General features: G+C 38.8%; 2 protein-coding genes across 7 annotated transcripts; both read left to right on the top strand.

Annotated features, from left to right (window-relative positions):
• The first annotated feature begins 6,626 nt into the window (after positions 1–6,626).
• Positions 6,627–70,721, top strand: HOATZ (HOATZ cilia and flagella associated protein). The gene is made up of 6 exons (XM_043999196.1): positions 6,627–6,849; positions 7,413–7,439; positions 7,902–7,972; positions 55,418–55,477; positions 55,688–55,740; positions 70,552–70,721. Exons 1-6 carry the CDS (start codon positions 6,627–6,629, stop codon positions 70,616–70,618), a joined length of 501 nt encoding a protein of 166 aa, XP_043855131.1. The 3' UTR covers positions 70,619–70,721.
• Positions 70,722–77,543: 6,822 nt separating this feature from the next.
• Positions 77,544–104,126, top strand: LAYN (layilin). 6 transcript variants are annotated; one of them, XM_043995582.1, is made up of 8 exons: positions 77,544–77,725; positions 78,311–78,334; positions 85,489–85,789; positions 89,757–89,929; positions 92,282–92,332; positions 93,871–93,954; positions 99,976–100,078; positions 102,311–104,126. In XM_043995582.1, the coding sequence occupies exons 1-8, from the start codon at positions 77,629–77,631 to the stop codon at positions 102,666–102,668; spliced, it is 1,191 nt and encodes a 396-aa protein (XP_043851517.1). In that variant the 5' UTR covers positions 77,544–77,628; the 3' UTR covers positions 102,669–104,126. The 6 variants fall into 6 exon arrangements, with proteins under 6 accessions (XP_043851517.1, XP_043851518.1, XP_043851521.1 ...); XM_043995583.1 differs by having other exon boundaries at positions 89,757–89,914; XM_043995586.1 differs by lacking the exon at positions 92,282–92,332.
• Positions 104,127–128,820: the final 24,694 nt, after the last annotated feature.

Genomic DNA, 128,820 nt, shown 5'->3' on the forward strand with positions numbered 1-128,820 from the left:
CAAAAATTTTTGTTAGTTATAATGAAATCCATAACTAAGTTGTTTTCAACCTTAAATACTTCACTTTTCCTATTTGGTTAGGTTATCTGACTTATTTAAAACATAAATTCATTAAACGGTTTGGGATTGAAAGCAGTAGTATTGATTAACTAGAGAATATTTTAAATAAGAGACTAAATCTAGGGCACTTCAACTAATGAAGTAAAATTAAATGGAAGCTAAAAGTATGTAGTTGTAAAACTTGCTGGCCCTCCATTTTAGTTAGAAAGAAAATAGCTTTTCATAATTAGGCAGATTTCATTGATTTTTAGCTCTTAAAAAGGCACTAATGTTGACATTAATTTGCTTGTGGCATAAAGAAATCTCTATAAGCAGCATCATGAATTCTAATGATCATTCATACCTAAGAATAATCTGGCATTTATTAGCTATACATGAGGAACAAAATCCTGGAGATTTTAAGTTCCCTAAGAGAAACCATATATTCCATTTTTTCCCTTAAAATCCAGTAGACCTAAAAAGAAACTGTACTATCTAATAATCTGTAATCAGTCTGATTCTTTCCTTCTGACTCCAAAGGGTGGATCCAATAAACCCTCCAAAGCTACGCAGAAGAGGAAAAACGACAACTTCCACTTGTTACTCCTTTTGGCAGAGGGATGACAAGAATTTTGTAAATCGGTTAAGAAATCCCCATAGCCCCATCGTCTCTGATCCCAGAACAGGAAAACAAGGCTAGGAACAATTTACTGAAACTACAGACACATGTGATTTCTTATGTCTTCTTGTCTTCCCTCATTTTAAATCAAAACCTGCCCCTCCTCCTAAACTGACCCATATAAACAACCCAAACCAAAAGACTAAACAGTTTCACAGAAAAGTGCTTTCCTGGTGATGTCTAAAACAAATTGCATTATTCTGTTTGGCCATCTAAAACACTACAAGCATTCTTACTTAGATTAAATTATAGGTCTCCCTGGTCTCCAGACATGCCTAGACATGAACTATAAAGAGAACAAGTCCTCAGAGTTTCTGTAGTAACTGTAGGCCAAATCAACAATCACCCTAGAACAAGCATTAATTTTTCTGAGATCTAGGTAACATACATTTTTGTGGTTATTTTGTCTCATAGTACTTATTCATGCTATATAAATTATCCAGCTTTTTAATTATTTTAATGTATGCATTATGACGACTTTTTAAATGGATTTTTCATTACCTTTGTTTGGAAAAAAGTTAATACTCATATATGCATATATATACATATGCTTTATCAAGGCATCTCCCTGAAAGTGTTGTGGATAGTACCTGGCAGCTATCCAGTGCTGGTAAGATATCCAAGATAGATCTATTAAGTTTATAATACTAATTAAGAAATGCTATCAAAAATTATAGCTAACTTTTAAAATGACTAACCATTTAGGGATAATATAATTGTTTCTAATAGTTATATGCTAAGTGATCCAGCAGTTTGCAGATTTGGGTAAAGGTTTTTTGACAATTAAATGATGTATTAAAAAAGTAGAAAATGGAAAAGTTGGCTTTTCAGAGGAGTAGCTAAGCACTTATCTGTATATTACAAAGGTTGTAGCTAACTGATTTCAGTATAGCATCTAGCATGTTTTTGGTATTTAACACTTGTTAAATTGATTTAAATTAAGGAAGGCTATTTTAGTATTTTCTATGCACTATTTATTTTTCTATGCATATTTCATATTTCATCTTCGTTTCTCAGTTGAGTCTCTTTGACTTTGGTACAGATTTATAGATGTAAGGTTTTATTTTCAAAATGATGTCTTATTAATGACTTCTACAAGACTTCAGATTTGTTTCTAGCCATAATATTTGTGTTTTTTCCAGGCCACTCACATTTTCTCACTTAGTTCCCTGAAAGTTAGGGATGCAGTCTGTAACTATTAAAGTTGTTTGTTTTTTCTGAAAAATGTTCATTGGCAAATGTGCCTCTGTACTGGGTTCCAGAAGCAAGTGGCAACAAGGAAAACTAATATTACAAGGGCGGTACCATTACTAGAATTCCTCTTCCACAAAGTTTATTATAAGTGCAAGTTCCATTATTCCCTTTCTAGGCTCAATAATTGCAAAGGACGGTGATTGGTGGAGATTTTTGTTATTAACACCAAAAACCCTTTACCCCATGATCCCACATACAATCCAATAACCATTAAAATTAAGCACCTACATTGTGCAAAGACAGGAGATATATACACACAAACACAGGACTATGGATTTCTAGCTGGAAGGGGCTTTGGACACCAACTACTCTAACTCTTCTCATTTTACAGATGAGGAACAAAGGACAAGAAAGATCAAATGATTTGTCCAGTGGCACACAGCTTCTAAGTGTCTAAGGAGGGATTGGAAACCAAGTCTAGCACTCTCACTACACACCCTAGTGCCTCTCATACTATTCAGAAGTAGAATTCCCGGCAAAAAAACAAACACAAACGTCTTATATGGCTGTTGTTCCCTAGAATGCCATCTCTTAACTGTCCAAATCTTTATTCTTCAAGACTCAGAAATCAACCCTTCTCATCGTGGTCTTTGCTGTCCTGAAATCCCCCAACTCCAGCCTCCCACAGGACATATAGTCATTAATATGCAACTGAGCATGAGAATGTCTTGGCAGTGAACTAGGATGCTCATTTTGTCCTAGTCTATGTACCTGGCCCCCCATGTTAACCCATCATAAGGGCTCAATACTTATTGACTAACCCAGAACAATTGACTCACAGCTGACCTCGAGTTTCCAAACCTGTGACTTTGAACTCATCAGAACCATAATAGAAGCTGCCAGTGAATCTAAGACCCTCAAGAGCACTAGTATAGAGAACCCAGAGAACCCTGGCCTCAAATTCCAGTTCTGTTGCTTCATAGGTCGGAAGCAGGTCACAATATCCCAGGACTGTTTCCTTATCATCTAAAAATTAGGGGGGTGGGTTAGACCACAAGGCAGCCTGGTGCAGGGAAAAGCTACAGAGCAGGCCCTGGAAACAGAAGAGGAGGGCCACATGTGGCCTGTGTGGACCCCGGAGAGACGGCTTTAACCATGCTGAGCCTCAGTTTCCTCGTCTGTAAAATGAGGGGCTACGGCAGACAGCCTTTAAGGTCCTTTCCAGTCTTGAGATCTATGCTCCTGCCATAACCACTAGGTTCCTCCCTCCCAGCTCCAGGCCCTGTCATCTCCCGGTCCAGCATTCTTCCTCCTGGCCTGGCCTCCTATTAATAACCCAAGCCAGGTCCTCTGTCAGTGAGAAGAAGGGGATGTTTCCACAGGGAAATCCTCCTGCCAAGAAAAGGCCCAGTTTTCCCCCGTCTCCAGGTCGGTCACTCGCAGGCCTGTCCCCCGCGGGGAAACCTGAGGGAAAACTGGAGGAAACCTGAGGAGATCCACCCCATCCTGAGGTACCTGGAAAACTATCTCCCTGAGCTGGGGGGGGGGCAGGAGGAGCCTCAGGGCTTCACTTCCAGGAGGGAGGGGAACCCTTGGCCCCTCGAGCTGTAGCGGGACAGTTGGGGGAAGGGTGTGAAAAGAGATGCGTGAACAGCTGGGGTGCCCGCTGACAGGCTCGATGCTCCCCCGCCCAGAGCTAGTTCGCGAGCTCTGCCCCTCCCTCCTCCCCATTCCTTTTAACGCCTCGAGGCGCCCCGCCCCCTCCTCCGGCCTCGCCCCGCCCCCACTCCAGCGCGTGCCTGCCCCGCCCCCGTCGCGCGCCAGGTTCGAATGGCGGTTGGACTACGAAGCCGTGCCCTCGAGCCGTAGCCGGCAGCTGAGGGGAGCGGCTGGGACTGCACTGGGGGAGAAGGGTGGAGGGGCGCCGAGCAAAGTAGGAGAAACGGACCCCCTGAAAAGGAGGAGAGACACCCCCCCCCCCCGGGAGAGGAAGAAAGAGAAGAGACTGGGGAAAGGGCAGAGGGGAATGGAAGCCCCAGGGGAGAGGCAGAGCTGTGGGAGCCTGAGGAAGGAAGGGGGGGGGGCGGGGGAAGGGGAGGGGGACAGGGCCCGAGATCCTAGGGGGAGGGGGCAGGAGCTAGGGGAGAAGGGAGCCAGCCCGAGGGCCGGAGGGAAAGGGACAGAGACTAAAGGAGGACGTAGGGGAGCCTGAAGGAGGGTCTGGGGGCGGGCAGAGAGGAGCAGGACCGGGGGGGGGGGGGGGTGCCGGGTGCCTTAGGAACCTGAGGAGGAACTAGAGGAGGGCAGAGGCGGGGAGCCTGAAAAGGAACAAGGGCCGGGCCCGAGGAGGAGCTGGGGTGAGGGGGTAGGGCCGAGGGGAGCCGGTCCTGGGAGCCCGCGGGGAGAGTGGGGAGGGAGGGCCGGGTAGGCCGACGAGCCAGCGGCCACTCAGTCGAGGTCGTCCGGGGAAACGGGCTGCTCGGGTATTGTGGGACGCGGGGGTGGAGGTGGGGGGCCGGGTCCGGAGACCCACGCCCTCCCCTCCTCCGACAGCGTCTGGGTGTCCATGACTACAAGGTGTATACAAAGGGCCGGCCCCGGCCGGGCGGGTGGCCAGTGTAGCCCGGGGCCCGTCTGGGGAAGGGGCCGCACCGACGAGCCTCAGGCCTCGAGTCGGGCCGGGAGAGCGAGGCTCTCTCCAAGTCGAAGGGGGAGACTGACTGACCGACAGACCTCAGGTGACCTGCTTGTTGAAGGCTTGGAGGAGCCATCCTTCCAGGGGCAGCCCTCGGCCAGCGCCCCGGGCCCCCGCACCGGTCGGTCCACAGCAGCGGCGTGTCCAGTGCTCGGTTTGTAGGCAGTGTAGTTAGCTGATTGTATTCTACTGCCTACAATCACTAACTCCACTGCCATCAAAACAAGGCACAGCATCACCGGCTGCCAAACGCCCGAGAGGAAGGAGTAAGTGGGTTCTCTTGGCAGGTCTTGGATGGTGGAGAATGCAGCCGTGGCCATCTCTAAGAAGGGCTAGGTTTCCTGCACCTGACTTGAATTGCTTAAGGGGAAATTGTACTCGGAGATGTGATTTGTTGGAATTCATCCAGCAGTATGCAAGCTGAATATTAAGAGAGGGACAGTTTGGCAATCTGTCAAAGTAAACTGGAAGTTGGGGTTAAATTTGTAAATGTATGCGATGTAACCATGCCATTTTTTTTGTAAGTGTAAAAACCATGGGATCTGCTTCATTTAGCTAAAATATAAAATCTATTTGGTGGTGGGATTTAATGATAAGGATAGGAGAGAGGTCCTTTACCTTTGAACTGCTTGAAGATACATTATTAATCATATTTGCAGCGTGTATGCAATACTGGAACTGGCACATTTTCAGACTTTCTAGCAGACTACTGGTCAGTTCGGCCAATAGGTGACCTACAAGAACTTGGACCTAAAAAATTAATCAAAAACAAACGTGTGCTTCATAAATTTAATAAGAAGGTACCACTTTTAGAAGTTAGAACTGGAAAAAAAATTGAGTCTAGTTACTAGGCAGTGTAGTTAGCTGATTGCTAGTAGTAGTACCAATCACTAACCACACAGCCAAGTAAACAGATTTGTAATTCATCCTATCCAAATATTTAAATGTGTTTTGGAGACCAAAAGAAGAAACAGTGTACAAAAGCAGCACCCCCCCCACAAAAATATTCATAATAGAGTTGATCAAGAAACTATAACACTTGTTGAGAAGATAAAGCAAATGGGTAATTTCAGTAGCTTAGCCTAAACGGCTTGATTTTGTTTTTAAATGTACAAACATGTAAGACCTATTTTAAGAAATTAAATCCAAGACAGTAGCCAATTTCCTAGGCACACCCTGATGAATAAGATGTTTCCTTAACTCTATCATGACATATATGATTTGTGTGTATCAGATTGAACAAACTTCCTCTACAAAAGTTTGTATGAAAGCCAGCATGCCAGTTAGAATTGTTGCTGTATCTGAATGTCACAGTTCCTGCTACAGTAATGTTACTAAATAGTTCTAATGTCAAAATACAAAGCATTTCTGAATAAAGTTAATAAAGAAATTAGCTGTTCTTAATTATTTACTGAATATCAGTTATTTCCACAGTGAAATTAAGTTGCACGTATTTGCTAAATCTTTTTATCAATATCACAGCTATATCCAGTTTTTATTTATAGCTATGCCCAATACATGGTATTTTCTCTTTTGGTAGTCATTCATAGCTGTTCTACCCTAAATTGATAACCAAATGTTAAATTCCAATAAGGCATATTAATTGCCCAACATTAATATTTGTTCTGAAGAATAACAAAGTGCTAGTAAGAGCTATATACCATAATTATAAGACTAGATCAAGCCTGAAGCTACACTAATTTCCTTCTGTTACGGTGTGCTTACTCTAACAGCTGGATACCCCAGCCCCACCCTCAGAAGCAGGTGTCCCGAGTCTCCAAATCCTCACTGTTCATGGAATTGCTTCAGTGCTGAGAGTGCAGAACCGTTACAACCTCTGCTCTGACCTCCCCCACCCCTGCTGATCTCCTATGCCTACCGAAAAGCCCTGGGTAGGTGGATCCTAGGCTGACCCCAACTTCGCCTTTTTATAGTGGGTGGGACAAAATAGGGGCGGGCCGGAGGTGAAGCTGTGAGACTGGAGATCTCGCGTTTATGTGGGAAGCGTCCTGAGTTGCCATGGAGACTGGACAGTGGAGCAGAAATACTGGCCCAGAAGAGCTCCTTGAAAGTGTATACCCTGGACCTTTGGTGTTTACCGGCTCCTCAGAAGAGGATGTGGCTTTGGCCAAACAGTTCTGGGTTTCAGCGACCATGCATCCGCATCCTGAGTCTCGATTAGTGTCAAACAGCATCCACCAGCGATTGCCAGTAGCTCGAGCTACTGGGCCCACTGTGGCTGGTAAGTAAGCAGGAGATGGATAATTCCTTGATCCCCGAAAACCTATCCAGTATCAGCCCTGTACCCCCGTATCTTTCAGGAATAACTTTGCAGCCCATTATTAAATCATCAACTTCCTATAGCATATTATTAGAAGATTAAAACATTTATACCTCATCTCAAAATTCGCTGCAATTCTGGGAAGAGGAAGGGTCAGAGATGCAACCAATCACACCCTATAGGTCTTCAGACAAGTTTTACTGTGTGTTGGAATGTAAAAAGCGAAACAAAACAAACAAAAAACGCCCTCTATTGGATTATGGGAGTCATCAAGTATGTTTTCAGTCACAAACAGAAGCCATGGGGAATTTAAGGCTAGAGGAAGGAACATTCCAAATGACAAAGCAAGTTGACAGTTGGGACTAGATCCTCCATTTTTTGAAGCTGGAGGTTACAATTCTGTAAAGTAAATGGAGCGGTTGTAGTTATTAGAAGACACTGAGATGCTTAGCACTTAAGATTTTGAGTTTCTTTCCAAATGATTCTTTCTAAAATGATTAATTTATTCCCTTTAAATTTTGCAGAAAGAAGCTTCAACACTGAGGATTACAGTAAGTATCAGCTTTTATAATCTTCAGTATTTTAAACCCCTTAGTAAGCTCCCTTATCTAAGTACCAAACAGTGAAGAGAGGTATGGGGAAGGTTGTGAACCTTGAATGTGTCAATATTTGGTTCATGGCCTGGCATTTCCTCTATTCAAGAGGTTACTGCCAGTTTTCTCAATAAAATTCCAGAAACCAAAAAGTTAGAGTTTTGGGTTTCTTTTTTTCTTTTCAGAAAAGTTTTCTAGATCTCTGGAATCAGACCTACTTGTCTTTTAAGGTTTGTTGAAGCCATAAATATTATGTTTGTTCTCCAATTAAAAAATGAAATTTAAGTTAATAAAGTTCCAAGGTACAGTGACTTTGTTCTCCTAATCCATATGCTACTTGTTCTTTTTCATATGTAAATTATTTTTATTTTTCATTGCAATTTCAGAATATTATATTCTGAATTTGACTGTTTTGTTTAGAAACTGAACAGCTTCTTGAAAAAAGCAGAAAGGCTCAGGAAGCTGAGGAAAAAGCAAGGTACCTCCAAAAGGTAGGATCACATTTCAAAAGCACATATGATTGATAAAACATTTTTTAAAGCTTATATTCTTTTTCCTTACTGTGTACATAGAAATACAATTTCTCCAAATTTTTCAGCTTAAATGATGACCCTAAACTTTTATTACTAAGTAGATATGAAAATAATAGATAAATGAAAAAGGGTCTGTTATTAAGCATTTACTATGTGCAAATCACTTACATTTCAAAACCAGAACTGAACCAAGATTTGGATTTTGTAATGGATAAGATTTTGACTTTAACGTAGTACACCAATATTAGGACATGAACTCTTAAGTTTTCATGCAAAGTGGTTATATAATAGCAAATGAATGTTACTGGCATTAAGTGAACAATAATTCAGATGTACAAATTTACACAAATGCAGGTAAGTTACTGAAATTGTTTTTACAAAAAAATGCCAATCCATATTCTTAAATGGGCATTGTGACCTAAGTTACCCACCCTTGTACAGGTTTTTTGTTTTTTGTTTTTTTCAGCAACACACATTTATTTTCCAGTTACATGTAAGGGTAGTTTTCAACATTCATTTTCATAAGATTTAGAGTTCCAAATTTTTCTCCGTCCCTCCCTTCCTCTCCTCCCCCCTCCACAAGATTGCAACCAGGTTATATACGTACAATCTACAAGTGTTCTTTTTATCAGTTCTTTCTATAGGGGGGCATAGTAAGTAAGCTTCCTCATTAGTTCCTTGGGATTGTCTTGGATCATTGCACTGCTGAGAGTAGTTAAGTCATTCACAATTGCTCATTGAACAATACTGCTTTCACTATGCACAGTGTCCTCCCAGCTCTGCTCATTTCACTATACATCGATGTTCATTAGTCTTTCAAGGTTTTTAGGGAATCATCCTGTTTGTCATTTCCTGTAGCACAAGACCATTCCACTACAATCATATAGCACAGCTTTTTCCATCATTCCTCAATTGATGGACATTCCCTTGATTCTCAATTCTTAGCCTCCACCAAGAGTTGCTATAAATATTTTTTATACAATTTTTCCCTTTTCTCTTTTTCATGATTACTATTGTTAACTGTTTCCCTTCCATCCTATTCCCTTCCCCATGATATTTATTCTGTTATCCATCTTCTTTCATCCTATCACTCTTCAAAAGGGATTTGCTTCTGTCTGTCCCCTCTCCCACTCTGCCCTTCCTTCTTTTGCCCCTCTCTCTTTATCCCCTTCCCCTCCTATTTTCCTGCATGGTTAGAGAGATTACTCCACCCAATTGAGTGTGTACATTATCTCTTTGAGCTAATTCTAATGAGATTGAGGTCTTTGAACCAATTCTGATGAGTGTTAGGCTCATTTACTGCCCAAATTAAATAAATTACTCCACTCAGTTGGGTGTGTCAGTCCCTCCTTGAGGCAGTTCTGATAAGTTTATGGTCTTTGAGCCTTTTCTGATGAGTGTAAAATTCATTTACTGTCCTGCTCCTCTCCCATCTCTTCCCCCACTCCATAAGCCTTTTCCTGTTTCTTTCATGTAGGATTTCACCTCTGCCCTTCTCCCTCCCCCCAGTGAATTCCCTTCACCCCTCAATTTAACCCTAAAGATGTCATCACCTAGCTAAGTGACACAGTGTACAAATCATCACCCCTGGACCCAGGGGGATCCCAGCCAAACCCCGGCCTCAGACATAAGACAGTCGCCTACTGTATGACCCCAGGTATGTCCCTCAGCTCCAATTTTTTATGGTTCTCTAGGATCTTGTATTTGAAAGTCAAATTTGCCATTCAGTTCAGGTCTTTTCATCACAAATATCCGAAAGTCTTCTTTTTCATTAAAGTCCCATTTTTTCCGCCAAAAGATTATGATGAGTTTTGCTGGGTAGGTGATTCTTGGTTGTAATCCCATTTCCTTTGCCCTTTGGAATATTATATTCCATGCCCTCTGGTCCTTTAATATAGAAGCTGCTAGATCTTGTGCTATCCTGACTGGGGCTCCAAAGTACTTGAATTCTTTCTTTTTGGCAGTTTGCAATATTTTCTCCTTGACCTCAGAGCTCTGGAATTTGGCTATAATATTCCTAGGAGTTTTCCTTTTGGGATCTCTTTCTGGAGGTGATCGGTGGATTCTTTCAATTTCTATTTTAGCTTCTTCTTCTAGAATTTCAGGGCAATTTTCCCTGAGAATATCTTGGAAGATGATGTCTAAGTTCTTTCCTTGATCATGGTTTTCAGGTAGACCAATAATTTTCAAATTATCTCTCCTGGACCTATTTTACAGGTCAGTTTTTCCCAGAAGATATTTCACATTGCCCTCTATTTTTCTATTCATTTGGATTTGCTTTATTGTGTCTTGGTTTCTCATAAAGTCACTGGCTTCCATTTGTTCAGTCCTCATTCTTAGGCAATTATTTTCATCAGAGATCTTTTGTACCTCCTTTTCCATTTGACTAATTTGGCTTTTCAAGCTGTTGACTTTTTTCTCATGTCTTTCCTGCATCACCCTAATTTCTCTTTCCATTTTTTCCTCTACGTCTCTAACATTATCTTCAAAGTCCTTTTTGAGCACCTCTATGGCCTGAGACCAATTCGTATTTTTCCTGGAAGCTTTAGATATAGGGGCCCTGATGTTGACATCTTCCTCTGAGGGTGCCCCTTGGTCTTCCTTGTTACTGAAGAAACTTTCTATGGTCCTCCCCTTTCTCTGTCTGCTCATCTTGCCTTTCTTTTACTTGACTTTTAGCTCCTTAAAGTGGACCACTGTTTCCAGGCTGCAGTATCCTAAGCTTAAGAAGTCCCAGGTGGTATGATTTAAGGAGGATCAGGTTCTTCACTCACCTGGCCTGTTCCCTGGTCCTTAGATGACCCCAGACCAACTTGCTAATCAACCAGCTTTGTGTGTTGTGGTTGTTAGCTCCGATAAGCCTGTGCCCCTCCCCCACCTCAAGCCTACCTCCTGGTTCTCAGCAGGGGTTTAAAATCCAAGTTCTGCCTTAGCACCAGCATAGACCCCTGTAGTCTCCCCCCTGCCCAGGGCTCAGCCTACTCACCAGACTGTGAGCTTAGTTCCAGATGACACTGGCACTTCAGCTGATTCAGAGGCTCTGGGAGTCTCCTTCTCTAGTGAGGCCTTCTTGGGACTGGATCTGTGTCAGGGTTACCGTGGGGTTGGGCTCAACTCCTGTATTAGCACAGCAGCTTCCTCCTTCTGACCTTCCAAGCCGTTCTTGGTTAGAAGATGATTTCAGCACATTCTTCTGTGAGTTTTGCTGCTCCAGGCACTTTCCTATGGCGTTATTTGGATCTTTTTTGGAGCAATCATGTCATGAGTTCTGGAGCTCACTGCCTTTTCTCTGCCATCTTGGCTCCCCTTGTACTGTTAAAAAAATTTTACTTAACTATTTACCTCCAACCAGATTTCCTTATAGTTTTCTAGGAAGTATTTGATGAGATTTTGGAACATTGGGCATATTCTGGATGCTTCTAGGTCAATGTGAAGCCTTTGGGAACCACCTTCGAGATTAGTCCTAACCACCATTGGTTGGTTGGTCTAAGAGTTGCCCAAACTTCTTAGGAATGACTAGCAGGACTCAGAACAGCTACTTGATTTGAGTCCCTTAGGTTCTCTCCAAGAGGCCTTTGGCTTTTTCAAGGATTCTGCAAAAGCTTACTGAAAGTTATAAACCAAAATGCTATATACATGGAATAAGTGGAGAAAGATGGGGTTCACATACTTTGTCAACCAAGACTCAACCCAACACATACCACTTACAAGTATAGAAACAGCTAAATAAAATGGGGTGAAAGTGATACAATTCTATCAACTACTATTATTTTGAGCAAAAGTTGGAAAGAGTAAATTTGGCACAGTTAAATAAATCAACTGAACACATCAATTTTTGGCAGCCCCAGTGGTTTAATTTGCATGGTAGAGAAATAGCCTTTAACTCAGCAACTAATGTAGTGATTTATAGAAACCATTTATTTGGTTAATGGACAAATTCCATTCCTGTAACTGCTCCTCTATGATAAAGCAAAGATGGAAGACCCCATTTTGGCTTAGTGTCTTTAATCATAGGAGATATTGGCAAACTCTGAAAGTTTTATCGGGAATTCCACATAAATTACAGAAGGATAGATTAGTTTGCTGATCATATTGCCCCTCCTTTTTGGGCATTTTTGTTACTTTTTCAACTAGATTAAATTACCAAAATACTTAGTCATCATTTTCTTCTAGTTGGAATCTTGTGTAACTAAAGGTAAAGCTTTTTTGAAGAAACAAGTCTAATTTTCAATTTTGCCTCATAAAATGAATTTTTTAAGTAGAGAGAGTTTAAGGGGAGACTATGATTCAAGAGATCAGTCCCATCATTTTTGAAAAGGGAACTGGACTTAGATATAAATCCTAATTATGCAATCCTAATTATCCCAATTATTATATAAATCCTAATTATCCCAAATTATGCAACACTGGGTAAAATAATCTCCCTGGGCCTTAATTTTCTCATATATAATATATAATCCATATCTAACCTACTTCATGGTTTTTGTTGGATCAAACGTGTGTGAAAGTGCTTTGAAAACTCTTAAGACTGATATAAATGAAGCATTATTATAGAAGTGAAAGACTTTAGGGATTCAAAAACATTAAGAATACTTTTATCAAGTTTTACACAATAGGAGATGGATTATAGGTGGCTTCCTTTAGATTTGTGTATAACCTTTCATCAAAGGCAATTCATATATACATGACTCAGCAAACTACTACATACTATGTCCCTCAAAATGAATTTTTTTAGATAGAGTAGAAAAGATTATTTTTGTTTTTTGAGATCACCATCAGTCACAGATAGAGGAAGAACTAGAATTTTAAGTTTCCACAATGTGATGTTACAAAATAATGTTTTAGGAATTTTATTTGATGACCTCTAAGGTCCCTAGCATTCACATAGCACTTTAAGGTTCTCAAAGTGCTTTACCTGTTATTGTTGTTGTTGTTAGTAATGGGAGTCCTTCGTTCTGGAAGAGGGCCGTGACAATGGATTTAAGTGAGGGAGGGCTGTGCAAGGTCACCAACCTCACTTTCTCCTTAGAGCCATCTGGGTCCAGTGCCATCAGGACGACTAGAAATGACCCAGGATGTTTAAGGCAGTTGGGGTTAAGTGACATGCCCAGGGTCACACAGCTAGTAAGTGTCTAAACGTTCTTTAATTTTGTCCTCTCATCAACCTTTTGAAATATGTATCATTGTGTCCATTTCACAGAGGTTAAGAAACTTGCCCAGGGTCATACAATTACTAAAGTATCAGAGGCAAGATTCAAACTCAGATCTTGACTTCAAGTTCAGTATTACACACACCAGCTGCTTCCTACCACATCCTATAATTGTGCCAAAGAAATCTTCAGGATAATAAGCAATCACCACAATATCTTAGATACATCTCAGTGCCATTTTCTTTTTTAAAATAATAAACATTTTTATTTAAAGGTTTAAGTTCCAAATTTTATTCCTCCCTCTCTTCCACCCTCCCTGAGGCAATAAGCAATCAGACATCGGTTATACATGTACAATCATGTAAAACATCACCATATTAATAATTTTGTACAAGAACACTTGGATAAAAGAAAAAATGAAAGAAAGTGAAAAATAGCATACTTCAGTCTGTATTCAATTAATATCAGTTCTTTCTTTGGAGGTGGATAGTATGTTTCATCAGTAGTCCTTTGGGATTGTCATGGATCATATTGCTGAGAATAGTTAAATCATTCACAGTTCTTCATCAAACTATTGCTGTGACTGTGCCAGTTCCATTTTCTATATCTTCCCAGCACAGCCTAGTGTCCAGACTCGATTGCAATTTACTCCCCCCTCACATAGCCTCTCCTGACTCTCAGAATTTCTCTACTGCGTCCCAGAAACCTCTTCATCCTGGAAACTCACTCCACATGTGGACTTCATACCCTGGAAGTTCTTCCAAACTTGTGGCCTCTCCCTCTGATTGACTGGTTCCTCCTAGAACCTCCATTTTAAGGAGTAGGGCCCAAGCCAGCCATGTCTTCCTTTCACTCTACACACTTCTGACTCCTGCTCTTGCTCTGCATTGCTACTCTCATTGCACACACCTAAGTACCTTACCTTCATTTCATTCTCCCCCATAAACCTTACCCTGCTTTTGACTTCCCTTTTATGTATTGTCCATCTCTTGTAAAAATATAAACTCCTTGAGGTCAAGAGCTGTCTTTTTATTTGTATTTGTATTCCCAGCACTTAGCCCAGCCCCTGGCACATGATAAACACTTAATATATTTTGACTTGACTTGACTCATATACCTTATAGTGCAACCAGATAGTCCTATTTGCTATTCTTTGCATCTCCCACCTTCCTTGACTTTGTATAGCACATACCCCCTGCCCTCGGATGTTTTCATTTTTCATCTTTGCCTCTAGGAACACGTATCTCCATTCAAGTCTCAGCTTTGATTTAGTGCCCCCCTACTTCCCAAAATTACTTTGTATTTGTATCATTCATATATATATATATACACACACACACACACACACACATACATATACATATATACACACACACATACATACATACACACACATATACATATATATACATATATACACACATATACATATATAAATATAATTATATATTATATGCTCCTTAATAACAGAGATTATCTCACTTTTGCATTTTTATCTGCCTAAGTCTGCACATAGTATGTGCTCAATAGAGCGCTTGTCAATGGTTATATTAACCTAATATCAAAGAACCACTGGTAGGCCCGTGGGGCTGGAGGACTCTTCTTCACACCTGGGTTCCTGTGTTCTGGAACATGTTCTCAGTCATGGAAGGGTTCAGTTCTGGGAGAGCCTGGCTTCTAACGAAAAGATTTAACCTTGATCTTGTCATCACCCACAAATGTTTCACTTTAATGTTCATGAATTCTGAAATTTTTTATCTGATTTGTTATCATTCTGCCTTTCCCTCTGCCTTGCGATTCCAAATTCTGTCCTTCATCCTCACTAACTGAAAGTTATTTTCAGTCTCTCAAACCTTCAGTTCTTTCCCAAGCTGTCACCTTTGCACTGGTTATATTTTCTTCCCTTCCCCATCTTGACCCCCTGGTGAACCAGATTAATTCTACACTGGCCACTTCTCTCAAGTCTGTAGCCCCTTTATCCCATAGATCTTGCCCTTCCAAACCCCAGCTTTGGATTACTCCCATCATCTCCTGCCTTCACTCACATACTGCTTAATGACGCTGGAGAAAATAACGAAACTCTACTGACTGGGTTTAAAAAAAGTTTGTTGTATAATCTTAAGTGGGCCCTCCCTATGGCAAGACAATCCTTTTTATACTCCCTAACTGAATCACTATCCCACTTATCCCAGCTTTTCTAAGCCTTTTTTATCCCTTCTCAAGCACCCCACAGTTTCCCTTCTCAGTTGAGAACCTTGTCTCATACTTCACTGAAAAAATCGACACCATTCACAGAGAACTCTCTCCTATCCCTGGTTCCTTTGTGTCACTCAGATGCCTTCTGCAACTATCTACTTACCCTCTGTTTCACATGAAGAGATGGCATTTCTCCTTGCCAAGACAACTCTACATGTACAAGTGAACCCTTTTGTGGCTAAACTCCTTGAGAAGGCTTCTACATTAGGTACCTCCACTTTTTTCCTATCACTCTCTTCTTAACTCTTTGAAGTCTGACTTCCATTCTCATCATTCAACTGAAACTTCTCTCACTAAAGTTACTAACAACCTCTTAATTGCCAAATCTAAAGGCCTTTTCTCAGTCCTCATCCTTGACCTCTCTGCAGCCTTTGACATTGTTAATAACCTCTTTGATATTCTCTTTTCTTTAAGTTTTCATAGCATTGGTGCCTTCTGGTTCTCTTTCCTATCTGACCACTCTCTTGCTAGATCTTAATCCAAATAATACCTGATAACTATGAGGGTCCCCCAAGATTCTATCCTGGACCCTCATCTCTTCCCTCTCTATAATATTTCACTTGGTATGGTGTATGGGGTGTTCAAAAGGACTAGGACCTCTAGTATGAGGGCTTGCCAAGCCCTTTTCAGGGCTGCTCATCCACCTCTACTGCCTACCTGATTCACCCAGCTCTCACCTGTGGCTTCAAGAAGCTGTAGCATGTGCAGTGGCCACATCCCAGTAAACCATCTCTTTAAATGAGGGTAATTGACAGACTTCAAACCTGTTACTGAGTTAGAGGAATGTCTACCCCAAGCATGTGAAGAATTTCCAAGGCAGAATGGGCAGATAAGAACAATTTGTTCCAATAGCCATGAAGGAGACTGAAGCAAGAATTGTAGAGTGCTTAGAGCCCGGTCAGACATTGAACACGTCAAAGTCATCCACTACATCCTGGGCCATCATCAGTCTTGACTTTTATCCTGCCACTAGACTTGATAAGACATAGAAAGAGAGAAGAGGTTGATGACCTTGTGCAACTCTGCCTCACTTTAATCCAATTCATAGACAAGACAAGACTTTACCCATGATGTGACTGGCCTTCAAAAACAAAGGACAAACAACAACAGTTTTATTTAGTGATCTGATCAGCTCCCACAGATTCAATAAACTCTCTACAGTTGACTCTCAAATCTGTTTATCCAACCCTAACATTTCTCCCAACCTCCAATCTTGCATCTCCAACAGCCTTTTAGATATCTCAAACTGGCCGTTACGTAGACATCTTAAACTCAGTGTGTCCAAAACTGAACTCATTATCTTTCTCCAAAAACCTTCCCTCTTTCTGACCTCCCTTTTTACTATTGAGGGCACCACCATCTTCCCAGTCACCCAGACTCACAACCTAGATGTCATCCTGGACTCTCCTCATTCTAATCCCCAACTTCTAATAAATGATCAAGTCCTGTTTTTTTCCACCTTTGTAATATCCCTTGTATATGCCCTCTTTTCCTCTCTGACATTACCACCATTCTAGTGCAGGCTTTTATCATCTCATACCTGGACTATTACAATAGCTTACCAGTGAGTTTTCTTGCCTTATGTCTCTCCCTACTCTAATCCATCCTTCATTCAGCTGTCACACTGATCTCCCTAAAATGCAAGTCTGACAATTTCATCATCCTTCATTATTCAATAAACTCTACCACCATCTCCCTACTGTCTTCATGATCAAATATAAAATCCTCTGTCTGGCTTTCAGGGCCCTTCGTAGCCTGGTCCCTCTCTACCTTTCCAGTCTTCTTATACCTTACTTTTTTATATACTGTGTGACAATCTAGTAACACTGGCCTCCTTACAATTCCTCAAATGCAGCACTCACTGCGTCTTTTCACTGGCTGTCCTCCATGTCAGAATGTGCTCCCTCATCTCTACTACCTCCTGGTTTCCTTCTTATCTCAGCTAAAGTCTCACTTTCTCCAAGAAACCTCTCCCAGTCCTCCTTAATCTTAATACCTTCAGCCCTTCATTACTTAAAACCAATTCATTGCCTCCCTAATGGCATGGTCCTCTTTGAGAACAAAGGACAAACAACCACCTTCCTTCTGAGAATGCCTGCAATTTATCCTGTATATATCTTGTTTGGACATGTTTATTTGCATGTTGTCTCATGCATTAGACTGTGATCCCCTTGAGAACAATGACTTTGTTTTTTGCCTTTCTTTGTATGTCTAGCACTTAGCACAGTTCCTGGAACATAGTATATACTTAATTATTGCTAGCTGACTGACCTTTTCTCACATTCTTTCACTTACTAAACCCTGATCCCAATGCTTTATGGAGAGTTCATTTGAAAATTAGCCCTTGGCTGAACAAGTTGTGGTATATGAATGTAATGGAATTCTATTGTGCTGCAAGAAACAATGAGCAGAAGAAGTTCAAAGAAACCTGGAAGGACTTGCATGAAGTGATGATGAGTGAGATAGATGAGCAGAACCAGAAGAACATTATACACAATATCAGCAACATCGTGTGTTGATCAGCTGTGATAGACTGGATTCTTCTCACCAATACAATGGTACAAGAGAGTTCCAGGGGACTCATGATGGAAAAGGCTCTCCAAATCCAGAAAAAAAAAACTATGAAATATGGATGCTGATTGAACCATACTATTTCTTTCGTTTTTGGTGCTGTTTTTCTATTTTGAGGTTTTTCCTTATTGCTCTGATTCTTCTCTTATAGCATGACTGATGCAGAAATATGTTTAATGTTGTTATGTATGTGTATGTGTGTATATATGTATATGTATGTGTGTGTTTTATATATATATATACATATATATACATACATACATATATATATATACACATATACATACCTATATTGGATTGCCTGCTGTCTGGGGGAGGGGAGGAGAGGGGAGGGAGGGAGAAAAATTTGAAATTGGAAATCTTATGTAAACAAATGCTGAAAGCTATCTCTACATGTAAATGAAAATAATAAAATACTATTATTTTTTTTAAAAATTAGCCCTTGGGGGCAGCTAGGTGGTGCAGTGGATAGAGTACTGGCCCTGGATTCGGGAGGACCTGAGTTCAAATCTGGCCTCAGACACTTGACACTTACTAACTGTGTGACCCTGGGCAAGTCATTTAACCTTCACTGCTCTGCAAAAAAAAAAAAAAAGAAGAAGAAAGAAAGAAAGAAAGAAAGAAAGAAAGAAAGAAAGAAAGAAAGAAAGAAAGAAAGAAAGAAAGAAAGAAAGAAAGAAAGAAAGAAAAAAAGAAGTTACACAAAGCACTAAGAGATTAGGTAACTTAACCAGAGTCACACACCTACTATATGCTATAGGCAGGACTTAAACCCAGATATTCCTAAATCTATCCACTTACACCATGGTCTCGGTGTCTCTCTCTCTCTCTCTCCCTCCCTCTCCGCCCCCCCTCCCCGCCCCCCCCCTCTCCGTCCTTCCCTCCCTCCCCCCCCAACCCCCCTTCCTCACTAAAGCTCCACCATTTTTCCATACCCAGGTTCTCAGCCTTGGAGTCATCCTCCATTTCCCCTCTTTTATCACCCCCCACCCCCACGTATAATCAGTTGCTAGCAGTGAAATTGATATTCCTACAATAGGGCTCTGACCATGTCATGAAGCTTCAGGGGCTCCCTATTGTCTCTAGGAATAAAAATTGACACTTAAAACCCCTTACAATCTAGCTTCATTCTAGCTTGCTTTCTGATTTACTGCACATGACCACTTCTTCCTTGTTTCCTTTCCTTTCCTTTTTCTGTAATCCAGCCAAAGTGGCCTACTTACTATTCCCCATTAAAGACATCCCATCTCCTGACTCAGTGCTTATGTATAGATTGTCTGTCCCCATTGCTCAGAATGTACCTTTTTCCTCACCTGTGTCCCTTAGAATTCCTAAATTCTTTTTAATGATCTCAAAACCCACCTTTTACATGAGACATTTCCTGAACCAGTTGTTAGTGATCACTCCTCCCCCCACCCACATAACTATGCATTTTACGTTGACTTATCTGTGTGCATCTTTCCTCCATCAATAGAATACAAATTCCTTGAGAACAGTGACTATTTTATCTTTGTATACCCAGAAACTAATACAGTACCTGGAACAAACAATATATTCATATAATTATTAAAATAGCATGTTTTTAGATTTCACTCTTTTTTTCTCTTTATCATGTTTTCACTATTACATCTGTTATCATTCTCTTAAAATTGATGACAGAAAATGATTCCCTTTTTAAAAACTAATAAAAAAAAGATTGTGTTGTATCCACTTAATTAATTAGGCTTCTTTAAGTGCTTTGAACATCTAAACTGCTCTATAAATGCTGGACATTTGTTAATACTGTTTTAGAGTGGAATATTTTTCACAGATTTCCAGCCCAGAGGTTTAGCCTCATAATGTCTTTTAAAGTTAACAAGTAGAAGACTAAATATGCAATATACTCTGTTGAAAATGTCTTTTTTATAACTTTATCGTCTCCCTAGGTGGTGTTGAGTTTCAGTTGTCTACATTTTTTAACTTTAGTGTTAGCCTCATCTTTGGAGTATTTTATATGTATATGCCATAACTTTAGGTTAATAGAGAAAATGCTATTAATCACACCTGATAGTTGTGTGATATATGTCTATGGCAGAAAATCAAAAGAAATGATTGAAGTTGCTTTGACTAAATAGCTTTATCCATCTTTAAAGGAAACCTTATATCACTACACAGCATGATTATACTTCCTCTGAGAATTCTGGAATAGCCTTGCAACAATTAAAATAAATGTATAGTCAGCTATTTCATTTGTGGTTATAAAATTAATCCACATTTAGTGCTGCCACCTTTAAAAGAGCTCTTTATCTGATCATCTCTTTATGAAGAGAAACATAAATAAATAAATAGTTCAATAATTCCAGGAGAAGAAAGAATTCAGACCATTCTTTGTTGAACTGAAAAGGGATGAAGCACTTAATAATTCCCACAGGAAGTCAAAATTGTATAATGAACAAATATAAACCAAGGGTTAAACCACAAAATAAGATTGGCACAGTAACGTTTTAAATATGTAGTCTTTATTGGGAATTGGGTTTTAATGACCTGCAGCCTTAAAGAAATACCATACCCATTTCCACTAGTGCTTACCATAGTACTATGTCAGGCAACTCCTTTAGGAATGAATTTGTCATGAACTTTCCTGGCATCACAACTAAAAATAGTATAATCTTTATGCACAATAGCATAAATAAAACAAATTTATTTTTTGTGTTTGTTTTGTGGGACAATGAGGGTTAAGTGACTTGCCCAGAGTCACACAACTAGTAAGTATCAAGTGTCTGAGGCTGGATTTGAATTGAGTCCTCCTGAATCCAGGGCCAGTGCTTTATTCACTGTGTCACCTAGCTGGCCCACAACAAATATATGTTTTAGAAAAAATTATGTCATTATCAAATTAATTACAAATATCTGAAAGATTTTTGTACAAATTAGTGGTACTGTTTGCAACATCAGCACTTTTAATGGGATAGCAGCTGACAAAAATATTCTATGGTTTGCAAAGAAATATGTGTATATATACAAATATATGTACACATATATACAAATATAAGTTTGTATATATATACATATATTAAACCTTTTGGGATTTTCATAACAGTCCTAAGAAGTAAATACTGTTATCCCCATTTTACAGATGAGGAAACTGAGGGTCAAAGAGGATAAGTTATAAAACTTATCCATGATCACGGATAGTAAGTCACAGAGGTAGGATTATAACCCAGATATCTCCTGATTACAAATGCACCACCCCATGCTACTCCTCCAGGTCATATAGGCTAGCTCAAAGGCACCTTAGAAATTATCTACTCTTTCCCATGATGCCGGTTTTGGCCATGCAAATCACCACACAGGAGATTCAATTTTTTCTCCATTGAATTGCTGTCAGAAACAATAGCACAGTACTCCCATATATAATTGACAAAACTGGGTTTGAGAAAAGTTAAACTACTTGCCTGAGGTCACACAGGAAGTAAGTAGAAGAAACATTTAAACTCAGGTTCACCTAACTCTGACATCTAACTCTAAATCTCAAATTCTTTATTCAGGTTTCTGGTGGGTTTTTTGTTCTATTGAGTCACCACATTTTGATGTTGTAGTGATTTTCAGATTTGCCAATAGTTGTTTTGCAGTAGTATAGTATTGTGTCAAACACCTGATTTGACTTTGCTGATTACTTAACAGCATGACAGTAGAAAAGAGAATTAGCTTAGGAATCAGAGTCAACTTCTTTTTTCTTATCTGTAAAATTAGGGCAGTGGAGTAGATGAGATTGCCCACCAAGGTTCTAACTTCTATCTCTAAATTTATGGTCATGGGGTACATGAATAAGGCATACCAAATTATTCTTTTCAAAAAGTTAGCTCAAGATATATATTCACTGAGGTGAATTGAAATTAAAGTACCCAACCTATTCACCTTTCTGCCAAATTTGCTTCCTTGGGTGGTTAAACAACAAAAGGGGGGGGGTGTTAAACTTTAGACAGTAAGAAATTTGTTTACAAATTCTAAAATTCCCCCTTCTATCCTAATCTTTCTTCCTCTACCTATACCACTCTGTCATTTCTGTTTACTTAATCTGCTCAATTCACCCATCAATCAAGTTGATCCCTCCCATTTTTTCCAGTCTATCAAACCTCTTTGGGCTTTTCTTGCCTCCCTACAAAATGGGGATGATGCTTGTCTTACCCACTTCTCAAGATTTTGTAAGAAAAATACTTTGTAAACTTTAGAACACTAGGTAAATGTGAATTATCCCTGGGCCCACAAATAATTGATGAGTTGAATTAATAGCCAGATCTTTTTTAGGCAAATTATGTACAAAGTCGGGCAGTGAAGTTAGAAGCATTTAATTCTTCCGGCTAGATTACAAAACAGGATATTTAATCACAGCAAAATGTAGTCCAAAATGCCTTCAGACTGAAATATAACAGCCATTTGCCTTTTGAATTCTGAGATTCCATAATTCCTAAGAACCTAAATTTGAAGATGACAAGGACCTTAGAGGTCATCTAGTCTAATCCCCTTTATACACATCATAAGACTAACCCATAGGTCATCCAATTCCAAATCCAGCGCTCACTCTGAACACCATGCAGAGAAATTGTTATAGTGTTGCTCATACTACCATAAGTGGTTGGACCTAACTGGGCTTAGATGCTTTGTGGCAGTTCTCTTCCTTTTGGTAGGAAAATATAGGAGTTTCTAGACCATTTCCACCTTAGAAAGATAACTTGGAAAACAGTCAGAAACACAGATTGTATTCTTTAGCTGCCAAGAGGTAAAAAATTGGATAAGATTCCACCCGAAAGGAGGGACCCCCAGGGTTGAGAGCAAAACTATAAAATGAGACAGGATAATTAATGTTTTGGGGAAGAAAAAATAGCATTCTTACAGCTAGATTCCCAATTGAGTGTAAGCTGAAGAGAAACTTGGACAGAAGCACAAAGTAATATTTAGTTAGTTAGAATGCTATTAACAAAAGCACAATGTATATAGACCAACATCTCACACTGTATACCAAAATAAGGTCAAAACTGGGTCCATGATTTACATATACCATAAGCAAATTAAGAGAGCATGGAATAGTTTATCTGTCAGATTTATGGACAGGGGAAGAATTTAGAACCAAAGAAGATATAGAAAGCATTACAAAATGTAGAATAGATAATTATGATTATATAAAATTAAAATGCTTTTGCATAAAAAATGAATGCAACCAAGATTATAAGGAAAGCAGAAAACTGGGAAAGATTTTTTATAACAAGTATCTCTGATAAAGACCTCATTTCTCAAATATGTAGAGAACTGAGTAAAATTTATACAAATACAAGTCATTCCCCAGTTGATAAGTGTTTGAAAGATATGAATAGTTTTCAGATAAAGAAATCAAATCTATCTATAGTCATATGAAAAAATGCTCTAAATCACTATTAATCAGAGAAATGCAAATGAAAACAACTCTGAGGTATCACCTCACACCTATCAGAATGGCTAATATGACAAAAAAGGAAAATGTTGAATTTTGGAGGGGATGTGGGAAAACTGTTGGTGGAGTTGGAGATAGAACCATTCTGGAGAACAATTCGGAATTATGCCCAAAAGGCTATAAAACTGTGCATACCCTTTGACCCATCAATATCGCTGCTAGGTTTATATCCCAAAGACATCCAAAAAAGAGAGAAAAGGACATATTTGTACAAAAATATTTATAGCAACTCTTTTTTGCGGTGGCTAAGAATTGGAAATCAAAGGATTGCCCATCAGTTGGCAAATGGCTAAACAAGCTGTGGTTGTAATGGAATATTATTGTGCTATAAGAAATGACAAGCAGGGTGATTTCAGAAAAACCTGGAACGACTTACATGAACTAATGCATAGTGAAGTGAACAGAACCAGGACAACAGTGTACACAGTAACAACAATATTGTTTGATGAAGAATCGTGAATGTATAGTGAAGTGAGAAGAACCAAGAGAATGTTGTGCACAGGGACAGCATTGTTTGATCAAGAACTGTGAATGACTTACCTATTCTCAATAATACAATGAATGATCCAAGACAATCCCAAAGGACTATTGATGAAACATACTACCCACCTCCAAAGAAAGAACTGATATTGATGGAACACAGACTGAAATTTGCTACTTTTCACTTTCTTTCATTTTTTTCTTTTATTCAAGTTTTCTTATACAAAATAACTAATATGGTAATGTTTTATATAATCGTACATGTATAACCCATATCTGATTGCTTACTACCTCAGGGAAAGGGGAGGGAAAGGAGAGGAGGAAGGGAAGGAAGGATAAAAAAAAAATAGAACCCAAAATTATAAATAAAAATGTTTATTACTTTAAAATAAATAGATAATTTTTAAAAATTATAATAGTCAAGTATTAATGAGAAAGAAAATAATTGTACCTACATGAGCATATTTCTTTAACACATGCTATAAATAATGTAACAATTTTAATATTGTCTTTCATAATGTCCTTATTTATATATTTTGATTGAAAACTTTTATTATTTGTTTTTACATCACAAAGGAGTGGAACAGAAAGCATGGAAATAAGCCTTCAGGTTTTCAACTTGGTTAACCATATCCATGTAAATGCTTGTTGTTTGTGCCATGAGGCTATAACCAAGTCCACACAGAAAGCATTCAAGCACAAATAAATAACTTTTCAAGTGTTGCCCTTGTAAACCAAACTTATCTATGATATGATGGTAATTTTCCATTATGTTATGTTATCAGAAATGCTGCTTTAATACACATCAGAAATTTCTTAAATTATGGTGGTTGTAAGCAAATTCTGGACAATATAGAGTGTAAATCAAATGGTTCTACAAATCAATGATAAACCAGTACTAAAGAAAAAAAAATTGTGAATGACTTAGCTATTCTCAGCAATACAATGATCCAAGACAATCCCAAAAGACTGATGATAAAGCACACTATCTGCCTCCAGAGAAAGAACACATTGATTGAACACAGACTCAAGCATCCTCAGTTTTTCCCTTTCTTTTTTCTTTTATTCAAGTGTTCTTAGACACAAATATGGAAATGTTTTACATAATTTACATAATTGTACATGTATAACCTATATCTGATTGTTTACCACCTCAGGGAAGGGGGAGGGAAAGGAGGGATAGAATTTGAAACTCAAAACTTTAAATAAAAATGTTAATTGAAAGAAAGAAAAAAAACAACAAAAGCACCATGTAAAAGAGAATCACTTATGACCAAGATATAACCTACCCTTCCTACAGACCTTGAGAAACATGCAAAAGAACTTAGAAGTTCACCTTCTAGCATTTGATATTCAAGAAATTTCCCCCAGAGGATAAAAATGAGCATGGTTCTTTGATCTAGTTTAATGAGTAGCAGGCTTCTCATTCTTGTGAAATTCACAGAAGGATTCTTAATTTATAGCTACTGGGTCTTGGTTGAAGGTCGATTAAGTGATCTGGCATTTCTTCTTTCAGGCACAATCACTCCACTAGGCCACCCTCTTGTGCCATCTTTTCCTATTCTTTTATGAATGATCATATGCTAACCATGTAACAGATTTTGCATTAAAGGTGTAATGATTGGAATGATGCCACCTACTGGAGACTTGCTGTGGGAAAGCTCCACCATGAGGAAAATGCCTCAGAGGCATTGTGGCTTTTCCTTGGCGTCAGGAAATGACGTTTACTCATGGGTGCTGTCTATCAAGGCTACCAGCCAATCAACTTGAGGAGCCTCCTATTTTCTGGGAGGAGACAGGAAGGAGGAAAGGGAGCCTGCACAGAGAGCTCTCGCGCTTTTGGGTTCCTGACTTGGTGGTGGTGACAGCAGAGGACTTCACAGGAAATTTGAGGAAAGATAGGAATGCCAGGCTGTTGGAATTCTGTTCTCAATCTTTTTCTTTCTATTTTCCAATAAACCCTTAAAAACCTAAACTCGTTTTATCAGTGATTTTAGTCAGTTTCCCCCAAAACTGGGGGAACAGATTAGAAGCCACATTTAGAATCTTAAATTACACAAAGGCCAGACAAAAACTGATTCTATCATAAAAGAGGCTAGAGTTTTCAAGACTGAAGAACAGCTGCCCAACACTGCAGAAGTTTATGGAGCTAATGCTAGATCCCTTGAATTTCATAGAAGAAAAGCTATGCCTGAGTTATTTCATCTGTAAAATGGAGGGGTAAAACTCGATAATCTTTAACACCTTTCAAACTCTAATAATCTGTAAATCTATGCAATAGAACTTTAAGAAAGGCTTGGTCACAGTGTGATTACTGTAAACCCAGAACCACTGGCAGAAATTCTTTAGGGAAGGTGTGAGAAGGCTACACTTTATACCTTGGGTTTGGAGTAGCTTGGAACACAGGTTCAAGAACAGTATGGGAAGATTTCAATTAGCACATATCTATGTCACAACCCCACCTATATAACAAAATACTTGTGTCATTATGTATTGCCATGACAGAACCAAAGTACAAGTTGTTTTAAATCACCATTACATAATTAGAAAAACAGAATACTCCAGATTTTGAAGTTGAGCTGACATTTCTAGTTTTATCTGGACCAAAAAGTATGTAAAGTCAGGAATGTGAGTCTGATTTGTTTCTCTGGCCAAGTAAATCCATTGCTCAGGGCTCAATTTAAAGACAATTGAGCCTAGTTAAACAAATTCATCTAAAGTACTTTTATAAATATAAAAATATGTTTAAGCATTTTAATAACTCAGAAACATAGAAATAAATTAATCCTTAAGGAATTATAAACAATGTTGAAAGACTTTGTTGCCAAAGATAAATTTTAAGAGCATTCAGTAACTGAAAACAAGAAGAAATTATAAATTCTAGCTGTTTTTATATGACAGTAGTATCTCAAAAATATACACTTAAATAAATCCTTTGCCATATCAAGCTTATTAATTGCCACCAGAATCCACCCCTGACATTTGCACATTTCTATCTTAATGAGTTGTCAAACATGACAAAGATTTGGTTGATAATAGTTTACCTAAACAATCATATTGCATAAGCAAAAATTGGAAAGTACAAGTGTCACAATTTTTGACCATCTTGAATTGCAACAAATTTTACCAGCTGAATCTATCAGTAAGGTCCAGTTGTAACCTATGTAGAGACGTGTTTCAAATATCCATACTTTTATTTGAATTAAAAATCCTCACTTGAATTTATGATATAATTTAATTTTATGTCCTATATATTTTGTTTCCCTTATTTAGAACAATATTTTTAAATCTAATTTCACTTGTCACTTAAAATGTTAAGAATTTATTTTAAAATCACTAAGTTCATCATAGATATGTACTTTTACATGCATTTTTATACATATTTTGAGATGGGTTATTAAGGAAATTCTTCAGTGGGTAAATATTTTGTTGACAAAGGATAACATAAGCTTATCAAGAACATTTCTTTCAATTTATAATAAAAATGTACATGACAGCACTAAGATCATTTACTTTTTCATAACACATCTAAATTTAACAAAAAGCCATATTAAGATATTAAAATCATACAGCAATCCTGGTTATGTAATTACTATTTTTTTCTCATTTTAGTAAAATGTTCCTTTTAAGATGAAAAATGTTTGTCAGAACTGGGAACTGGGCCAAGATAAAGCAGTTTCCAGAAGGTGTAGAAAGGTGCTGAGGTCTGCAAATCTTTACTGCAAGTCAGCAATCCTTCTCTCTCCAATTAATAACTCAGTGTCTTCCATCCATTAACATACATTATTGCCATTAAGTCCACCTTCTAAAATAAGATTAGTGCAGGAGGAAGCCTTTTCACTGATTATTCAGCCTTTTTTTTTTATTAAGTGAACAGTATATCATTTTATGGTCCTTTAGTTCTCTATATCATCATTATGAGCATGTCTGAATTCTCTCTGTAGCAATTATAGAACCTAGTTACAATTCAGATTGCAGTAAATAAACATAGAGAATGATAGCAAATGTAAAAAAAAAAATTGAGAGTTAATGTTTCTTTTCTAAATGAAGTTGCCTGATATCACAATTTTATGTTTTATTTGACTAATATCCAGATTTACTCTACAGTGCTTGTAAATCTCATAATATTCTTTATTCCATATGGACCATGGAAAAGGAATAGGTTTCACAGAAGATTTGTAAGCACAGACATTTCCCAGTTTCCCTATCAAATAGGTAGCCTCCAAGCAGTATCATACCATTAAATTCTGGGCCCTAAGAAAAAAATTCAGGAAATATGATACCCTTCCCCTCTGTTAAGCAGCAAAATAAACAGCTTTTCCAATAGAGGAAAAGCTTCTTATAGATAACATTTGAAGTCCCATATTGACCACTAAACATTACAAACTTTACTTTTCAAGTTACAAAATTACAGATCACTTTTAGAGCTTGGTTTATATAAATTCTCTGATGTAAGTGAAATTGTCAATAAATATTTGTTGATTTGGATTTAATTAAAATTAAGTGATAAGAGGAGTTCTCTGATCTGCTGTGATGACTTCCAGAGTACCATCTCCTGATCTGGACTCTGAGATGGAGATGGGATGGAAGAATGGATATCTGCAAGAATGTGGATACTCAAGGAATATACCAAAGTATGAACCTTTACCCTAGGCCCTAGTACATCAGATGATGATGATGATGATAGCAGCATTTCTATGGTACTTTAAGGTTTACAGGGTACTTTTCACAAACTATCTTATTTGATCCTTAGATATTATCCCCATTTACAAATGAGAAAAATGAGGCAGAGGTTAAGTTACTTGTCTAGGATCACACAGCTAGTAAGTATCTGAGGCAGGGTTTAAACTCAGGTCTTTTTTACTCAAGGTCCAGCTGCTTTATCCATCTAGCAAGATGGATGGTGATCCTCAACCCCATTACATATATATATTAGCTTTATATCAGCTGAAAGTTTCAATACAGGTAAATTGCATTATAGCATAATATACTATGACTGTTGATGAATCATTTTTCAGTCACGTCTGACTCTTCATAACCCCGTTTGAGGTTTTCTTAGCAGAGATACTGAAGTTGTTTTCTATTTCCTTCTCCAGCTCATTTTACAGATGAGGAAATTGAGGCAAATAGCATTGAGTGACTTGCCCAGGGTATTTGAACTCAGATCTTCTGACTCCAGGTCTAGTGCTCTATCCATTGTTCCACTTAGCTGCTCCAGATGACTGTTGTTACATGACACCAAATATTTGGATGAAATATCAACAGTACTCTATAGAGTACTGTTGAAAAAAAAAAGACAAATTTGGTGTGCTCACTATATATCCCACTGCTCAACTAAAGTAAATGAAATGTCCAATTTTCATAGGAAAGTGTTAAGCATAAAGTAACAACAGCCCATCAAGTATTGTGCTCAATAATTCATCATACTTATATTAAAACTTTTAACTGATATAAAACTTATATGGTCACCCATGCCAATAATCACAACTTCAGTCAACAAGCTTTTATTGAGGACTCACTATGTGCCAGTCACTGTGCTAAGTGTTGAGATATGAAGAAAGGCAAAACCCCAGGCCTTGCCTTCAAAGAGCTCACAGTCTACTGGAGGAGAAAACATGAAACCAAATAATTACATGCAAGATATATACAGAATATTTTGGAGTCATTCTCAGGAGGAAGGCAGCACTAGCATTGAGAGAGATAGGAAAAGACCTTTTGCAAGAAGTAGGATTTAAGGATTAAAGGATGCCAGGAAAGCCAGGAGGAGGCAGAGGTGAGAAGGGAGAGCATTCTATGTATGGGGAACAGTAAGTGAAAAATGAATAGAGTAGGGAGATGTTGAGAGATGGAGTGTCTTGTGTGAGGAACAGCAAGACAGCAAGGATGTCAGTAGCAATGAATGGGAAAGTTCATGAAAAGGAGTCAAGTGTAAGATTTGGAAAGGTAGAAAGGGGCAAAGTTGTAAAGGGCTTTAAAATCTAAACAAGATTTTATTTTTGATCCTGGAGAAATAATAGGGAGCTGAAGAAATTTATTGAGCAATGGTAGACCTGAATTTTAGGACGATCTCCTCTTTGACAGTTGAGTGGGGGGGTGCAATGGGGAGAGATGAGGGAGACCAAATAAGATAAGTTGCAAAGGTAAATATGACAGGACTTGGCAACTTATCCTATATATGGGATAAGTCAGGGTGAAGAGTAGAGGATGACACTTAGGTTGCAAGCCTGGAGGAAGAATGGTGGTGCCCTCAACAGTAATAGGAACATTTGGAGGAGTTCATTAAATAACACTTAATGAAAGTATGCATGTTACCCTGAGTTCTTGAAGACCATGCTAGAGCATATATATTTGGCAGGTTATACCAAAATGGAAAGGCTTCAAGGTGGTAATATTTTAGTCCACAAAAGCCCATGACACAAATAGGTTTTGATCTTCATCAGTGGGTGGATTATGCAGAGGGAATGTCCATGTCCATGAAATTTCAGATTCATTAGTAAATATTTTTATCTTGTGACTTTATACCAGCCAAATAGAGGAAAAGTGAAAAGGTTAATCAACTTTTCAACTTTTTTGTTTTTTTTCCATGTCACTAAAAATTTAGCTTTTTGGAAACATTGGTATCTTTTTTCCTTTGATGTACTTTTGTATATAGATTTTTAATCTCCAATTTTAATGTAATTTTAATGTAGTTCCTTTCATTTAATTATATTTTAATTTTTTTACTACTGGGTATTGTGATATTATATTCTAATAATTCAAAATAGATACACAGCCAAAAAAGCCATTGTGGTCTTATTAATTACAGTAGCCTATAGTTTGGGAGAATTTATCTCTGCTCTTATGCATGGTATCTTAGGTGAACAGAATGTTGAAATGAAACAAAATTAGAAAGGGCTTTTATTTTTTATAGTCAAAAGTATTTAAGAACTGTCATTCTAGAATAAACATAAGGCCTTTCTCTCTCTGAGTCTTTTACTGTGGTACCAAGAAACATAAAATAGAAACTTGTATTTCTTGACATTCGCCAGGTAAATTAGGAATCTACCTATTTTCTTATCTTCTATGATCCTCTCTAGTCCTTCTTTGGTTGTGAACTCTTTAGATTAAGTCTTAAATATGGACTTCTTCAGATTCATAGATCTAAAAGGGTGTTCTTCCTTCCTCTCATTTATGATGTGACCATTTTTTCTATGTTACTTATACATTTGAAGCTTATCTTGGAAAATAGTTTGAGGTATTAGTCTACACCTAATTTCTTCTAGAGTGCTGTCCAATTTTCCCAATAACTTTTTTGAACAGCGAGTCCTTACCCCTGCAACTGAGGTCTTTGGATTTATCAAACATTGACTACTAGGTTCATTTACTTCTGAATGTTGGGCATTTATTGACCTAAGAGGAAATGTGCTTGTTACAGGTGCATGGAATATATGCCCTGACTCCATGGGTTTACTCCTGTTAACACACCTTTTTATATTATTCTAGAGGATAAAACTGCTATGGTAGAAATCACAGGGAGGCAGGTCCCTTCCAGTCCTATGATTATGTGATAATCCTATGTTTACTCAGTTTCTAGAAAGTAGTTTTCTGGGGGTAGCTAGATGGTGCAGTGGATAAAGCACCAGCCCTGGATTCAGGAGGACCTGAGTTCAAATCCAGCCTCAGACACTTGACACTTACTAGCTGTGTGACCCTGGGCAAGTCACTTAACCCTCACTGCCCTGCCACCCCCAAAAAGTAGTTTCCTAGTAATATTAATGTTTTCTCCTAAAAATTTGTCATAGAATCTTCCTTTCTTCTCCATTCTCACTATCACAGCTTATATTACTTTATGCTAGGCCCTTGGCATCTTATGTCTGAACCTCTACAAGGAAAATTAGTCTATAGCATCAGTGCAAGATGGATAAGGAGGGGTGAGGGTCTATTGCTGGTTTATATGACTTTAGGCTCTCTCCCTTCTAATCCATCCTGCACTGATGCTCGACTAATTTTCCTAAAGCTTCACTTTCATTCTATCTCTCCTGTGACCCAAACCTGCCTATTTGGGGCTCCTTGATTCATACCACAGCATACCCAGACTCTCAAGGCCTTTCATAATTTTGCCTCATCTCTATTCAAATATACTTCCCACCACCCTGTAACATTCATCCCCTACACTAAAAAAAAATCACTTTGCTCATTCTCCTGAGGACATTATCATTCATTCCTGAATCCCTGATTTCCTTTTCATATTCTGAAGTAACTTTTCTTCTAATTTATGTTGACTGTCAAAATTCTACCCATCATTTAACAGCTCAAGGTTCACCTTGTCAATGAATTATAATTATAGTTTGATGATCAATAAAGGAATCCTCACCCTATAGAATCAGAACAAGTTCTCATTACCAAACAGGATGTCACTTAGCATCAATTTGAAAATAGTCAATGAGGAAATAAAATAACCCTTTGCCTTCTGAAGCGATTGATAAGAAAACAGTCTCTGCCCTCAAGGAGCTTAAATTTGAATAGGGAAGACAATGTGTACACACAGAATGTATATGAGATACACAGAATGAAATTTTGGAAGGTGAGGCACTAGAAATTAAAACACAAAATATGACGTTTGCAAAATAAAATGTTCTAATCCTTGTTTAATTCTAACCATAGATTAAGACTCATAGTAAATGCTTCATAAATGCTTTTTCATTCACTCATTCATTCAAAGGACCTGAGAGATCAGGAAAAAAGCTTCATGTAGAAAGGAGGCACTTGAACTGAGTCTTGAAGTAAACATGGGATTCTAAGAGACAAATGTTGGAAGGAATTACATTCTAGATATGGGACCAGCCAGAGCAAAGGCACAGAGATGGGGAAATGGAGAATGTATGTTGTTTTATTTTTTAAATATTTTTAAAACTTTTTTTTTTGGCGGGGCAGTGAAGGTTAAGTGACTTGCCCAGGGTAACACAGCTAGTAAGTGTCAAGTGTCTGAGGCCAGATTTGAACTCAGATCCTCCTGAATCCAGGGCTAGTGCTTTATCTACTGTGCCACCTAGCTGCCCCCAGAGTATGTATGATTTTGAGGAGAGTGATATTCAATATTTTGGGCTCACATTAGCAGCTGTATTCTTTTAGATAATTTTCTCAAAGTATTCATTATTCATGGCAGCTAAGTGGCACAGTGGATAGAGAGCAGGACCTGGAGTCAGAAGGCCCTAAGTTCAAATCCAGCCACAGACATTTACTAGCCATGTTACCCTGGAGAAGTCACTTAACCTTGTTTGCCTCAGTTTCCTCATCTGTAAAATGAGCTAGATAAGGAAATAGCAAACCACTCCAGTATCTTTGCCAAGAAAGTCCCAAATGGAGTCACAAAGAGTTGGACACAACTGAAAAATGACTGAAAATTTATGATTTATAATTATGGGGTTTCTGTGTAGTCTACAAGCCTTTGGCCTTTCTCTTGGATTGTATTTTTTAACAAATATTTTGCTGTCTTCTCCTTTGCCCTACTTGGCATTGAAGTTACCTGGTCTTAAAGTATGCATTAATTTAATTTCTAGGCTCTTAACAAGTTCGTCATAGAATTTTTGTACCTCTTCAATCTCTGCAACAGATATTGATACATATGCTGCAATTATTTTTCCTACCAATCTTTAAAAAAATATTTATTGAGTACTGCAATAAAAGATAACCACATTTCCCATGAAATTATATTTCTTGTTACCTTTGGACATACGATAAAACCAACTCCACCAACTTCATTTGCCTTTCCAAGGAAAACCTATAAAGCATCCATTTATGTGGTTTGCAATTTCCTTGTCTTCTGGTTTCAGTTCTAGCAAAACTATTAAGATTGATTTGGTTCAATTCTTCCAGCATTATTATGTCCATTCTTTACATGAAGTTTCCCACTTAGCAGACCAACAACTAAATTAATAGGTATAGATGGTCTTAAAAATGTGTGATCCCTAAACCTTTTGCTGCCTCTCTGCCATTATCACTGCAGAAGCTAAAGTGGCCTGCATCGGGCTTAGGACCACTTTGTACTCTTCTTTGCTTGCCAAAGCATTTTCAAACAACTGGTCAATCTAGTGGCCAAAGCCCTCCCAGCACTCTCCACTAGGCTGGTCCTCAGAAAGCAGACATAGTATGTTGCAGCTATATTGTGCTCAAAGCCTTTCTAATATGTTTGAATCTGTCAGAGCTTCTACCATGCTGGTATAACCTCCAAGCCTCAGGGTTTTCCAGATATCACAATGATCATATTAAAGTAAGATTTTTATGGAAGTTCTTCAATATAGTCACACACACACACACACACACACACACACACACAATTTTTTTTTTTGTTGCTATTACCCTTAACTTTCTCCACTGGTCTCAACTCATTCTGCATTTTAACTTTCCTGACTCTATTTTAGGAGCATTCTATCCTTTGGTATCCACCCTCTGTATTTTTCCTCATAGTTCAGCTAAGACTAGAAATTTTTTCAAAGTAACTTTTACTCAGAAACCAAGGGGAAGAGAAAACAAAAAAGCATACAGTATGACAAGTTTATGAAATAAGGTTTTCTGATCCTTGTTTAAGTCTAACCACAGATTAAATTGTTTCCCATAGTTTAAAAAGCATACCAGTCCCTGAGCCCTTTCCCTTGCTTCAACCCTGTCTCTCTCATCTCTTTCAGTCAGTTTACCCTAAAGCATATTCAGAATTGGTGTTCCTTCTTTCAGCAAAGGGCAGCCTCTTCATCTTTTGTTCTAACCTAGGATTTTCCTAGTGTCATAATTTTAAAACTGGAAGAGACCTCAGACATCATCTAGTCCAGACCCTTTCATTTACAGTTGAGGAAACAGGCCCAGAGAGTTTAAGGGATCTGCCTAAAAGTCACACAGGTACCTAAGTAGCAGAATCAGGATTGGAAAGAAGCTCCCTTGATTCCAAACTCAGAACTCTTTACTACTGTACCATGCTGTCTCCAAGCTGCAATTAAACTTAACTATTTCTAGTGGTCATGCAGCCACCATAGTAGACACTGTCTGAATACCATACAATATGCTCTACTCCATGCCATGCATAATTTTTGCCTTTTGGCAGCTTCTAAGTAGATGTCTAAAACCAAACATGTCCAAGACAGAATTGCCTTTTCCCCAAAACTCACTTCTCAGAAGTCATCACTCTTTACTTTCATCAAGATATGCAATATCAGTATTATTCTCAACTCTCACATTGCATCCCTTCCTGCCTTCCATGGTCCCAGCACACTGTCCATCTTTGCCCCACTCACAAGACTCCATCTCTTATATGTATGCCTTTGCACTGGTTGATCCTGTATCTGGAATATACTCTGTCCTTCCCTCTATCTCCCAGAATCCCATGTTTACTTAAAAATATAAGCTCAGGTTCCACCTTCTTTCTACATTAAGTTTTTCTTGATTCCTATCTGCTCATTTGCTATTTTCCTTCTTATTCAAAATACCTTAGATTTATTTTATGTGACATGTCAGAAGAGATAAAGGGACTTCAACAAGAGATATTGCAAAGATAAAAGTGATAGGACTTGGCAACGATTGTATATATGAGGTGAGAATAGACAAGGAGTAGAGAATGACATGTAGTCTCTCTGATGCAATTATAAATTCCATGATGAAGATTTTTATTTTTGTCCTTTATCTCTAGTATCTAGCACTGTGCCTAGCACATAGTAAGTACTTGATAAATGCTTGTTTATTGATTTCTGTTTCAAAACCTTACTCTCTTTTGGGCTATCCTCTAATGTATCAGACACACTTCCCCCACCCCCATACCACCCCTCCCCCGTGCTGCCAGAACCAAATTAAAATGTAAGGTCTTGATATTGAGGGATTTTCCTATGCTCAATGAATTCTCATTCATTTGGGAAGGCAGCCAGCTTCTCCAGAGCTAGCTCAGTCTACTCTTGTGATTAAGCCCATAAACTCCCAGGTTGCTGTAGCAACAACTTCAGCCAGAAGAAAATCTATAGAGAGATAGCCCAAGTGGTGCAGACACTACCTCACTCTGTTTTTAGAGAGTATTTCAGTTGGCATTATAATTCTATCATAAACCAAAGGAAGAAAGATGTTGTCCTTTTTATGAGAATCACAGTGGAAGGAACAAGAAGGGCTATGGGATATGTGTTTGAAGTTCAAGTCAGTTGTTTCACACTTGGTTTTTACAAGTAAAAGTCTGAATAAAATTTTTATGATATCTGTAGGATTTGTGGTCTAAAGACTTTTCACCAACCTTCAATATAGTCACACACACACACACACACACACTTTGAACTGTTTGAATATTTGGTAGCAGTTTCTGAATATGGAATCTATTATCTCTGTTTTTCTGACTCTTAGGTCAAACGTTAGACTCCTCCAACCCAGAGAAGGAAATCATTTTATAGGTTTATGAAGGACCCCAAAACTCAACTTCCCCACCCCCACTGTGTTATCAAATCAATTAAAAAAGGCGTTTTCTCCCTTCTCAGTTTATCTGCCCTGAAGAACCAAAAAGAGTAATTGAGCTATCCCCAAACTGGCACCATACATCTTTTCCCCCTTCATTAAATTTTCCTGAAATATTCAACTTAAATTTCACCCTTTCCCAGTTGCCTCATTGCTATATGCTCCATTTCCCCAGATAGCCATTTAAAATATATTAGTTTAATTTTTGGCATCCCTGAAAGCACAAAAATGCAACTTTGTTTATAGAATTATTGTGAGAGCTAATAAATTAAATAATGCTTAATTGATAATATCAGGACCACAAAATGGTAATTCATTGGCTTGTATAAAATTATAATAATTTTTTCTACTATAAGGCAAGTTGTGGACCTTTTCTCAGAATAAAGATTTGAATGTGTCTGTAATTAATTTCAGAGATTTCTCAGAATAGGCTAACAATCTAGAACATTTTTTTCCAGATGACACCATTGTTGACCATATAAAACCCTGTTATTCATTTTCAGGAAACATATCTAGGAAGAAGTCAAATAGGATCAGTATTTCTAGAGAAGGTTATTACATTATTGAACTGGCTATCTTCTTGAAGTAATCATAATGCTAAAAGGATCTGAAGTTGGAAAAAATGTCTGGATGTTTGGCATCATGTAGATACAGACATCAAGAAAGAAAAATTAAGAGAGTTGTAAGAAAGGACAAGTTACAATTGTGGGTTACAAGTCAATCTATGTAAACCATAACTCAGTCATTTCACACACTAACTAAAGAATACAGCAAAAATTATTGGGCCATCAGCTCTCATTTATTAGTTCAATTAGAAAAAAATTACAGACTTTGATTCATTGAAACCAGTTTGAGTGGAGGATAAGATTAGACATTAGAATAGATTTTAAAATGCCCCAAACAAAAACTATCAGGATATGATATTTTCTCTTTGGGATAATAATCAAAAATTGTTTTTTCATAATATATCTAAAAAATAAAAACATGCAAACATTTAAGTGACAGATTCTTAAGTGGAAGTAAAAGAAAAGTATATTATATGTATATAAACACATATATACATACAATACATATACTAGTTTTTAAGGGTTGTTTTTGTTATATATAATTCTCCATTATATGATAGTATACTGTAATATCCTAGGTTCTCAGAGGACATGATAGTGGAAAGCAAGCTTTGGTAGGTCCTAATGTCAAGTGCAGGCCCAGAAATGGACTACAGATCTTTTCTTTTTTTTTTCTGAAGAGATACCTATCTCAGTTCATAGAGATTCATCACCAGAATCAAGTGATTTCATCAGTTTGTTTTATTTTAGCTCCCACTAAACCTACTAAGACCTAGAGAGTTTATGATATCTATAGCAATAGAAGAAATACCCACATAGATGAAATCACAAATCCTTGAAGTCATCTTTAATCTCCTACATCCACTCTCAATATAACTACTACCCCTCCCCTAACCTATCCCTACATATCCAATTCCTTTGTATTCTATCTCTACAATACTTCTCATCTGATCCTTCTTTCATAATTCCATTATTACTACCCTAATACCAGTCTTCACTACCTGAAAACCATGATCAAAAAAAGAGCTTAGAGATCATCTTCCAGGAGATTGTCAGGGAAAATTTCCCTGATATTCTAGAAACAGAAAGTAAAATAGAAATTGAAAGAATCCACTAATCACCTCCTGAAAGAGATGAAAACTTCCAGGAATATTACAGCCAAATTCCAAAGCTTTCAGGTCAAGGAAAAAAATATTGCAAGCAACCAGAAATAAACAATTCAAATACTGTGGAGCTACAGTCAAGACAACACAAGATCTAGCAGCTTCTACATTAAAGGATCAGAGGGCATGGAATATGATAATCTGGAGGGCAAAGAAATGGGGATTACAACCAAGAATCATCTACCCAGCAAAACTGAGTATAATATTTTAGGAGTGAAAATGGGACTTCAGTGAAAAAGAGAACTTTCAGGTATTCATGATGAAAAGACCTGAACTAAATATAAAATTTAACTTTCAAATACAAGACCTTAGAGAAGCATAAAAAGGTAAACAGGAAAAAGAAATCATGAGGGATGTTAAAAGCTTCACTGTCTCTAGTCAGAAATATTTGTAATATGTTCCTAACCAGCTTTCTGCTCAAGTTTCTCCCCTCTCCATTTGCCCTGCAAATGCTTGCTAGATTTATTTTTCTAGTGCAAAACTCTGATCATAAAGTTGGACTGACTTCAGAGGCTACCTAAACTCCCATGAAGCATGGACCCAGGAGTCCCAGAGAGATGAAGTATTTGGAGCAGTCTCAGTACCATCATGAACTCCCTCCTCAACTGCCATGACCTGAAGATTATCATACCCAAATTTCCCCCAAAATGTCCCTATTTGTCTCCCACACCCTTCTCTGTCTTATTTTATAGTCAGTCCCTGTGCCAGTGAGGGGGTGAGAGGAGGTCAGCAGGCTGCCCTAGTACCCTTCCCATTGTGGCTTGGGCCAGGTGATTTTCCCTGGAAAGTACCAGATAAAAAGGACCTATTGCTTCCAAAATTGACTGCCTCATCTAATTCTTCTGTGAAGCCCTATTAGTTCCAGCAATAGGCCCCAACAATTAATTGATACAAGGGGTATAATTTTTTCATGGAGGAATTGGACAATATGGGCTTTTCCTTACCTCACTTTCCCTTCCTCCTCCCTGCCTCTTCCAGCTCCTTCTCCGTAGGATCTTGTATATATTTTGTTTGTACTTTTCTTTGTACATTTTGTGTTATAGGACAGACGCTATCTTTGTATTCTTAGCACCTAGCCAGTGTCTAGTGTATATTCAAATGAATTTCTATACTTATCAGTTTGCCTATTGCCTCCAATGATGCTGATCACAGCCTAGACTTGCCTGCCCATCCTGTGGAATCTTAACCATTTCTTTGAGTAAGTTTACCATAGAGGGTATGCCCTCAATGGCCGCTAAAGGCCTTCTTCACATTTTTCTGACTTAAAGATACCATTAGGGACAGCTAGATGATGCAGTGGATAGAGCACCGGCCCTGGATTCAGGAGGACCTGAGTTCAAATCCAGCCTCAGACACAACAATTACTAGCTGTGGGACCCTAGGCAAGTCACTTAACCCCAATTGCCTCACACACAATAAAAGAAAAGAAAAGAAAAGAAAAGAAAAGAAAAGAAAAGAAAAGAAAAGAAAAGAAAAGAAAAGAAAAGAAAAGAAGATACCATTGAAGCACTCAAGCTATGTGTCAGTTATCCCTTGTCCTCACCACATGGTCAGCCCATATTCTTTTCCTATCATATATTCCCCTGATTACATCTTTTACTTCTGTTCTTCTTCTGAGTCTCTCACTGGTTATATGATGCAGCTTGCTCAGACCCACCTCTCCATCCCTCTGTATGCTATGCATTTCCATTTCTTCAGAGACTGTTGAAGTCATTCCTTAAAGACATATAACAACAGTAGTAGAATATTGTATTCAGACAATGGGCCTTTGTTTCTGGGAAAAGTTTGGAGTCATTCAAGTAGTTTTGCAGAAAGCCGACGGCAGAGTCAAGATGGTGGAGAAAAGACAGAGACTCACCTGAGCTCTTCCTAAAACCATTCCAAACAACTGTAAATAATGCCTCAAAACAAATTCTAGAACAGCAGAACCCACAAAAGTACAAGTTGAAACAGTTTTCCAGCCCAAGACAACTTAGAATGTTTTCAGGAAAGGTTGATTGCACCAGTGTGAGAGTGGAGTCAGCAAACCAGCAGTAGGCCTTTGGGGGCAACTGAATCAGTGGCAGCAGTGGCAGTTTTCAGACATCTCAACCCACAGATAGTAAAGAGGAATCAGACAACAGATCAGAAGGAGAATGCAGGGATCCCTTTTCTTACAGGACTCTGTTGTATTGCCCATACTTGGATCTGCATTGCAGTCCTGGGTCTCAGCCCCAGGGTAAGGAGGAGCAATAGTACACCAGATCTTGTGGCCACAGGAGAACTGGGACCCTGGTGGAAAAGAGTGCTTATGGTCATTCACAAACCAGAGCATAGGCCAGGAGAGGAGTAAACACATACCTCTTCCTAGATCATACCACTTTGGAAGAACCAAAAATTTATAAGTCCCCAGAATTATCTCTGAAAACAGCTACACAAAATACCTGAAACTCGGGACAGTGTACCTTCCACTCTGGAAGCAGAACCCCACTTTAGCTTAGAGATAAAAGTCAAGAAATAGGCTGGGAAAATGAGTGAAGGACAGAAAAAGATCCTGACTATAGAAAGTTACTATGGTGACAGGAAACACCAACTCAGAAGACAACAAAATCAAAACCAACTAACTGTGTGATCCTGGGCAAGCCACTTAACCCAAATTGCCTTGCAAAAAAAATGACTACATCCAAAGCCTCAAATAAATGAAAATATAAATTAGTATCAGGCCATGGAAGAGTTCAAAATGGATTTTAAAAATCAAGAGAGGTAGAGGAAAAATTGGGAATAGAAATGAGAGTAATAGAAGAGAATCATGGAAAAAGTTAACAGCTTGGTAAAGGAGACACATAAGAAAATACTGAAGAAAACAAAATAAGTCAATTGCTAAAAGAAGCACAAAGATCCAATGAAGAATGCCTTGAAAATAGGATTGACTAAATGGGAAAAGATATATAAAAATTCACTGAAGAATGTCTTAAAAAGCAAAATTGACCAAATGAAAAAAGAGGTACAAGAATTCACTGAAGAAAAGAACCTTTAAAATTGAATTGGCCAAATGGAAGAGGAGGTACAAAAACTCACTGAAGAAAATAATTCCTTAAAACTTAGAATTGGCAAGCTAATGACTTAATGAGACATCAAAAAACAATGAAAACAAAATCAAAAGATGAAAAAATAGGAGAAAATATGAAATGTCTCACTGGAAAAACAACTGACCTGGAAAATAGATCAAGAAGTGATAATTTAAGGATTATTGCTTGAAATCCATGATTAAAAAAAGAACCTAGACATCATCTTTCAAGAATTTATCAAGGAAAATTACCCTGATAATTCTCAAACCAAAGGGTAAAATAAAGTTAAAAGAATCTACCAATTACTTCCTAAAAGAAATCCCAAAATTAAAACTCCCAGGAATATTAAAGCCAAATTCCAGAGCTCCCAGGTCAAGGAAAAAATATTGTAAGCAGCCAAAAAGAAACAGTTCAACTATTATAGAGCCGCAGTCAGAATAACACAAGATTTAGCAATTTCTCCATTAAAGGAGTGGATAGCTTGTGTTTTTGATATTCCAGAGGACAAAAGAGCTAGGATTACAATAAAGAATCACCTACCCAACAAAACTGAGTATAATCCTTCGGGGGGAAATTAGATATTCAATGAAATAGAGGACTTTGAAGCATTCCTGATGAAAAGACCAGAGCTGAATAGAAAATTTGACTTTCAAATACAAGACTCAAGAGAAGCATAAAAAGGTAAAGAGAATTGAGAAATCATAAGGGATTCAATAAGGTTAAACTGTTTACATTCCTACATGGGAAAATGATACTTATAACTCCTAAAAGCTATAGCATTACTTGGGCAATTAGAAGGAGTATACATAGACAGAGGGCATGGATGTGAGTTGAATATGATGGCATAATTATCTAAAAAAAATTAAGGAGAGAAATGTACTGGGAGAAGGGAAAAAGGAGAGATAGAATGGGGTAAATGATCTGACATAAAAGAGGCATGAGGGGCAGCTAGGTAGTGCAGTGGATAAAGCACTGGCCCTGAATTCAGGAGGACCTGAGTTCAAATAGGCCTCAGACACTTGACACTCACTAGCTGCGTGACCCTGGGCAAGTCACTTAACTTTTATTGCCCAGGAAGAAAAAAGAGGCATGAAAGAGCTTTTACAGTGATGAGGAAGATGGGGGAGTTAGGGGAAGCATGTGAATCTTACTCTCATTGAAATTGGTCCAAAAAAGGAATAACACACACTAAGTTGGCTATAGAAATCTATCTTACTATAGGATAATAGGAGAGTAAGGGGATAAGAGAAGGGAGCAGGGCTGATAGAAAGGAGAACGGATTGGGGGAAGTGTCAGAAGGAAATCACTTTTGAGAATGGACAGGGTGAAAGGAGAGAGAATAGGATTAACAGATATTAGTATAGCAGGAAATGCATGCATAGTAATCATAACTGAAAAAATTTACAGCAAATTTCTCTAATAAAGATTTCATTTTTCAAATATAGAGAGAACTGAGTCCAATTTATAGAAATAAGAGCCATTATTCCTTAAACTGATAAGTGGTCAAAGGATATGAACAGGCAGTTTTCAAACAAAGTTATCAAAACTATCTATAGTCATATGAAAAAATGCTGTAAATCACAATTGATTAGAGAAATGTAAATTTTTAAAACTCTGAACTACCACTCCACACCTATCATATTGGGTAATATGACAGAAAAGGAAAATGACATTTTGTTGGAGGGGGTGTGGGAAAATTGAGACACTAATGCACTGTGATGAAGTGGTATACTGACTCAACCGTTCTGTAGAGCAATTTCGAACTATGCTCAAAGGGCCATAAAACAATGCATATCCTTAGACCACTACTAGGTCTGTATCCCAAAGAGATATAGATTATATATAATTTATTATACAAAAATGTTTATAGCAGCTCTTTTAGTAGTGTCAAAGAACTGGAAATTTAGGGGATATCAATTAGGGAATGGTTGAATAAGTTGTGGTATATGATTGTGATGGAATAATACTGTGCTATAAGAAATGATAAGCAGGATGCTCTCAGAAAAACCTGGAAAGACTTACATGAACTGATGCAAAGTGAAATGAGCAGAACCAGGAGAACATTGTATATAGTAACAGCAATGTTGCATGATGATTGGGGAGCAGCTAGGTGGCACAATGGATAAAGCACCAACTCTGGATTCAGGAGGACCTGAGTTCAAATCCAGCCTCAGACACAACATTTACTAGCTGTGTGACCCTGAGCAAATCACTTAACCCTTATTGCCCCACCACCAAATATATGTGTGTGTGTGTGTATGTATGTATGTATATGTATGTGTGTATGTGTATCATGATGAACAACTGTGAATGATTTAGCTATTCTCAGAAATATGATCCAAGACAATTTTGAAGGATTTATGATGAAAAATGCTATTCATTTCCAGAGAAAGAACCTATGGAATCCAAATGAAGATTGAAGCATACTTTTTCTTTTATTTTTCTTGGGGTTTTTTTGTCTGTGTTTTCTTCCACAACATGACTAACATGGAAATATGTTTTGTATGACTGTACATGTATAATCTATATCAAACTGTTTCCCTTCTCAATGAGGGGAGAGGGGAAGGAAAAACGGGAGAGAGAGAATTTAGAACCCCAGAATTTTTTAATGAATGTTTAAAATTGGTTTTGCATGTAATTGGGGAAAAATAAAATATTGAAGTAGTTTTACAGTTTCTCGAAGGCAAACCAACATGCTCTCCTCCTTCTTAGTTCTGGTTCCAATACACTATCAGACTGTATTGTCTCTTTAGGGCTTGGTGCAATCAGGACTGTTGCGTGCATAAAAAAGACCATCATCTAGAGGGAAGCCCTCTTCAACTTAGCATATCTCTACCACCATAGTAGCAAATGAATACTTCAGGAGATTATATGTATGAAAGTCTTATATATGTGTAAGTATGTATACACACACATATATATGTACACACACACATATAGTGTTGTATGAAATGAGAGGTTAGAACACATATAAAACTATAAACATACATGTATGTATATACACATATACACACACATACATGCAGGTAAGGCTTTATGCTTTGCCTGATATTTCTCATCAGAGGGTCATTGAACAGGGTTCTTTCTGTTATTATAATTTTCAGGGAATCTTGAATGATTTTAATGTATGGGTAGAAGACATCTCATTGGAAGCAAGTCTTTAAGGAAGCACTTTTATCTAAGGACTTTTCTAGTTTTTCAACCCCATTTCCTACCCTATTATTATGGGACATATATAACTCTGTGTGTGTGTGTGTGTGCATGTATATATACACTTCAATATACATACTATATATTCTATATATGTGTGTATAGAAAGAGCTCTGTCTATATATGTATATTTTTTTCTCAAAGACCCTAATTCCATAGTCCCTCAATTTCAATTCCAATGACCTATTCCTCCACTCCACCTCAACTACATACAGAGATAGTTATACTATCTTTCCATTAATAATCTTGCTATTGCCTATAAAGTGTTCTATTTATATGTTCATGGACTCAGAAATTCCTTTTGATCATAATCTTTTTTTTAATTAATCAAGTATTTTATTTTTTTCCCATTACATGTAAAGATAGTTCTCAACTTTTGTTTATACAAGCTTTCCAATTTCAGATTTTTCTCCCTCCCTCCCCTAGACAGCAGGTAATCTGATATAGGTTTTATATATACACATAATAACATTAATCATATTTCTGCATTAGTCATGTTATAAGAGAAAAATCAGAGCAATGATGAAAAACCTCAAAATAGAAAAAACAACAGCACCAAAAACAAAAGAAATAGTATGGTTCATTCAGCATCTATACTCCACAGTTCTTTTTTTTCCCCTGGATTTAAAGATCCTCTTCTATCATGAGTTCCCTGGAACTCTTCTGTACCATTGCATTAGTAAGAAGAATATAGTCCATCACAGTAAATCAGCACTCAATGTTGATGATACTGTGTACAATGTACTTCTGGTTCTGCTCATCTCACTCATCATCAACCCATGCAAGACCCTCCAAGCTTCTCTGAACTCCTCCTGCTCATTGTTTCTCACAGCACAATAGTATTCCATTGTATTCATGTACCACAACTTGTCCAGCCATTCCCCAGTTGATGGGCATCCCCTCAACTTCCAATTCCTTGCCACCACATAAAGAGCAGCTATAAATATTTTTGTACATGTGGGTCCCTTTCCCCTTTCCATGATTTTTTTGGGCAAAAGACCCAAAAGTGGTATTGCTGGGTCAAAGGGTATGCACAGCTTTTTTGCCCTTTGGGCATAATTCCAAATTACTCTCCAGAATGGTTGAATCGGTTCACAGCTCCACCAACAATGCATTAGTCTTCCAATTTTTCCACAGCTTCTCCAACATTTATTATTTTCCTTTTTTGTCATTTTAGCCAATCTGATAGGTGTCAGGTGGTACCTCAGAGTTGTTTTAATTTGCATCTCTCTAATCATTAGAGATTTAGAGCATTTTTTCATATGGGAATAGATAGCTTTGGTTTCTTCATCAGAAAACTGCCTGTTCATATCCTTTGACCATTTCTCAATTAGGGAATGACTTGGATTCTTATAAATTTGATTTTAGTTCCCTATATATTTTAGAGATGAGGCCTTTATCAGAAGTACTGGCCATAAAAATTGTTTCCCAGCTTTCTGCCTTCCTTCTCATTTTGGATGCATTGCTTCTGTTTGTACAAAAATTTTTTAATTTAATGTAATCAAAATCATCCATTTTGCATTTTATAATATACTCTATCTCTTGTTTGGTCAAAAACTGTTTTCCTTTCCAAAGATCTGATAGGTACACTATTCCTTTCTCTTTTTTGTTTTTCCAGATGAATTTTGTTATTATTTTTTCTAGCTGTATAAAATAATTTTTAGGTAGTCTGATTGGTATGGCACGGAATAAGTAAATTAATTTAGGCAGTATTGTCATTTTTACTATATTAGCTCTGCCTATCCATGAGCAATTGATATCTTTCCAATTATTTAGATCTGATTTGATTTGTGTGAAGAGTGTTTGGTAGTTGTGTTCATAGGGTTCCTGGGTTTGTCTTGGCAAGTAGACTCCCAAGTATTTTATATTATCTACCATTACTTTAAATGGAATTTCTCTTTCTATCTGTTGCTGCTGGACTTTGTTGGTCATGTATAGAAATGCTGATGATTTATGTGGATTTATTTTATATCCTGCTACTTTGCTAAAGTTGTTAATTGTTTCAAGTAATTTTTGAGTTGATTCTCTAGGATTCTTTAAGTATACCATCATATCATCTGCAAAGAGTGATAGTTTTGTTTCCTCCTTGCCTATTCTAATTCCTTTAATTCCTTTTTCTTCTCTGATTGCTAAAGCTAACATTTCTAGTACAATATTAAATAATAGGGGTGATAATGGATATCCCTGTTTCATCCCTGATCTTATTGGGAAGGCCTCTAATTTATTTCCATTGCATATAATACTTGCTGATGATTTTAGGTAGATACTGTTTATTATTTTAAGGAAAGCTCCACCTATTCCTAAACTCTCTAGTGTTTTTATTAGGAATGGGTGCTATATTTTGTCAAAAGCTTTCTCTGCGTCTATTGAGATAATCATATGATTTTGATTGGTTTTCTTATTGATGTGGTTGATTATGTTAATAGTTTTCCTAATGTTGAACCAGCCCTGCATTCCTGGTATAAATCCCACCTGGTCATAGTGTATTATCCTGGTGATCACTTGCTGTAATCTCCTTGCTAATATCTTATTTAAGATTTTAGCATCAATATTCATTAGGGAAATTATTGGTCTATAATTTTCTTTCTCTGTTTTGGCCCTGCCTGGTTTTGGTATCACCACCATATTTGTGTCATAAAACAAGTTTGGTAGAACTCCTTCTTCACCTATTTTTTCAAATAATTTGTATAATATTGGAAGTAATTGTTCTTTAAATGTTTGGTAAAATTCACCTGTAAACCCATCTGGCCCTGGGGATTTTTTCTTAGGGAGTTCATTAATGGCTTGTTCAATTTCTTTTTCTAATATGGGTTTATTTAAGGATTTTATTTCCTCTTCAGTTAACCTGGGCAGTTTGTATTTTTGTAAATATTCATCTATTTCATTTAGATTGTCCAATTTATTGGCATACAGTTGGGCAAAATAATTCCTAATTATTGATTTAATTTCCACTTCATTGGTGGTAACATCACCCTTTTCATTTTTGATACTGGTAATTTGGTTTTCTTCTTTCTTTTTTTAAATCAAATTAACCAATATTTTATCTATTTTATCGGTTTTTTTCATAAAACCAGCTCTTAGTTTTATTGATTAATTCTATAGGTTTTTTGCTTTCAATCTTATTAATTTCTCCTTTAATTTTCAGGATCTCTACTTTAGTATCTAATTGGGGATTTCTAATTTGTTCTTTTTCTAGCTTTTTAAGTTGCATGCCCAATTCATTAATCTCCTCTTTCTCTTTTTTATTCATGTAAGCTTTTAGAGCTATAAATTTTCCCCTAAGTACTGCTTTGGCTGCATCCCATAGATTTTGGTATGTTGTCTCATTATTGTCATTCTCTTGGTTATAGTTATTGATTGTTTCTATGACTTGTTGTTTGGCCCATTCATTCTTTAGAATGAAATTATTTCGTTTCCAACTGATTTTCATTCTACTTTTCCCTGGCTCTTTCTTACATGTAATTTTTATTGCATCATGATCTGAGAAGGATGCATTTACTATTTCTGCCTTTCTACATTTGACTATGATGTTTTTGTGCCCTAATACATGGTCAATTTTTGAAAATGTGCCATGTACTGCTGAGAAAAAGGTATATTCCTTTCTATCCCCATTCAATTTTCTCCAGACATCTATCATGTCTAACTTTTCTAGTAATCTATTCACCTCTTTCACTTCTTTCTTATTTATTTTTTGACTAGATTTATCTAATTCTGAGAGAGGGAGATTCAGATCTCCCACTAGTATAGTATTACTATCTAATTCCTCTTGTAACTCATTTAACTTCTCCTCTAAGAATTTGGATGAATACCACTTGGCACATACATATTTAATATTGATATTACTTCATTATCTATAGTACCTTTTAGCAAGATGTAATTTCCTTCCTTATCTCTTTTAGTGAGCTCTATTTTTGCCTGCGCTTTGTCTGAGATAAGGATTGCTACCCCTCCTTTTTTTACTTTAGCTGAAGCATAATATATTCTGCTCCAGCCTTTTACCTTTACTCTGTGTGTATCTCTCTGCTTCAAATGTGTTTCTTGTAAACAGCATATTGTAGGATTCTGGTTTTTAATCCACTCTGCACTTTGCTTCCGTTTTATAGCAGAGTTCATCCCATTCACATTCACAGTTATTATTACTGACTGTCTATTCCCCTCCATTCTATTTACCCCCTTTGTACTGTAATTATTGGAATGATGCCACCTACTGGAGACTTGCTGTGGGAAAGCTCTGCCATAAGAAAAATGCCTCAGAGGGCAAGGCCATGTGGCTTTTTCTTGGCGTCAGGAAATGATGTTTGCTCATGGGTGTTGTCTATCAAGGCTACCAGCTAATCAACTTGAGGAGCCTCCTATTTTCTGGGAGGAGACAGGAAAGAGGAAAGAGAGCCTGCACGGAGAGCTCTCGCTCTTTTGGGTTCCTGACTTGATGGTGGTGGTAGCGGCAGAGGACTTCACAGAAAATTTGAGGAAAGATAGGAATGCCAGGCTGTTGGAATTCCATTATCAATCTTTTTCTTTCTATTTTTTAATAAACCCTTAAAAACCTAAACTCGTTTTATCAGTGATTTTAGTCAATTTCCCCCAAAACTGGGGGAACATATTAGAATCCACATTTAGAATATTAAATTACACAGTACTTTTCCCCCCTTCTTTCACCCTATTCCTCCTCACCGATGTTTTACTTCTTACCCCTGCCTCCCCCAATCTGCCTTCCCTTTTTATCACCCCCCTATCTTTTCTTTACCCTTTTCTCCCTTGCTTTTGTCCTCCCTTCTATCAGTCCCCCCTTTCCCTTCCCTTTTTGCTTCCCTAAAGAATGAGCTAAGTGTCTTTATCCCAATGAACGTATATGTTATTCCCTCTTTGAATCAAATCTAATGAGAGTAGGGTTGAAACAATGTTCACCCCTCCTTTCTTTCCCTCTATTGTAATAGGTTTTTTTTTTCGCCTCTTCATATGATATAATTCACCCCATTCCACCTCCCTTTTCCTCTCCTCCCCATAGACTCCCTTTTTAACCCCTTAATTTTCTTTGTATCATCACATCAAAGACAATTTATATTTATACCCTCTGTGTAAAGTCCTTCTCTCTGCCCAAATACATTTACAATTCTTATGAGTTATGAGCATTATCTTCCCATGTAGGGATATAAACAGTTTAACCTAATTGAGTAACCTTTTTTTCCCCTCTGTTTACCTTTTTAAACTTCTCTTGAGTCTTGTATGTTAAGATTGAATTTTCTATTCAGTTCTAGTCTTTTCATCAGGAATGATTGAAAGTCCCCAATGTCATTAAATGTCCATCTTTTCCCCTGAAAGAGAATGCACATTTTTGCTGGGTAATAGATTCTTGGCTGCAATCCAAGGTCCTTTGCCTTCCGGAATATCATATTCCAAGCCTTGCTGTCCTTTAATTTGAAGCTGCCAGGTCCTGAGCAATCCTGACTGTGGCTCCATGATATTTAAATTGCTTCTTTCTGGCTGCTTGGAGTATTTTCTCCTTCACCTAATAATTCTGGAATTTGGCTACAATATTCTTTGGAGTTTTCCTTTTGGGGTCTCTTTCAGGAGGTGATCAGTGGATTCTTTCAATGATGATTTTATTCTCTGATTCTATGATATCAGGGCAGTTCTCCTTAATCATTTCCTGGAATATGGTGTCTAGATTCTTTTTCTGGTCATGGCTTTCAGGCAGTCCAATGATTCTCAAATTGTCTCTCCTGGATCTGTTTTCCAGATCAGTTGTCTTTCCAATGGGGTATTTCACATTTTCTTCTATTTTTTCATTCTTTTGATTCTGCTTGACTGATTCCTGGTGTCTCATGGATTCCTTACCTTCCAACTGTCCAATTTTAATTTTTAAGGCATTGTTTTCTTAAGTGAGAATATGCACCTTTTTTTCTATTTGGCCAAATGAATTTTTTAAGGCATTGTTTTCTTCAGTAAGATTATGCACCTTTTTTTCCATTTGGCCAGATGAAATTTTTAAGGCATTGTTTTCTTCAATGAGATTGTGCACCTTTTTTTCCATTTGGCCAAATGAATTTTTTAAGGCATTATTTTCTTCAGTGAAATTATGCACTTTTTTTCCATTTGGTCAGATGAATTTTTTAAGGAATTGTTTTCTGCAGTCAATCTTTGTGCTTCCTTTTCCAAGCTGCTGATTCTTTTTTCATAGTTTTCTTGTTTTGCTTTCATTTCTCTCCCCATTTTTTCTTCTACCACTCTCAATTGATTTTTGAAATCCTTTTTGAGCTCTTCCAGGAAGACTTTTTGTTCTTGAGACCAATTCACCTTCCCTCGTGAGGCTTCACATGTAGGCAATTTGAGGGTATTGTCCTCATCTGAGTTTGCGTTGGCTTCTTCCCTATTGATACAGAAGCTCTCAATGGAGAGGGCTCTTTTTTGCTTTTTACTCATTATTGCAGCTTATTTATTTATTTTTTAAGTTGAGGTCTGCTCTGGGGGCACCAGGGTCCCTGTTTTGGGCTTCTTGTGCAGGGGTATAGGTGCTGTGTGACTGGCTTTTTACTCTGAGGCCTTTATAGTGTGTGCAGTTTGCCCCTCTGCACTTCCTGTCTAAGCGTGCTATGTCAGTGTGCCTGGTCGCGCCTATCCTGTTTGTGGCCCTACAGCTGGCAACTTGCCCTCTCGGCTGGTGCAGGTAGGTTTTTCCACTGTCCTTCTTGACCACCAGATTTTTGAGCCAGGTTCCAGCGGCCTCAGTTGTTCAGCTGTGGCCCACAGCTCCTGTTGACTTGCCCCGACCCCCTCAGCACTGGGCTGTTGCCCTGCACTGGGCCTCCCTTTTGCCCGAGTCAGACCGACCTTTTTCTGAAGTCTTCTAAATTATCTCTGGTTGGAATACTGTGTCTCTCTGTCTCTTTGCAGGTTCTGTAGTTTCAGAATCCGTCCAGAGGCTTGATTTAACATTCTTTTTGAGGGAACAGAAGGAGAGCTCAGGCAGCTTGCTGTTTCCTCTCTGACATCTTGGCTCCGCCCACCGATCATAATCTTTTAATGTCCCATTTTTGCCTGTGTCTTATGACTCCTAACCCTAGTCTTCATGCTTACCATGACTCCAGTCACCCTTCAGTTCTTTCTCAAACCATCACTACTGCACTAGCTACACTCTCCTCCCTTCTCTATCTTGACCCTTTGGTGAATCAGTTCAACTTAGTACTTACCTCTACACTCTCATCCCTTGCCCTTTGTTCTATTGACAATCACAGATCCCAACGTTGGATTACTCCCACTATCTTCCTCCTTTACTCATATTCATGTGATTATGAATGGAACTGGAGAAAATCATGAAACTGTGCTGATTGAATCCACTACAAATTTATGCTACATAATCTCATCTTCATTGAGTCTGGGTCTTAATTAAAAACAATGCAATTATTTTTACACCTCCCTAATTAATTTACTATACTACTTGTCACAGCATTTATTCCAGACCTTTAATTTCTCCTCTAGCCTCCCACAGTATCCTCTCCCCTAACCCTCTCATCTGAGGACCTCACCCCAAACTTCACAAAAAAAAAAAATTGAGGCCATTCTATAAGAGCTCTCTTTTCTCATCTTACATCATTCAAATGTCTTCCCCCAACTATTTCCTCCTTCACCCCTGTTCCACATTAAAGGTAGCATGCTCCCTCGATCCTATCCCTTCCCACCTTCTTCAGCATATTGCCCCTTCTTCTGTCCCTACTCTAATCTTCAATCTCTATTTGCTGGCTCCTTCCATGTCTGCTACTAAATCTCTCACTTGATCTGACCATCTCCACTAGCTTTCATCCTATAGCTCTCATCTCCTTTTCAACTAAACTCTTTGAGAAAGCCATATATGTGTGTGTGTGTATGTATGTGTATATATGTATATGTATATGTATATGTATGTGTGTATATATATATGTACATATATATGTACATACATATATATATATATATATATATATTTGCAGCCTCCATTTCCTCTCATTTGGCTTCTAAACCCTCTGAAATCTGACTTCTGTTCACATCATTTGACTGAAACCAGTCTCTCCAAATTTATAATTTTTTTAATTGACAAATTCAAAAGCCTTTTCTCAGTCTTCATTCTTCACTTCCCTGAAATTTTGACACTGTTGATCACCCTGTTCTCCTAGACATTCTCTCTTCTCAAGGTTTTTGTGACACTGCTCTCTCCTTGTTCTTTTCTGCTCTGTCTTATTTCTCCTTCTCAGTCTCCTTTCTTGTGTCTTCATTCAGGTCATGCCTACTGTTTGTGTTACCCAATAGTATGTCCTGTGCCCTCTTTTCTTTTTCCTCTTCAGTTATCTCATCAGCTCCCATTCATCTCTATCAGATAATCTCCAGATCTATTACTTATGCAGCCCTAATCTCTGAGTGCCAGCCTTACATCACCACTTGTCTTTTACATGTCCAAAACAGGACTCAACTCTCCCCCAAAACTCAACCTGCTTTCTACCTGTCCTATTACTGTCAAAGCACCACCATCCTCCCAGTCACCCAGGCTTGCAACCTTAGTATTATCCTCAACTCCTCTATCATTCCATACTTCCAATCTGCCAGGTCCTGTTTTTTCTACCTTCACAACAAATCCTATGTAGGTCTCTTTCTCTCCACATATATAGCTGTCACCCTGCTGTAAGCCCTCATCACCTTTCATTCCTGGACTATTGCAATAACCTTCTAATTGGTCTCCCTGCCTCAGTTATGTCCTCATTCCTCCATTCAGCTGTCAAAGTGGTTTTCATAAACTAAAAGTCTGACCCTTCCCTTCTTGTTGAATTCCAGTGGTTCCTTATTACCTTCAGAATGAAATATAAACTCCTCTGGCATGTAAAGCTCTTAACAACCTGGCTTCCTCCCTCCTGGTCATTTTATATTTTATTCCCCTCCATACACTCAGTGATCCAGAGCCTACTCGCTGTTCTTTACACATGATACTCCATCCCCCAATTCCATGTTTTTCCACTAGCTGTCCCCCATGCCTGAAATGCTCCACCCCCTCACCTATTACATGTGACTTCCTTGGCTTCCTTAAACTCAGTTTAAATCTTACCTTCTAGATTACCTTACATTCACACTGTATATACCTTCTATGTACCACTTGTTTTTATGTTATACACACACACACACACACACACACACTCTACCACCACAATTAGAATGTGAGCTCCTTGAGGATAAGGACCATATTCCTATCTTTTAATCCCTAGCACTTAGAACAGTGCCTGGCACAGCAAGCACTTAATAAATACTTGTTAACTGAATGAATCAAATGAGTTTTCACAATGAATGCAAATAGCAAGCACAGTGAGATCATATATTCCCACAAATTTCAGTCAATTGAATGATGGTAATGATGTGATCTATTATAGAATCACTCTATTACAATTGTGTCACTGCCAGCATAGATCTCTTCTATCTATACCCAATCTAATACAACTACTTTCCCCATCTTTGTTCTCTTTAATGCCATTTCTTCTCTTCTACGAACGTTAGAGTCAAGTGTGGTGGCTTTACTGCCCTTGATGGTGAAAAGTATGTTCTAAAATTTTTTGCAAATTGTTTGTACTTTGGCCAAAAAGTATGAATTGTCATGAAAAAGATGTTACTAATAAATTTCTACCACAAAAATGAGAGTGAGATAGGAGAGATTCTTTAATCTTCTAGGAAACTAATATTCGTCAGGAAATAGTAGAAAATCAAGCAGAAATAATTTATTATTATAGTACCCCATTCCATTTCCTAGATCTCAGCTTCACTATTCAATTACTGCTCATGAGCCCCCATTTTCTCCACTGACCCTTCCCCAAGACATCTAGAATTGGATTGTCATGTGATATCAAAGCAATGAAGTTACCTAAAATAGAACATCAGATATAGACCCAGATGAAAATTAAGCAAATATTCTTACCACCCATTCCCAAATTACAGCCTTCCCAAATTCCAGAGAATGTAGTTTGTGAGTCCTCTTAGTTCTCCTTCCCATGCCATTTTACCAGCTCAACATCACTAGCTAGTGGAATAGGAAATTAGATTTGTGAGTCCATTCTCTCAGTATTCTTTATGCTACTATATCATGATATCATAGCAACATAGAGGACAGTAAAGAGTCATTAGCAATTTTCCCAGCAACAAAACCCAGTAACCTTGAGGTCTGAAAGGCACTCTATCTCAGTATCAGATATGCAATATATTGACAATTTGCAACAACTTCTCACATTGGGAATTGTAACTGGGAAGCTATCTACATCTATTGTTTCTTAGCACATGAGAGGGAATATGCCATCTCTTTGAAGTAGCAGAATTCAGATGTAGCTGTACAGAAGTTTTCTGACTCCATACCCATTTTCCTTTACTTTTCATTTGGGTATTTTGTTTGTATGTTCCTGAGTCTCATTAATCTCATGTGATTTTGCAATCAGTCTTTCACTTTACAACTCAAACATTCCCCTCCACCCAGAGTTTATGCCAGGGTAATATCATTCCCTGCTCAACTCCAGCTTGTGGAAGATAAGAGTCCCTCAATCTGCTGTCAGTTCTGTAGGGGTGACATCACTCCTTGGAAAGCAAATTTCCTAGAAGCCTGAGTGAAGCACAGCAAGTGAAAATGCTACCCAGCACAGACACTGGTGAGAGAGAGAAGACTTACAAACTTACTTTTCTAATAAATATTCCCAGTATGAGACTGATAAGTCAGTGTGTGAAAACAGAGCTGAAAAGACTAAGATCTATGATCCCTAGAAGTCTGAGAGGTTGTAGTTTGGGAAATGGGTGTTAAGAATGATCACTGCTTGATTCTTATCACTTGTTAATACCTCTTCTATCCTGTTTTAAGTAAAAGTGCTCTTGTACTGCTATGATATAGGATTAATTTTGGCTAATTGGAAAGAGTCAGTGGGAAAAATAGCCTTTGGTGAACCCAGACTGCTTCCAGTGACCTGAATAAGGCAATGGGGTGTCATATTCATAAGTCAAAAGAAAGACATATAAATACATTCATTGTTTTGTTTCTTTAAACAGGCCAAGAAAAGAGAAGAGATTCTTGATCTGTTAAGAAAACAAAGAGAAGAAAGAATAGAGGTGAGACTGATACTAAGAAATTTATATGAGTTTGCCTGGCGAGACAGTCTATAGTATATGTTTCATAATAGTATAGACACTATGATTATTCTGCCCAACTGTTTTTAAATGGGCAGAATTAATTCAGTATAAGTCATGAGCAATGGCTAGAAGAAAAATCTATTTAATTTATGTCTAAGTCAAAAATCTTTCTTCTTCTTTTTTTTTTAGAAAGAACTGGTTTCTCTTCTTCATAAGCCAAAGGTCAAAGTACCCCAAACAAAGTAAGTTTAAACCTTTCAAAATAATTTCCCCCGTTTCTAGTTCCCTAGTCAAGGATATATTTTACAATAGAGGAGTAGAAAGAGAACACTTGACTTTGAATAACAAGATCAGTATTCAAGTATCAGCTCTGGCACTTATGTGTGTCCTGAAGTATTTGAACCATCAAATCTTTCTGAGCCCAAGTTTCCTCATCTGTAGAATGGGAATAATATTTGCACTGCCTGCCTTTGAGAATTGTAGGGAATGTGCTTTAAGTAAAGAACTATAAAGTACTATCTAAATGTGAGTTACTATTCATCCCATTGCTGGGATTTAAAAGAAAGGTTTTGCAGGAAGATTAGATGATCTAGCCAATGGTCAATTGAAACAATAGGATAAGAATAGTGAGTAGACCTGTAATTTCATTGATAAAGGGAACTCCCATATGAAGAAACTTGCTCCATTAATGTACATTTGGCACTTTCTCTATGGCCAATAGTCTTAGAGAGTTGCCTAGAACTTGGCTTCTTAAACTGTGGGTCTCGACCCCATATGGGGTCACATAACAATGTGGGCATTGTGAAAAATTTGGAAACAGTAAAAGGTTTATGTATACCAATTTTATATACTTATATGCGCAGAGCTATGTATAAATTTCTTGGACAAAAAAGGTCAAGAGTAGAAAAAGTTTAAGAAGCCCTGGCCTAGAACAATAATATCAAACTCAAATAGAAACAGGGCCATCAAACTGTATGTACATCAGGTTCCCTCCTGGCTGTATGTTGACTTAGAAAACGACATATTATTAACATCATCTATGTCCCATGGTCTTCTTATTTTGTTAAATTATTTCCCAATTACATCTTAATGTTATGGTGGAAAATGGGGTACAGGGTTGGGGTTAGGGGTAGGGGTTCTTAGGAATTCCTCTTTAAAGAATTACACCCTCTTGCACACAAAAGCAGTTAGAATAAGATGGTAGTTTATTTAGGGGCAAGGGAAGGGGGGGAGGGAAGGGAAACCATGAAAGAAATCCTTGGTCTTTTCATGGGGAGAGAGGTATGGAACAAACCACATGGCTCTGAGGTACCAATCTCCTCGAGCAGGAGACTGGCAGGTACTTTTATAGAGGATTGATGGGGGGGAGGGGTGACCATTTGACTGTGGAAAGTTCCTTTAGCGAGGGAGAACCATCCCCCACTGGTGGTAGCTAGAGGAATTGGGTGGGGAGTGGAGGAGGACCATCCCCCACTGGTAGTGACTAGAAGAATTTGGTGAGGGGTGGCTCTCAAGCCATCTCTCTCTTCAGGACACAAAGGCAGCAGCCACACCCAAAGTTATCTCCCCAGGGGTAAGGGAGATCAGAATGAAGGGTGGAGGTCCCTAAACTAGCTCAGTCCAATCTGGTTCTGCTTATCTCTCTAGGCATATCTGTCCTCTGGTTTAGTTTCTCAAGGAGAAGATTCCTTGATGTGCCCCAGAGAACTTCTGGGGTACTTTGGGCCCACAACATTAATCTGGTTCTGACCTCACAGGCCCCATGTTTGACACCTTTGGCCCAGAGCACTAAAAAGTTAAATGGCTTGTCCAGGGTCACACAATGGCCTTCCTGGCTTCAAGGGTGACTATAAATTGACTCTTTAATTTGGTGCATTAAAGAGATCACATAATTAATTAGCAATACCAAAGGGAGCACCAAAGGGGAGGTGGGGGCAACAAGAAAAGACCATTGGAACAACATCAACCCCTGAAACTGGGGCAGCAATTGACACTCCCCAAATTAGGGCAGCACCCTCATCCAAACTAGCAGCAGGTTATGCCTCCAAAGTGTGACCGAGAAGTACAGTGGAAAGGTATCTCTTTGTAGTTGAAGGACCCGTGTTCAAATCCTGATTCAGATACTTTCTACCTATGTGACCCTAAGGCAAGTCACTTAACCTCTCTAGGCCTCAATTTTCATATCTATAATATGAGGGTGTTGAATGGCCTCTGAGGTCCCTTCTAGCTCTTGATCTTTGATGATATATGTATATAATCAAGGATATGACTAGAGAGCCCCAGGCATGATGGGGCTTCAAGCTGAGCAGGGAGTACAGGAGGTTATTCCAAAGTCTTGGTACATGCTCTTCACAATTCAATAAGCAGGATTCCTAGATAAATGGTTATTCCATCTGTCATGGGGAAATAGAGTAGGGGTTTGGGGTCCTTAGGAATTCCTCTTTAAAGAATTACACCCTCTTACACACAAAAGCAGTTAGAACAAGATAGTAATTTATTTAGGGCAGGGGAAGGGAAGGGAAACCATGAAAGAAGTCCTTGGACTTCTCGTGGGGAGAAGGCATAGCACAGAGCATAGCTCTGAGATACCAATCTCTTTGAGCAGGAGACTGGCAATTACTTTTTTTTTTCCCGGGGCAATGGGGGTTAAGTGACTTGCCCAGGGTCACACAGCTAGTAAGTGTCAAGTGTCTGAGGCCGAATTTGAACTCAGGTACTCCTGAATCCAGGGCCAGTGCTTTATCCACTGTGACACCTAGCCGCCCCTGGCAGTTAATTTTATAGAGGACTGATGGGGGTGACCATCTGACTGGAAAGTTCTTTTAGTTAGGGAGGACCATCCCCACTGGTGGTGGCTGGAGGAGTTGGGTGAGGGGTGGCTGCAGATCTCTCAAGCCATCTCCTCAGGACACAAAGGAAACAGCCATTCTAGGAGACTAGAATGAAGGGTGGGGGTCCCAAGCTAGCTCAGGTCGATCTGGTTCCACTTATCTCTCTAGGAGTGTCTGTCCTCCGGTTTAGTTTCTCAAGGAGAAGGTTCTTTGATGTGCCCCAGAGAACTTCTGAGGTGCCCTAGGCCCATAACACATCCATCAGGACAGTTCACAGGTCTTGAAGAGAATCCAGTGTTTTTTATAAGAAGAGGTAGCAGGATTTTGCTCAAATGAATATGATTAGTTTCCCCTCTCTGATCTCACAGGCAACCTGCAAATCAGTTAGGAAGCTGGATGTTTCTAGCCTAGAAAGTTCTAAGCATCAATTCTAGATATGGAGGATTATAGAAAAGGGCCTTGGAAGGGGAGAAAGGGAATTCCATAGGAAGTGGGGGCATAGGGAAGAGACAGACTGTTGCCAAAAAAGCAACACCCTGCCCCAAAAAACAAACAAGCAAACAAAAAACTATCCATTTTATCAAGGGTACTGATCACCCTAATTTGAAAAAATCTATCAGCTTCATTCTCTTAAAGACTATTTTTGTGTCATGAGCCTGATGTAGTAAGGATGGATTTAATTGATCAGACTGATCGTGAAGCGTCCCAAAGATTTACAAAACTCAGTGACTCAGTTTCCTAAGTTTTATTAGAATACTGTGAGGCCACAGAGAGAATACCAAGAGAGTAAAAAAGAAAGGTATCTTGAGTAGGGGGAAGAAAGATGGTTATATTTATAGTAAGAAAAAGTAGGTTATCTCCTCATTATCTTAATCTCCTCCTTAAGTATGTACTTGGAAGGGTTTATCCTAATTTGGAATTCTTGGGGTCCTAAGACAACCCCCAAGATGGGTACCTTTTTGCCTGAAGGTGTGTTTTGGGGGTCTAAATGTCATAAGATGAACCTAAGGACACATTTCATTTGGTCTTTGTGCGCATGTTCATAAAGACATGCATAAACTTGTCAGAGCCACAGGGCCTCTCTGTTTATGGTATCTCTTTACTTTAAGATCTGGTTTCTAGGTGTCCTGCCATAAAGGAATATTAAAGTCTAGTAATAGTTAATGGTCCCCGGTTACCTTTCCTAAGCTGTTGATATTGTTGGTTGATAGGGACTCAACTCTCTTGGTTAAATCTCAAACCTTTGTTTCTCTGTTAACCCTTTTATATTGATCAAATCTCTTAGGTTGTCATTAAACATTTTTAGCCTCCTCCATCAAGCCTAGTTCCCCTAACAAAAATGCAGAACTGAAAGAAAGACAATTAAAATCCAGCCCTAGCCCCACAACTTTCTAATATGGCTTGCCCTGTTTCAGCTCCCTGCACAAGGCACAAATAATGTTTCTCTACAGTGAGTTAGACAAGTTTCCAGTATTCTCGAAGATACACTGAAAGGTCATTCATATACTTAACAGTTTTACCCTGCATAAAGATACCAAACCTATCCTGTGTTCTGTGCAAAATGTTTTCCTATCTCTTTACTTATTTGGGAAAATAAGTAAAAATAAATTTTCAGGGCTAAAATATCCTGAAGTTGCTAAACAGCCCTCAATTTGCCCTTAGAGTAATGTTCTTCATTGGTGGTCAATTCAAGTAAACTATAATTGAATTTCATGAGAAACTATTAATAAACATGTCTAAGTATTTACTTTTAGGCATTTGGAAAGAAGGTGGAGATAATGAATAATGTTTGTATAGTATTTTAAGGTTTTCAAAGTCTTTTACAAAATACACTATCTCATTCCTCACAACAAACTTGTGAGATAAGTGCTACAGACATTGTTATGCCCATTTTACAGATGAGGAAGCTGAGGCTGAAGCTAAATTACTTACCCAAGGTCTCAAAGCTAGTAAGTAGTTAATAAGAAGGATCTGAATCTTCCCAGACTCCAGGTCTAGTACTCTACCAGTTGCTATCAGGTTGACTAATTGGTAAGCCAGCTGAATGTCATTTTCCTACAGAGTATAGTAGCAACTCTAACAACAACCCAGATTTATTTAGCACTAGTTTTTTTGTTTTGTTTTGTTTTGTTTTGTTTTGGTGGGGCAATGAGGGTCAAGTGACTTGCCCAGGGTCACACAGCTAGTGTCAAGTGTCTGAGGCCAGATTTGAACTCAGGTCCTTCTGAATCCAGGGCCGATGCTTTATCCACTGTGCGACCTAGCTGCCCCAGCACTAGTTTTTTAAAGCACTTTCCTCATAAAGACCCTTGAGGTAGATGAATATTATTATTTCCCTTTTACAAATGAGAAATGATAGCCCACCTCTGAAATCCTATGGCAAATAGTCTGACCAGGGAAGAGAAGAAACTAAAGCCAGAAATGTCATTGCTTGGGCTATAAAGAGATTCCATCAAACAATTTCCTTAATCTAAAGAAGGTGACCTCACAATTGATGTAAGCGCTCTTTTCCATCTTGAGGAAAAATTTGTTAAAAATTAAGATAAACAGGAACACTGTGAACATCCCAGTGGGTGGGAAGGAAGTATAATTTTATTTATTGTGTGAATAGAAACACCACCCTTTCATTGATTAGAAAATCTGAGCATTTGAGATGGCTTTGTAAACTGTGAAAAAAATAAGTATTAAAGCCATATATTGGTTTATTGAGAACAGACTATAGGACTAACATTAATCAGTGATCCCCATTCATTAACACATATCCTAAAAAAGAGGCTATCTCATTAATTAATCACCACTCAGCTTTTTTTCCCATCAGGGAACTGGAAGTATAAATACTTGGGTTTTTTTACTGATGTCCTGGCAACGTGTTTTAACTTGCATATTACGGAGCCTGGACCTTCAAAGATATACAGTCCTAGCCTATCCTTTTTATTACAATAAAATTCATTGATTCTGTGTTTACAATGGTTTCTCATAGCCTGAGTCTTTAGCTGACCTTACCCAAGGTAGAATCCTCACCTATATGATATCTTGAGGGCTTTTCTGTAACGATTGGAATGACGCCACCTGCTGGAGACTTACTGTAGAAGAGTTCCACCCATGAAGCGAAGGTCTTTGAGGACAAGACCAGGAGTCTTTTCTTTGGCGTCAAGAAGTGAAGCGGGCGAGTGGGAGGAGGAAGGAAGAGACTGGTGCTCGGTCTCACGCTCTTTCCTTTGGACTCTGGTGGAGAGCAGAGCTAGAAATGTGCTCGCCCTTTAATAGATAGATGAATGTAGGCCTTTCTCTCTCTCTTTATCAAATTCTTATTCTCCTTAATAAACGCTTAAAAGTCTAACTCTTGCTGAAGCTTATAATTTATTGGCGACCACTCATTAGATATTTTAGACAGACTAGCTAGAATTTTAGCACTTAACATTTCCTAACCAAAAAACAAATAACAAAATCTCATTCAAACATCCACAGTTAATGATCCAATCACTTGAGTTAAACATGATGCCTTCTGGTCACCAGAGCACTCTGATGAAGTAGATAGGGATGGAGATACCAGAAGAAGCCCAAAGATGACCCAGAAAGAGTTGGAGGCGGGGAGTGGAGAGGAGAAAGGGGAAGATAGATCCAGCCTTATGCATCACAGATAGAAAATTATTCTAAATCCTCCTAAACTTTTTGCATATGTGTTCTGATGCCTACAATTCCTTCATCCCACAATTAGAGATAAAGCTTAAAATGTACATACTCTTGGGACTAGTATGATTCTTCAGGTAATATTCATCACTTAAATTCACATTTGCAATTCACATCAAAACCTTTCCTGAAAGCAGGTTTTTATAATATGTCAGAAAGTACAAAAAGGCACTAGAAGCTTGAAAAAGGGAAGAAGGGGGTGGGTAAAGAATGGGGAAGAAATGGAGTTGGAGAAGAGGACTCCAAGAACAGAGAAAACGTTACTAGGCATGGGAATACCTTACATTTTGTATAGTGTATTCTTGTTGACATAGTACTTCTTTACCACAGTCCTCTGATGACAGGTAAACCAGGTATTGCTCCATTTTACAGATAAACTAAGGCTCAGCACGTGTCTATAGATCCAACCGGATGTATTCAAGCTAGCTTTGGACCTCAGGTCTTCTGACTCCACATCTAGCACTGCACTGAATATCAGTGGCAGAATTGATAGAGTGCTGGACATGGAGTCAGGAAGACCTGAGTTCAAATCCAGCCTCAGATATATCAGCTGTGTGACTCTGGCCAAGTCACTTATCTTCCTCAGTTTGCTTCAGTTTCTCCATCTATATAATGGGAATAATAATAGCATCTACCTACCAAGGTTGTTGTGAGGATCAAATAACTGTAAAATGCTTAGCATGGTGCCTAGTCCATAGCGAGTGCTAAATAAATGTTGGCTATTAGCTATTATTATTAGTTACCTAGCATTCTTTCCGTTACACCTGCAGAAACAGGAGACCTGTGATGTTGGGCAAGCGAATGACTTCATCTCGCTCGTCCTATGCCTCCTCATCAGTAAAGTGAAGCACTTGGACTAGACAGCCTCTAAGCTCCCTTTGAGTGCTGTTATTGTAAGGCCCCATGCCACGTTCTTCCCTAGGGCTGACCATGACTGTTGTCTACAAGATCATTAAATGGGCCACTTCTTTTACATATGTCATAACCTCATATATCTCTAACCTTGGCAGAAGAATGAACAAGAGAAGGGTGATTGTATCTATGGCAAACATCCTTAGAGAAAATGAAGAATGTAATTAATCATCCAAATATTTCATGGACAAAATTTAATTTTTCGTTTTTCACCCAGATAACATGACATCGTCTAGGGTGGGTCTATACCTCTTTTCTAGAAGAACTGTGTGTTTTTCCCCAACCTGGGGGGTATGGTGGTTTTTCAAGAAACTTCATCAGAATCCAGACATAGAGAATGGAGAATATTGCTCAGTGACCTTATGCAAGTTGCTTCAGTTTCCCCCCAAGGAAGGGGTTGGACTTAGTTTCTAAAATCCCTTCTAATTCTAAAATTCTGTGATTCTATACACCATATTCCTGTGGGTAAAACTAGCCCAGCTAAAAGATTCTTTGAGTCTGATGCATGATGACTGCTACTGGAATAGCAGCAACTGGGTTCCTTAAACCATGCAGAGCTAAATCAGATCTTTCCTTTGGACCAGTTGTGTTGCTATAAGTGTGGTCACCTAAAAATAAACCACATTCTTTCCTAGCTTGAACATTTTCTTAGCCATTTGAATCCTTAAATTTAACTCTTTTTGAATATGGACATATATTCTTTCCCTCATCCTGAATAAAGCCACTTCAACCCACAGTGAGTAATCTTTCCTTTCTCTATATTCCTGAAGAGCTTCTTGTCTAGGGCATTCATTTGGCAATCAGTTCTAGAATTCTGGAATGGTAAAACTAGAAGGGAGGTCACTTTGTAAATTATCTAATCTTATTCGTTCATTTTATGGAAAAGAAAAATTAGACCCTAAGATAAGGGATTTGCCAAAGGTCAAACAGTTAGATGACAGAATGTTGAGTGTAGAGTCAGGAAAACCTGAATTCAAATCCAGTATGGTATATTTCCTAGCCATGTGACACTGCTCGAATCACTCAACTTCTGTCTACCTCAATTTCTTCAACTGTAAAACAGATAATCATGTTAGCACTTACCTTATAGTATCATTATAAAGATTGAATGAGACTTGACACTTACTAGCTCTGTGACCCTGGGCTTGGGACAGTGCATGCTGTACCCCAAGAGCAGAACTCAATCTTAAAAGGTACAAAAGAGGCTAAAATATGAATAAGAAACAGAAAAGAACCCTCACCATTGAAAATTACTATGGTGACAGGGAAGATCAAAACATAAACTCAGAAGACGACAACAATGATAAAACACCTACACATAAAGCCTTAAAGGGGAAGGAGAATTGATCCTGAGACCAAAGGGCCCTCTTGGAAGAGCTCAAAAATGATTTTATAAAACAAATAAGAGAAGTAGAAGAAAAATTGGGAAAAGAAAGTTTTGCATAAGAGTTATACAAGAGAAAATCAATAGCTTGGAAAAAGGACAAAAATTGACTGAAGAGGGGAAGCTAGGTGATACAGTAGATAGAATACCAGCCCTGGATTCAGGAGGACCTAAGTTCAAATCTGACCTCAGACACTTAACACTTATTAGCTGTGTGATCCTGAGCAAGTCACATAACCCTAATTGCCTCACCAAAAAGAAAGAAAGAAAGAAAGAAAGGAAGGAAGAAAGAAAGAAAGGAAGGAAGGAAGGAAGGAAGAAAGAAAGAAATTGACTGAAGAAAACAACTCATTAAAAAATACAGTTGTCCAAATGGGAAAGGCCAAATGGAAAAACTGAAGTAAATAATTCCTTAAGAATCAGAATTGGGAAGATGGAAGTTAATGAGTCAATGAGACAACAGGAAGAAGTAAAGCAGAATCAAAAGAATATAAAAGTAAAAGAAAACATAAAATATCTCTTCAGAAAAACAACAGACCTGGAAAATAGATCCAGGAGGGACAACCTAAAAACAATTGGACTACCTGAGGACCATGATCAAAAAAGAGCCTAAACAGCATATTTCATGACATTATCAAGAAGAACTGCCCTAATGTCTTAGAAGCAGAGGAAAAATTAGACATTGAAATAATCCACCCCTCATCTCCTAAAAGAGACCCCAAAAGGAAAACTCCAAGAAATATTATAGTCAAATTCCAGAATTATCAAGTAAAGGAGAAAATACTGCAAGCAGACAGAAAAAAAACCAATTTAAATATCAAGTAAAAACAATCAGAATAGCACAGGACCTGGCAGCTTCAACATTAAAGGATTGGAGGGCTTGGAATATGATATTCTGGAGAGCAAAGAAACTGGGATCATAACCAAGAATGCTACCCATCAAAATTAATTATAATCTTTCAGAGGAAAAGATGGGTATTCAATGAAATGGGGGACTTTAAAACTTTCCTAAGGAAAAACCCAGACCTGACCAGAAAATGCAACCAACAAATACAAGACTCAATAGATAAGGTTAAAACGTTTGCATCACTACAGGGGAAGAAGGTACTTGTAACTCTTAAGAACTATATCTTTATTAAGGCAAATAGGAAGAGTATACACAGAAGATATGGGTATCTGATATGATAATATTAAAGGGGTAACAAAAAGGATTACACTGGGAGAAAAGGAAAGGGAAGGCAGAATGGGGTATATCACATCACATGAAGAAGAACAAAAGAACTATTATAATAGAGGGAAAGAAGGGAGGGGTGAGCATTATTTTGACCTTATACTCATCTGATTTGGCTCAAAGAGGGAATAACATATACATTCATTTTGGGTATAGAATTTTATCTTGCCCTATAGGGAAGTAAAAGGGGAAAGGGGAAAGGAAAGAGTGGGGGACTGATAGGAGGGAGGGTAGACTGAGGGAGATGGTGGGCAGAAACAAAATACTAGTGAGAAGGGCCAGGGAAAAAGGAAAGAGAAAAGTACAAACAAGAAGAAAAATAGGATGCAGGGGAAAAAGTTAGTAATCATAAAATGGAAGTAGATAACAGCGTGGATTAAAAACCAGAATCCTACAATATGTTGTTTACAAGAAACACATTTGAAACAGAAATACACACAGAATAAAGTAAAAGGTTGGAGCAGAATATTTTATACTTCAGCTGAAGTAAAAAAAAGGGGGGGGATAATAATCCTTATCTCAGACAAAGCAAAAGCAAAAATTGACCTAATTAAAAGAGATAAGGAAGGAAATTACATCTTGCTAAAAGGTACCATAGACAATGATGTAATATCAATATTAAACATGTATTCACCAAGTGGTACAGCATCCAAATTCTTAGAGAAGAAGTTAAGTGAGTTACAGGAAGAAATAGACAGCAAAACTACATTAGTGGAGGACCTCAACCTCCCCCTCTCAGAACTAGATAAATCTAACTGAAAAATTAATAATAAAGAAGCTAAGGAGGTGAATAGAATTTTAGAAAAATTAAATAAGATAGACCTCTGGAGAAAACTTAATGGGGATGGAAAAGGATACAATTTTTTCTCAGCAGTACATGTCACATACAGAAAAATTGACCATGTATTAGGGCATAAAAACCTCACAGTCAAATTCAGAAAGGCAGACATAGTAAATATATACTTTTCAGATCATGATGCAATAAAAATTGTGTCATAAAGGGCCATGGAAAGACCAAAAATTAATTGGAAACTAAATAATCTCATCCTAAAGAAAGAGTGGGTCAAACAACAAATCATAGAAGCAATAACTTCAGAGGGCAGCTAGGTGGTGCAGTGGATAAAGCACCAGCCCTGGATTCAGGAGGACCTGAGTTCAAATCCAGCCTCAGACACTTGACACTAACTAGCTGTGTGAACCTGGAAAAGTCACTTAACCCTCATTTCTGAGAGAGAGAGAGAGACAGAGAGAGAGAGAGAGAGAGAGAGAGAATAACTTCATCCAAGAGAATGACAATAATGAGACAACATACCAAAATTTATGGGATGCAGCCAAAGCAGTTCCTAGGGGAAATTCTATCTCTAAATGCCTACAGTAGAAAAAGAGGAAATAAATGAATTAGGCATGCAACTAAAAAAGCTAGAAAAATAGCAAATTAAAAATCCCCAATTAAATACCAAATTAGGAATTTTAAAAACTAGAGGAGAGATTAATAAAATTAAAGGTAAGAAAACTATAGAATTAATAAATAAAAGTAAGAGCTGGTTCTATGAAAAAAAAAACAATAAAATAGATAAACCTTTGGTTAATTTGATTTAAAAAAAGAAAAAAAAACGAATTACCAGCATCAAAAATGAAAAGGTTGGGCAGCTAGGTGGCACAGTGGATAGAGCACTGGCCCTGGAGTCAGGAGTACCTGAGTTCAAATCCAGCCTCAGACACTTAACACTTACTAGCTGTGTGACCCTGGGCAAGTCACTTAACCCCAATTGCCTCACTAAAAAAACTAAAAAAAAAAAAATGAAAAAGTTGAACTCATCACCAATGAAGAAGAAATTAAAGCAATAGTTAGGCACTATTTTGCCCAAGTATATGCCAATATATTTGACAATCTGAATGAAATGGATAAATATTTACAAAAATGTAAACTGCCCAGACTGACAGAAGAGGAAATAAAATCCTCAGATGAGCCCATTTTAGAAAAAGAACTTGAACAAGCCATCAATGAACTCCCTAAAAAAAAAAGTCTCCAAGGCCAGATGGGTTTACAAGTGAATTCAAACAAACATTTAAAGAACAATTCCAATACTATACAAACTATTTGAAAAAATAGGTGAAGAAGGAATCCTATCAAATTCCTTTTATGGCAAATACAGTGCTGATACCTAAACCAGGAAGAGTAAAAATAGAGAAAGAAAATTATAGACCAATCTCCCTAATGAATATTGATGCAAAAATTCTAAATAGAGTATTAGCAAAGAGATTATAGTAATTTATCACCAGGATAATACACTATGATCAGGTAAGATTTCAATATTAGGAAAACTATCAACATAATCAAACCACATCAATAACAAAACTAACCAAAATCATGTGATTATCTCGATAGATGCAGGGAAAGCTTTTGACAAAATACAGCACCCATTCCTATTAAAAAAAACACTACTAGAGAGCATAGGAATAAATAGAGCTTTCCTTAAGATGATAAACAGTATCTATAGAAAGCCATCAGTAAGCATTATATTCAATGGGAATAAGTTAGAGGCATTCCCAATAAGATCAGGGGAAAAACAAGGATGTCCATTATCACCACTGTTATTCAATATTGTACTAGGAATGTTAGCCTTAGCAAGAAGAGAAGAAAAAGAAATTGAAGGAATTAAAATAAGCAATTCCATTTGGTGATGTACATGTGCAGAGTCACTTTTGGGGTTGTTGAAAAAGAGTGTTTGCTATTATCAATGAGTTATTTTAACAAAACTCTATTCGTAACAATCCTTCATTTTGTGCTTCAAGGCCAAACTTGCCTGTTATTCCAATTATCTTTTGATTTTCTACTTTAGCATTCCAATCCTATATAATGAATGTGACATCTTTTTTGGTGTCATTTCCAGAAGCTGTCATAGGTTTTCATAGAACTAAACAACTTTGATCTCTTTAGCATTAGTGATTGGAGCAAAGATTTGTATTGCTATGATGCTGAGTGGTTTCCATATCATTCTGTCGTTTTTTAGATTATATCCCCTTGTACTGCTTTTCTCACCCTTTTTTGACTATAAGGGCTACTCCATTTCTTCTATGGGAATCTTGCCCACAGTATTATATGTAATGATCACCTGAATTAAATTCACTTATTCCAATCTATTGTTCATTGTCACCCAGGATATCGGTGTTTAATCTTTCTATCTCCTATTTGACCACATCCAGCTTACCTTCATTCACAGATCTTTCATGCCAGACTCCTGGTCAATAATGATCTTTACAGCATCAGACTTTCCTTTTGTCACCAGACACATCCACAGCTGAGCTTCCTTTCAGCTTCGGCCCAGATATTTCATTTTTTCTGAAGCGACTTGTAATATCAAGAGCTACTTGTAGTGCTTTTCTGCTGTAGCATGTTGGACACCTTCCAACCTGAGGGGTTCATCTTCTAATATCATATCTTTTATCATTTTAATACTTTCCTTGAGGTTTTCATGGCAAAGATACCAGAGTAGTTTGTTATTTCCTTCTCCAGTGGATCACATTTTGTCAGAACTCTCCATTATGACCTGTCTATCTTGGGTAACTGCACAGCATAGCTCATAGTTTCATTGAACTATGCAACTTCTCTGCCATGACAAAGGAGTGATCCAGGAGGGGAGAAGTTGGAATTCAATACATCATTGCTGATTGACTAGTTGTTATGTAGTCATTTTTCAGTCATATCCAACTTTTCATGACCCCATTTGGGGTTTTCCTAGCAAAGATACTGGAGTGGTCTGCCATTTCCTTCTCCAGCTCATTTTATAGATGAGGAACTGAGGCAAACAGGGTTAAGTTATTTTCCCAGGGTCAGACAGCTAGTAAGTATCTGAGGCCAGATTTTAACTCATAAAGATGAGGCTTCCTAATTCCAAGCCCACTGCTCTATCCACTGTGCCACCTAGTTGCCTCTAGTAATTTTTACTAAATGTGGCAGAAATTGGACCAGAAAACAGCCTATGTAGCATACATAGATTTGTTATAGTCTTAAAAGCATTTCTGTAAAAGTATAAGGGCCACATATGAATAGAATCCAAGATTTGGCCTTCACTAATTTAGAAATTATTTTTCTAAAATTTTATTAGTTTCTATTAATAAAAGTAGCTAGCATTTATAAAATACCTATTATATGCCTGGCACTGTGCAAAATTCTACAAGTATCTCATTTGATCCTCACAACAACCCTATAAGATAGGTGCAATTATTATCTTTATTTTATCATAAAGGAAACAGAGACAGAAATGAAGTAACTTGCCTGATGTCACACAGCTAGAAGTATCTGAGGAGAGATTTGAACTCGGGTTCTCCTGACTCCAGCCCCAACATTCTATATATTGTACTTACTACCTAACTGCCAAATAAAAGATGATTATTATTAAATGGGTCTACCCTCACTAAAGGTCTTTAAGTAAAAATTACATAAACACTTGTTAAGTATGTGATGGAAGGAATTCTTGATCAGACAAGCATTGTACTAGATTGTCTCTGAGGTTCCTTCCCACTCTGATATTCATTTTATGAAGTTATTTTTAAGCAGGACCAGCCCTGGGAACAATTGTGGCTTGGTTTTTCTGTCTCTTGTCATTCATTCAAGGGAGAAAGACCAGAAAAGTTCTTCCCCACCAAGGTTTCAGCAACTTAACATTTAATCCTTCCTAAGAACATTTGCCTTTTAAAGGATATAGAGGAATTTGCTTATTATAAAAAAATTAATGGTGGAATTTCAGGCACTGTGACACATGGGTGGGGAAGGTATTTTGGGCATAGGGGAGCCTTCCCGTGTTCCTCAGATAGGCTTATCCACATAGGCTTACTCCATCTATGCACAAAGCTATCCTTTGTTGTAAGACTTAATATGCAGAACCCCAAAGTCTGTACTTGTTTCCCCGGGGAGATTTCCAAAAGATTTTTTCATGATGTAGAGCATGTGTTCCAAACTACAGAGCTCTGTTTACTGGAATTGTCTTATTACCTCCAACAGGAAAGTGCTCACGAACTCTGAAAGAAAGGACCTAGAAGAAGTGAGAGCCTTGGGTCAACTTAATTGAAGGTGAAGGAAAGTAATTTCACTTTTGAAATTGCACCCTGCCACACCATAGCACCTCTTCATCAGCTTCTTTTTTATTGTTTTGCATTCAAAGGCCAATGAAATAAATTTAGAGACAAATAAACTTTCAAGAGAACTAGATGAGTTGTATGTATTTATTGTATCTCCTATGCCATTTGGTCACTGCTACACTTGCTAATATGTATTCAAATTCTCTCACTTCACACTTTCTAATCCTTCTTTTGTTTACTTTTTTTGTGTTTCTGTTTGAAGTTTTTTGTCAGAATTGCAGGATTTGACCACATTAGGTGTGTCAAAGGCACCGGAAACAGGTGTTGTGTTGAGTGTACCAACTCAGGAGCCACCGGGAAAAACAGACAAGAAGGAAATGGGAGGAGGAGGGATGCCGGTATCTCCAAAATGCCACCTCAGCACTAAAGGTTTGAAACCAAAGTTTCACTCTTTGCTTTGCATTACCTTTCCCCAAGATTGGCCTGTCCCATTTTCTTGGAGAAAGTCTGGAGTCTCTTTCAGAAAGCAGACTACTGCCAGATCTTTGAATACCCAAATCGCCATGCCAGTAGCTTGAAGTTCATACACATAAGCCCCAGATATGCTAAATAATATTACTGAAAATTTCCCACTGAAGCCAACTGTACAAAAAACAGTCACTTAGGGGTTTTTGTTTTGTTTTTTAGTTTGCCGTTAGAATTAAAGTGCTGTTTTTTTCATCATTGACACTTTTGTTCCCTACTCAGGCCTGAGTTGTCCAGATTAAAGGGTGAGCATTCACCACAAACCCACCCAAGGTCCCCCACCTACCCACCACCAAGTTTTGAATCAACTGCAAAGTCATGGGTGTTACAGGTGGAACTCAGGAACTTATAATCAGTTAGGCAACAAGTCCAGTTTAACAGATGCTGTGGTGTCAGAAATGTCTCAGAAATCCTTTAATAACTAAGCTCACCAGGAATTTCTGGAGACTAAATGGAGAGAAGTTTAATAATGATGTATCACAGAGTTTAAGTCAGCTTGACATATTGGTCAATTTTTATCCAACTGCAGCCAGAAAGCTAGCCAAACAGAAGATATCCTCTGTTCCTTGGAGGCTGCAGCAGATTAAGGGCTGGCAACATCTCTCTCCCTTATTCTCAGATGATGCTTTGAACAGGAACTAAATTGGTCTCTACTCAGCAGCAGTCATGTCATAAACATTTGCAAAAAGAGCAGATGTGATAAGGGTTCAGGTACCATATGTCCACTATAGGTCAATCTTAATTTTGGAGAAGATATGTTTATTTCTGGAGGCAACTAGCTGTCTCAGTGTATAGAACACTGGACCTGGAGTCAGGAAGACTTGAGTTCAGATCTAGCCTCAGACACTGTGTGACCTTGGGTAAGTCACTTAATCCTATTTTCTTCAGTTTCTTCATCTATAAAATGAGCTGGAGAAGGAAATGGCAAACCAGTATCTTTGCCAATAAAACCCCAAATGGGGTCATGAAGAATTGGACATGACTGAATAACAACATATTTATTTCTAGATGTCCTATAACCCCTTAGGTACCCACATAATGCACATGGGCCTCTCAGAAAAACTATCAAGTTCCTATATGGCCCTATATCCACTCAAAACCATACTTCACAGGTCCCCATAAGTTAAATTTTTCTAGCCAAAATATAATTAATTCAAAGCAGAAGCATTTAATGAAATAACATAAGAAAAGTAGCAACGACCCCAAAATCATCTAGGATGCCTTCTTCCATAGACATATCAGTGGAGAAAGTGGAAAGTCCTAGGCACAAGCTTCGAGAGCATGCCCTGAGGGGACATTCCCATAGACTCCTCAGGAGAGGCGGTAAGGGTTTCAAGATGGATAATGGCAGTGTGAATTTAAAGAGACAGATGCTTTCCAGAGGCTTTACAAAGGACTTCTGTTACTCCCCTCTGACAGAGAAGGAGATAGGGCATAATCCATTGGTATTTTTAATGAGTGGTAGGAATGCCCGACCAGCTGAGTTGTCTGCTGTATTATGCTAGAAGCTGATGGAAGTAGGGGATGAAAGAGAAAGAGAACCTGGCCAAGTTCTGTCACTGGTGCCTGTAACTTCCTGCTATTTGGGAGATAATCCCATAAAAAATCATTCTTGGGATTTGTGGCCTTTCCCCCTTCCCTTAAAATAAAATAAATAATAAAGTGTTTAGGAATACAAATAAGTAAAAATGTAGTCCCTGCCCTCGAAGAGCTCATAATATAGTCTTTAAAGGATGACTGAATAGGATGCTCTGATTAATTGGATTTAGGGGTGAGAGAGAAGGGAAAGAAATATGATTCCAATATTTGGAGCCTGACTGACTAGAGAGAGTAATGGTATCTTAGGCAAGTCATTTTATCTAAGTGAGCCTGAGCTTCCTCTTCTGCAATGAGAGGAGTAGTCAGTACACAAACATTAAGTACCTATTATGTGCTAAGAGGAGGCAGCTAAGTGGCTTAGTGGATAAATCCCTCGGCCTACAGTCAGGAAGACCTGATTTAAGCCTCATACATTTACTAGCTGTGTAAGTCACTTGAGCAAGTCACTTAACCTCTCTTTGTCTTAATCCACTGAAGAAAGAAATGGCAAACCACTCCAGTATCTTTACCAAGAAAATTCCATGGAGTACTATGATCCACAGGGTCACAAACAGTTGGACATGGCTGAACAACCATCACAACATGTGCCAAGAATTTTGATGAGCACTGAGAAATACATATACAAAAAGAGAATTCCTGCTCTCAAGGAGTTTACAATCTAAGGGAGAGGGAGAAGTACAAAGGAATGCAGCCAAGTGAGAAATTATTAGACTAAGTGACCTCTGAGAATCCAGTTCTAACTATGACAATTAGTGGCAGAAATAAGAGAATGTGAAAAATTATGTGGTTTGGGTGGGGAGATGATGAGTTGAGTTCTGTCGCTGAGTTGAGGAGGAATATAGGTATACCACTATCATGAATTAGCTTTGGGCATATTTAGGCCAGCCTGACTAGGGTGGGTCTGGTATATTTCAGGTTCAACACTGCAACAAAATGAGATACTCAATAGACCATCTAACAGAACAAACGAAGGTTAACTTAACCACTGAACCTGGTACATAGTAGGTATTTAATGTTTATTGATTGATGGAAAAGATACAGCACTGGGCCAGGTAGATGCTTCTTTACCCTCTCCCCAAACCTGTCATCTTTATACAGAAAGGAGTTAGGTCTTGAAGGGTTAGTCAAGGTATGGCAATTCATGTGCCATGGGACATCTGCCAAGTACTGATTGCTCATGATCTGGTCTTCGTTCAGCCCTTAGGTGGCTGGGAAGCTGCATCAGTGGCTCAGGCCCTAGATACCTAGACAAATCAAGTCTTAAGGACAGTTTCCTTAGCTTTTCGGAGGAAAGCTATCTGGGCCTATAATCTGGAAACCTGGTAGATATTCTTCCTACCACAGGATAACTTCTTTCTTTTTTTTTTTTTAATCTGATTTTTTTTGTTGTTGTTTTGTTTTGTTTTTGTGGGGCAATGAGGGTTAAGTGACTTGCCCAAGGTCACACAGCTAGTAGGTGTCAAATGTCCGAGGTCGGATTTGAACTCAGTTCCTCCTGAATCCAGGGCCGGTACTTTATCCACTGCGCCACCTAGCTGCCCCTAGGATAACTTCTTGTTGTGAGAAAGGCTTTCAGATGCTTTGTGCTTCTTTCCCTGACCCCAGATCTTGTTCACTGAAGGACATTTCCTGCCTACCTCCTCACCCTTAACTTGGGGTTTGGATCTTTTTGTACTTAGACTTGGCTTATAACTTTTAAAAAATTTTTCTTATTGATTATACACTTGATAACCAATTTATTACAAATTGCTTTTAAACATATATTAAATTTAGCAAGTAACAAAACTGTCTTCTTTGTGTTCTCTTCTGGACTGCTTTATTCTGCAAATATTTTAATGGTTTTATTGATGATTTTTTGCATTTCTACAAATATCCACTAATATATTCCCTCCTCCCATAAGAGCCCTCTCATAACCAATAAGTATAGTTAAGCAAAACACAGCAACACATCGTGCCTGAAAATATACCGCATTCTGCACCCTTTTGTTCATTATATTTCTGCCAAGAAGTGGAAGGCATGTTAGATCATCAGTTTTCTGAAGTCATAATTGGCCAATGTGTTGATCAGAATTCCATAGTCTTTCAAAGTTGTTTTCCTTTTCATTATTGTTGTCATGATGTGAATTGTTATGATTTCACTCATTTCACTTCATCAGTTCATACAAGCTCCCTAAATTTCTCTGAATCTTTTATATTCATAATTTCTTACATCACAAATTGTTCAGCCATTTCCCAGTTGGCAGGAATCTGCTTTGTTTCCAGTTCTTTGCTGCAATAAAAAGTATTACAATAAATATTTTATACATATGAATCCTTTCTCTCTGTCTTTGACCTATTGGTCAGACCTATATACCTGTTGTTTGTCCTTTGTTCTCAAAGAAGACCATGATATCAGGGTGATGTCATGACTTGCAATTAATTGGATTTAAGTGAGGGAGGAGCTGAGCAAGGTCACCAGCCTCACTCTCCCCTGCAGAATCATCTGGGTCCAGTGGCAAGATATACATCAGGACAACTGGAGTTGGGCTGGATGTTTAAGGCAGTTGGGGTTAAGTGATCTGCCCAGGGTCACACAGCTGGTCTGAGGTGAGATTTGAACTCAGGCCCTCTTGACTGCAGGGCTAGTGCTCTATCCACTGCACCACATAGCTGCCCTGGGTATATTCCTAGTAGTGTTATCAATGGTTCAAAAGATATGAATAATTTAGTGACTGTGGGAATATAATTCCAAATTGCTTTCCAGGATGATTTAGACCAATTCACAGTTCCAGCAGTACATTGGTGTACCTGTCTGCCCATAACCTCCCTGTCCTCCAACAAATTTTTGCCAATCTGATGGGTATGAAATGGAATATCAGTTTTAATTTTTATTCCTCTTCCTCAGGAAATAAATAATCAAATGAAATGAACACTATGAACAGTCATATGAAAAAATGCTCAAAATCACTATAAGAGAATTGCCAATTAAAACAACTCTGAAGCTCATATCCACCAGATTGACAAAGATGGGGGGAAAGGGAAATGGCAATTGTTGCTGAAAATCCAAGAAAGAGCTAACTCATTTGGCTATGTCCCAACAAAGAGCCTTCCTCTAATGAAAAAAAATCAGAAGCCAATTCTTCTCAATCCTTACAATTCTTCTTGGTTTAGTCACCAATCTCTAGCAAACCTCCCTCCCCCTACAACCTTTCAGCATCTCTCTCCACAAGAACCAAAGGACCAAATAGGAGCCATGGGCATGTCCTCTAAGTAAAGAGCCAGTGTGTGTGTGTGTGTGTGTGTGTGTGTGTGTGTGTGTGTGTGTGTGTATAAATGTACATATGAAATATTATATAGAATACCTATAATTTAATTCTATTATTTTATGTTTTGTGTATATTGTGGATATTCTATCACATTTCATATATACATACACATGCACATGCATATATGTGCATGCACATACACACACACACACATATATAATATATAAAATATATTCACCCTCATGGAGCCAAAACATACAGTCCACAACCATGGGAAGTACTCTAATCCAACTCCCTCTACATTTTGTATCTATTTCATCCTTCATTATAAGTGTATATATATTGTTAGAATGGAGTCACTTGAGGGCAAAGAATTCTGAGTTTTGTCTAAACACAATGCCTTGCATATGGGGAATATTTAATAAATGTTTTTAATTGACTTTTTAGGTTATCTTCATTTCTAAGCATTGTAGGAGTCGTCTATTTCTTTCAGCTCCCCAGCAGAGAAGCAGCACCTTTTCAAATAACTCCTTGTTGGGAAAAGTGACTTGGAATAACTGGGTTTGAGTTGGTTTCTGAAGCAAATGTGTAAGCCTGAGTCACAGGCTATATAGCTTCAGTTTCCTCATCTGTAAAATGGGGTTGCTATTACTTGGGCTACCTGCTTCACAAGGTTGTGGTAGGGAGCAAAACGATTTATATACTTAAAAGGGCTTTTTAGATATACTTACATTTATGTGAGCTATTCTAATTTATGGATTTCGAGTTAACCTTTGATTCCAGGGCAAAATTGCTCTATTGGAAGCCCCATCAACCTTAACTTACTAACTTTTCCTATAAAATTTCTGGGCCCATCCTGCTGGGCTTGGCTTCTCCAGGCCTTTTTTTTTTTTTTAATCTTTATCGATTGTCCGTTTCTCAGCTAGCTAGCTGTCCTTGAAGCTCTGTTCAACAAATGAGATGTTTGTAAAGAGCTTGCTTAGCTCAGTGCCTGGCCCATAGTAGAAGCTTAACACTTGTTTCCTTCCTTGCTCTTAACCCTTTCCCCTTCCCGTCCGAGGCATGTCCTGGTCAGCTCATGGCCGCTTTGTCTGAACCTGCCATGAGTTAGTTATCCCCTCTGAAGGCTGTCGGCAGCATAAGCTTGGAGGCAGGGTGAAGCGAAGAACTCTCTGGGGAGAAGGAGACTTGCTTTATTTAGTTCTTTTGCGGGGAAAACTAGCTGCAGCTGTTTCAGACCAGGATGTGGAGCGCAAAGGAAGTTCCGAGGAAAAGGAATGCCCGCTCGGGACGTCGCTGCAGTTTACAGAAAGTGACTGGATTCCGACTAAACCAGTGTAGGGGGATTGCGCTGGTCGAGCCACGGCCCACTATCTGGGCAGGGCCGCCTCTTGCCTCTGTCCACCCGCTGAGAGGCGGCCCCGGGCGCGGTGCCCACGGGAGGAGGACTGTGTGGGGGGCGGGCCAGCTGAGGGGCTGCCCTCCCCTGCGGTGACGTTCCCGGCAGGGGCTCCGCTCCTTCCAAGGCGCCTTCGCAGTGATCGGCTGTGGCTACCAGGAGATGCTTCTGTTGCTGCCGCAGCCCTACTGCACTCTGCACAGCTGTTGAGGGCGCCCGGGATCCTGGGGCCATGCAGCCCAGGTCTTTGCAGCCTGGAGCGGCGCTCACCGCGCTCCTCACCGCAGTCTTGGCTTGGCCGCGGGAAGGAGGGAGCCGGCTCCTGAGTGGTGAGATCCCTTCTTCTCCTAGTCCCCGGGGTCCATAGCGGCCTGTCCCCGCTAATCCCCCGCCCTGGCCCAGCAGCCCAGGCTTCCTGGGGTCGGGGAAGTCCCCTGTACTAGGATGGGGCGGGTAGAGGGAAATTGAGGTTGCCCCTGAGGGGGGTGGGGGTGGGTAATCAACGTTTCGTAATTCCGCAAGCTTCCCTTTACTCCTTTCTGAAGGGTCTATAACCCAGGTAGGGTAGAAAGCGAACCTGTCCCCCATGGGCTCCCTCAGTCCCCGACATGAACCACCGAAGCCAGTCCTGACCTTACTCAGTGAAGGCTCCTCAAACCTACTCAAGCAATCCCTTGAAAAGTGAGGTTGCCCCCCTTAGCATCTCTTAGTTCCATTCCCTGTGTCCCCCGGGCCGTGTCTTAACTCTCGGGAGGTGTACGAACTGGAGTGGGAATGGGATAGTCAGATTCCTTCCACTCAAATAAGTATGCTTAGAGATCGGAAAAGAGCTATAGTTACTGGGAACCAACCCCGCCTGATTCCCGGGGATGACTCGCTCTCTTTGCTTCCTTCCTTCTGTCGCTTCATTCCAGCTTCGGACTTGGACCTCAGAGGAGGTAACAGAGCTCTGGCTTCTTGCCTTTTCCAATATAATTTTGCATGCTTGCGGAGTTTGGGGGCGGGGGGAGGAGGAGAAACATAATTCACTTGATGCAGATCTCCTCCGTGGAAGCTGGTTTCTCTATAAGGCTATCAGACTAACAAAGAGAACCAGAAGAAAACTAGATCGCAACTCCTTTGATGTTCAGTTATCCCTAGCCAAATAGACTTTTTACTCAACTACCCAAATTCAAAACATGTCAAAAGTGACCCAAAATCGTTTATATTTTGAGTTTGAAGTAGGGAAAGACTTAACTTTCTATATGTGCTTGGATCTGTATTGCATAGCCTTCATATTTTTATATCTTGGGGTGGGAGAATAGCTAGATGATTTAGATCGATTTATAGAGGTCAACATTACGCTGACTTCTTAGGAGAGAGAAAAGACTAAAGTCAGGAAGCTGGCCCACATGATCAAGGTCTGGTCCAGCTCTGATTCAGATGAATATTTTTTTTTCCCTGAGTCCACACCAGCCTGCAGCCAGAATGTCTATCCCAAGAAAAGAAAACTGGGGAAATAAAACTGAATTAGGAATTTAGAATTTCCATGGATAATTCACAGACAATTGAAAGCTGACTACAATCAGCTCCTGTGTCAGATTGTTAAATTTATGGATTAGGCTGGCCTCTTTCTGACAATTCTTCCCCCACCCCACCCCCCACCTCCACCTGTCTACTTTTGGGAATGCCATAGTCCAAACTCCCACCTCACGTATAAACCTGCTCCATAACAACCAGAAGATGTTATTATCCAGCCTCTGGCTGAACACATCCAGGGGTGGATAGCTCATTCCTTGGCAAAGCATTTCATTCCTTGAGGCAGCATGATGTGTTGAAAAAAACACTGGACTTGACTGGTAATTAGAAGAACTGAATTCTAGTCTTATCTCTGCCTTGCAAGTCATTTACATTCCTGAGTGTGTCTTTTTGTCTATAAAAACAACAGTTATCCTAGATAGCCTCTAAGCTCCCTTCTAGCTCTAACAATCTAATGAGTTTTTTGGTGTTTTTTTTTGGGGGGGGGGTGTTTGTGGGGCAATGAAGGTTAAGTGACTTGCCCAGTGTCACACAGCTAGTAAGTGTCAAGTGTCTGAGGTCAGATTTGAACTCACCTCCTCCTGAATCCAGGATCACTGCTTTATCCACCATGCCACCTAGCTGCCCCCAATCTAATGTATTCTTGAACCTAACTCATTGTTACAAAGGACTCTACTGAGTAGTAGTATCTGAAAAGAATTAGGAAAAGGCAGAACCAAAAGGGACTGGGGGGGGGGGGAGGTCAGGAGAGAGCACTGCACTTAGATCTCACCTCAGACACTTACTAGCTGTGTGACCCTAGGCAAGTCCTTTAATCCCAATTGCCTCAAACAACCAGAGCCATCTCAGTCATCCTGATATATAGCTTTGCCATTGGACCCAGATGGCTCTGGAGGAGAGAGATTGATGACTTTGCACAGCCCTCCCTCATTTAAATCCAATTCATTGCAAGTCATGATATCACCCTGATGTCATGGTCCTCTTCCAGAATGAAGGACAAACAACAAAATGGAGTTGAACTAGACTTGGATTTCTTTTTTTAAAATAATGAACATTTTTATTTATAGTTTGGGGTTCCAATTTTTATCCTTTCCCTCCCTCCCCTGTCCCCTCCCTGAGATGGCAAACAGTCAGATATGTATTATACATGTATGATTATGCAAAACATTGCCATATTTTAGACTAGGATTTCTTAACCTTTAATGTCATGTGACCCATTTGGCATTCTGGTAAAACCCCTCCTCAGAAAAAATGTTTTGTTGTCTATATTCATAATAGGCAGCTACTGGCACAATGGACAATGAGCTGGACTCCAGGTGCAGGTCAAGAAGACCTGAGTTCAAATCCTACCTCAGGTGCTTTTTGGCTGTGTGAACTTTCTAACAAGTCACTTAATGTCTGTTCCCTCAGTTTCCTCAACTATAAAATGAAGATGATAATAATAGCACCAACTTCCCAGGAATGTTGTGAGGATCAAATAAGATACTATTTGTAAAGTGTTTTGCAAACTTTAAAGTGTTACATAAATGCTAGTTATTATGGTAGAAGGAAATGCTAATACTTAAAAGTCAGTGAAAATAAAAACGTAGTTTTTCTCCAATTTAATAAATTCCCTGAAATCTATTCATGGATCCAGTTTAAGAATCCCTAGACTAGATGATCTCTAAGTCCTTTCCAACTCTTGATCTGATATGAAATTAAAATCAGCTCCTTGTTTAGAGGGCTTAGTGAGATATTGGAGGAGAGGAGACAGGGATGAAAATCGTGAGGTTGCTAGATTACCTGTGGACTTCATTTTTCAATCCTATGAAGATTTATCTGTCCTTAGTACAGATAAAGGATTTGGCTGCATGTGAACACCTTGTCCTGATTTTCTGGTAAGGTGGGTTAGTATGATTGAGGCAGTGCTATCCCACTCATGAAGCAGGTTAGGGCAGCCATGTCAGTAAACTATGAATTTCCCAGAGATGGAAAGAACTAGATGGGGAACCAAATTTCTTTCCCTTTCCCAGTGGCTACAATTTATACTCACACCTCAACCCTTAGCTCTTATATTACATGGCTTTTATCCCTTTTGAAAGACCTTTTTTTCTTTTCATGCTCTTGGACTAAAAAATCAGATACTATATTTCTGAGCTCCATGATATAGCAACATTTCAAATATAGTGATGTTTCAATGAGGCAGCATAAGACAGTGTTGGAAATAGTGCTGGATTTGGAGTCAAATGGCCTGAGTTCTAAAGCCCCAGTTTCCTCATCTGTAAAACGAGAGTGTTAAACTAGGTGGCTCTCTAAGGTCCTTTCCAATTCTAAATCAGCGATCATATTGTTCTTTGATAAAGATTTGTGCAGTAGCAATATGTTAGTGGAAGATGAAACATAGTCCTTAGCAGAAGAATCTCTATCACTTAATATTTTTAAATTTTTTCACTATCTTTTGTTTTTAACATTACTTCCATTGCCAAATACATCCCTTCTCACTCCCTTACCCAGCAAAGTCATGCTTTGTAACAAAGAGTAAAGAGAGGGGAAAAGGCAATTCAGAAAACTAACCTACACCTTAACCAAGTCTGACAGTATGTGCAGTGTTCTAAACCCATAGTTTCCCTGCCCAAAGAGTGCATTTTATCATCTCTTCCTCAGAGACAAGCTTGGTCATTATAACTACACAACATTCAGACAGAAAAATAATAGGACCAGAGATTTAAAGCTGAAAGAGGCCTTAAAGATATTGAATCCAACCCTTTCATTTTACAGATAAGGAAACTGAAACCTAGAAGGGCTAAATGGCTTTTCTAAGGTCATATGGCTGGTAGATATCCAAGGGTAGGATTTGAACCTGAATCTTCTTGACTTATAGTCCCATACTTTATCTAGTGTTCTTGCTGCCTTTCAATTTTTTTTGTTCTTTCCAATTGTGTTGCTATAATTATTATATATAATCAACCAACAAATCAATCAAGAAGCATTTATTAAATACTTATTGTGTGCTAGGCAAGCCCTGGCAATACAAAGAAAGCTAAAACAGCAACAGCCCCTCCCTGGTTCTGCCTACTTCATTGTGTTTCAATTCTTAGAAGTCTTTCTATGCTTCTCTGGATTCTTCATAGTCATTATTTCTTACTGTGCAGTAATATCCCATTACATTTGTGTGCCACAGTTTATATAGCCATTCCCTAGTTGATATCACAAAAAAAGTGCTGATATGAATATTTGGGTATATATGGGACTTTTCTATCTTTGACCTCCTTATGGTATATTGCTAGCACCCACTGTCTGTTTTAGAGAGATGGTCTTAAGCATCTCAGGATATAGTCAGGTGGGATGCATCATATTTGCTCTCTGAAGCACCCTAAGCCTGGTTCTGTTAGACCGTGTCATAAGATCAGCCCTCTGTAGCAATGAACTTTATTTTTTTGTTTGTTTTTTTGGTTTTGGTTTTGGTTTTTGTGGGGCAATGAGGGTTAAGTGACTTGCCCAGGGTCACACAGCTAGTAAGTGTCAAGTGTCTGAGGTTGGATTTGAACTCAGGTCCTCCTGAATCCAGGGCCAGTGCTTTATCCACTGTACCACCTAGCTGCCCTAGCAATGAACTTTAATAACTCCTTTCCTTTAACTCCCCCCCCACCATCCCCCAGAGAGAAGACTCTGGTAATACTAGATTATCATTCAATAACTATTTATTAAGCACCTACTTATATGTAAGCCACTGTGCTAGATGTAGGGAAGGAGTGGGGAAGGGAACCTATAAGGACAATTAATGAAACAATTCCTACTTACAATCTAATGGTTACAACAAGAACATATATAAATTTAAACTCTATCTATACATGAACTTCTAATCCTGCTTTGTAAGATGGGGGACATTGTGTTTGACTTCTTAGTGAGCCTTCCTACTCAAGGAATCATTTAAGCAGATTCATTCATTTGGATGTGTCAGAATCTCCTGAGACTCTACAATATAACTAAAGAGAGAATCGCCTCCCTTTGGGTGTGATGGTGAATCTCCTCCTTCTTTGCCTGTTTCAAGGAATAGCTGTTCTGCTTTTCAGGAATCTCTAATGGAATCAAGTAATGTTTCAGAAACCAGAGGTAGGGTCCTTACATAATGGAAACAGGGGACTTTCAATCACTGCATCCTTAGCCTGGATGTGTAAACTCAATATATGAGTCAGCAGTGTGATGTAGCTGCCAAAAAAAGCTAATGAGATCTGGGGCTGTATTCAGTTCAGTCCAACTCAGCAACCAATTACTACCCAGTGCTTACCGTGTACTGGACACCATGTGTACATTGGGGATATAGGAATGAAAAGTAGTGTAGTCCCTGCCTACCATGGAGCACCTTACAGTCTAGTTGGAAGATATAATGCGCTTGCAAAAAGGATAAAGGTGGAATGTAACACATGCACATAAAGCAATCAAAGAGATAGTTAACGAGAAGCCTAAATGCCCAGAGAGGGAAGATAAGGGTTCTGTATTGTGCTCTCATCAGAGCACCTCTGAAGAATTACTCCCAATACCATACACCACATTTTAGAAGGTACAGGGGAGTTTGCCCTGAAAAATTCTAACAGGATATTGGTAGGAACCTGAAACTATGTCAGATGAGAATTGACCAAAGGAACTAAGTATGTTTAGCCTGAAGAAAAAGTGACTTAGGGGGACAAGATAACTGTGTTTATTTGAAGGGCTATCATACAGAACAACAACTTGATTTCTGCCCAGCTCCAAAAGGCAGAACTAAGAATAACAGGTAAACTTTACGAGGAGAAAGATCTCAGCTCAACGTAAGAAAAAATTGTCTCACAATTATAGCCATCCAAAAAATGGAATAGGCTGTTTCAAGTAATCCTGAGTTTTCCATCCATTAAGGTCATTAAGCAGAGGTTGGAAATATCAGTTCCTTCCTTCTGTTGATTATCTGCTGTTTAGCCTGCACACATCTTGCTTGTACATATTTGTGTGCTGTCTCCCCCATTAGGCTGTAAGCTCCTTAAGAGAAGGGACTGTCTTTTGCTTTTCTGTGTATCCTCCACCAGGTGTTCATTCCTGGAACATAGTAGGTACTTAATAAATACTTGTTAACAGGCTGAAAAATGAAATAATAACAATAGACATTTATAGAGTCCTTTAAAGATTACAAATTGCTTCACATACATTATCTCGTTATGAAGTAAACATTACAGATGTCATTATCCTCATTTTACAAATGAGAAAATTGAGGCTCAAAGAGGTCAATTGACATGCCTTTCATTTTACAGCTAGTGCCAGAGGAGGGGTTTGAAGCCAGGTCTTGACTGATTCCAAGTCCAGTGCTCTATCTAGAGGTCAGCCAGGTAATGCACCAGTAGGTAATGCACCAGACCTGGAGTCAGGAAGACCTAAATTCAAATCCAGCCTCGAATACCCACTATGTGACCTTAGGCAAGTCACTTAACCTCATCTGCAAAATAGGGTTAATAATAGTACCTACCTTCCAGGGTTGTTCCGAGTTTCAAATGAGATAATAACTGCAGAGTACCTGGCACATAGTAAGTGCTATATAAATGTAGCTTTTATTATTATTATCCATTAGAGTGAATTCAAGTAAATCAACAAGAATTTATTAAGTGAATGCAAGTAATTGAATCAGGCATTTTGCTAAGTGCTACAAGGTAGGAAGAAAGGCAAAAACAGTCTCTTCCCTCAAGGAACTTACAATCTAATGAGGTGAGGCAGCAAGCAGACAACTATGTGCAAACAAGACTAGAGAGAGAGAGAGAGAGGGGGGGGGTTGTTATTGAGTCATTTCAGTCATGTTAAATTCTTTGTGACCTCATTTGTGGTTTTCTTGGCAAAGATAATGGAATGGTTTGCCATTTCCTTCTTGTATATACATATATATGTATATGTATACACACATACATATATACATATATGTGATAAATTGAAGATAATCTCAGAGGTAACACAATAACATAGGAGGTTTGTAAGGGATTGTAGGAAGAGGCCAGGTTGTGCAGGGCTTTAAAAGCCACTGGCATTTTTATAAGGTGGTGGTGGAGAAGGTGGGGAAGATAAAATAGTCAGACCCACACTTTAGGAAGCTCACTTTGAGAACTTGGTGGAAGATAGACTGGTGTAGGGAGAGACTTGAAGCAGGGAAGTCCAGCAGAAGACTATTAAGGTAGCCCAGGCATGAGGTGACAAGGGCTTGTACCGGAGCAGCAACTACATCAAAAAAGAGAGAACAATATTTATATGAGAAATGTTGCAAACAGGAGTAGCAACAGATTTCTGCAATCAAAGGAACGATACCCAAGCCAAAAGTGAACCTGGTAGGGACTCCAGGAAGGGAAAAAGGAATCTGTGGTGAGAAGAGGAGAGGAGTGGGGGAAAGAGTATAGACATTAACTCTGAGATGACTGCCCAGCATTGTTACTGTCTGTTTTTGAATTGAGGGCATACCTTGTAAAACCTCGGAGCACTATCTCACCTGCCCCTACCTGGGGCTACTGAGGTCAGTTGTTTCTAAACTTCTCTTCCCAGGTGTATTCTCTGAAATTCTGAAACCAGTTGACTTCTTTTTCTCTAGGGCAGCCAATCTGCAGGGGAGGGACACAGAAGCCATGCTATAAAGTTGTTTACTTCCATGATGCTTCCAGAAGGGTCAGCTTTGATGAAGCCAACACAGCCTGCCGCAGGGATGGAGGCCAGCTAGTCAGTGTGGAGTCCGAAGATGAACAGAGGTTGATAGAAAAATTCATTGAAAACCTCTTGGCTTCTGATGGAGACTTCTGGATTGGGCTCCGAAGGCGTGAGGAGAAGCAGGGCAACAACAGCACAGCCTGCCCAGATCTGTACATGTGGACAGATGGCAGCACATCAACATTTCGGTAAGAGTATGGACTCTGAGGTAGTGAAAATGCCTGAAAGTAGTAGATAGGTTATTTGAGGATTAATAATGTGGGTGTAGATGCATACATAGACACATACATTATATGTATGTATACACACATTTACATATATACATACATATAATGTGTGTGCATATAGATCATTCTAGCACCAACCTCATGGGGTTGTTGTGAGTTTTAAATGAGATAATAACCTGGGCCCTTCCTACATTCCTAGTTTCCTTCCTCTTCCAACACTCCCACCTACTCTCTGAACTAGTGACTGGCCTCATTGCTGTTCCTTTTATATTACTTTACATCTTTTGACTCCATACATTTTCTTTTTTTCTAAATTTTATTTTTGGGAGGCATTTGGGGTTAAGTGACTTGCCCACAATCACCCAGCTAGTAAGTATCTGAGGCTAGATTGGAACTCTGGCCCCCCTGACTGCAGAGCTAGTGTTCTATCCAGTGTATCACCTAGCTGCCCTGATTCCATACATTTTCACTGGCAATCTCTTGGAACTCTCTTCCTCCTCACCCCCACTCCACCCGCACTTCCTTCAAGTCCCCCAAAAATCCAATCTTCTAAAAGAAGCCTTTCCCAATCCCTTTTAATGTAGTTACTGCCTTCCCTCTGAGATTATCAATTGATCACATATCTATCTATATACATACATATGCACAACTATATGCAATATACATATACGTACTTATATATTTACAAAATGGCTTCCATACCCACCGAGATATTGTGAGGATGGGGCAATCAAGATAACTATCATTCTTACTTTCTCTACAAAATTCAGTGGGAAAATAAGGTCTAATAGTTTTCATAAGATGTCTGGGGTCATCTTCTGGCCCCAGTGGCAGAACTAGAACCAGTGAGGTGAAAGTCATCATAGATAAATAAATTTTAGCTCAATTAAAAAAAAAACAACTTGTAATAAAGCAGCTGGGTTGCTGAGTGGATAGCGCACCAAGCTTGGAGTCAAAAAGACTCCTCTTCCAGAGTTCAAATGAGGCCTCAGACACTTAGTAGCTCTGTGACCCTGGGAAAGTCATTTAACCCTTTTTGCCTCAGTTTCCTCATCTGTCAAATGAGCCGAGTAAGGAAGGGCAAACCACTCCAATGTCTCTGCCAAGAAAGCCCCAGATGAGGACATGAAGAGTCAGACACAACTGAAAAACATCTGAACAACCACAAAGATTAAATGAGTTGCTTTATAAGGATTCCTTGTCACTAAAAGTGTGTGAGCTTAGCCAGCATGATACCTTAGGAACACTATCGTTATGATTCATGATTCAGGTAGCAGTTGCCTCAGAAGACCTCTAAGATTCCTTCCAATTTTGAGATTGTATTATTCTTCCAGATCCAAATGACCCACGGAACTACCAGGATGTCCTAATTTCTCACCTTTACCAGGATTTTTCTCTTTCCCCACCTTTTTGTTCCTATCAAACAGCAATGAGAAGGAAGTCAGCTTGCTGCTTCCCTGCTCACTTGGAAATAACTGAAAATGAAAAAGACATTCCTGTATAGGACTCTCCCTACCCTCACTCCTCTCTACACACCCTCCCCGCCATTTCTGACTTATTGCTTTATGAAATATTTACCTATTTGCTTTTCCTCAAGAAAACTGAATTTTCCCTTGGCCACTAAGTTCTGGAAAGGCTACCCTAGTTATTCAAGCTCAGTGAACTAGGATCTTATTAAACTCTTATTGAAATGAACTATTTGTCTTTACCACCTACATGATTTGGAGGTGTGACTTTGTGGACCTGGGTTCCAATCTTAGTTCTCTTACTTCCTACTTGCATGACCTCAGGCAAGTCACTTTAACCACTTTGGCTTCTATTTGTGCATCTGTAAAGAGAGGGATGTGAACTTATGCCTTTCAGGTCCCTTCCAACTCTAGAGCTATCTATAACCTTTGGGTTGTAGGGGGTTTTTTGTTTGTTTGTTTTGTTTTGTTTTTCCCTCCAGCTTAATTAGTAGACTTGTGAGAGGCAGAAGCTTATGATGGTAGATAGAGAGTTGGCCTCAGAGTCAGAAAGACCAGGGTTTTGAGTCTTTCCTCTGACATGCTGACCATGTGATCTGAGGGAAGTCACTTAATCCTTCAGTGTCCCAGGCAAGAAGGTGTAAACCTTCCTCAGTTGAGAAAATGAAATTACAGGTCTGGTCAGATTCAATCAACAAACACACAATACCAAAATATATTATACAGCAATAATTATTTTTAAAAAACATTTGGAACTAGAAAAAGAAGATCAATGAAATAGGACAGAGAATCCCAAAAGAGAGATGCACTATTAGTGCTTTAAAAAGATTGGAGAATAGAATAATAATTCAATAATACTGGGAAAACTTAATGTTACACTGTATGATTAAAAAAAATTGTTTTGAAGCCACACTTCACACCAAAATCAACCTATGCTGGATGAGTGATCTAAATATTAAATAACAAATTATTTAAAAGTAAAAGAGAGAATATTTTAACTATCTCAACTTGTAGAGGTGAAATATTTTTATCAATCAAACAGAAGGAAGGATTAGAAACAAAAATTAAAACTATATAAAGACAAATGGATTTTGCACAACAAAAACAATATCTCAAACCAAAAGAAAAAGTTATTTAGAGAAACATATATGCAGTAAATATATTAAAAGATGGTCAAGACATAAAACAGTCAATGGCATTAAGAATAGGTAGGAAAGGGGCAGCTAGGTGGCCCAGTGGATAGAGCACTGGCCCTGGATTCAGGAGGACCCGAGTTCAAATCCGGCCTCAGACACTTAACATTTACTAGCTGTGTAACCCTGGGCAAGTCACTTAACCCCCGTTGCCTCTCAAAAAAAAAAAAAAAGAATAGGTAGGAAACTGGTACAATATTTATTATACACACTACCCCTTGGGGCACTAATCAAAGACATAATCAGACACCTCAGAAAGAAGGAAATAGAAACTGTTAATAATCCCCTGAAGAAATACTCAAATTCTATAATAATCAGAGACATATATATCAAGACAACCTTAAAATGTCACCTTACATCCACTAACATAGCAAAAAAAATAGCTTTCCCCCCTTCAAATGGGGATAAAAACCCATCGTTTATGGGGCTATAGGGAAACAGGCACTTATATATTGTTAGTAGGACAGAATACTATCTGTTCATACCTTTAGACCCACTGACTCCATTGCTAGGACTTTATCACAAGAATATCATGAAAGTAACAAAGGACCTAGCTGTGCAAAAATAGTCATAGTTTCTCCAACTACAACAGCAAAAAAAAATTGGAAACAACCCATATTCCAGGAGAATGATGAAATAAACTATTGTAGATTAATGTAATTAATAGATTATCATGGTACAACAAAATGATAAATTTGAAATAATACCGAGAAATTTGAAAAGGCTAATATGAAGTGAATAAAAGAATGAAGGAAAACAAGGCCACAACGGGGTGCAGAATTTGGGGAAGGCCTGGAAGGAAACAAAAAGAAAGCATTTTCTTTGCTTGTTGTTGTTTATTAATTCTTTTGGTTCTGCTTTTGTAAAGGCTAGGGGCTTGGGAGTAAGCTTTTGCCCCTTGTTTGGCTCGTCTATTTGATTGCTTATTTTTGTTGACATTTATTAAATTTACAATTTTAAAAGGCCTTTTTAATGGAAAAACCTAATTAGCAAAAAACAGGAAATTTTTTTAAATCTCCTATTTACTCCCAAAGTAAGTAGCCTTGTAAATGATCCATGATGATGTCAGGCAAATGTCCAGTGATTGACTATGACACATTGAGTCTAAAGTCTGTCCATATCATTTATCTCAGCTTATCCCTCATCCTATGGCATGGTCTGGAGCTGTCTTAATTTCACAGTTCCCTGGAGCTTGATGAGAAAGCACAGGCTGGAGCTTTTGCAGCATCATCTCCTGTGTATCTTTATCGTTTATCTCCTTTCCTGTAGGAATTGGTATGTGGATGAGCCTTCCTGTGGGAGTGAGGTCTGTGTTGTTATGTACCACCAGCCATCAGCCCCGGTGGGCATTGGAGGCCCCTACATGTCTCAGTGGAATGATGACAGATGCAACATGAAGAACAATTTCATCTGCAAATATTCTGAGGGTAATGATTCACCACGTAAGCCATGCATCAAAATTTCCAACCTCTCCTACGGTGTTGTCACATTGTTTAGATTTGGTTGGGGGGGTTTTTTTTGTTTTGTTTTTTGGGGTTTTTTATTTGTTTTGTTTTTTTGTTTTTTTGTTTTTTTTTAGTGAGGCAATTGGGGTTAAGTGACTTGCCCAGGGTCACACAGCTAGTAAGTGTTAAGTGTCTGAGGCTGGATTTGAACTCAGGTACTCCTGACTCCAAGGCCAGTGCTCTATCCACTGCGCCATCTAGCTGCCCCTGGGGTTTTTTTTAGTGAGGCAATTGGGGTTAAGTGACTTACCCAGGGTCACATAGTTTTTGTTTTTGTTTTTTGTTTTTTGGTTGGGTTTTCTAAAAGTTTTTTGGAATTCATCTTTTTTCTAAATTTCCTCTTCATCCTTAGTCCCTGAGCCCAAAGCTTTTACACATAGATATGCTTTTTTTTACAGGCTTTTAAATATGGGTTTGGTTTTTTTTACACTTGCCTTGTTTCAGGTGTGAGTTTTAGAAAAAGAAGAATTGTAAGAGGTATACCCTCCTCTCTCCTGCAAAGCTTCAAATCAAATATAATAAGAGCAGATGGTGGGGTAACTAGGTGGCACACTGGATAGAGCAGCAGCCCTGGTTTCAGGAGGACCTGAGTTCAAATCTGGCCTCAGACACTTGATACTTAGTAACTGTGTGACTCTGGCAAGTCACTTAACCCTCATTACCTCACCCAAAAAAACCCAAAAAACCAAAAACCAGATTGTTTTCTATGTCTGCTTTTGGATCCTCTCAAAAGTAATAAGAAGGCAAAAAACAAGAAGCAAAGAATTGAGATAATAAATAGGTTTATCTCTATTATGTTGGACAGAGATAACAAGCATTATGGAAAGTGGACCTAAACATCCAATTCTACTTCCTACTGAGCACTTTGAATTAGATGGGCGCGTTGCTTCCAATTTTCTTTTAGGGTTTTGTTTTTAAATTGAAGAAGCTGGGGGCAGCTAGGTAGCACAGTGGATAGAGCACCGGCCCTGGAGTCAGGAGGACCTCAGTTCAAATCTGGCCTCAGAAGCTTGACACTTACTAGCTGTGTGACCCTGGGCAAGTCACTTAACCCCAATTGCCTCACCAAAAAAATAAAAAATAATAATAAATAAATAAATAAATTGAAGAAGCTGCTTAAGCTTCTTAAACACTCTCATCATTGCTGGCTTAGGTCCAAACTGGAGGTGATTTTCAGTTAGTCTGTTTCTCACCTCTGAAGCTGACTGCTTGGCCTCTATTTCACTACCTGCCCTTTTTTCCTCTTCTCTTCTACCGACTTCATAATTTCCACCTCACTCAAATGGATCCTTTTTTTCCATCACATCAAGTCCACTTTCTGGGTACCCTTCAGCCTAAAAATGATGAACTTTAGAAAACCCTCCTATTCTTTGCCAGTCACTTAACTCAGTCTCAGTTTCATTCTTTGTAAAGTGGAGCCATACTTTTACCACCTCCCTTAGCGGGGTTGTGCTGAGGAAAGTAGTCATCAACCTTAAAGTGCTGAACAAGTGTGAATTTTTATTATATTGTTATTATTGTTATTGTTATTATTGTTATTATTGTTATTATTGTTATTATTGTTGTTATTATTATTATTATTATTATTATTATTATTATTATTATTATTATTATTATTATTATTGGGACTGTCCTGGCTAATCTGGCCACCCCACCTTCAAGGAAAATTTGATGTGTAGTAGAGAGTTTGGCATTTAATGGGTTTTATTCCCTCATTGAGAGATACATCAATTGTGTATCTGTATGTAGTATATTAAGATAGTTAAGATAGTTAGACCTAAAAGTGATTCTTGGTTTCCTACCATTTCTCAATGGTACTTGAGTCTGGGTCTTATGGTCTAAGAAAGGGTACACTGAGCTCCTAAATTCAGCATTTGTTATTATTTAAAATGATGTCAGATCATAGGATTTAAAGTTGAAAAGGGCCATAAGTGCAAACCCTTTACAGGTGGAGAAACTGAGTCTCACCCGGTGATTTGGCCATGGTTACACAAACAGCCTGGTACTGTGGATAGGGCACTGGATTTCTGATCACAAAGAGCTGAGTTCAAGTCTCACCTCAGGGATTTCCTAGCTATGTGACCCTTGGTGAGTGGCTTGAATGTCTCAGTTTCCTCATCTAAAAATGAGAGGGTTATACTCCAAAGGGTCTTCTAAGTCCATGATCCCATGATAGCAGAACAGGGGCTCTTCCGGCTTATAAGCAGGAAGAAGTTCTTTTGTTTTGGTCTGATCGATTTTACCCAGATGACACAGAAAGTGAATCTTGTTTTGCTTTATTTTCTTCAGAGAAGCCAATACTGGCAGCTACTTCTGTGATATGGAGTCATTTACCTGGAGGTGAGTTAGCAGCTTTATGTTTAAGATCTGGGTTATCAATAACTGGCATTTATATAGCCCTCTAAGGTTATATACAAATATAACCTCATGTGATCTTCACAACAATCCCCTGAGGAGAGGTGCTATAATTACTCCCATTTTACAGATGAGGAGACTGAGGCAGAATGAGGTTAAGTGAAGCCCAGGGTTACATAGCTAGTAAGCATCTGGGGCAGGATTTGAACTCTTGAAGTCTTCCAGACTCCAGGATTAGAGCACTATCCGTTGTGCCACCTAGCTATGGTCCTTTCACTGTAGAGGTAGAAGCCCTCTTTTATAGGATTTAAAACAAGTTCTTCCTTACGCCAAGTCAACCTGAAGGAGATACAACTGCTATTAATCTATTCATCCTAAAAAGGAATCATGCCACCTTTTTTGGGGGGGAGGGAGGGCCAATGTAAAGAACACTGGCATTAGGATCCTGGGACCAAGGTTTGAATCCTGGCTCTTCTACATATTAACTGTGTGACCTTGAGAAGGTCACTTCTCTGGGCTGTTTCTTCACCATTCAAATTAAGCAGTTGGTCTAGAACAGAGGTGTCAAGTATGTGGTCCCCAACACTTCCCAGTGAGGCCCAACCAGATTAAATTGTAACTGGGAAAGATTTAACAAAATAAGTAAAAAATACAATAAATAATAAATAATATTATATTTTAAAACTTAGTCAATACATAGTCGCAAGGCATCCTTATGTATGGTGCAGATGTCCCTCTTTCCATTTGAGTTAGACACCACTGATATAGACGATCTCCAAGGTCCCTTCCAATTGGAAATTGATGGTCCAAAGCCAAGCAAACATCAATTTATCTCCCTGCAGTGTTCTTTGAATGTTTCTACAAATGCTAAAGAACTGTTGAAAATATAATTGGTGTTATCAGAAATTCATTCATAAACTTCATGCACGACTCCCTTTAATCACACAAGACAGGAGCCAAAATCCCAGCTCCAAACCATTGAAATTATCACCATTTAATACATAGGTCTTTCAGCTTGCCGTGCCTAGTTGCCTCATATGTCCAGCGCTTAACACATTGACTGGCACATGATAGGTGCTTTATAAATACTTACCGATTGTTGAGTTTCAAACCTGACCTAAAAGCATAGGCAGCATGAGGCCTCTGCAGCGGCAAATTTAACAGCATACTTTCCTAAAGCATTTACTTGAGATGCAAAGGTGAAGTTGCTGCTGATTCTTTGTATTGCCTTTAGGGCTTAGCCCACAGCCCTGCTGGTGATCAATAAAGATGTGTATGATCAGTGCAGACTTTGGAGTCAGAGACCTGGGTTTGAACCCTGGCTACATCTTGTATTGTGTGACCTTGGACAAGTCCCTTCACTTTTCTAGGCTCCAGGCCAGGGCTCCTTTCCAAGTTCCTCATCTGTTCAATGAAGTTGTTGGTCTAGGCAATTGCTTCCAGGTTTTGTCTATTTTTAATCTTGTGATATTATGATTGATCACTGCCATGTTTCATACTCTTAATTCTATATCTCTACCTAGGTGATAAAAGAGAACCAGTAACTCCAACACCTCCAGAAAGATTCCTCAAAGAAGATACTAATGGAACAGTTAAAGAAACCAAAGGTACACATAAGACTTTGTTGGGGAAAAGCTAATGCCTGACTTCCCTCTGGTCACAGGCCAGTCACAGCTACACTTACCAGTTAGCTTTTTTTCATATAGATGCTTAAAAATAGAACAATATCTTTCTCAAGTCACAAAGTGGCTTGGGAGTTAGTGGTTAATTCAAACAGATGTGTACTAAGGAAAATCAGAAAGACTGGACTGAAGAGGAGAAGCCAAGATGGGAAATGTATCTAATGGGGTTATGTAAATAGAGGAGATAAATAAACGTATAGATGAAGAAAAATAAGAATTAGAGGGCCCAAGAGTGAGGATTTCTCTGGCCTGTTTCTTCATCCATCAAATTAAGCAGTTGGTCTAGATCAGAGCACATGGCCCATAACACTCCCTAGTGAGGCCCAACCAGATTAAAATGTAACTGGGAAATATTTAGCAAAATAAGTAAAAATTCAGTAAATCATAACTAATAAATTTTAAAGAAGTGGAGAAGACCCAATCCTGACAAGCTAGGAGACAACTAGCAGCCCTTGGCAACCCCAATATTAGCATTGGTCATGCTTCACCTCTTAACTGGACTACCACAATGGGTCCATAATTGGTCTCCCTGCTTCTAGTCTCTCTCTGGCTTCTCTCTCCCTCAACTTCCTCAGCTCTCACAACTTTCATCTTCATTTCATTTTGGCAACTTATGCAGATAGCTACACCTCATATCTCACTATCACTTAAAGGTCCTCCACCTCCACGATTCTGAAACTCTGAAATTCCCCCTCTGACCACAACTTCATGTCCTCCCACTCCTCACATAGTTTCATTTCTCCTGTTCCTATCATGGTGGCATCATAGGGACTTGATCACAACCTACTGTCCCTGTCCAAGTTGGACCACTAGCTGACGCCCAGTCTTCTTTTGTCTCTTGCCTCCATATATTTGTGCAGGTTGCCTCACATTCCTGGAGGTGACTACCTCCACATTTCCATCCTTGAAAGAACCACTTGGTGTTATTAACCTCATGATCACCAGCCCTAACTCTTAACACCAAGCTCTCTGTCTTAGAGATATTTAGAAGGTTTGTCATTACTTCTTTCACAGTAATGACATCAATTCTTCTCGTTTTCTAAAATTTGAACTTTCCTTACAGATGGTTCCCATCTGTATTTTTATGAGCATTAGCTGACCACATCTCCTGCTTTCAAGGGGAAAGTAAGGGGAGACAAAGATAGGTCCTCTCCTCCCCCAGAATCCTATTTATTGTGAAACTAACGAAACCAGAAAGAAAACTGGAATGTTGTCATTTTGAACAGTGCATTATAGCAATGACAGCAGCCTAATCCAACTGCAGATAACACAAAGTCAGGAGAGACAGCTAACACTCTGGATTAATATAGTCCAGATGCAGAAAGATCTTGATGGAATAGAACATTGGGCTGAATTTAACAAGATGAAAACTATCAAGGATAAATGTGACAGCCCAGAGGAATAGACAGATAGATGTCCCTACAGTGAGAAGACTGCCTCTGGCACACATTAACTATAGACCTTAGGCCAGTGGCTTTACCTTTCAGTTCCCCAGACAACTTTCTACAATCATATAACAGTTGCCTATCTGCATTAGTTTCCTTAAGTTTTCTTACCAGGACCTCCCTCGACTAATGGTATCATAAATATGACTGAAAAGAAAATGCAGTTTTCCTCTATTTAAAGTATTTACAAATGGGTATTCTAAATAATGTCATGTGGAGGTTGGGTTGTCCAAGCAATCTATTATCCTGAATATATCTTCACCTAGTCTCTAGCTGTTCATCCCTAAGCTATAACTGTAGATATGGTTTTTGTTGTTTGTTGTTGTTCAGTCATTTCCAACTCTTCATCCCCATTTGGGGTCTTCTTGGCAGAGATACTGGACTGATTGGCCGTTTCCTTCTCCAGTTCATTTTACAGATGAGGAAACTTAGGCAAAGAGGGTTAAGTGACTTGTCCAGGGTCACAAAGGTAGTGTCTGAGATCATTGAACTCAGTAAGATGAGTATTCCTGAATACAGGCCCAAAGTTGTATCTACTGCACCACCTAGCTGCCCTTTTCTAAGGTTAAACATTCCCAATTCCTTAAAAAAGTCATTATATAACATGGTGTCAAACTCAAATAAAAATGGAGGCCACTAACCCATACATAAGAATCCCTGTGGGCCACATATTGGTTTAGTTTTAAAATGTAATGTTATCTATGTTTTATTGTATTTTATTTATTTTGTTGGTTTTGTTCATTTATTTTGTTAAATTTTTTACATAATTTTGTTAATTTATTTTGTTATTTCCCAATTACATTTTAACCTGGTTCAGGACCTTATCTTTGACACCTGCTCTAGACATTCACCATCCTGGTCACCATCCTCTGGGTAAGTTTTTCCTCCCATCAAGCCTAAATTTACCCTTTTGCTCCTGGTTGTGTCCCCAGGGCCAGGCAGAATAAGTCTAATCCTTCTAAACATGACAGCCCCCCAAATACCTGAAGACAGCTCCCATGTATGCCCTTCAGTGCTGGAGATTAAGGAAGGACATCAATAAGCTGGAAAAGTTTTTCCAAAGAAGAACAACTAGGATAATCAAATAAACAAGCTCTTATTAAATGCTTACTGTTGTGCCAAGCACCTTGCCAAGCACTGAAGATACAAAGAAAAGTAAAAATAATTCCTACTCTCAAGAAATTCACATTCTAATAGGAGAGACAATATATAAACAATTATGCACAGACGAGATATATGCAAAGTAAATTGGAGTTAACGTCAGAGGAAAGGTACTAGAAACGGGGGGGTGGTGGTAGAAGAAAAGGATACAGGGGCAACTAGATGGTGCAGTGGATAGAGCACCAGCTCTAGATTCAGGAGGACCGGAGTTCAAATCCAGCCTCAGATACTTGGCACTTACTAGCTGTGTGACCCTGGGCAAGTCACTTAACCCCAATTGCCAAGAAGAAGAAGAAGAAGAAGAGAAGGAGGAGAAGGAGGAGGAGGAGGAGGAGGAGGAGGAGGAAGAAGAAGAAGAAGAAGAAGAAGAAGAAGAAGAAGAAAGAAGAAAGAAGAAGAAAGAAGAAGAAACAGTAAAGACCTAGGATTTGAGCTACATCTTGAAGAAAGCCAGAGAAGCCAGGAAGCAAAGGCAAAGGGGGAGAGCATTCATTCTAGGGATGGGGGTCAAAGATTGAAAAGGCACTGAGTTGGAAGAAGGAATGATGTGTGTGAGGAACATCAAAGATACCAGAATCACCTGATCACAGGGATGGGGAACCTGGGGGTGGGGGGTGGGGGGTGGGGGATATGTAAGAAGATTAGAAAGGTTAAGAAAGGGTGAGGTTGTGAAGGGCTATAATAGCCAAACAAAGGATTTTTTATTTGATCCTGGAAGCAATGGGGAGCCACTGGAGTTTATTGAGGAGGGGAGTAACTTTGGCAGCTGAATAAAGGATGGACTAGAGTAGGAAGAGACTTGAGACAGACCAACCAGAAGACTATGGCAGTAGTCTAGGTATGAGAGGATGAGGGCTTGCACTAGATGTTGCAGAGGTAAAATAATAGAACTTCACAACAGATTGGGTCTGGTGGGGTGAGTGAAAGTGAGGAATAGAGAGTGACACCAAGGTTGCAAGACTAGGTGACAGGGAGGATGATGGGAGGGAAGGAAGGAAGGAAGGAAGGAAGGAAGGAAGGAAGGAAGGAAGGAAGGAAGGAAGGAAGGAAGGAAGGAAGGAAGGAAGGAAGGAAGGAAGGAAGGAAGGAAGGAAGAAAGAAAGAAAGAAAGAAAGAAAGAAAGAAAGAAAGAAAGAAAGAAAGAAAGAAAGAAAGAAAGAAAGAAAGAAAGAAAGAAAGAAAGAAAGGAAGGAAGGAAGGAAGGAAGGAAGGAAGGAAGGAAGGAAGGAAGGAAGAAAGAAAGAAAGAAAGAAAGAAAGAAAGAAAGAAAGAAAGAAAGAAAGAAAGAAAGAAAGGAAGGAAGGAAGGAAGGAAGGAAGGAAGGAAGGAAGAAAGAAAGAAAGAAAGAAAGAAAGAAAGAAAGAAAGGCTGGATGACTTGTTTGGGAGAATGGTCATGAGGTGGGGTATTTTTCCTGGACATATTGAGTTTGAGATTTCTTCCAGATATTGGAGATGAAAGCTATAGATCAGGAAAAGGGTTAGAGCTGGATAAACATATTTAAGAATCATCAACACAGAGATAATAATTGACTCCATGAAAGCTGATGAGTTCATGAAGTGAGGTAGTCTAGGGGAAGAAGAGAAGAAGGCCAAGGTCAGACCTTTGCAGAAGATCTATGGTTAGTTGTGTAGCCTGAATGAATATCCAGTAAATTAGACTGAGGGGGGCAGCTAGGTGACGCAGTGGGTAGAGCACCGGCCCTGGAGTCAGAAGGACCTGAATTCAAATCCTGCCTCAGACACTTACAAGCTATGTGACTCTGGGCAAGTCATATAATCCTGATTAACCTCCTCCAAAAATAAATAGAAAAATTAGACTGAGAAGGAATGGTCAAGCAGCCAAGAGGAGCACTAGGAGAAAGCAGTTTCACTAAAACCCAGAGAGTAGAGAGTATCCAGGAGAAGAGGGTGATCAACAGTGTCAAAGGCTACAGAGAGAAGTTAAAAGAAGGATGAGCATTGAGAAAAGGCTTGACTCAGCAATTAAGAGATCATCAATTACTTTAGAAAGAGCAGTTTTGGTTGAATGATGAGGTTGGAAGCCAGAATGAAGAGAGCTAAGAAAGAGAGTAAAAGGAGAGGAAGTAGGGACTCAAATTGCAGATAGCCTTCTAAAGAGTTTAACTGCTATTAGCAATGGTTGGATCAAGTGAGAGTTTTTTAAGGATGAGGAAGACGTGAGCTTGTCTGTAGTCAGCAGGGCTGCAGCTGGTGGACAGGGAGAGAGATTAGTGAGACAGTAAGGATGCTAGAGAGAGCAATCTGCTGGAGAAGATAGGATGGAGGGGGATCTCTTGTGAGAGAAGAGCGTTTCACCTTATCAAAGAGACAAGGATGATGGAGGTGAAATGAAGAGGAAGGGAAAAAGGGAAGGAGAAAGGAACAGTCATTTATTAAGTGCTTACAGTGTGCCAAGCACTATGCTAATGCTTTACAGATTTTATACCATTTCAGAAGGGAGCTCTGGTTGAATGGCCTCAGTTCTATCTGAAAAGTATGAGGCAAGGTTCTCAACTGAGAGTTTCGTGAGGAGGGAGTGGCATGGGAGGTTTGAAGGGGGATCAAAAGGTTTGGCCTAGCCACTGTAGCAAATGGAAGAGTGCACTAAGGTGAAGCCCATGTTAGATGAAAATAGAATGAAGGGGGGTGCAGCCAGGTGGCAAAGTGGATGAAGCACCAGCCCTGGATTCAGGAGAACCTGAGTTCGAATCTGGCTTCAGACACTTGACACTTACTAGCTATGTGACCCTGGGCAAATCACTTAACCCTCATTGCCCAGCAAAAAAAAAAAGAAAGAAAGAAAATAGAATGAAGGAGCCAAGGAAGAGAGAACTTGATGTATTTGGATGACTGTCATATGAAAGAGGTAATATTTGATCCCCAGAGTGAATAACAAGGAGGAATAAATGAAAACTGCAAAGAGGCTAATTGAGGCTTGATGGAAAGAAAACTTCCTAATAACTATATATACATGTTATGTATATGTCTAGAGTTTTAACTTATATATGGAATTACTGTATATATATACATATATAATGCATGTGTGAATATATACATATACACACACAATATACCTATATACACATACCTATACAAAAATACATATATTTTTATACACATGGAATTGGCTGCCTCAAGAGGTTGTAGACCTCACCCTTATTGGAAGTCTTCAGGCTAGATGACCATTTGTCAGGTATGTCTTAGAGAAGATTCTTTTTTAGATGTAGCTTAAACTAGATGATTACCAAGGTCCCTTCCAGCTCTGAAATTTTGTAAAAGACTTTTTTTTTAAAAGAACATATAAAATTTACAGTGTTCATGTGTATTTATCTTTCCAGGGCCTGAATTGAATCTTGCCTACATCCTTATTCCCAGCATTCCCCTCTTTCTTCTTCTCGTGGTCACTACAGTTATATGTTGGTTATGGATCTGTGGAAGGAGGCAAGTAAAATCATCACACTTGATGGAAATGTCTGTATTTACTACATAAAAGCTCCCTTTCCCTACTTGTCTTTGAGGTTAAAAGGTATCACCGTTGATTTAATAAAAAGCCGGGGAAGCATTGCTCCCGAAGACGCCATCTCAAATTTGAAAGCAAATCCCTAAGTGTTATCCTAGAAACCAAATGAGCTAAGAATTGTTCTCCTTAACTGGGATCTCAGACTCTTCTCTTGATTCCCGTTTTTATTATATTTTGTCTCCCTAATGATATATGTTCCTTGAAAGCAATTGCAGTGGTGTAGACTTATTTGGTATTCTCACAGTGCCTTGCACAATGCTTGATACACAATAATGTTTAAATAATGAATGAATTGGTATAGTAGCCTCCACACTAGCTTTGCATTCAGTGGCCCAGGGTTCAAATCCTGATCCTACTGCCTACTACCTATGTGAGACTTGAATCAGACTAGATAATCTATCTATAAGATTTCTTCCAACTCTATATCTGTGATCCTAAGTCCAACACTACTTCATCTCCTTGGCTAAAATGTAAGCTCTTTATAGGAGTCATGTTTTATATTTCTCCCTATCCTCCACAGTGCCTGGCCCAATTCTGGGAACGTGGAGGGCAATAGATGAATTCTAAAACAATGAATGAACGAATGAATGAATTGTGCCAAGGAATTATAACAAAAATCTAAAGTTAAGACACTTAATTCAAATAGAATCACTGAAGTCCATTTGGAGTGTTTTCTTTTTTTAATTGGGTATGCAACAGTCACAAAATAGCCAACTTGAGGGGGGCAGCTAGATGGCACAGTGGATAGAGCACCGGCCCTGGATTCAGGAGGACCTGAGTTCAAATCCAGCCTCAGACACTTGACACTTACTAGCTGTGTGACCCTGGGCAAGTCACTTAACCCTCATTGCTCTGCAAAAAAGGCAAAAAAAAAATAGCCAACTTGATCTGTAGTAAATACTCTAGTGATTATATTTTGATTACCCCAATGGCTATATTTGTGTAGCACAGTTTTTCCAAGGGTCTACTCAGTGAGGGAAAGGAGGTTATTTATTCCATAATAAAAGAGGGGAAATGAACACTTGCATTAGGGGATTTGCTTGTTGGCTTCTTAATAAGATTGGCTTGATATGACTTTGTGAAGTTCTAGTGGAAGTATTTACTTTAAAAGTCAATAAAACAACTGAAATTAGACCTTTAATTCCAAAAAAGTAGACTTCAACGTCAAAAATTGCAGTGTTTTCAAATGAATTGTTCCACTATGATTTCCTATCATTTCCTCTATTCATCACTCTATCAGGATTGAGGCCTTGTGCGTTTATTTGAAGGAACATGACACCTATCCTATGTGTTCATCTTGCATGAATCTTATCTGCAAATGAATAAATAATATAAATAAATATTTAGTAAGGGTTTATTGTGGGCAAAATATTGTGCTAGGTCCTAGAGATACAAATAGAAGAGGAAGACCATCCCTGTTCTCAAGGAGCTCACATATTAATTGAGCTAAATAATTCATATGGGAGGTTTTGACTACAATGGCAAAGATGGAAAGAAAGGCCCAGTCATTCCTAGGGTACAATGGCAAAATAGAAGAGGATATATCTTCTGTAGTGTCATTTCCATGGATAAAACCATATCCACTCCCAATGCTGAGCCATTTGACAATGCCAATAATTTTGATGTCAAGAATTTTGTTTTCTGTGTTTTCAATAGCTGTGGCTGCCTAGTAGGTTAAGGTATCAGAGACAGTTGCCAGATTGCATCCATAAAGGTTATCTCCCTGGAGAATAACTGCAGGGTTTGGGCTATAAGTAGAACCAGTGGTCTATAGGGCACTGCTATGCTAAAAGCTCCTGAGCACAGGGCCCTGGGATGTTTTCACTAGGGTCTGAAGGAAAATGGTAATTGAGGTAGTCATAATGGTTTGATCTGGCTTGCACATAGAGGAGCTGTCCATTTTCTGGGACTGAGAGAATGTGAAACAAAATAGTTGAGGGAATCTTGCAACAATTATGTTTCCATAATTCCCAACCTCTCCACTTCAACAAAGTTTTTTCATGTAATTGAAATCTTGAGTTCATCCTCAAAATCACAGTTTGCCACAAATATACCCCCCATCACACCCCTATGCTCAAGTGGCCTTTGGTAGAATAATGTAGCAGCATTGCCTGTCATACCAGAAATAATATTCTGGTTTATTTTATTTACAGGAAACGAGAGCAGTCAGAGAGTACAAAGGAGCCAAACATTTGGCCATCTCCCCACAGAAGGAATAGTCCTGACCTGGAAGTTTATAATGTCATAAGAAAGCAGAGTGAAGCAGACTTAACTGAGCCTCGGCCAGACCTGAAGAATATTTCATTCCGGGGCCGGTCTGGAGGAGTCACCCCCAACGACTTGTCTTGTGACTATGATAACATAGTAGTGAACGCCTCTGAGAGTGGCTTTGTGACTCTGGCGAGCATGGAAAGTGGGTTTGTGACCAACGACATCTATGAACTATCCCCTGAGAGGATAGGGAGGAGCAAGGAGTCTGGCTGGGTGGAAAACGAAATCTATGGTTATTAGAAAATGCGGGAATAATAACAACAAAGAGAAAAAAATGTTCCTACTTTGTATAAAACTGGCAGGACTGGAAGAGGGCTGATGCCTGAACTCTTGGATGGACCTGTGGTCTCGTCATTAAGGGGACTCCCCTCCAGCCCTGAAGATCTCAACTTAACTGTACTTGCCCATCCTGTGCAAGTGTTGCTCATATTCTTCCTTAAATCTGCCATAGGGAATCTACCCAACATGGCAGGAAACTTTCTCTGGTTCTCTTTGCATTGTAAGGATAGCAGCAGAGCATGCAAACTGTTCATCAGTTACACAACTCTTACGATGTGACCGGTCCATCTCCCCCCCCCGCTGCGCGCCCCAAGTCATGCATTACTTTGCATTGCTTCTCTTGCACAATTGCCTACTTGTCCTATATTGCAACCTGCTCATGTCTACACCATGGACTTCTCTACTACCCTTTTGGGTGATCTGCAATTTCAGTTTTTTGGAGACTAGAGTATTCCATAGCTCACACCCATATAATACCACCAGGAGAATGTTGATGTTAAAAAGGTGGGCCTTTGTTTCAGGGAAAAGCTCAGGGTCATTAAAAGAATAGTACAATTTTCCAAAAGCAATTCAGCCCAGTCACCTCCCCTGTTGAGCCCAGCTTTTTTTCCAGTTGCAGTGTCTGTCCAAGATATATCTACTTATGGATGACTTCTGTGGACTGTCCATCCAACAACTTTTCACAATTCAGACAAAAACCATTTTTTATCCACTAGATTTTTCCCATATGGGTGGCTAAATCAAAGATTTTTAAATGAAAACATTCTAGTCCTTAATGAAATCAGCAGAATGGCACCCATAAATGCCAACATCTGGAAGACCCCATCTAAAAAGAATCCCTTTTTTGATTTGGACAGCGTCCTCCATGTTGGTGGCAAATACCTTTGGCAATCATGAACCTCCCAGTTCATGATTTGCTTGATATAAATTAGAGAGTTATTGAACAAAGTTATTTCTGTTATTATAAATTTTAAGGAATCTCGTATGAATTTGACAAATGTATGGTGCCTGGCATGAGGAAAATCAGTTCAGATATGAAAACAATGAAGAGATTTCTTCTGGTTGTCAAGATTCGGTTAGATCCTCTGATCCTTGTGTCCCCTATGAGGCTAGGTCCCAACCTCATCTTAATCAGAGGGCAGCAATGGTGGTGATAGACAGTGGAGGTTGGGAAATTTCCTTCTCAATTCTATTTTTGTGGCCCTGGGCCATGGCACAAAAATTAATTGCACGTATACAATCATAAAAACATATTAGCTTGCTATCTTTCTTATGTTTCCCAGGGCACACGTGGGAGTATCGGAAGCTGATTGTATGAAAGAATATTCCCTTATCTGTATGTCCCACAAGAACAAGAATGAAATAAAAGGTAAAAGAGATAGTAAATTGGTCATTTTCTCTCCCTGGGTTTTCCTCAGCCTTTGGCCTCAAAGGCTTTCTTTCTTCCTTTTACCGTATTAGAAATATCCCAATATTCTGGAAACTAAGAGAAATCTAATCCATGACTTCAAGGCCTTTCAGTTTTTCCTCTAAGCCCTGTTCTTCCTTTTCTAATGACAGATGTAAAGGTTAGGAACTTTTAATTCTGGAACTTTTGGTCTCATGACTGTTTGATATAGATTTGGCCTGAAATCAAGAGGGTAGATCCTTGGTCAGTTACTAAACATCTCCAATTCATAAACCTTAAAAGAATCATAATTTGCCCTGAAACCTAGATAGAGGGCCAAGCCTGAGTTAGGAAGACTTATCTTTCTGAGTTCAAATCCAGCCTTAGACACGTACTAGCTGTGTGACCCTGGGCAAATCACTTAACCCTGTTTGCCTCTGTTTGTCATCTGTAAAATGAGCTGGAGAAGGAAATGACAAACTACTCCAGTATCTTTGCCAAGAAAACCCCAAATAAGATCATGAAGAGTCAGACACAACTGAAAAATAATTCAATAATGAAACCTCCCTTTCTTTCAGCTTGATAATCCTATCATTTTTCACCTTTTATCAAATATCTCCTTTTCAGGTTCTTTAAATATCATCATGTCTCTTTGTGCTTCTCTTCAGTTTTAAAGCCTAAATGTGGTAACAATGTTGAATATAATTAGAAAGATGGTGTCAACAATGGAAGGAAACAAGATTGTGAAAAATCAAAAAAGTATTTATATCTGGATTTTGACTATGGGTTGGTTTTTTTCCCCATATTTGATGTCCTATGGATTCCCAGTGTTTTGAACAAAACAGTGAAACCACACTGCCAAAGACTAAGTTGGGAACAAATCAAAAGTTATCTATTTTTTCCATCCTTCCCCAATATTCTAGGACTCCTCTTAACTTCTTACCCTGTTTTCAAATTTTAGACTAATGTAAAAGTAACCTCTTTCTATTTGTTTTTCTCAATTTCCCAAGAGTAAAGGAGGTAGTTGGTAGCTTAGGCAGCTGTGTGATTTAGCAGATAGAGCACTGGGCACAGAGTTAGAAAGACCTGAGGTAAAATATAGCTTCAGACACAGGAGCTGTGTGACCCTGGGCAAGTCACTTAACCTCTGTCTCTACCATTTTCCTTTCCTATAAAATGGAGGTAATAATATCACTCATCTCACAGGGTTGTTGTAATTGTCAAATGAGAAATTATTTGTAAAGACTTCTGCCAAAAAAAAGACTTCTGCCAACCTGAAAGCAACACATAAATGCTAGCTATTATTATAGTTGGTTGTTTTAGCTTTAAATAGTTTCTTATGGGGCTGGAGAAGTATAAAGAAATAGGTAAATGTTTTACTAAATGATTTCTACAACTTATATTAATTAATTAGGTCAATAAGGTTTAATACCTCTATTTCTCCCTAACCCTCATTGAGATTATGACAAAAATTAAATTTTATTTCTATAACATCATACCATTATAGGCCTACTCCTGACATATCCAACTTATTAAATACATCCTAAATATCTTTCTGAGAGGTTTGTATATTTCTAGCCTATCCATCTTACAGGTTTGCAATTTCCTTTACCTCTTCAGAGGAACCGCCATTGATTAATCCTAATTGAAGACCATCCTCTCTCTAATCCAATTTACTCAATTTAAATGTGGATCTTATGTTCCATATTGCTTTCCATCTCCTTTCCCTATCCACCTGTCATTGGAAACTTATGAGTCAGTTCCCTCTTCTATCATTTAAGTCATAAAGTCACAGAATTTTAGTTAGGTGATTGTCATTAATAAAAATATAAAGGGCTATAACCCTACATTTTTATGACTCCATCATAAGCATCTTTTGAGTAGGACCCTCCAGCAAATTGTCCATACAAACACTATACATACATCTTCTCTCCCTTCTCCCTTTTTTCCATTCCCCTCCAAAAGTTGTATGGTCTAAATCAGTCTTCTTAAATGAAAACCGCATATCTGTCTTAAGTTTATGAAGCTAATCTATTTGCACATCTACAAAAATATATTTGGTTTGTTAGATGAACCCTTGAACAAAAAGACATAAAGCTACATTCAATCCATTGTGGTCTGTGAGGTTGAGATCCCTGATCTAGAATATTCTGAAATTTTTCCCTAATTTATTGATAAATGCCTCTAGTGAGATGAACTCCATAGTCTAAGTAAAGTGAAGTTAGATCATGCCTATAATAAGTGGTAACATAAAGACATAAAAATATAACATTTTCCATAAGGAAAAGCCAAAAAAGGCATCCTTAGTAAGATTTATAAAGTCACTCTGTGATAGTTCCATTTTTGCTTATTCAGAGCAGTGATGCTAATTAATTACTTGTTTTAAATTATGTGTGCATTCTGGTCATTAATTATATGGAAGGATTATAGCTAAAATTATCAGGACTAAATGAGTACAAACAGGACAGGGTCAATAAGAAAAATGAGTTTAACATAGTAAAATAGATTCAGACTCAAATATCTAAATAGACATATATATATGTATGTATGTTTTTATACACACAATGTACACATATGCCAGAATTTTAGTATTGAAAAGATACTCAGAGGTCATCAAATCCCATGCATGACTGAGGAAGTCTGTTCCTCTACTAGTTCAATAGTCAATCAACAAGAATTTATTAAGCTCCTACTATGTGCTAGGTAAAAGAGATACAAATATAAAGAATGGTATAACTCCTACTTGCAATGAGTTTACATTCTAATGGCAGAGATGAGTACTTATAAAACTATATATGGCATAAATATAAAGTTGATGAATACATATATACAGGGTATTCCAAAATTCTTAGTTCAGTTTTAAGTCACTAAAGCTTGGGATACCTGTATTTTTTTATATATTGTGTAAAAATAACATTATATGGGGGCAAGTAGGTGGCGCAGTGGATAGAGCACCAGCCCTGGAGTCAGGAGTACCTGAGTTCAAATCCAGCCTCAGATACTTAACACTTACTAGCTGTGTGACCCCAGGCAAGTCACTTAACCCCAATTGCCTCACTAAAAAAATAAATAAATAAATAAATAAATAACATTATATGACATATACAGTTATATGGATATGTATGTATAAATACAAAGAGGTTATCTACAAGGTAGTTTGGGAGGGAGAACATTCATGTTTGAGGAGCAGGAATCAGGAAAGGTAAAATATAGATAGTGCCTGAGCTGCTTCTTAAAGAAAGAGACAGAGAGGTAAGAGAGGGAGAGAATTCCAGGCCTGAAAAGTGACCCTCTAGGCTCTGATTTAAGATCTCACATGATAAGATATGGTTTCCAATACCCTCTAGCCATCCTGATCCCATTTCTCTGTATACATTCCAGTCTGTCAATGTCCTTCCTAAAATGCAGCACCCAGAACTGAATACAATAGTCCAGATATAATCTAATGAGGACAAAGTGCACCAGAACTATAAACTCCCTCATTCTAGATGCCATGTCTTTATCAGTGCTTGTCATGTCACACTGTTGATTCATGTTGAGATTAAAGTCAACTAAAACATTCTGTTCTCTTTCATATATTGTCCAGTCATTTCTCTCTCATCCTGTATTTGTAGGGCTGATTTTTTTTAACCCTGGTGTAACCTCATGTCAATCCCTATCATGTTTCATCTTATTAGTTTCAGCATATAATTTTTCCTGTTAACTTCTAGGATTCCAGGTCTGACATCCAGACTGTTATCTATCCCTCTCAGCTTTGTGTCACTCATAAATTGGATAATTTGCCATTGTCTAAGGCACTGATAAAATTGTGATAGAGAACAGTCAAAAAATCTCTTATTGCTCTCTAGTAGAAACTGCCTTCCAGGATAACATCAATCCATTAATCATTCTTCTTGGTATCCAGTCATTCAGCCAGCTCCAAATCTATTTCATGGTGGTGTGATACAGTGTACATCTCTCCATCTTACCAAGCAATCAGCAAGCATTTCTTATGCATCTACTATGCCCCAGTCTTTGTTCTGGATGCTGGGGATACAAAGACAAAAGCAAAACAGACCCTGTCCTCAAAGAGCTTATATTCTACCAGGGAGACCAACATATACATATGTTGTGCTTCCTTCTTCTTGCAAAATATAAGTAGATACAAAGTAGACACAGGGCAATTTTTGAGGGAGAATTCATTAGCAGTTGAGGGTATCAGAAAATAACTCATGCAGAAGGCAGTGCTTAAACTGAGACTGGAAATCCTTGGAGGTAGAGATAAGTAGAGAGTACATTCCAGACTGTAGAAAATGCCAATAGAAGGTGTGGAGATGGGAAATGGAGTGTCATGTATAAGGAATAGTAAGAAGGTTAGGATAACTAACCTTCATGTGTAAGAAGTATGGAAAGGTAAGTTGGAGGCAAATTGTAAAGTTTGAATGCCCAATAGAAGTGGTTATAGTTGAGCCTAGGTGGCACAGTGGATAGAGTTCCAGGCCTAGAGTCTGGGGTACCTGAGTTCAAATCCAGCCTCAGACATTTACTAGCCGCATGACCCTGGGCAGGTCACTTAACCCTGTTTGCCTCAGTATCCTCATCTGTAAAATGAGCTGGAGAAGGATATGGCAAATCACTCCAGTACCTTTGCCAAGAAAACCCTGAATGGAGGAGTAAAGTGTCTGAAACAACTGAACAACAACATCAAGAGGCAATAGGGAGCCAGTGGAGTTTATTGAGTGGGAAACTAATTCCCTAACCAAAATTATTAACTATCTTAAGTCTAGTGATATTATATCTATGAGTCTAGTAATCTCACTTTTAAAAAAAAAAGCAAGAGAGAGAAAGATGAGGTTAGCCTGGAATGATCTTTTAGTATGGATTAAGTTCTTTTTTTTAAATTAAGTTCTCAATAATCATAATTTCCCAAAGTTTTTACAAGTGATTTAATGAAGTATTCGAGAATTTTACAATAAGCAATGTCAAGCCCACCATCTTATTTTAAAAATCTATCTCCTTCACTTTTTTGAACGTTGGGACTACATTTGTTCATGTATCCTGGCACATCATTATTATTCTCCATGACTTTTAAGAAACCATTAGAGGGGCAGCTAGGTGGCTCAGTAGATAGAGCACCGGCCCTGGATTCAGGAGTACCTGAGTTCAAATCCAGCCTCAGACACTTAACACTTACTAGCTGTGTGACCCTGGGCAAGTCACTTAATCCCAATTGCCCAGCAAAAAAACAAAACAAAAAAAAGAAACCATTAGACTCAGCAATGACATTCTCAGGTTCTTTCATTGTGGTAGGATACATTTCATGTACTCATGGTGAGGACAGCTAGGTTCTATAGTACTTATCTTGGGTTTCAATTCCCTGTCATAGACTTTGCATCTGAAAAATTATTTTCCTTCACGAAGAAAACTGTTCTCAATTCTCATTATCCTATCCTGGCCAAGCCTTGGTCCTGACATTATTCTCATGGGATCACTACTTGTTCAAAGGTAGAGGTAAGAAATAGAATATCCTGTCCAGGAAGCAGGTAACAAACCAATCTGAATGAAATGGAGTTTGTAGGAAGGGGAATGAAATTAAATAAGAGTGAAAAGGTAAACAGGATCTATCTGGTGAAGGTCTTTCACTGCCCAACTGAAGTTTAGAATTTTTTCTAAAGGCAAAAGGGAAACACTGAAAATTTTTGAGTAGGAGTGTGATGTGGCCATGCCACATGGAATATCAATGTGGCAGCTAAGCAGAGAATGCATGGGAGAGGAAGGAGCCTGGAAACAAAGAGATGCTTGAGGAAGCTGTTGCAATGCTCCAGGTAGAGATTGTCTGAAGGCTGAACACTCTGGCTTTCTACCTGCCACCTCTTGTTCTTGTTACAAGACCAACCATCCTCTCTTTATGTCATATATTCCTGGATGATGTTCTTTACTCCTGTTCTTCATTGGTTATATGTTTCATGTGTGTGTGTGTCTATATATGTACATGTACATTAATTTATATACATATACATGCGTACCATGCATGAAAGACAATGTGGTGTAAGGAATAGATGGCTGGCCTTAGAGACAGGAAGACCTGGGTTCAAGTTCAACCTCAGACACATAGTGGCTGCCTGACCCTAGGCACTTGAGTCACTGATTCTCATGCACTCTTGGTGATGTCCTGCCATAAGTTGCAGGACAATTGCTAAAGTAAATTGGTAGAGGGATTTTCCTCATTAAGAATATTCCCTACACCAGTGAAATCAAGTTCTGGAAAAATATGTATGTACACACAAACACACACACACACACATGCACAGAGCTTTTCTCCTCTCCCTCTGACTTCCTTTACATAACCATTCTTCATCTGCACCATGACTTCCAATCCCTAGATCCCTCAGTTCTCTCCCAGGCTATCTCCCTTTCATTAGCTACTCTCTCCTCTTCTCTCCATCTTGCACCCTTGGTGAACCAATTCGACTTTAAACTGTCCTCCTGTCTTTCATCGTTAGCCCCCTTATATGGCTGATTATGCCCAGCCAAGGCTTAACCTTGGATCATCCCCACTATTCATTGCCTCTGTCTACACCCACACTGCTGAAGGGGGGTGGAGAAAATCATACAACTGTTCTGACTGGGTTCACTGCAAATACATGTTATACAACTTCAACTGGGCTCTCCCTGCAGCTAGGCAACCCTACTATACCTCCCTTATTTGCTCACTCTTCCACTCTCCACAGTGGCTCCTCCAAACCTCTTCATCTCTCCTCAAACCTCCCCTGGCTCCCTCCCCCTCCCCCTTCCTCAACTGAGAACTTTGCCTTAAATTTTACAGAAAAAAATTGAAGCCATTTGCCATGAGGCCACTTTTCTCCCCATTTCCTAAGTCACCTAAGTCACTCAGGTGTCTTCTTCCCCTCTCCTCCTTCACCCCTTCCTCACAGGATGAAGTGGCCTTACTCCTTACCTAGGCTCAGCCTTCTACTTATTCAAGTGATCCCATTCCATCCCAGCTCCTCCAACAGATTGCCCCCTTTGTCATCTCCACTCTGTCACTTATTTTTCAGTCTCTCCCTCTCTACTGATTCATTTCCTACCGCCCACAAACATGCCCATGTTTCTCCATCCTGAAAAAATCCTCACTTGATCCTTCCATCCCTGCTATCTTTTTTTCCTTTCTTTTTTTTTTTTTTTGTGAGGCAATTGGGGTTAAGTGACTTGCCCAGAGTCACACAGCTAGTAAGTGTCAAGTGTCTGAGGCCAGATTTGAACTCAGGTCCTCCTGAATCCCGGGCCAGTGCTCTATCCACTGTGCCACCTACCTGCCCCATAACTATCTTTTATATCTTTTTTGCCCTTTGTAGCTGAATTCCTTGAAATGACTACAATATGTACCTCGACTTTCTCTCCTCTCACTCTCTTCTTAATCCCTTGCAAACTATCTTCTGACCATAACATTCCACCAAAACTGATCTCCAAAGTTACCAGTGATCTCTTAGTTGCCAAATCCAATGACCTTTTCTCAATCCTCATTCTCCTTGACCTCCCCACAGCCTTGGACACTATTGATCACTCTCTCCTCCTTGAGATTCTCTTCTCTCTGGGTTTTTGGGACACTACTCTTTCCTGCTTTTCCTCCTCTTTATCTCATCTCTCCTTATCAGTCTCCTTTGCTGGATCCTCCTACAGATCACATCCTCTAACTGTAGGAGTTTCACAGGGCTCTGTCCTGGGTCCTCTTTACTTCTTCCTCTATACTACTTCACTTGGTGGTCTCATCAGCTCCCATGGATTTTATTACCATCTCTATGCTAATGATTCTCAAATCTACCTATCCTGACCCAATCTCTGCTGATCTCTAATCTCTTATCTCCAACTGTCTTTCAAACATATCAAACTGAATGTTCAGCAGACATCTCAAACTTAGTAGGTACAAAACTGAACACATTATCTACTCATCTTCCTATTACTACAGAGGGCAACTCCATCCTTTTGGTGCCTTAGGCTGGAAAACTAGGTGTCATCCTTGATTTCTCACTCTCACATATTCTCCCCTCTGTCCTCCCTCCCTGTCCAATCTGTTCCAAGGCCTGTCAATTTCACCTTGCAACATCTCTCATATTCACTCCCTTCTCTCCTCTGACACTGACACTCCTCTTGTGCAGGTCCTCATCACCTCATCACCTCATGCTTGCACTATTTTACAATAGTCTGCTCAGGGGTCTGCCTGCCTCAGGTCTCTCCCTTATCCAATCTATTCTCCATTCAGGTCACTGAAGTGATTTTCCTAAAATGCAGATCTGATCAGGTCACCACCTCCCACCCCCCATACCCCATTCAACAAACTCCAGAAGCTTCCTAGTGCCTTCAGGATCAAATACAAAATGCTCTTTTGGGCATTCAAAGCCCTTATTGTTATCTTTTTTTTAACCAAGCCCCCTCCTACTTTCCCAGTCTTCTTACACCTTACTCCTTGTCATACACTCTTTGATCCAGTGACACTGGACTCCTGGCTGCTCCACAAAGAAGCTATCCCATCTCTCAGCTCCAGGCATTTTCACTGGCCTCCCCCCAGGCCAGCAATGCTCTCCCTTCTCCACTCAGACTACTGACCTCTCTGGTTTCCTCCAAGTCCCAAATAAAATCCCACATTCTGGAGGAAGACTTTCCCAACCCCTCTTAATTCCAGTACCATCCCCATTAACTGTTTCCTATTTATCTTGTATATAACCTTGTACATATTTGTTTGCATGTTGTCTCCCTCACTAGATTGTGAGCTCAGTGAGGACAGGGACCAGCTTTTGCCTCTTTTTGTATCCCTAGTGCTAAGCACAGTGCCTGGCACACAGTAAGCATTTAATAAATGTTTGTGAATATATACACACATATATCTATGCACACATGTATATATATATATGTGTACATATACACATATACATACATATATACATACACATGCATATATATATGGAAGAAATGTACCCTTATCAGTTGTTTTTTCCTTAACAAATCCCTGTTGTCATTGTTGTTGCTGCTGCTACTGCTGCTGCTGCTGCTGCCATTCAGTCATTTCAGTTATATCCAACTCTTCATGACCCCATTTGGGATTTTCTTGGAAAAGATCCTGGAGTGGTTTGCCACTCCAGCTCATTTTACAGGTGAGGAAACTGAGGCAAGCAGGGTTAAGAGATTTGCTCAGAGTCACACTAGATAGGTTTAAAGGGTCACAATATATCCTGCTGTGGGTTGGGTTCACCAACAAGATTAAGCAGGTCTTTTGGTGCTGACCCTGATCATCTTTTTGTTGGAGGAAACTGTCTTCACCAACAGGTGGCGATGTTAAGCCACAAAATGAATCTCACCACTTGCTTTAGTTAACACCTCTTTCTTACTAAAGTACAGTAGCAAATAGCTAACGGATCCAGAGTATTGTGCCAGAAAATAGAGAAATCTTTAAGACATTGCCTTTATTGTCCTGAGCCCTTCAGAAGTTGTCGATCTATTTGGAGAGATGAAACCTAATACACAAAACAGTTTTGTTGTACTCTAAATGGAATTACAAATAACATCCAGAAGCCTCTCTGAACTTAGAATCTTCTGTGTGTCTCCAGCAGACAAAGTTCAGGCCAATAAGCGGGGCCAATTTCAGTTCAAGATAACCTTCTTTAAAAAACCAAATCTATCTAAAATGGAATTGATTGCCTGCTGAGGTCATGCATCCAGGTTTTTAGCAGGGGATGGATGTCCATCTACCTGTCAGGGATGTTAAAGAGAGGAAGGAAGGACTAGACCAGAGGTGTCAATCAGTCAGGACCCGGGACACATGCCCCAGCAAAACTCCTAAGAGCCAGGTTAAAATGTAATTGGTAGGGGGCAGCTAGGTGGTGCAGTGGATAGAGCACCGGCCTTGAATTCAGGAGGTCCTGAGTTCAAATCTGCCCTCAGACATTTGACACTTACTAGCTGTGTGACCCTAGGCAAGTCACTTAACCCCAAATGCCTCACAAAAAGAAAAAAAATGTAATTGTAAATATCATACACACACAAAATTAATGCAATAGAACATAAATAATGTTACTATGTAGTTTTCTAAGTTAATATATAGCCTGTAGGGATCCTTATGAATGGTTTAGTAGCCCCTTTTTTCTATCTGAATTTGGCACCATTGGACTGCATGATTTCTAAAGATCCTTCTTCCAATTCTTCTCATTGTAAGTCAAGTCAGTAAGTATCTATTAAGCACCTACTACATGCCAGACCCTGCACTGAACTCTGGAGGTGCTAAGATTCTATGATTCTGTAGAGGATGCCTCAACTCAAGGACAATGGGTTTCAGTCAGTTTCCTTTTGAGGTAGTTTTGAGACTGGAGAGAAATCAGAGAGTGAAGAGAGAAGAGAAGCTTGGTAGTGGGTTGCTATTGCTAAAAGGCTAACTGAGCAATCAGGTCACCACTGGTCAGCTGAGATCATCCAGGCAGGATTAAAACTGAATTATCATAGATTAAGAGCTGGAAAAGATCTAAGAAGCAATCCAATCCAATCCAATCCTTTCATTTTACAGCCAAAGAAATTTGAGCCCACAAAGTTTAAATAAATAAATAAATAGTCAAGTGACAAGGGCATTATTTGAACTCAGGTCATCTGACTCTGAAGTGTGAGGAGTAAAATTTAATGTGTGTCCTTACCTATCCCCCCAGTTTGGGGGGGGGGACTAGCTAAGATTTACTGATAAATTCAGCAACAGTTTATTAAAGTTAATTAGGCGTTAGCAAATAAAAAAAGAAAGAGAGAAAGCCACCTTCGCCTAGCTATCCAAGAGGGAACACGTGAAGTTCAGAAAGATAGGAAACCTGTCTACCCTGGCCTGCTTCTTCTGTCACCACGAGCTTGTTCCAGCCACCAAAGAGGCAGTGTCTCCTCCATTCAAGTGGAAGCTTCCTGTGGAACCAGAAGAGGGGCAGTTCCTACACACAACTCCAAGCTAATTGGCTGGTAGCATTCAAGTCCGTTGATTGACATGAACTTAAAGGTGGTCTTTGAATAGAAGCAACTTCCAGGATGCCAGGCAGCTTCCGGACACCAGGATGACCTTTAGAAAAGGTCATCTCACAATGTCTTTCTTGGCAGGGGGTGGTACACCCTGGTTCTCACACACACCCCCTATGCTTCATGAAGAAACATTGCTTCCTTACATGAAGCAATTACAGGTACTTATGACTAACAAAGTAAACGGAATGAAAAGAGAGAAAAGAAATTGAGCAATGCATTGACAGAAGCTAAAGGGGGCACTCCTCTTTAGCAGGTGGACATTACAAACAAAGAAAAACTAAAGAGGTCATCTCACAATGTGTTTTTTGGCAAGGGGTGGTGCCCTGGTTCTCCCAGAAGTCAGTACTCTTTGCAATATACAATACTCTCTTTTACCTATTCCCTAAGTCTATAATTTAAAAAAGCCTATATATTAGGGGGCAGCTAGGTGGGGCAGTGGATAGAGCACTGGCCCTGGATTCAGGAGGACCTAAGTTCAAATCTGGCCTCAGACACTTGACACTTACTAGCTGTGTGACCCTGGGAAGTCACTTAACCCTCACTGCCCCACCCCAAAAAGGGGGTGCTATATAAATTAACTGAAAATGGTCTGGCCATAAAGGGCAACATTCAAGTTCACTCAGGTAAGCAACTCTCCTCAAACCCTGCATTCTTCATAGACACAGAAAACACCCTGCCAGAGAAAATGGGAGGGAAGAGAGGAGGAGTCAACAGGAAGCCAAGTTTGCAGGAGGGTGGAATGGGAGATTGCCTAGCTATGTATATAAAAGTAGAGGTGACCTATGAAGTGGAGTGACCCAGTAACAGCTGCTACTGGAAGCCAAGGCAAATATTAGCCTCAGATTGGATTGGCATCATAGATAAGGAGGTATAGGTATCCAGTTCTGCTCAGTGAGAAAGTTTCCTTGTGACCTGGTGATTAGGAAAGACAGACAGCAGTTTATACCCTTAGTTTTCCCCATATCATGGGGAAAAATTAAGAAAACTAAATGAGCATATTGGTAAGACTGCTGTTCTCAGAACCAGAGACCCTGTTTGTTTGTTGTTTCCATTTTTAAAATGAGGATAATAATAATATCTGCTCCGTCTACTTTTCAGTATTACAATGAGGCTCAGATGAGATAATATAAAATATGATATGAAAAATATAAAACAATACAATTGTAAGCTATTATATATAAATAAGGTCACAGAGTAGATGAAAAATAAATAATAAAACACAGTACGTCTAACACGCCTCATTCTAACATCAAGGCACCACTATGACCAGCATCTCTGAGGGCCCCTTTTCTAAAAGTGATTCCTGCTCTGAACTCCCACAGAGCATAGACTCATCTTGATGGCAGCCTGACCTCAAAGAGAAGGGATCAGACTTCTCTGAATCTCTGTAGTTTGTTATGCCCCTGCCTCAGAATAGAATTCCAAAAAAAGCAAAGTTAATAGATGGTTCATGTCTAGAATCTCCTCAAAAAATATTAACAGGGTTGCTTTTAGAAAAAGTACCCAACATAAAAATCAATTAATCAATACACAGGTATTAGGTGTCTGCTATATATCAGGCACTGTGCTAAGCACTAGGAATACAAAAAAGGGGCAAAAGACATTCATTGTCATTTAGGAGCTCACAACCTAAAAGGGAAGACAATGAAAAAAGAAATACATACATATATATATATATATATATATATATATATATATATATATATATATATATATATATATATATAATAGTGTATATATATATATATATATAGCTCACAACCTAAAAGGGAAGACAATGAAAAAAGAAATACATACATACATACATACATATATATATATATATATATGTATATATATATATATATATTTACCATACAGGATAAACAGGAAATAATTAAAACAAGGATGAATTAAGAGGGGTTGGGAGAGGCTTCCTGGAGAAGATGATATTTTACTTGGGACTTGAAGGAATCCAGGGAAGTCAATAGGCAGAGATGAGGAGAGAGAGTATTCCAGGACTGGGGGAAGGCCAGAGAAAATGCCTAGAGAAGAGAGATGGAAAATCTTATTTGTGGAACAGCCAGGAGGTCAGTGTCACTGGATTGAAGAACACACTATGGGTGTAAGAAGACTGGGAAAGGGCAGCTAGGTGGCACAGTGGATAAAGCACCAGCCTCAGATTCAGGAGGACCTGAGTTCAAATTTGACCTCAGACACTTGACACTTACTAGGTATGTGACCTTGAGCAAGTCACTTAACCCTCATTGCCCCGCCCCCCCAAAAAAGTTATAAGAAGACTAGGAAAGTAGGAGGGGGCTTGGTTAAAAAAAAGATAACAATAAGGGCTTTGAATGCCCAAAAGAGCATTTTGTATTTGATCCTGAAGGCACTAGGAAGCTTCTGGAGTTTGTTGAATGGGGTATGGGGGGTGGGAGGTGGTGACCTGATCAGATCTGCATTTTAGGAAAATCACTTCAGTGACCTGAATGGAGAATAGATTGGATAAGGGAGAGACCTGAGGCAGGCAGACCCCTGAGCAGACTATTGTAAAATAGTGCAAGCATGAGGTGATGAGGTGATGAGGACCTGCACAAGAGGAGTGTCAGTGTCAGAGGAGAGAAGGGAGTGAATATGAGAGATGTTGCAAGGTGAAATTGACAGGCCTTGGAACAGATTGGACAGGGAGGGAGGACAGAGGGGAGAATATGTGAGAGTGAGAAATCAAGGATGACACCTAGTTTTCCAGCCTAAGGCACCAAAAGGATGGAGTTGCCCTCTGTAGTAATAGGAAGATGAGTAGATAATGTGTTCAGTTTTGTACCTACTAAGTTTGAGATGTCTGCTGAACATTCAGTTTGATATGTTTGAAAGACAGTTGGAGATAAGAGATTAGAGATCAGCAGAGATTGGGTCAGGATAGGTAGATTTGAGAATCATTAGCATAGAGATGGTAATAAAATCCATGGGAGCTGATGAGACCACCAAGTGAAGTAGTATAGAGGAAGAAGTAAAGAGGACCCAGGACAGAGCCCTGTGAAACTCCTACAGTTAGAGGATGTGATCTGTAGGAGGATCCAGCAAAGGAGACTGATAAGGAGAGATGAGATAAAGAGGAGGAAAAGCAGGAAAGAGTAGTGTCCCAAAAACCCAGAGAGAAGAGAATCTCAAGGAGGAGAGAGTGATCAATAGTGTCCAAGGCTGTGGGGAGGTCAAGGAGAATGAGGATTGAGAAAAGGTCATTGGATTTGGCAACTAAGAGATCACTGGTAACTTTGGAGATCAGTTTTGGTGGAATGTTATGGTCAGAAGATAGTTTGCAAGGGATTAAGAAGAGAGTGAGAGGAGAGAAAGTCGAGGTACTGATTGTAAATTGCCTTTTTGAGGAATTTGGCTACAAAGGGCAGAAGAGATATATAGGATGATATTTAGAAGGGATGGAAGGATCAAGTTAGTGGGGATTTGGGGGGATGGGGAAGTCATTGACATGTTTGTAGGCAGTAAGGAATGAACCAATAGACTGGGACTGATTGAAAATAGAGTGGGGGGGGGGCAGCTAGATGGCACAGTGGATAGAGCACCGGCCCTGGAGTCAGGAGTACCTGAGTTCAAATCTGGCCTCAGACACTTAACACTTACTAGCTGTGTGACCCTGGGCAAGTCACTTAACCCCAATTACTTCACTAAAAATAAAAAAAAGAAAATAGAGTGGGGATGACAGAGGGGGCAATCTGTTAGAAACAGGATGGAGTGGGATCCTTTGAGCAGATACAGGGGCTAACCTTGGTAAGGACCTCATCATATGGGAAGGAGAAATGGTGACCAAAGGCATATGAATAATATGAAATGAGGAAGAGGGTAAAAGAGGGTACTCACAACAAATAGCCTCAATTCTTTTCTGTAAAATATGAAGTAAGGTTCAAAGCTGAGAAGGTAGAGGAGGAAAAGTAATGGAAGTGAAGGGATGAAAAGATCTGGAAGGGCCATTGTGGAGAATGGAATAGTGAGTTAATAAGGGAGACATAGTAGGATTGCCTAGCAGGAGTGAGGGCCAGTTGAGGTTGTACAACATAAATTTGTGATGAACCCAGTTAGAATGGTTATGTGATTTTCTCCACCTTTGTTCAGGAGTATATGTGTAGGAGCAAAGATGGCTAATAGTGAGCATGAGCAAAGGCTGAGACTTGGCAGGGTATAATCAGAGAAATGATTAGTGAGCTAAGTATTTAAAAGATGAGGATAGTATAGAGTTGAATTGGTTCACCAAAGGGTCAAAGATAGGAAGAAGAAAAGAAAGTGGCTATTGTTAGAGTTCTAGGAGAAAATTGAACGGTCAAGGTATTGGAGGTTATTGTTCAGATGAAAAGTAGGGTTTTATAAGGGAAGGAAGAGGAAAATGTGAAGAGCCAACACAACAATGATCAGATAAAGGGATTTGGGAATTCTTGAATGTGGAGGTGGTGCATTTGTGGGAGATCAAAGGCATAATGGTCATTGTGTGTGACTGAGGAATAGGTCATAGGAAGTGAGTAGGTTGAAGAAATGATAAGTTAGGGTGTATGAGGAAGAGTCAATATGTATGTTGAATTCCCCTTGTATAGGACTTAGAGAGGAGAGAAAAATTGAGAGCCGCGTACAGAAGGGGCTTGGCTTGGAGGTATGTAAACAACAACCGCCAGGCATTTGATTGGATGGTAGATATGACTAGCATGAACTTCAGAGGAGGAGAGAATACTGAGTGATGGAGATAGGAAGAGAAACTAGAAGTGGCAGAGGGAAGCAAGGAGTATTCCAATTCTCTCCCTCAACCAGTGAGCCCAAAGGAAGGGGGTGAGGGTACAGCCAATACTGGAAAAGGTAGTTAGGGAGGCTGTCACAAAATAAGTTTCAGCTATAGGCTAGTGATTTATTTTCTCCACCAAAAATAAATGCTTCAAATACAAAAGATTCATAATCATCCATTGACAAATATTTATTTATGGGGGAAATGACCAATGAGGACACATTCCATAGAGCCTGTGTGGATATATGCCCTTTCTAGTGTGTTCTGCAAAATACGAACAATATTCTCGACTTGCTGCTAATCCAACTCATGGAAATAAGGGGAGCCAGTTTCTGGCCATTTGTGACTAAGGGACAATGAGTGACTATAGGAAAAATCTTCTGGCTGACTGAGAAATTGAAAGAACTATGACTAAGTAAAAGTTGAGTGGGAAATGAAAGGTTAGATCAGATAATCTCTTCCTTTCTTTTCCTGGCTGCATTCTAACAAAGATGACTGTTTTCTTGTCAGCTGGCTGCCATGCAGCTGGGATTTTTTGGTTTATTGTGTTTATTCTTTCCTGATTTTAGGTGAGTATTGGAGATGGCAAAGTTCAGCTTATGTGACCTTGGAAAGGTCTCCTTCAGCAAATAAAACTATATCAACAGCTGAGTGGTGAGGAGGCATCCCTAAAGAGTAACCTGCTTGACCCATGCCTTAAATAAGTTGACCCAGATACCAAGTTAAGTCAACAAGAATATATTAAGTGCCAATTATATGTCAGACACTGTGGTAAACACTAGGGAAACAAAGGCAAAAACCTCAGATAGTCCTCAAGAAGCTCACATTCTAATGGGGAAATCAACATATAAACAACAATGTACTTACAAGATATATGGGGTATTTGGAGGTAATCTCAGAGTGTAGGCACTAGTGTGAGGGGATTAGAAAAGACTTCTTCTCGAGGATGGGATTTGAGCTAAGATTTGAAGGATGCCAGAAAGTTGAAATGAGAAAAGAGAACATTCTAGTCACTGGGGGACAGAAAGTGAAAAGACCTGGAACTGAGAGATGGGATATCTTTTGGGAGTAATTGTTTCATTTGTGTCTTTGTTTCTCAAGGACCTAAAACAGTGCCTGGCATATAGTGGGCATGTAATAAATGTTTCCTGAATTGAATTATTTAACTTAGCACTTTATTGACTTTCTTGTGTTAATCTTTGTTTCCAATACATAGGTCTTGTCTTAACAACATCAGTGTAAGCTTTTTGAGGGAGAGGATTGGGTCTTTAATACATTTCTTGTCTATGTCCCATAGCCTCCAGCACAATGTCTGACATATAGTATATGTGTAACTGGATATCATACTTTACAAGGAGGCATGGAATGGCTCTGGAATCCAACTGTGTAAATTCTGGGAATTATAGTCCTAGACAATGTTTTTTCCTTTGCTCTTGGAAAGAGATTCTTGTGGGAAGTTTGCATGGGCACACAAGACTAGGAATAATCAGAGGCAAAATGGCTACATGTGAAGTTCAACTGGAGTTTGAGCTTGGAATGGAACAAGCGCAATGGAAGGGACGCAATGGTGGTTGGAGAGAGAGAGAGAGAGAGAGAGAGAGAGAGAGAGAGAGAGAGAGAGAGAGAGAGAGAGAGAGAGAGAGAGAACCCCTGCAGGTCTTTTGCAATACAAGCTCAAAGACTAGAGTTGAAGGCTTGGTTCCAGCAGCCAAAGCCTAGATTCATTAGGGTTAAAAAAAAAAACACACAATAGGAGTAGTTAGAATGTACTGGACTGTTGGCTATTGTTACTCCTTGTGGTTAGTGTAAAAACAGTGAAGATTTAAGTTGCCTTACCCACCTTGTCCTGTGCCTGCAGTTGGCAGGCATTTTCTACACAATTTTCTCTGTATCTTTAATTTATTTCTAATTTCTGACTTCATCTCCTAGAAACTATAAGTGCTCTACAACTCATGTATATTAATTACATGTATATGAGGTGGGGATGTGGGCAGGGGATATTGAACTAGAGGGAGACGGTGAATTGCTTGGAATATGAAGAATTAAATAGGAGAGAGATTAGAACTTTAATCCAAAATACTAAGGTTGCTACAGTCCTACCCCAATCCTGCTCTACTCCAGGCTGGGGGTTGAGTCAAATGAAAGAGAATATTGTGATTTTGACCATATAAAAAGTCTTCAAATGATTTTTTAAAAATAAATTTTGTTATAAATTCTTTTTTAAATTCTCCTTAATTTCAGAGATAAACTACATGACTTGGGACTGTTTTACACCTATGATGCTGACTAATGGTAAACAAAATTCAGAGAACCTAGAGTTGCTGGGGTTCTAGGAAGATTCTGGTAGAGGTGTGGATCAAAGGAAGACTACGTGAACCCCCACCTCTTCCCCTTGCGCTGTTCCATGTTAGAAGGAAGTTGTGATCTGAGTGACTCAGTACTCGAGCAGTACCCCCAAGGCCTCATCCCCAACCCCAAATTTCAAAGAGGCAAAGTGCATAGAGTGCTAGACATGGAGTCAGGAATGCCTGAATTCAAACCTTCAGAAACTTTCTAGCTGTGTGACCCTTGGCAAATCACTTAACCTCTGTCTACCTCAGTTTCTTCATCTGGAAAATAATAATAGCACTTACCTTCCAGGGTTTTTGCAAGGATAAAATGAAATAATATTGATAACAATGTGTCACAATCCTTATTCAAAGGGTAGGGGCTACTCCCTCATTCATACACAGTACCATCTGCTGGATAATATGCTTATTAAGTATTTGCTAAATTTGAATCAACATTTCAGTATTAATCCTCCAGAAGTGTAGCAGATAGATCTAGGACAGCCTGAGTGACTCACTTGAGCAGCCTCTCTGACCCCATCCTTGCTCTGAGCCAGGAAAGGCCCAATATCACTGGCCAGGAAAGTGGTAGGACAGTTTTTCCTACCAAGTGATTGGTTGCTGCACCATGTTCCTCCTTCCTTGGAGAAAAAATGGAGTTCCTAGGAGGGCTAAAAAGTGTGCTATGCTATCCTGAGATAGTAAGTATGTTGCTATATATTCTCTTATATATAGTCCCTTCTAATTGTGCTGTTGTATTTACTTGATTATGTTTCTCTTGGCTCCTGTGTATGTATTTCAAAATTTCTACTGAGCTCTTGTCTTCATTAGGAATCCTGGAAGTCCTCTTTTGAATTAAGGTCCATTTCCTCCTCCCTGTAAAATTATACTCAGTATTGCTGAGTAAATTATTCTTGGTTGTAAGCCTATAGCTTTTGCTTTTGAAATACTATATCCCATGTTCTCCATTCTTTTACAATAATAGCTGTTAAATCTTGTGTGATTTTGTTTCCGTCTCCTTAACACTTGAACTTTTTCTTGATGTCTACTTGTAACATTCTTTTTAAACCTGGAAACTCTGAATTTCGACTATGATTTGGAAGTTTTTATTTTGGGGTTTCTTTTAGGGGGTGATTAGTGGATTCTTCCTATTTTAATTTTTCCCTCTTATCCTACTATGTCTGGGCAATTTTCATTAATGATTTCTTGAAATATAATGTAAGATCTTTTTCTTTTGGTCATTGTTTTTCGGTAGTAAAATGATTCTTAAATCATCTTTCTTTGATCTGTGTCACAGGTCAATTAGTTCTGATATGAGATATTTTGCATTTCATTCCATTTTTCAATCTTTTCACTTTGCTTTAATATTTCTTATTATCTTGTGGAGTCACTAATCTCTTTGATACATTCTAATTTTCAAGGAATCTGTTATTTGGTTAAGGTTTTGTCCCTCTTATGCTAAGTTAATTCTCTTTCAAGTCTTTTCTCCAAAGCTCTCATTTCTTCTTCCATTTTCTTTCATTTAATTTATTATCTTTTCTTCCCTTAGCACTCTCATTTCATTTATAATAAAATTTTAAAACTCTTTTTGTTAATCTTTACTCCATTTCTTCTAGGAATTCTAACTGATTTTATTAACAAATTATGTTTTATCTTTGGGGATTTGTTTGTAGGTGTCTTAGAATTGTTCTCCTCTTCTGGATCCATGCCTTGGGCATATCCTATTCCATAATAACTCCGTATCTTTTTATCATTCTTCCAACTTTACTTTCCAGATTGGGACTTTGTGTCAGGGCCAGGATTTACCTACTTCTGGTGGAATAGTCATGGCCTTACATGGTCTTTGCCTGTCTTGTCTGGAATGTTGCCCATTTCTTTTATTGCATTTGTGTGTATGTATATATACATATATACACATAAATGTATGTATGTGTATCATGTGTATGTACTTTATATGTAATAACATTCCCCATGTATTGAGTGTCATGTTCTTCAAAGATCACAAGAGTGGCTCAGGCCAGATAGCTGCAAACTTTCAGCAGACTTGTTGAGGTCTGAACAAAGGCACACACTTATTGCTGTCCTTATTGGCTTTTGAGACTATAGACCCTGGTTTAGGTCTAAGCAACACAGCTATAAAATTTCCCTTGGTGGAGTTCCAGTAGACAGTTACTATTGCCAATTTCTGTCAACTAGCAGGAAGGTCCTGCAGTTTCTATAATTCTACAGCATTACCAGATTGCTCCTGTTCTGAGGCAGGGGGTTGAATCTTAGATCCTTTTCTAGAGTAAGAGCAATAGTACTACTGTCCCAGCCCAGTTCCAAGGCTATGAGTCTGTAGATTCTCCTCTGAGGTTACCAAAACAACACTAAAGCCTAGTTTTGAGCCCAGGGGTTGAGTCCACATTCCCAGCACACCCATGTTCCATAGATCCTATCCTGGTCACTTGCCTATAGGATGAATTTATGATCTTGAACTGAAAAAAATAATCCACTGCAATTTTTCCTTAGACTTCCCCATCACTGTTTAGTCTATTGTTCTTCTTAGATCTTTTAAGGAGTGGTTGTGGGGGGAACTTGATTGAATTGCTACCTGCTACTCCAGTATCTTTGCTAATTTCAATGTTTTTCATTCTTTTCTGGGAATTTCCATGCCTAGGGCCTATTTCAGCTTTTTTGTTAGTCATATTCAGTTGGCATACCACAAAATTGCTCGAATCAATTGTCTTTCTTTTCAATAGTATTGAATTCCCTCTGTGGAAAGGACCACAGGATGGCTTAATATTTGGATTGAGGTGAGTAAATTCCTTTCAGTTTCCATCATGACCCTGAGGGTCATAGCACTGAGGGTCATTCAAATTATCTAGGACCTTCAGCTGGCAATACTGAAAGGGAGTCCAAAGGACATTGCCCTATATTTGTAGGATCATAGATTTAGAGTTGGAAGAGACCTTACATTCCAACCTCTGAATTTTACAGATGAAAAAATCCATAGAAGTTATATAACTTGTCAGAATCATAAAGCTAGTAAGCTGGGGCAGCTATAGCTACATCCAGATCACTGCCTTCTTTGTATTTGCTTTTTGAAAGACTAGCTAGCTTTTGTTCTAGAAAGAAAATGACTTCTTTTCTAAAAGGAAATTTGGTTTTTTAAGTAGGTACTTAATACATTTTTGCTAGAATGAATTTGGTTGAAATGAACTTCTTTTTCTTTTATTTCTACAAATAAGGTTGCTTGTTTGTTGATTCAAGATAATTTGACATTTAGCAAACAACACTCTTAACATATGTTATGCCAGGCCCTTTTCCTAAGGGTGAAAGAGGGTATTATGTCTATGGAAGAGCTCTTTTTTCTCATTATTTGCTAGAACTTAATAAGCCACTCCCCTGAGAAAGAAGGGAGAATAAGTAGTATACAGCATGTTGAAAGCAATGAAGTAGTTGGAACTAGTTTGTTAAAAACAGGGATAGGTGTCCAATGTTGATTGACCTTTAATTCCTTGCTTTGAAAAAAAAAGTGTTATATTTTTGTACATAAGAGTCCTTTCCTTCTGTCTTTGGTCTCTGGGATATATGCCTAGTAGTGATATCACTGGGTCAAAGAGTATGCACTGTTTAATGACATTTTGGGGTATAGTTCCAAATTGCTTTCCAGTACTCAAAGGTCCTTTATTTCATCCATACTTGGTCTCCAACCAAAAAGTGTGTTTGCATACAAAAGGTCAAGGTGAGATTAAAGTTATTTGTGTAAACTGGCAAGAAAAGAGGACAGTAAGATAAAATCTAAGAGTGTTAGTTACTGCTCTTCAGCTCCTATGGAGAACTGAATAAGAGGAAATGGTGCATATGGCACAACATAAAGATGTAGCTTAGACCTACAGAACTTCCTGCCATTGATAATTGTTAGACCTTGGACTGGAACATGCAAGGAGCCTATGAAAATCTTCTCTGGAAAATTACAAAAAGGTCAAGGGATAGGATTAAATTCTCATCTAAGTGTAGCTAGTTTAATAGATGAGAATGAGGAAGCAAGCCTTTCATGAGCCTTTCTAATTCTGTTACTTTTTAATAAGCAAAATAAAACAGGAAGCATGAGGAAATTTGTTTTCTGAAATGGTTGGACCAAATCACAGAAACTAAGAATAAATTAGTGTGTCTATCCTTCCATAGCACCTCCAACAATCTCCATTTTCAGCCTTTGTTATTTTTTAACTGATAGCTGTGTGGTAGAATCTGAGTTATTTTAATTTACATTTTCCTTATTATTGTTGATTTGAAGTTTTTTTAAAAATATGGATGGTGACCTCTTACATTTATTCATTTGAAACTTGCCTTTGTCTATTCTTTGACCATTTATCTACTGGTAAATAGCTCTTGAACTTACATATGCTTTTTATCGCTTTCTGTATTGTGTGGGCCAAATTTAATATATGGAGAGTTAATTGTGTGGCTCGCCAAAATATTGGGGTCCCAGAAATAATGAGGGACCTCTAGGTTCAAAGCTCCCTCCCCTCTGAACTGCCTTTTTAGATATTTCTCCCAGGCCAATAAGAAAGGAGCTTTACAGCCTCTTTTCCACAACTGGATCAGATTTTATTAATTGGGAATAAAATAAACAACAAAGGTGAAATTAATAAAAATCAAAGATAAGGGAATAGAGGAAAAGAAATACAGATAATCCTCCTAGCTCTAACCTAAGTCTATACAATTCCCAACTTTTTTTCCAGTTAAGCTAATTTAAAAGAAAGCAGGGTTTTTGTGTTAACTCACCACCTGAGTGTTTACTCCTGCTGCTCACACCACTCGAAAGAAGGAACTCTGGAAGAGACTCAGACTCTCCTCAGCAAGCATCTAATCTTCCTCCCCCAAAAGGGGAGGTCCTTCAGAAACTGCCTATGGAGGGAGGTTTTCTCCTTCTGATAGCAGTAGTATAAGTCACTTCAGGGCAGGCTAGGTATGGCCCCTCCTAATAAATCAGCCAAATTTCAATAATCTTACCACAGTATACCGATCAGAGAATTTTGTTACAAAGATTTTTCTTAGTTTGAGTTTTTCCCCCTTCCGTCTAACTGCATTAATTTTGCTTATGCAAAAGCTTTTCAATTTTATGTAATCAAGGTTGTCCATTTTTTCTTTTATGGTCACTTTGAGCCTTTGATTAGTTAAAAATTCTACCCATAAGCATGGTTGTTCCTCCCTTCTCCCCTAATTTTTTATAGTATAATATTTAATATATAGATCATGGATACATTGAGAACATATTGTACTTTATGGTATAAGTCACTGATATAATATTTAATTTCTGACAGCTTCCCAGTTTTCCCAGTAGTTTTTGTCAAAAAGTGACATTAGGGGCAGCTAGGTGGCACAGTAGATAGAGCACTGACCTTGGATTCAGGAGGACCTGAGTTCAAATCTGGCCTCAGACACTTAACACTTACTAGCTGTGTGACCCTGGACAAGTCACTTAACCCCATTTGCCTCACAAAAAAAAAGAATTAAAAAGTGACATGAATTAGACTCTTAGTAAGTGCTTGTTGAATTGATTTGATTTAAATCCCCACACCCAGACTAGGATGTAGATAAAGGCAAGACTGCCTCTGGAGTGTTTCAGACCCTGGGCAATTTGGGGGGGGGGGGGAGAGGAGGGGGGCAGGGAAGGATTTTCTATATATATAATTTGAATAGAAAATTCATGGGTTCATATGAGGTTTAGTGATTTATCAATGAAGACTTAGAATAATTATCTTATAATATTCATTTTTTCATAAGAAGTATTGGGATTTAAAAGACTAAATTATGGTGTTCTGGAGGTAGAACCAAGATGCCAGAGTGAAACCAGGAAGCTGCCTGAGCTCTCCCAAATTTTCCTCAGAAACAACATTAAATTAAATCTGGAGGTGCAAAACCTGCAAAAAAAAAAACAAACCCAGAGTGAAACATTCTTCTGTCTTAAGCTAACCTAGAAGATCTTCAGGAAAGGTCTGTTTCATCTGGGTAAAAGGGGAGCACAGCTCAGTGCAGAGAATGTCTGAGCAAGCCAACAAAAGACTCTAAGCCACAGCATGGATCAGCAGCTGAGGACCCCAGGTCCTAGCTCAGCAAGCTACTGGCACAGCAAGCCAGTTGTAAGGCCTCCAGACCCACCGCAGATGGCAATCTGACAGCTGGGGTATCTGCTACCCAAAAGGCTCAACTAACCTGGGGCATTCCTATGCAGTGAGCAAGCTGCAAGCTCCTGAGTCCTCAGAACAGAAAGCCAGTGACTGGGCCCCTGGCCTCCAGCAAAAGAAACTTGGAACAGTGTACACTGTACCCCAGAAGCAGATCTCAACTGTAAAAGGCACAAAAAGGCTAAAATATGAATAAGAAACAGAAAAGAACCCTCACCATTGAAAATTACTGTGGAGACAGGGAGAATCAAAACATAAATTCAGAGGAGGACAACAATGATAGAGCACCTACATGTGAAACCTTACAGGGGAAGAAGAATGGGTCTTGAGACCAAAAGGCCCTCTCAGAAGAGCTCAAATAGGATTTTATAAACCAAATTAAAGAGTTAGAAGAAAAATTGGGAAAAGAAATGAGAGTTATGCAAGAGAAAGTCAATAGCTTGGG

This window comes from Dromiciops gliroides, chromosome 3 (assembly GCF_019393635.1).
Source record: "Dromiciops gliroides isolate mDroGli1 chromosome 3, mDroGli1.pri, whole genome shotgun sequence".
Lineage (NCBI taxonomy): Eukaryota > Metazoa > Chordata > Mammalia > Microbiotheria > Microbiotheriidae > Dromiciops > Dromiciops gliroides.

What these genes read in the sequence shown, in the direction of transcription:
- HOATZ (XM_043999196.1), top strand. Translation starts at nt 6,627, where the DNA reads ATGGAGACTGGACAGTGGAGCAGAAATACTGGCCCAGAAGAGCTCCTT. An exon ending in TACTGGGCCCACTGTGGCTG is followed by an intron (nt 6,850 to 7,412) that starts GTAAGTAAGCAG and finishes TAAATTTTGCAG; the next exon opens with AAAGAAGCTTCAACACTGAG. An exon ending in GTCAAAGTACCCCAAACAAA is followed by an intron (nt 55,741 to 70,551) that starts GTAAGTTTAAAC and finishes TACCTCCAACAG; the next exon opens with GAAAGTGCTCACGAACTCTG.
- LAYN (XM_043995582.1), top strand. Translation starts at nt 77,629, where the DNA reads ATGCAGCCCAGGTCTTTGCAGCCTGGAGCGGCGCTCACCGCGCTCCTC. An exon ending in GGACTTGGACCTCAGAGGAG is followed by an intron (nt 78,335 to 85,488) that starts GTAACAGAGCTC and finishes CTTTTTCTCTAG; the next exon opens with GGCAGCCAATCTGCAGGGGA. An exon ending in TTATGGATCTGTGGAAGGAG is followed by an intron (nt 100,079 to 102,310) that starts GCAAGTAAAATC and finishes TTTTATTTACAG; the next exon opens with GAAACGAGAGCAGTCAGAGA.